Source organism: Phodopus roborovskii, unplaced genomic scaffold (genome assembly GCF_943737965.1).
Source record: "Phodopus roborovskii unplaced genomic scaffold, PHOROB, whole genome shotgun sequence".
Lineage (NCBI taxonomy): Eukaryota > Metazoa > Chordata > Mammalia > Rodentia > Cricetidae > Phodopus > Phodopus roborovskii.
The window spans coordinates 16,557,142-16,701,320 of NW_026126407.1; the positions used below are offsets into that span (position 1 = coordinate 16,557,142).

Genomic DNA, 144,179 nt, shown 5'->3' on the forward strand with positions numbered 1-144,179 from the left:
GATGGATGTACAATGATCTGATTATGATCTCCAAAAGCTCCATAGGTCAATAATCTAGAAAGGATTTAGCCTAGCCATCACCTCCAGTGACTGGAAGTGAAAGATTATGTGGCTGAAGGCTAAGTATCTCTTTTTTCTCTCCCTTCCTCTCCCTCTTTCTTTTATTCAATAGTGCAGAAAGCATCTTGTGGGGCAAGGAATGAGAGTCTTCACAAGTCACTGGCTCCAACAAATGACCAAGATAACAAACAATACTATAAACATCATTGTTTATCAAGCAATAACCAAGTGTGTTCAACATTACTCACAGACATGTTCAGCATTTATGATTGATAAACATTTTAGAAGATTGTTCTTCACTCAGTATTTGGTGTTTTCTGTAAATGATATACCATTATTCTGGGTCCAGGGCATGGAAGAGTTCACAACTTAAAATTACAGCTATGCATTGTCCAAGGCAAGTAAGATCTATTGTTACTTTGCTCTTCTAAAGACAGGTTAAGTAAACAGGCAGGCTGAACAGTAGGATAGCAGTCTTAAGTCTTAAGTGACTTCCAGGTCTGTTATTTACTCCAGCTGTAAATAAGCTGACTTCCAGGTTCTTGGCACCTTAGAGGAAGAGGTATTTTTTGTCATAATAGTGCACTGCCACAAAATGTCACTATTCTCAATACAAATCTAAAAGCCCGTCTTCTAGAAAACAATGCTCTATTTCTGTTTATATAAGGGTTTTTTTGTTGTTGTTTTGTTTTTTTGCTTGTTTGAAGAGAACTATCAGAAACTATCATAAAAGCAAATTCTTGGCTATGCCTGTGACTGACACCTCTCTGCACTTTGCTTTTTTGGGGACCATCTCTCCTGTCTGCAGAACAGAGCAAACAGCTGCTCAGCCCTTACATGAACACAAAGATATAAGAATGGTGTCCCGACTGTGTTAAGAGATATCTCACTGGATAAATAAAAGGTTGCTCATTTATTTATGATACAAAAAAAAAATCCATTGCTTGTTCTGCTGAGAGAATCATCCATTATTGATTCAGAACTCTATGCTCCCAGCAAAGCTTTTTGTGTGCATGAGGGCATGTCTGTTCTTATTACTTTAAAACATGTAATTTTCTTTTTGATTGTGGTGGAGGCTTGGTCCTGAAATGTGCCGGGTTACAGTAACCTACACATTTCATAAAAGATTGACTGTATTATAGCATTTTCATCTGAACCCTCTGTTGCCCTGTGGATAAATGCCTGGGCACTATACTAGTTGGATATCAGGAATTCATTCATTCCTTTCTCCACAAAATAGAATTATTACATTACTAGCTCATTAACTATATTTTAGGAGCAAGTATCTGTGGCATCTCTGACTCACCCTGCATCTAATGAGGGTGTGACTGGATTGATGCCATTTCTCAAATGGACCTCAGAGCCTGTAAACTTTGACTTTTATTCTCACTGGCTCTGGCTTCATTATATCATCACTGTGAGAACAGATGGTGGTGTACTGGTTTCTGTGGTCCATGTGGAAAGCATAAGTGTTTGCAATAGCAATGTCCCCTGTGCTAGCTCTCTAGGCCTTCCTCTACGTCCAACACAGGCACAGTGGGTCTTTGCAGCGGGGCTCAGGCTGCTAATAAACGAAGGTGTGCATATGAACCAGGAATTGCACCCCACACAGCTGAGTGCAGAAGGCTTTCTTGCTAGAGAGAATGCAACGTTCTTTCTAATTGAAGGCTGCTGTCCCCAGCACAGTTAGAGGGAACTGAACTGCCACTAGTGAAGAACAAGCACTCTATGCTTGGGCTCCTCCATCGACTTTGGCAAGGCCAGCATGTATATGGCTCAGTTTGCCTTTGGGTAAGCCTAGTGAAAGCAACTGTTAAGCCATTTACCCAAAGACTATGCTCTTCCAGGAAGCTCCGTGCTAACGACTGTGACAGTGGGAGGGGTAAAAACCAGACTGTCTCTGCCTCAGATGAGGCTCTGAGAACAGCCATGTTCCCCGTGGAGAGACAGATTTCTCTAATTGCCTTCCACTCCGAGGTTCTTGCCCCCACATTTTCCTTCACGCAGTTCTAAAGAGTCTCACCTTCTCTTGCTCCTTCTGCCCTTTATTAAAATGTTAACAGTCATCCCCCTCAGCTAGCCTCTCCCACTTCCAAGCTAGTATTCCCTTGTGGGAGACACTGCACCGCTTTTCTCTTGTTCCGCTCCGGTTCCTGCCACTGTCTTCTGGGTCCTGCCCCCTGACCGGACCCGCACCCAGCAGCCTTATTTTCTCTTTTTCCTTTTGGGTGGCAGATCAGAAAGGGAAAAGCTACAGATCCAATTCAATGTGAGCCTAAGTCATGAGCAGCCTTAAGGTTCTCACTGTGCCCTAGTTCCATGTGCAGAGTGGGTGTTGGCTCTTCATCTGGAAAGAGGTTGGGCCTAGTTCCTCATCCTTGCCCAGCAGGGAAATCATCCCAAGGAAACAATAAAAGCTAATGTGGAGTTTGTAAAAAGCCTCATTTCCTGTGACTTCATTGTTGGCTTTCGCCTAATCATCTTCTCATCTCCATATTGCTTCACAGAGAAATTCTGTGTTGTCCTCACTGGGAATAAGTGCTCCATAAACTTTCCCTCCACCATTTATGTGTCCACTCCCCCTCTTCATGTATTCCTCCCGGAACCTAGAATCTTGTGATTTCAGGCTGACCAAAGCATGTACAAATGGGAGTTCTCACCACACAAACGTGCTCTTATTCCTCATGTAAAAGTCTGTGTCAAAACATTTGTGCTAGGCCAACAAGATGGCTTGGTAGGTAAAGGCACTTGCTGTGCAAGCCTGGTAACCTGAGTTCAATCATCAGAATCCAATTAAAGGAGGGTAGAGACAACTGGGCACTGTATCCAAGGTGGCATGCTTGCAACCTGTGGGGACACACACACACACACACACACACACACACACACACACACACACACCACAATTAAAGATGAAAGCATTTGTTGAACTAGGGGCACTCCTTTACACTGGACCTCATAGCCTGCTGCCAGAAAATTGGTTAAATTCATAAGATGAAAAAACAATTTGCATGGAAGGTAGATGATGCCTTAACTAGTTGTATATTTTACAACTAATTTAAGTAATTCTGTGCCTTCAGAACTCTCTCTCTCATGTTGACTAATTTATAGTAAGTTAAAGCATTTTCCTGAAATTAATCCATACCATAATATCCATGTGTTTATGATCTCTACATTTTTCTGAACAATATTTAAAAAAAATTTTTTTTAGTCAAATATTCCATTTTAACTGAGGCTTTCTGATGATGAACACCAAATAAAGTTGGAGACACTCTGGATCAGAAAAGGTGATATTCCTGGCATTAACCTGTTGTGTACACTCACACACATATACATATATCAAATCCTTACCTATTCTAGAACAAATTTGGTATCTGGAGGACACCCCCTGGACAGAGCCAGGTGCTGAGTTGGACTGTAAACCTCTGACTGGCCACCATACGCTCAATGTAAGTCCTTACAAGAAAAAGAAGCCATATTCACTTTGTCTGCACCTGAGGCACTGACCACACCCATTGGGGTGGGAAAGGGGCAGATGTTACTTGGAGGAACTAGGTCTGGGGAGGGGTCCCTGGAGATGGCTCTTGCTTGCAGCATGGGGACAGAGGAACATCCGGAGGCATCCTTGGAACCAGGAACCTGATGGTGTTCATCTGTCTCTGTTTTAAGTTATTTCTCCCTGAATAAACATCTATTCAGCCTATTTGTTTTTCCTGATCTTTATTAAACCACAATATCTGGTGTCAGAAGTAGGATCTGGATTTCCATGGGACCTAGGGAATTAGGTTTCGCCCAGGCTTGCCTTCTTTGATACCTAAAGAATGGCTTATTATAGTTATTGATTTAAAGGATTGCTTCTTCACTATACCTTCACTATACAAGAACAAGATAAAGAAAACTTTGCCTTCACGGTACCTAATTACAATAATTCTCAACCGGTGAAGAGATATCAATGGAAGGTTTTGCCACAGGGAATGTTAATAGCCCCATCCTCTGCCAATATTTTGTGCAAAAACCTTTGGAAATAATTTGTAAACATTTTCCACAATCCATAATTTACCATTACACCATATGAAGACAGTGTATGTAAGGCATTTGAAAAAAAGGGCAAACACTGTTTTTCTGCTTACCCATTCCCAAGTTCTGAGAAAAGGGCAGCCTGGTACCAGCACCCTCATTTCTAATGCCTTCCCCAGATGTGATGTCCTGAAATCCGTACCATCTGGGATAGTGGAAGTTGTCTCTGTAGTGTAGGTTAGCTCCGAGTCACCTTCAAGCAGCCACAGAGGGAGGAGACCCTTTGAAGACACTCCTGCAGAAAGAGTGCTTTTGTGAATGTTCTCCAGTGTGAGAGCGGGGAAGCTAAGAGCCTGTTCATTTCCTACTCCAAGCCATCAGCAGGTCATCTTTACTATCTGACAACAAGTAATACAAATCAGGACGATGCCTCCCCAGATGTTCCCAAAACTTCACTGGAATCATAGTCTCGGGTAGTCAGCAGATATGGGGAATTTGTTGCCTCCACCTGACCAAAAGCACCAGATGAGCAGAATGACCCTCTGAAGGACTTTGAAACCCAAGCCACAAGCCACAGATTCCTCCCTCCTGTTTGCCTTGTGTATGCTTTCTTTCATCCAAGTAGGTAGAACATTCTACTCTCGTATCTTAAGACAGGAAAACAACTCAACAGTCATGCTAACAGGAAGAAAAATTAGGTGCACTTTGCATTAAAATTGAATTTTCCTTTCTTTTCTTTTTCTTTTTCTTTTCTTTTTCTTTCTTTCTTTTTTTTTTTTTTTTTTTTTTTTTTTTTTTTTTTCTATGCAGTCCTGACTGGCCTGGTATTCACTATGTAGTCCAGACAGAGCTCAAACTTAGAACAAACTTCCTGTCTCAGCTTTCTAGAGTGCTATAACATGATGTCCACATCTATGCACATCTTTAAAATATTGGTTTGAAGTCCTGGTTAGAGCAAAGGCTTGTGGAAATAGAAGACTTGTATATTTTAGTCTTACAACTTTCTGGGGGATATAAGGCATAGTAAATATTTCCATAAACATGGGAATAAGAATAAGATGAACAGCTGAGTTATCCTGTAACACACTGGATTCAATAGTCTGTTAGGGAATAAGGGGGGAGGCATCACAGAAAAAAAAAAAAGAGAGTAAGCCACAGATTCATACTGCCCACTCCCTAATCTCTGGTTCTCAGATGGGAGGACATAATAGGCCCTGGTGAGTTGCAGCAGCTGGTCATTGATGACTGGGAGATGAAAGCCTATTCATTGATGACTAGCACAGGGAGCCAGGTGCAGAGTAGAAGTGACTATCATTCAAGTCCAAAGGGCTCAGAATCCATGGGTTGAAGAGTTATCCATGAAAATGTCTGAGTCGATAGTCCATAGCCTCACCCACACCCAATACAGGAGGACAAGGAGCCATACTTGAAGAGGCCTTTTGTCGGGGACAAGAAAGTTGAAGCCATGAGCAAAATGGTCAAGGGACTGAAGAAATGGTAGAAACAAGAATAGTTCAATTAGTGGCAGTACATACCAACACGTTCTGGGACCAGGCACCCTGGCCCCAACACATACATTCGAACATATAAACTCCCAGGTGTGCACGCTGACATGCCTTGACATGTATCAAGAAACCAAGACACAAGGTCTAATAAATTAAGAGAAATGCAAGATCCACATGCTCAACGGCATTCTGAGGGTTTTTTTTTTTTTTTTATTCTAGGCTTCTGAGCACATGGAAGTCTATATTTTCTCCCATCCAGTAGCCTAGGACCACAGTGGGGGAAGTAAGATCAGTCATGGGAAATAGATTCCCCTTTCCTGCGGAAGTGTGTAGACAGCTGAGTTTAATATTTGTTTCTGGTGAATCTAAGGGGTGTGGGATACGGAAGTTCAGATGGGAGCTTGACACTTGGCTCGGTTGTGCCTGGCTCAAGGGCCAAATTTCTTTAGTCTGGTGTAGAATAGGTTTTGCCACTTTTCCCAAGAGTTTACAAGCACATGTCCAGTAAGTCAGCTTCCAGGTCAGAGGGAAACCGTACAGACCTTGAGGTAGCAAGACTCTTAATCAGCAGTTCCCAATCTGTGGGTCAAGGTCCCTTTGAGGGTTGTATATCAGAGCTCTTGTATATCAGATACTTACATTACAGTTTGTAACAGTAGCAAAATTACAGTTATGAAGTAGCAGCAGAATAATTTTGTGCTTGGGGGGTCACCACAGCATGAGGGACTGTATTAAAGGCTTGTGGCATTAGGAGGGGTGAGAACCATTGTTTAGGCTCTAAATAAAGGCAAGAGCCATGAGAAGAAAGGCGATTTCTCAGCCTTAGATTCTTCTCTTGTCCTTGTGCCCAGTGCCACCCTTGTGCAGTTTATGTTGGCTCGTTCAGAGGGGGTTTCGCCAACTGTGCTCCTGGCTACCCAAGTGACTAATCCCATAACTCTGAGGCTGATGACAAACCACCGGCTCTGTTCTGATGGAAGCCATGTGTCTATGACTTAAAGTCAGTGACAGATGAGGAGTAGAAAAGCTTTGGTGTCTCATTCTACAGCCTCTGCCTCCAGTTCGTGAATATCAGCTGCAGACTGCCAGCACTGCCTGTTTCTGAAATCTGTACACATTTGTCCATTTTGCTTAAACTCACCGTCACTCTAGCTTCTTCTAGATGTAGAGTGAGAGCAACCATCTCAAATCTGAAGCTGTCCCTGTGTCATGCTGCCCGCCCACCATTATACCTACGGGAGAACAGCTCCCTTCAAGTCATGAGTATAAATCTGGCCTTTGTCCCATTATAGTGGAAAATAGTAGTCATGAAACTTCTAAGTCACCCCCAGTGCCTGTGGCTGATTATAAACAAAGAGGAGGGTCTTATAACTGGACAGAGTCTGGGGCCAGGACCACCATCTCAGGCCCAAGCATAGGAGGGGTATAAAGACCCCCATTGTTTACACTGAGTTTCTTTGATGCCCCTGCAGGAAGCCCCCTTCACAAACAAAGTTGCCTCTGCCAGCCCTTGGGGAGCTGGGGAATTGCTTTGCCCAGCCTCTGGTCTGCGTGTTTAGACTCATGCCACACCGAATTTCATCTGGGAGGAAAAGCTGTTTCAGATGACCATGAATAGCAGCTTTCATCAGCTGTCACTTCTCATTACAGCCAGCACGATGTGGGAATGAACTAGAAGCTGCTGAGCCCCAGGACGGGAGCAGCCCTATTTTCAATGTTTATTGACTTCCTTTGTCCTTTTAAAAAAGTTAACCGGGCCATTGACTTTTCCACCCCCACTCTCATCCAGGCTCATCTGCTTCTTAGATCAGAAGGAAACATGGTCCTGGAGGCCTGCAATGACTTTGAGACAGGTGTGCATCCAGGTCACTTCTGGGACTCGGCCTGAATGGTCTCTCACAGACGTCAAGCAGGAAGGAACCTCAGCCTTTTTATATAGACTCAAAGAAACAGCTACATTTTCTCTATTAGAAGAAACAGAAAAAATGGCTGTCTGGGCAGCCGCTCCATGTGATGTCATCAAGAGGCCGAATCAGGAAGATCCTGGGATCAAGGATGTATCCAGTCAGTCGTAGATCAGCTTGGGTTGCACAGTGAGAACTTATCTAGAAAAAGAAAAGAAGGAAAAAAAGAGAGAGAAGAGAAAAAGAAAAAATAGCTACAGATTCGTTTCAGTGAAATATTCCCAACAATCCAGGCTACATGTATGATGCTTGCCAGTTTCCAAGGTGTAAGAGTGCTCACTCAGGCAGCTCATCTGTGTTCGTCATTATCAAATACCATATACCAAAGCTAAGGAGGTGTGAACCCTCCCTCCCTGGAAGAAAAACTCCATCCCATCATACCTTTGACACACAGGCTGCCTTTGCCGATAGAAACGGGATGGTGGGTAGTCCCAGGAATGTCTCTGCTGTAGTATTCTTGGAGCTAACAGGAAAGTAAAAGAGATAATTATACCAGAACAGAGCTGGGGCATGGGGGGCTGGAGCCTTTGTGAGTTGGAATAGTACAATCTGAATGATAGCCTGAAACCAAATAAGTAAGAGGAGTCTTTCACTGGCCACAGTCGAGTCATGAAACTGAGTAAAACAGAATGTAGGCTGTCTTCCTGGCCCTGTTGGAAGTTACCAGATCCAATGGACTTGCCAGGCAAGAGAAGACATTTCAGTATCTTCAATGAAAACCAGCCCTCGTCATTTTTTTCCCACATGGGTTGCTCTCCTAGCTTGGTTTCTATTCTTGTGATAAAATGTTTTAACCAAAAGCAACTGTGGGAGGAAAGAATTCATTTGCCGTGTAGTTTTAGTCCACCATTGAGGGATGCCAGAGCAGGAACAAGCTAGAAACCTGGATGCAGGGATGAAAGCAGAGATCATAGAAGAACACTGCTTACTGGTTCACTCAGCTACTCTTCTCATATAGCTCAGGCCTGCCTGGCTATCGGAATAGCACTGCCCACAATGGACTAGGTCATCCTTCAACAATGAGCAATTGATAAAATGCCCTAGAGACAAGCCCACAGGTCAATCTGATGGAGGCAAGTCTTCAGTTGCGACCCTCTCCTCCCAGGTGTGTCAATTGATAAGCTGAGGCTAACCGTGATGTTGCTGTGGCTAAAGTAAATTCCTGGAAAGAAAATGGCCGGTTACCAGGCAGGATTTGTGTGAGATCTGTTCAATGACTGGTGCTTGGTTGATGCAGTTGTGTAAGGGATGCAGCTGATGGTGTCAATGGCTTTTTTTGAGATTACTTGGGACAAATACCTCCCATTAGAATAGTCATTTAATACAGTAACAACAACAACAAATACCAAAGTGGGTCATTTATAGGGAAATATAAATACAAGATAAATACCAAAGAGTTGAATCATTTGCCCTCTGTCAGCTCTCTCGGCAGTGTGAGTGTGAGTCTGAGAAACACTTGGCACTGTAACAAGCAGGTCCCCATGTTTCCAAAGTCTTCCATCACAGAACTCGTTCTTGGCTGCTATTTCTATGCCCTGTGTTCAAACAAATCACAACATAGGAATATAAATATAGGACAGAGCTTAAAGTGTTGAGGAGACTCAGATAAATCTGTGAGAAGAAGGAAAGGAAACTCAGAGTTATGGAGGAGCAGGGCGCAGCTGCTCCTCCACTGAAAGTTGGTCATGGTCGCAGTGTGGCCAGTGGAGAGATGAGGAGGTGGGGAGTGCCGGGAATCACACCAAGCAGCACAAGGAACATGACTGGAGTCAGGGAGGCATAGATGGGGAGTAGGAGAGCACAGAGGAAGTCACTGAAAGAGAGTGCAGACAGGGAGACTTGAAGAGGTGGATGGAATGGCTGAGCCTCACTCTGCAAAAAAAGGGGATAATGAAAGTTTAGGACAAAAAGGGAGATTGTCAAAGACCTTCTGGAAGATTCTTACAAATCTTCCAGACTTTTCCACCCCCACTCTCATCCAGAAACACAAAAGTAGCAAGATCCTATTTTAGTAGCCATTCTGGTAAACACCAAACTGTGACCTGCTCAGGGTACCATTCATATGAAAAGTGACAATTGACATGGCATTGATGGAAAACACACATGAGATCTCCAGTGCCAGCCATGGAGACAGCTTACTTCTGGCTGGACATCCTGCCAATGCTTAGAGGTTAGCCCTAATAAGCAACTACATCCAACAGTATGAAAGAGGCAGGGGTGACACTTGCAGAGGAGAAGTGCAAAGCCACCCCACGCACACTGCCCACTGCCTGTCATGGGGTGGTTACTCAGAAGGGCTTTGCAAATGGGATTTGCTTGGCTTTGAAACTCTCAACTTTGAAGTGCCCTGTGACTATGAATCTATCACATATCAGAAATGGTAGAAGGCTCTGGGGCTAGACTGGAAAGGTTGAGGTCAGGCTCCATCCCCTCCATCTTGGTAACCTGGTGCCAACATGTGCTTATGCTCTGTCTTGGATTCCCCTTTTATAAGATGATGTTTCTTAAGAGCTGGCCACAAAAGATAGATAGAAACCTGGGGAAAGCAACATGTAAAGTCAGAATAGCATCTGTCCCAGAAAAAGGTACCCAGTGACTATTGGCTGGATGTCCCTTAACATCCAAAATGGATCGGCACTTTTCAAATCCTGAAACCAACCTGCAGAAGAAACCAACCTGTGTCCCCTGCTGCTTGCCATAGATTCAGTCTTCATTACATTTTCAGTTTGTCAGCTGTCTATCAGAGTCATTCTGCAGAGGATTACCAGAATTCGTAAGCTCTTCTGAATTTCTCCAGATCTCCCCACCTTGCCCTTTTCTTCACTATCTCTACCTAGACCAACCAACCTCTGCCAGGGTGTATGAGGACAGGTTGGGCTGCATTTGATGATGCACTGCTTCCCAGAAACATATGGCATCTTCTCTCCTGGGCCAGAGTCCTTGCACTCTCTCAGTTCCTTTGCTGCTGTGGAAATGGACCACCGGACCTCGTTTAATTGTATCACCCTGATCAGTCGATGCTTAAGAGCAGCCATGAGCCCAGATGGCACTGCGATCTCTGCAAGCCTGCAGCTGCAGCCAGGGAGCTGAGCACTCTGGCTTTGCAGAGAGAGCCTATCTAGGCTTGCTCTTTATTTTCAGTGTTGATGGAATGGAAAGGGTCCAAGGGATCTCCCATTCTCCACAGAGAAAGGCAATGAGGATGTGAGTGATGGACCAGGGGGATGACTGGGGAGTCTCAGTCTCAAGGAAGTTGGGACAGCCAAGGCCAAAAATCGCTTTGAATTCCCAGATTACGCTAAATTGAAATGTAGAAAATTAGCAAGGACTTTTTGAATAGCATTTGGCATTTCATTGACAGTCCTGATCCTTTGTTTATGCCCCTGGCTACTCACACTGAATTCTCAGATTTGAGCTCAGGGGAGGAGAAAGGATCAAATTGCTTTTGCTGGTTTTAAAATTCTAAGTTGTTAGAAAACTTAAACTGAAGGCATCTCTTAGTTTTGAGAGGGGGGAAGAAAAGAAAAAGATAGCATAGGTTACGGATGTAACAAGACAATTTTAGTGACAGGAACTGGGATAGCTGATTTATCTGGTTATTCCTCCACACAATTTTCAAATATCTTCTACTTGGAGCTTAGGGAGAAAGGGGGAAGACCCAGTGATTTGCCAAATTCTTTAACTCCGTCCCATTTCCCGCTTCCAGGCCAGTGGAGAGCTACAGTGTTAGTGTGCTTGGGGGCATGAAGGAGAGAGGTATCTGCTGAGACTGGAGTATGAGGGAAATGTCAGCACTTCATAAATCCAGGAGCCTACCTGAACTGTGTGTTGGCAAATCCATTCTCTGATCCTCATGTCAAGGTTGAATACCACCCTTCTGCTGGGACTTCCCAACAGCAAGTTCATCCCACTCTGTGACAGGAAGTGCCCTGAGTGAGCCAGCTCCCCTTTTCCCCTTCTCTATTGAAGGCAGCTGTGTGCTCATCCAATCCTTTCCTGACAGGCCAGAGATACACACAAGCAAAGGGGTTGTGCCAATTGTTACCATCAGCTCCAAATTAGAACTGTGTTATGAAGCCATGACCCATCCATCCATGCATTGTGGCTACAGCTCAGATCATGGAAACAGCACATATTACCAAATCACCAAATGTTTGAGAAAAAACAAATCTAGTCTTCTCAACTGCTCTTGGGCATAATGGGGCAGAAAGAGCAGGAGGTTCCTAGCCTCCTCAGGAGGGGCTGGATCAAGCATTCCATCCCTGGTCAGCAATGGTGTTAACTGGCAATAGGTACCTGATTTATTGGTACAGATGGCTGTGATAAAGGACACTGGTGGATGCAAGCTTCCCTGGTGGTGGAGAGCTGTGTACCCACTGGGGCAGCCCAGGGCTATGGAGCAGATGTATTTCCTGCCCTGATTATTTCACTCAAATTCTGTAACCAAAGAGGTCCCTGGTGACACATTCCTCCAACACTTTCTAAACCACATTTCCCAAGAAGGTCTTTCTGAGGTGAAGTAAATGCTAACATGAAACACAGTGAGGGGCCGGGTCAGGCTGTGCGGGTAAAGATTGTAGCAATTCACACCATGCAGGGGACCCTGCAGACAGGTCTGCTGCCTCCACATGGGAAGTGTGGGGCTAATGAGTCTGCCAGTTCCTTCATGCAGCATGACCGATGCAGAGGCAGAGGGAAGCCCAGCCTCCACAAGAAAGGCCAGACCAGTAGCCAGAGGCTGCTTCAACATTCTAAGTGATTAATTATTAACTACCACTAAGATACACTACAACTGTTGCACACCAGGTCTGATGGTCAGAGCCTTGCACAGGCCTTTTCCAAACCTTTTCAGCTATCTGAATCCCACCGTGTCTATTTTCCAGATGATAATGAAAACAGTTCAATGTGGCATCACTTCCTTTTGAGCCTTTGGGGAATCCGGGTGGCATCCAAGTATACATCTGTACATGACAGATCCCAGAAACTGAAATGGAGTAAAGTTAAACTCCCGTGGTGAAAGGCACAGCTCTCGTTTGGGATCTAAAAAGCATGTCCATTTTCCTCTACCCTTGCCTCAGCCTGGTTTGTTTCTTTTCAGTTCCTGACCTCTGGATGGGAGTGGGGTGGGGGTATGACATAGATCCCAGGGCTAGACCAGCTCCAGTATCCTCTAGAGCATGAGGTTGAGAGAATCCTTGGGATGGTGTGAGGGGGTGGGAGGGTGGACAGAGGCCTGACGCGTCAGCACACTGAGAATGCTTCAGTGTCTTCAGTGGGGTGAAACATAAAAGCAGGTGAGCTTGGCATCCTGCACCCTGCACCCTGTAGTGGCACAATTGCTTTGTGCTGGCACCAGGCATGTTTACAAATGGTTCACCCCGATATATCAGGTACCTATTGCCAGTTAACACCAATGCTCACCAGGGACGGAATGCTTGAGCCAGCCCTTCCTGAGGAGGCTAGGAAGGTTCTTCTCTTTCTACCCCATTATGCTCAAGAGCAATTGAGAAGACTAGATTTTCTTTCATCAAGCATTTGGCAATTAGGCAATAAGTGATGTTACCATGGACTGAGCTGCAGCCACAATGCATGGATGGGTCATGGCTTCAGCACTCAGTCCACTATGGGATGGTTTGTGGAGTGCTTCCTTGAAAGGTCATTTGGTCATTGAGATAGACTGATGCTTTTCTCCGTGGGGCTGGTTTGGTTACAAGAGACACTTGCTTTTTGCTTCCTCAATGGTCAGGTGTCTTTCCTACTCAGCCTGCTCACTGTCCCCACTGCACCTGTTGTGGGATGTATTGCTACTCTGTGATATTTGGCCAGAGGCCCTCACTACAGATTAGATAGATGAGGCTGTTGCTGTTAAACTTTTGCCTCTGAAAGGGTAAATGAAAGAAACCCATTTTCTTTAGGAAGTACCCCGTCTTGGATATTTTGTTATAGAAAAGAAATCAAATTCAGTGTTTCAATATTAACTTTAGCCATTAAGTCATTACCGCAGGTTTGTGAATTATAAGAACATCTACAGCTATATGGTGTCATACCCTCACAGCACCAGCAATAATCCTGTTCATTTGTCTTATGAAGCTGTAGTCTGTTACGACTGCACTGAGGTCATGGGGTTGTGGACAGGGACCCAAAGAAGTGTTTTCAGTAGACTTGGTACACTGCCTGAGTGTCTTGTTTTAAATGTCAGTGCAACCCCGACCTAGCTCTGAGATATTCAGCTCCAGTTTTGCTAATGTTCTTCCCTCATCAGTGAGCCAAGATGTGGGTGTGAGTGAGAAGTGGGTGTAAGTCAGGCTAAGGGGAAAGTCAATGCCATACTTTAGACCTTCTCATGAGCTTATCCCAGGCTTTAGGGCAATAGTTCTGTGGGGAGGACATAGGTGCACATGAACTGGAATCACTGTGAACACAACAGATTACTCAGGTAGGGATGTACAAGTTCTGAGCTCTTCAGTTACCTGCTCTGAACCATAAAGGATGTACTGTAGGGAAGTGTGGATCTATGGAGGATCTCAGTGCTGAGATAAGATAAAGACAATACACTAAAGAAGCATGGGAACAAGCAAAGTGAGTGTGTGTGCATGTGTGCATGCCTGTGTGTGCATGCATATGAGTGTGTGTGTGTCTGCTGAATCTTGGCTGTTTCAATTTGCAGAAGACCATCGAATTGGGGCTGGAATTGGTTGTACTCTGAGCAGGGTAGAGCAGAGTAGAGGGAGAGGATGTAGAATGGAAAAAGAACCCTGTGAAGAGAAGAAGGTTCTATGAAGGAAAGTCTCCCAAGCAAGACTGAAATGAAGATCAAAGTCCACAGCCACAATGTTGTAATGGCTTCATCCATTACAGAGAAAGAATTATTCCTAAGTCAGAGGTCATAGTTCACTGGCTTAAGAAGCAAAGTAAGTGCTGAGAACTTCAGATGAGCAAGAAAGATGAGCAAAGTATGTGCTAAGAAAAGTCTGTGAGGAACAGAAGTTCCACTCTGCCACTCAGGGCTAGTGGGAAGGCCTTGTGTTTTTGGAGGAATTTCCAGCTGCCTTGAATTGGGTAAACAAACCTGTCCATAAGGGTCACCAAGCTCAGAAAAGGCAACCAATGGTTTGTTTGTTTGTTTGTTTGTTTGTTTTTGACAAATGGATGGATAGCATCAATGAATGGTTCAAAATTTGCTTGTTAGAAAAGGAACCCTAAAGCTCTAAACTTTATTGCCTTAGACTTGGGATGCTCTTAGCTCAGAAAACCAAATGAATCAGATTTCAATCCCGTATCTCCCATGGGATAGCAGAGGAGACATACAAACTCTAAGGGGTCACCTGTTGTTGAATATTTGTTTCACTATGCAAAGTAGGAGGAGGAATTGAGGCTCAGGGAAGAAGGAGGAGGAGAAGAAGAAGGAAAAAAAAAAGATGGCAGCAGCCAGCCAGCCAACTAGACACAGAGGAAGCAGGAAAGTAGGACATACAGAATGAAAGGAAGGTAAAAAGCCCCAAGGCAAAACATAAATGAATAGATACAGGCTAAATTAAGTTAAAAAGAGCTAGAGGGCTAAGACTAAGCTAAGGCCGAGCATTCACAATCAATAATAAATCTCCATATCTTTATTTAGGAGCTGGTTGGAGGCCCAAAGAAAATTTCAACAACAAACACCATTGATCCTTGCCTCTTATTGTTTATGGTACAGTCCTTTGGGCAATTCATTCTTCTTGATGTGAGCACAGCCTTCTTCTAGACCAAAGGCTACAGCAACAGTCACACCAGGTAGCATTCACGAGAAGGCTGTGTGGTTTATGAGTCCACCTGCCTATCTGAATCTCTCTGGAGACATACTTTTCTGACTTGAAACAAGCAAGTGTGTTGAGGACATCTACTTGTTAAGGAACTGAGGTGTCCTTCAGGGACTGCATGAAGCCCTAGTTTGCTAAGAGCAGCTTCTAATAGCTGAGATTGACTCCAACTAACAGCAAGAACTTGGTCCTCAACCTAAAATCCTCAAGGAGAAGAGTTCTGCATTTACTTCAGTGAGCTCAAGAATGACTTCTTCCATGGAGGAACCACCAGGGGGAAAGGCCTGGCCACCTGTACCTTGGTAAGACCCTATCAGAAGACCTAGGGAAGCTGCACCTGAACTACTGATCCATAGAGACTATGAGGTAGTCTGTGGGAATACTATCAGCAGTAGTACATGAGACAAAAGACAAATGTCAGATGACATCAGTACCTATCACTGGCCAGTCAGTAAATACTCCATGCCCTTTAGTACTGTAGAGAGTTAAACTGTATCTCCTACAAGACAGGTCAGAATCCTAATTCCACATATGGAAGTGTGAGTGTATTGGGAATAGAGATTTTGAAGAGAAGATAGAGTTAAGATGATGTGCTGCCTAGTTTTATGTCAACTTGACAAAAGCAATAATCATCTCAGAGGCTGGAACCTCAGTCAAAAGAATTCATTCATAAGGTGGGGCTGTAGGGACCTTTCTATAGAGATTGATCCCTGGGCTAGTGGTCTGAGTTCTTTAAGAAAGCAAGCTGAGCAAGCTCTGATGAGCAAGTCAGTAAGCAACACCCTTCTGCAGCTTCTGCATCAGCTCCTGCCTCCAGGTTCCCATCCTGACTGTCTTCAATGCTGAAGTGTAAGAAAGTGTAAGCTGAATAACCCCTACTCCCCCCACGCCCCACACAAACATTGTTTTAGCTGTTGTTTCATCATAGCAGTAGTAACCCCAACTAAGACAGATGAGGTTATTCTGGGTTAGGATGAATACTAAACTTGGTAACTGGAATTGGTAAAGATAGTGAGATTTGGAGACTGGAGGAGAACAGACCCTCAGAAGGAAGAGGACAGTGTGAAGACAGAGGCAGGAAAAAGAGGTCCATAGGCATAAACTAAGGATTCAGGTGACTATAGGGGCCCCAACCTCCGGTTTTCCTGACTGAAATTCCCAAAGGTGTTCAGCATCTCCTGAACTCCCAAGCTATGAAAGAATAAATAACTGAAGGTTAAAGTAACCTTACTTGTAGTGTTTTGTTATAACAACCCTAAGAAATATAAAGTAAGATTTTTGGCCCAAATACTCAAAACTCCAAAATCTATGTTCATTGTTGTGATGATAATTCAGGACAGGTTTGGGTATGTATTGTACAGGTACAAATAAGAGCAGTGGGAGAAAGAAACCAAGTGTATCTGTAAACAATATCATATTAGTGTATCATAATAATATAAACAATATATTATTTATGTTACAATTATATAAGCAACATATTGTTTGCTCCATATAAGAATAGGAAACTTCTTGAAATATCGGATATGCTCATATCTCAATTACAGGGATAATTTGGTGGGTATTTGCATATCTAACAATGTAGCCAACTATATGCACTTAAAAAAAAACAAACTGTTTGGCAGGTTCAATTACATGTTAATAGAGCTATTGAATATATATATATATATATATATATATATATATATATATATATAACTCTGGGCTAGAGGATGGCTCAGTTGGTAAAGCCCTACTATGCAAACATGAGCAGTTGAGTTCAGATTTCCAGCACTTACATAGAAAATCTGTAACTCCAGTGCTAGAGAAATGGAGATGGAGCATCCCTGGACCTTGATGACCAAAACAGTCACCTCAGGTTCAATGAGAGACTGTGTCTCAAAAAGAAAGATGGAAAGCAGCTGAAGAAGACACCTGACACACACACACGAAGCATGTAAGAAAAGTGTTTAATTATTAAACTCCAGTTAACTTTTACGTGATCTGAAAAACAAGTATTTCCTCTGTGATTCTTGAGAACTAGAAGACCGCTAGATGTAACTGATTTGCATAAATGAAAGGGCCTTATTAGGTGCAGAGTTTTGATGAGGTTTATTGTAAAGAGTGCAAGGCTAATGTTAGCACTGAAATCCTGCTCACACCATTATTGCTGTTGGGATCTTCAGGCAGGGTATTCCGCAAATAACTATCAGACAATTATAGTCACTGTCCTTGTGTGGTATGGAAGGCCTTTACTAAATAAAACAGAAAACAAACGAGAAAATTATTTTTAAATTAAGACAACACCAAAATGGAAATGTTCAATGTAAAATATATTTAAAGACGTTTCATTTCCTTAAATTTTTACCATAAAAAAAACTTATCCTTCATATAACACAGAAAGAGAAAACATGGTATAGTGATACAACTTAATAATTTCATTTGGAATGGGGGATCTTTCACTTAAACTATTAATTTGGTTGAGACAGTTCTTCAGGAACATGTCTTGAGTGAGCCCCCCACTCAACTTTCCTGAGTATTCCAGAACTAGCATGGGACAGAACAAATCCTATCTCCACTGAGGAAGCAGTCCAGGAGTTCTTTCATGCGGGGGACATTTGGGAGACTCAAGATGGTCATATACTCAGGGTGCATAAAAGCTACTTTTTTTATGACACAGACTTGGAAAGACTTTTTAGGTGGCTTGAAAGGATTTTTGTAAAATATTAATGATCATCAGCCAGGACCAGAGACTTAGAGCTTCAGATGGAGAAACTGCATTCTGTAGCACACACCAAAGTATTTCTACTTCAGCAAATAGAAAACAAATGGTGCTAAATGAGCAACCACCACCCTGGGTGGTCTTTCAGCCCCTTGTACACTATCTTGGAAGAAAGTAAACTAACCCACACACTCGGATTGACTGAGCCAAGCATTAAGGGAGCTGTTAATTTACTTATTTTTATGAATCTTAATGTTTACCAAACGCCTTGGAAATTCCAGACTTATGTTTGGGAGGAAACAACTTACAACAACAATAGGATTAGGAAACTAAAACTGTAACCAAGTAGACTGACATGTAAAATGGCAGCAGTCTAGTCTATAAAGCTAGAGCCAGTGCAAACTTCCATTCCACAGCTTATCAGTTTTATTTCATAGCAAGTATCTTCACTTTGTAACAATGGCTACATCATAGGATGTGGCCGTTGTCAACATAATCTATTCCATGGCTTCAGGCTGTTCCGTGTTTGATTAACCTCGTTTTTATAGTTGTTCAGATGAACCAGCATCCCAGCTAGTTGTGAATCAGCTCCCTTCAGGCTTCCATACTTAATTATTTATTCGTTTTCTTTTTTATTGTATATGTGTGTGGTGTTCATGAGTGCTTGCATGTGTGTTCATGTATGCACATACACTTGTGCACTGTACTCTGGGTGTGCTGGAAGCCCATGTTTGACTTTGAAAATCTTCCCCAATCCATCACTTTCTACTTCATTTTAGGGGTAGGGTCTTCACGTTGAACTCAGAACTCACAGAAAGTATTGATCTAGCTAGCCAATTTGCCCAGGAGTTCCATTTCTCAACTTCCCCAGCACTGGAATTACAGGCAGACCACTATCCCCACTGAGCAGCATTCATGTGGGTTCTGGGTACCTAAATTCAGGTCCTCATACACTTAATGCTTGTGTGACAAATACTTTAACCACCAAGCCATAGCCTCAACCTTCATCAATCTTTGCAGAAGTGTGTTGTGGCATAGACTATAAGCCTACCAGGTCACCATACCCATGCCAGCAACCCAAGTTATAGAATTGTCATATATCATCACCAGGTTCCAAAGGGGATTTGATTGATGAACTTAATTTACAGTCATGATGCCAGATTCCATCAATGTGTGTCACATGTGGAATATTTATGCTCTGACTTCCCCTACAATCCATATGTTGAAATACCGCCACCAATGTAATATAGTCAGAAGTGGGCCTTTTTGATGTGTTTAGATAATGGATAAGAGATTAATGTCATTGCAAATTAGACCTGTCAGTTCCCACTTGCCCCTTTAAATGTGAACAAAACAAGGACATCAAAGCTTGTCCTTGATACATAACCAATCTGCCAGTATTTGATTACTGTTTCACTGGAAGATCTGTGAGGAATAATGTTTTCTTCTTTATAAGCCACACAGCCTCTCTCAGTTTGTTATAGTACCATATAAATGAAGACAGTTTGTTAACAAGATTTAGTATTCAAGGACTGCCAGTATGTTCTTGAGAATCTGCTAATTTCAAGGTAAAATAATCTCAAGAGGTAATGTGTTTATCTCAGATTTCATCTTCTGTGCAAAGAGGTCTAGAAGAACATAAGAAAAATGAGACATACATGGATAGAGCTGAAGCATGGACATGAACACTTTGCAGGTATTAACTCTTATAGCAATCCTGTGTTGTGAGCTTAGTCATCACCCCTTTGTGGCTTAGGAACTGAGGCATAGAGAAATTAAATGTATCCCTAGAATCATACAGTTGTAAAATTGAACTAAAAATCAAACAGAAAGCCCATGTTCTTCACTAATACTTTGCAAGGACCATCACTAGGGAGGTTTTATTTTAAATATGGAGTTGGGAAGGACAGAAAAGATGTCATGTGATCTGTGGGCTTAATTGATGTATCTAACTCCCTTACTCAGCAGAGTTTCAACCCTGTGTGGATCAGTTTCATCTGGCATTACCAGTTAATGAAATGTGTTATTACCATTCCTACAGAATCTAAAGGAATCTCTCCATAGTATAGATGGAGGATGATGGTGTCTATGCTGGATAGTTTTATGTCAATTTGACACAAGCTAAAGTTATCTGAGAGGAGAGACCTCTTAAGATAACACGACCAGAAGATCAAGCTGTAGGCAAGCCTGTAGGACATTTTCTTAATTAGTGATTGATGGAGGAGGGCCCAGCTCATCCCTGGGCTGGCCGTCCTGGATTCTATAAGCAAGCAGGCTGCCAGTAAGCAGCACCCTTCCATGGCTTCTTCATCAGCTCCTGTCTCCATGTCCCTGCCCTGTTTGAGTTCCTGTCCTGACTTGCTTTGATGATGAACTGTGATGTGGGAATGTCAGCCCCTTGTTCACGGTGTTTCATCTTAGCAATAGTTATTCTAAGTCAGTAGCCCATTGAAGTGGCTCATCACTTATTTGTCCTGAAGACGCCTAGATCTATCTTAATCATGGTCCAGTGACCAACCAGGTACAAATGAAAAGAATGAGGGAGAGGATCTGGAGAGCTCATCTGATGATCAGGGAGGGTGGGATCAAGAAAGGCGTCAAGGGGGAGTGATAGTGTCTTGCTGAAATGGAGAATATGTCTTCTTTGAGGGGGGGCAAATGGGAATGGGTGAACATCTCACTGAACCTGAAACTTGGACAGTCATATGCATATTTTTGAGTCTGTGAGAGAGTGTAACAGGTGACAGAGAGAGCCAGCTCCTCAAGTTGTCCTTAAATTCCTGCATGGATGTTGTGGTATGCATGTGGGAGTGTGCATGGGCGTACACACACAATAAATAAGTAAATAAATAAGTAAGTAAATCAATAAATAAAATCTTAAAAAGAAAAGAATAAGGTGAAATGTAACACAGGAAAGGAGTAGACAGGCCTGCAAGTGAATACTCTGGGCCAGGGCTGTACTGCCACAGTAATGAATCCTGAATCCTCCTAGACACAACCAAGGTAGAGGACCTGAGGACAGACCAAGGCAGGAGACGGGGAGATGGACCCAGGCAGGAGACCCAAGTACGGACCAATCTCAACAGTAGAAGATTTCATTTTGCTTCGAAAATGGTCTATAATTTAGGACTTATGAGTGCGTGTTTTTGTAATTTTCTACCTAACAAGTTCAGACTATGGTCAATGGGTACTTGAAAGCTCAGAGAGCAAATCTGGGAGTAAGGAGGGAGGGAGACCCTGTGTAGAGGGTTCTCTTAAACTGCCATAAACTGTATGTTCAAATCAGAAAAGGTGCATTTGTCCTAAAAATGAGTCACAGGCATTGAAGCAATGTATGTATAACTAAGTTCTATTTGTTGACAGCTGAACTAGAGAGGTCCCTAAGTCGTGAAGCCCTAGAAAGAGGACCGCAGGAGGAGACCAAGTGTTTGGGTGGGCTTGGATACCAGGCTATCATCCAATCTGCTTTCCTGCCTTAGTAGATAGCAGGGAGGGAAGTCTTGTGGTTGGACTGGAGAATGCACTAAAAGAGAGGGGTCTGGGCATACATTCCAACCCTGGAGTAAAGGGAGAGAGAGATATGAAGACTGAGACCCAAATACACAGTTGACATCAAGAACAAAATAGGAGCTTGCTTACAGAAAAGCAAAATGTCCAATGTGAAACCTCCTTTGGTCCAGAGTGTCCAGGCTGCATCAGTTACCTGTTCACTCAGGCAACAGTGGTCCTGGACTAGCACACCATTGCCATGGTGTCAGAGTGTGGGTATGTGTGTGTGCAAGCCCCTGTGCTACTTATTGATAGACCCAAAACAGCAGAGATGCCAGCAGCTTGGATGTGCCAGAGAGAAGCTGAAAAGTGCTTCCTCTGTTTGCAAATATACAGTAAGGTATTTTGAGACACTCAGGGGGAGAGCGAGAGGGAGAAGAAAAGACAGAAGGAGAGGCGGGGGAAGGGAGATTACATTCATGTATCTTACTGTAATACATTGCTATAGCTGCTCCATTTTATTAAAGAACATCTTACTGTGTCTAATTTATAAATTGGACTTCATCATGGGTCTGATTGTACATACAGGAAAATGCAGTGTCAAAGTTGTGGTGCTACCCAGTTGCCGGTGTTCACCTGGGCTCTGGGAACACACCTCCCCTGCCAGACAGACCACTGTACCAGAATTTGTACAAACCATGGGAGGCCCTGGGGCTTCTCTGGATTTAGCTCCCCATTTCAGGCTTGGGCCTTGCAGCTCATCCTGGGAAGGTTGGATGCTGAGCACTAGGCGCTCCTAGATTCATTCCTGTAGCATCCTCATCTCCACAGAAACAAGCTCCTAGGGGGGCTTTTGTCCACTGTGGCACTTAAATTTTATGAAGTGAAAGCAGCAAAACACAGCTGCCTGTACTTTTAATCACAGATCATCCCAAGTAAGCTCAGGCTCACTGTTGTGTGTCCTTACAGTTAAAGGGGGAATTGTGCCTGGGTAGCAAACAGAGAACACTTGCCTGGGTGACTTCAGACATAAAAATGGGATGAGACACAAGGGAACTGGCCTTCAGAACTTATAAGGTTATGTCTGAAACATGAAAGTCTAAATTGTTCATTACAGCTTTGGAGCAGATGAAAGGGTTCCTGGAAGAAAATGAGGACCTTGTGGTACTTTATGTCAAGGTACTTCCAATCAAGAGGAGATGAATGTGATCTCTCTGGAAAGTTGGGCACAAGTGTAGGACTACAGTGTGCAGGTTAGATAAGAAAGGACATGTGGGTCAGCTTTTCAGGCCATCAGAACCCAGCCAGGCAAAGCCACACATGCTTTACAAATAGACTATGGCCAGGAGAATTTCAAGACATTGAAAACTTGGGAGAAGGCAAGGGAAATGGTGGAGGAGAGGGGAGTCGCTGGTTCCTGATGTGGAAGTAAAGAGAAACAGAGACACTACGGACAAAAACAAGGGAAGCATGGAAGGCCAAGGAAAGGAGAATAAGGTTCAGGTGTCACTATCAAGGACTCAAGAGGGTTACAAAAGGCAAGGAGAAGGCTGGGAAATGAGGTAGCTCTTCCTCTTTATAATCTAGTAGAACATTGGTTTGCAAAAGCAAACCCAGAAAATAAGCGTTGGTGACAATGCACAAGTGGGCCTTTCCCATGCTGCTGGCATGTGTCACCCTACAGGCAGGTGCTTGGAAGTTCTTTAAAAAGTTAGAGTCAGCACGGGATCTAGCAAATTCCATTCATAGTGTGTACTCAGAAAACTCAAGCCAGACTGCCCAGGAGGTAACTGTGTACCAAGTTCACAGAAGCCTAATTCACAACAGTTAAAGAGTAGAAGCAGAAGGCCTACTCTGTGCTTGTCATTGAACAAATATAAGTGTGTGTGTGTGTGTGTGTGTGTGTGTTATGAAATAGTGTTCTTCCTTAAAGAGGAAAACAATCCTGAGAGACAAGTTACAACATGAATAAAGTTTAAAATGGTTATACTACAGAAATAAGCCAGTTATAAAATGCAGCATATCACAATACTTACACAAGTGTCTAAAGTTGTCTTTCATAGAGACTTAAAGGAGGATGGATGTCACCAGGGACAGGCAATGGGAAGAGTAGCAAGTTAATGTTTAATGAATAAGGAGTTTCTGTTTGGGATAATAGGTTCGGACTAGAGGTGAATGGAAATGAAGGTTCGAAGACAGCATAATCAATGCAAATAGCACACTGAATTATAAACTCAGTGGTTAAGACCATACTTCCTGTGTGTGTGTCTGTGTGTGTGTGTGTGTGTGTGTGTGTGTGTGTCTGGTGTGTGTGTTCATTAAAATTTTTTGATGGAGATCAGAAGATGAAAGGGAATTGAGAAAAAGCCCTCAGAATCAGAGTGAATTCCCACTATTCTAGGCTGATCCAGTTTCCTACACAGAAAGCAGCCTTTGCTGATGTCCCCCCCCCCCACCTTCAGGTGGACCCAAGATTCAGAATACACAGGAGGGGCTGATCAGAGAGGCAAGAAGCATGGTCCCCATTTCTAAATGGCTGCAAGTTCTTTGTGGAAAGGCCAGCAAATGTGGGTGTTTCTGGCCTCCTTCTTCTACAAAAGTGGGAAGGGCACAAGAAGCAGAAGACTCAGAGCTTGAGAAGTCACAGCAGCCTGTCTGGACCAGATCAAAGAGACGAGAGGGAGTTTCCTCATTGCTAAATTTTACTATTTGAGGTTGTGGAGGGGGGAAGCCTGTAAAATTAAAGGAACAAAATGAATGGATCAGGAGAGACTCCATTTGAAGCTGTTACTAAGAGTTTCCTTGCTGAGTCTTTCTTACAAAACTATTTCAGAAGCAGGGAAAGAAAGATACAAGATATAGCCCCAAAGCTCAGGGCAGGGGTAATGTGAGGACATCTCTGAATGAGGTAAGAGACACAGTGGCATAATTCAAAGGCAGTGGCATTCCCTCTTACCCTGACAAATGTGATTGCTTTGGAGAAGAAAGAAGGGCTTGGTGGTCTTGTGGCACAGATAATTTGGTGGCTTTGGGGGTGAAGGAGTAGATTTGGTTGTGGGCAGAAGTGGGTCTACAGGCAATGAAAAAAGCTGCGATGGATTGTATAATTGTTTTTAAATCTGTAATGAAAGGAAAACGCATTTAATCCTTAAGCAGAGTGTGATTGTGCTGTCTTGTTCTACAGGAAGGTCCAGTACCGTAGAATATTTAGTTGGTCTGTTAGTAACAGAAGAACTGTTGCTAAGATCCTAAAGTCAGGGATAAGGATGAGGTTTGGCTTTACCGGTATCTGTCAATGCCCTAGATAATGGATGGAAAAATTACAGTGAAATTACTAGAAAACTTCCCCGCATCCTACAATTCCCTGTGTGCTTGGCTGTTAGAAGCTTGAAATGAAGAATCCTATACTCTGCTGCTTTCTGGTAAAAGAGGTAGGAGATAAATACCCCCAGCAGCCTGGTGGCAGGCAATCTTTCCGAGAAGAAAGCCAAGTTGTTGGCTGGATCCCTCCCACTGGTGGTGAGAGGTGCCATGAGGCACTGGAAGCCAAGTGCATGAAAATGTGACTCATGTTTTGACACTGCTTCAACCTCTTCTTTTGGGACATCTTCTCATTGTGGAAATCACTTGGGTGACAGAGGCACCTATGCCTTCCTAGCTGTTGACATCAGGCATTCTCATTGCTGTCTGGGAGCTGAAGTTGGTAGTTGCTCAAAGTGTACTATAAGACTTTCCCCAGGAGCCTGCAACAGAACATGAACATCACTGAATGTGTATATTTGGAAAGGCTAGGAAACCTCGAAATATCAAGACTACCACATCCAGAACTGTAGGGAGGAAAAAGATGCATCAGAATGTGTTCCCTATTGCTTTTAATTTGACAGTAAAACTAGGGGAGAGTATGTAATACCACTCACAGATAGAAAATAAACTAAAAAAAATGTAGGTTATAACCCCAAACATACTAATATTGCCTAATACATCATCATTGGTCCATATATTAGAAGCAATTTCTATTTTTTAGTTTTATTTCCTCCCAGCACAGTTAAACCCCACTATGTTATCACTTGCAACATCATTCTGAATGTTGCAAGAACTCATAATTTCCCCAGAATCATCTTTTGTCAGGTCCTAAAGGGAAAACCTGCCATTCCAGCACTCCATTATCCAAGGAACAGGTCCATAATCTCCCTACTCATGTTCTCTTCCCACAGGACTGAGACTGAATATAGATGTATCTGCATGTTGATGACAATGTTTAAAAGACCAGGGATACTACAGTAACACTGATGTTTCCCAAAGGGGGCCAAGGTTTGGGATAGTGAAGTCCTTTTTTTCTTTGATGCTGCAGAATTGAGTGAATTCTTACAGAGTGTCTTCCACGGACTGAGTGATACTTGCCCTGTGTTTAGAGCTATGGCTCTAGAGTAAGAAAACACAAGGGTTTCTGTGCTTCAGAGCAGTAAGAATTTCCCTCATCTTTGCTATTATTTAGCAATCTGAGGACATTGATAACTGTATTACCCATCTGAATTGAGTCATTTAGAATAAATGGGGTTATTTACTTCTCTCTAGCCACTCTGTTTTGTCATATGTCAAGAAATGCTATCATGGCATTACAGATACAAATTGAAACTATAATATTTGAACTTGAGAGTGTCTGTTTTGTTGGGTCGTTATTTTCCCACCTGATTTTCACCGATCCTGCTTATCCATCAGTTAGGAGCTGCTCCTGAAACTGCAACTAGAAAAGCCCTATATTTTTCTCTTTAATACTTCTCTTGGCAAAAGGCATCAAACTTGGACATCCTCACTACAAGTTCCAAAATAAATGCTGAAATGGTGGCTGTGAGGATATTAGCCAAGCATTAGGACAAATGTAGCTTTTATTCATAGACATATACTGGTCTTATTACTGACTTGATTTTAAGCTGGGAACTTGGGCATGACTGGCATCTTGATTGACACCGTTCTTTGTCTTGGAGGTCCATCTGGGTAGTCCAGGATATTTGGTAGCAGCTGAAACATCTGTCTTTGAGATATCAGTAGCTCTTACCTCTGGACACACACACACACACACACACACACACACAAATACACACACACAAAGAGCCTCTCCACATTTCCATGTTATGCAAAGTTAGGGTTTGTTAAGGACCACACTCATAAATCTTAACTTCCTCCATTTGTACAGCAATGCTAATGCGAGCTGCTGTTTACAGTGAGATGGTATGTTACTTTATTTTGTAATGATTATTTCAAGCCGTGTGTGTGTGTGTGTGTGTGTGTGTGTGTGTGTGTGTGCGCGCGCGCGCGCGCACATGTGCACGCACTTGCTAGTAATGCTTCCAGAGGCCAGTGCCTCACTGGGTCCGGGTGCACAGTTGAGTCTGCAATATGAATGCAAGGAACTGAGCTGGGGTCCCCTGGAAGAGCAGTCACTGCTCTCAGCTGCTGAAGGGGGTAGTCTGCTCTGGGATGTGAGGCTTTACTATTGTACAGACTCCCTTTGAGGATGACAGCTTTGGTATGGCTCAGCTGGCACAACAGATAAGGATGAAGGGAAAAACATCCCATCTGCAGCTGCAAAATTGGAAGATTGGGCATTGACTGGTGCATCTATGTTTTTAAACTCTCCATTGGAATGCAAGCTGAGGGTCTGAGTCATAGTGCCACTGAAGTTTATTTTAAGGTTGAAGATCTTATAGACGTAAGAAAACTAGAGTGTTTTTAATCTTTTTGGAGGACTCAATATCTATTTTCTAGAAGCCTACTAATGCCCAGATATTGGAATACAATCACTGGATCTCAGGCACTGAGGGATACTCTCATAGGCTGTACCCATGGCTCCAAAGCTAAGGGTTCAGCCTGAAGCTGCTGTTCTGAATGGTGTTCTAGCCCAAAGAAAAGCACAGGCAGGGGGTGGGGTGAGTATGGCTTCACAGAAGACAGCTTAAGGAAGGAGGGCCCTCATGTTCCACCTGAGATCAAAGCCTATTGTTTAGTGCAGCTAAATGAACAACATAAATGGGAGGCCAATTCCATTCACAGCAGGAGTGGGCTCTCCATTGAAGGCAGAAATGTTTTGTCCCTTTTCCTTGTTGAAACTGAGAGAAACCCAGTCTTGTTCATTATCCATTAGCCCAAGATTGAAAACTTTAGACACCTTTAAGGACACTTATAAGTTTGAAAGTTTGCCTGGAGGGCTCCTTTCATTCATATCTTAAATTACACGAACAAAAACATCTACAAGCAAGAGATCATTTGCACTCAATTTTGTTCTTTTATTATCTCTTCCATGGGAAAAGAGGAAGGCTACTGAGTGCAGCTGTTAGCTACAATTCTGGTTTTGTGCAAGCTGCTTTTGCATAATGGCAGGCAGAGAGAGGCATACAAAAGATTCAGACGCACAAACTGAACAAATTAAAAGATGAGCAGAGATAACATGAGTCTTTCATGACTGCTGGTGATGGCACACATCGACTAAAAACAGACTGTGGAGCTGAGTGCTGAGGGCGCCCCAGTGAAGGAAACAAAGAGGAAAAAGGGACCTGAGTTTGGGGCTTACCTCCCATAAACAGGATACTAACAAACAAACTCTACGATGACAAAACATGGAGATAGTTAAAAAGGTGTTTTCACTTCCTTTAAACCCTGTGTTAGTTCTTTAGAGATGTAGAAATCCGTGATAGATGTCCTATGTCCTATGACAAACTTACTAGCATCCAGCATATTGTAAAACAACTTAGCTTCTCTTGATTGAGACCAGAGTAAAGCAGATTACTATTTTAGTATACTAGAGTATCTGGCCCTTTAAATTTTAGTAGATAAAGAAAATATTGATGGCAAAGCAAACATTTTCTTCTTGGTCTTAAACCTGTAATAAAATGTTGCTGACAGAATAATTATGAATGCTATATATGTTTGGTGCCTATGTGCTTCTTCTCACTGAAGCAATTTAGTTCCCATTAATGCTAATCTCGTTAATACCCACTCAGAGAACGAGGAGGACTTTCAATAAACTATTGATTCATTTGAGTCATTTAGGCAAGGCAAGGGCAAGAAGGGGTGGGATTCCACCCACAACTGCATTTCTTAGGATGTTTTCCAGTCATCAATGAGCTTTGGGTTATAACTCATATGAGAAGGAAATGGGGAGGTGGGGAAAGTGACTGATGGACAGGTCTGTGGAAAAACGGGAAGCTGGAAATGTGTTCTTAACTGAGGTCAGAGATGAGATACTACAAAGAGGGGGGGTTTCTTTCAAATGCAAGGAAAGAGGCACTCTGCTACACTCCTGGTTGTTTCTGCCCATATCCCCTCAATTGAAGAATGCAGTCATTTCCCTGGAAATCAAATGGCCATCCAGGGGTCAGGTTTCCTTGGCTTCACATGCTTTGATCAGCCAAGAGGCAAGAGGGGCTCCCCAGAGAGCTTGTATCCCCATCTCAGTAACTTCCATGAATACAGCTATGTCATGAGGCTGCATCCCATAGGCCAGTCTTGAACTGGGATTGCAGTAACAAACCCTCTCTGCCCTTTTGGGGTCACTCCAGAGTTTCTAAAGCTCCAGGTGTCTTAACCCCGCCCCATCCCCCACCCCCACAGCCCCATCATAAAACAGAGAAAAAGTGGCAGACAGGATTGTGTCCAGGATCTACCACCTGGCTTCAAGATAAGTCATTTAACCTCCCTGAGACTCAGGTTTCCTTACCTCTAAACAGGAAATGGTGATCTCAAAAATGCACTTCACGCTTGCAGCATCAGGGTAAGGATTAAAACTATAACTGAAAACCGCCCAGTGCATACACAGAGCACCATTAACTGAGACATGACTTTTGAGAAAGGTAGGAAAATGAAAGGCCAGGTTCAATTCTACCAGGTTTCTGTACCTAACAAAAGGGAGGTTTACCCTGGGAATTTTCTTAATCGGTTTAGTGGGGACTAGCGCTTATCCTTTGCAATTGCAAGTTCAGAACATAAACAAACTGAAGTGGGAGGGTCTTAGATACACGAAATTTGCTTTTCTGCTATGTGCAAGTTTGACGCTGGTTACCCAATGGGAACTGAAGAGGGGGGGAAAACTACTACAACACATACTTAATACAGAAATATTAAAATGTCTTTTCTCTACCGACTGGTAAAAAAATATATTATATTTTGATAATTTTTTTTCTTTTTAAATTATATCTGCTATTCATCCCAGCCAAAGTCGCGACCGGTCATCTGGTAGAACTTGCGGTTGAAGGGCCGGTAAAAGTCACGCAGCTGCCGCAGCACCTCCCGCGCGATGACAGGGTGCGCACGACCCTTGGTCTTGCCCAGGCAGTGTGGCTTGCCGCTGCCCTCCGCCTTCTTGAGGCACGGGAAGCCCTTGGTCTGGTTGAAGTAGAAGTGTTTGTCGGTGATGATGCGTTTGAGGCCCAGGAAATCCTGCACGCGGCGCAGCTCACCCGCTGGGTCGCTGACCAGCCGCTCCCCGCTCACAAAGAGCATCTGGCCCAGAGGGAAGTGGCGCAGCCAGGGCTCCAGGTGCTTGGCGTACAAGCCGATCTGGATGGCACTCCAGGACGTGTCGATGAGGCCCGCGCTGCGGTTGCGGAATGTCAGGCTCTCGAAGCTGGGGATATCTGGCCGCTTGGACAGCGTCTGCGTGTAGTCCGAGATGGCCCTGGTCACCGGGTCCCGCACCACCACGATGAGCTTGGTGTCCTTGGACATGGCTGAGATGCGCGCTGGTGCCTCCTGGGTCACAAAGTAGCTGGGTGTCTTCTCCATGGTGATCTGGCCTTCCAGGGTTCTGGGCATCAGGTCCCTGTGGCAAGCAGAAAGTTTTGTTAGGACCTGGGAGTAGTAAGCCAAGTCCCCTTCTGAACCCCCAAAATCTGGGATCAGATTTCCCTGGGGGCTTGTAGTACCAGTCCCCTGACTTCCTGAATGCTTGATGACTTGAGCATAGGCCTTAGAACAATCATATTGTCCCTGTCATACAGTATTTGTGGCAATTAATATATCCCAAGAGTTCAGAAATGCTCCCAACACAGAATAAAGGCTCTGTTACTGCTGTCCACCTACCATACTCAACATCAGTGCTTTTTGTAGGTGAATTATAGCAACATCATAAATACAATTATAGTACTATCAAATGACATTAAAATACCCGATGCCACCCTGTCCATACCTGTCCCAAGTCTTAGAGAGGAGCTTTGTCCTTTATATAAAAACAAACAAACAATAATCTCTCTCTAAAAGGATTTCCTCACTAACAAAAGAATCCTTTTTAATGATTTGTTATTATTATTATGTTTAATTATGTATCTCTGTGTCCATTTGTACAAATGAGTGATGGAACTGGTGGTGACTGGAAGTGGTGGCTGGATCTCCTGGAGCTGGAGCTGAGAATGACTGAGCTTCCTGAGGATAGAGGCAGTGAGAGCTGAACTCAGATTCTCTGAAAGAGCAGCAAGTACTAGGAACCACCTAGCCATGCCTCCAGCACCTCCTTTGAAATGTAAATGTCAATGATTTACTTCTCCCTAGTTTTGGTTACTTGTCTCCAACAACAGCCCAAAATTATTGCACAGAAATTTCAGGAATAAACAATCTGTAACTTTTAAATTGCATGTCATCCCAAACAGCATGGTGGAATCTCCCACAGTTCCCTTCTCTCTATCCAGGACAGGAATTATTCCTTTGTCCAGCATATCCATTTTTTTTATAGACTACCTGTCCACTGGTCACTTAATCAAATTGTTCAATAAATTATCAAAGTCCCTGTTCAGTGGAGGTCCCAAAGGGAAAGGACAATGACAAGGGCACCAGAGCACAGCACACAGGAGCACGTATTAAAGCTGCAGCTGCGTGTAAAAGTATGTGGCAAGCGGGGGGGGGGGGGGCATACAAAGGTAGCAGGGTAAGTCTGGAATTAGCCTGGGTTTCGGAACCCCACTGGGGCTCTTTGTGTAGCAGGGTAAGCCTCATGAGTACAGAGAAAATGACTTTTATATAACACAAAACACTCGTCTTCACAACTCCTCAGGGTACCATCTTGTATGTAATGGTTTGAAAAGTCCTGATTGTCATGTTCTAAATATCTCAGTTTCCTTTCTATTCCTTTGGTGTTTGATGGGAGTCGCTTCCATCTAGGGCTGATAATGCATGGGTTGAGGACAGGAAGGACAGTGTGATCCCTGGGTGCCTTCCTCTTTCCTGGATGGGCACCACCGGCATGCTCTAATGTCTTGTGTGGATTTGGGACAATTATAATTTTTCTGAAATCCATCTAGTAAGAACTCCATTCTAGGCCACACTTTGTGCATTCTGCCTTTCTTTATTCCTTCTTGGCTAGACATCCTCTCCCCTCTTTCTAATTCCCTGGTTTGCATTTTAGCATTCTACCAGAATTCTTGTCAATATCTATCAGTTACAGGGAAGAGTTCTGATTTCCCCTTTGATGCAAGCATCATCTAGGGCTATATTTGTTCATTGTTGTTTTGCTTTCACAGTTCTGCAGCATCTGTTTTGCATATGTACATAAAGGATCTGCTTTTGTTGGGTGCTTTTCTTTGTTGTCCTCTTATCACCTTCCCTACCTACCCTGGTTGCTTAAGTGTACAGGAAGTGGAAAATGTTAAATGTAAAAGATGAAAACAAGTCAAGTAAACCTCACCTCATATCTCCTTCAAGAATGCAAAATGATAGCCAACTTCATTTATGAGCCCCCCCCCACCCCCATCTCTACCCTGCCTCATCCACTCCCTAACCATGCCAACTGGCTTGTCTTAAAGCCAATTGGCAGGCATCCTCTCAATTACTTTGCAAGCATTTGTGCTCCCATGTGGGTTATTTCTGGCACACATTCCTCTGCCTTTTCGATGTCTAGTGTTAACAATGTCTCGGCTTATCCGATGGAGCCTATGTCCTATATTTGTTACTTTGACAATTTTAATCAAGTGATTTTCTTCTTCCAGGGAGAATTCTAGCTGTATGTTTGATATATAGTGCTCAAGTCTTAGTTTTCATTTTTAAAAAATTTTGTAATTTATTTTGTAAAATGACACACCACATTAACCATCTCTGAGATATACTCAAGGGCTGGGCATAGGTGAGCATAGCCCAGAGCACATTCCACGTAACTGAGATGACCATTACCTTTCCTCACCTGTGCATGCTAGACCCCCTGAAGAGTCAGCTAGACCAAGCTGCTTCCAAGACTTATAATGCCCTTGTACAAGACAAACTGAGAAATCTGTCCCAAGATGGTGAAAGAAATTTGATCAAATCTATGGAAAAGTGTTGGGCTCTAAGCAAACACCTTACTCTGGAGGAGTAAGGGAGTGTGTGTTGACTTAAGACACAGCGGCAGATGCCAGCCACCTTGTCTGTAATCACTGAGTTATAACTATTTTATTTCCTATTTTGTGCTGAGTCTTAGAGAGCAGACCACTCTCTAGAGTTGCTGGCTAGCTTGTTTCTGGAAGCAGATAGACTCCTGGGAACCTTTCTCAGAGACTGTGCTTGACAAAAACAAACTCTACTAAACCTCGGAAAAAGGATCCATATTTCAAAAAGCTTATTCCAAATAGGTGTGGGTGTTTGAAAGGAGATGGCCCAAACAGGACTTCCCAAGAAAGTCACCCTCAATACCTGCTGTCACTCGGAGGATGGGGAATGGGGAAACCAGACTGGTTAGAGGGGAGTAGAGAATTGCTTCATCGTGGATATGAGCTCTCAGCTAGAGATCAAGAGTTCTGGAAACTTATTGCACTGCTCATACATAGTTAACACGTCCCAAACCTAAGGAAACAGAGACTCTATGCTAAGAATAGTTTACAACAAGTTTTCTTTTCTTTTTTTTTTTTCCACTCAAGAAGGAACAAAGGCTTTGAAAGATGGATCTAGCTAGATTACGTCTTTCAGCTTAAAGATAACTAAATGCAGGGGCTAAGTACTCAAAGGGCCTGTGGTTTTGTTTTCATCTTGCTAGACCAAAGGGAAATAAAATAATTTTTGACAGTTTGTCGAGCTGATCTGAAATCAGAAAATGGAGTTTGTGGCTTATCCCTTCTAATGGCTGACAGGGCTCAGGGGAAACAAGCTGTGACTTAACTTGCCTAAACTCAGCTTATTCCTCTCAACAAAAAAGCCAAGCCTAATGCCTCAGGAATCTGGTCTATAAAGGATGGCAAGGTGACTGTTGCAGGGGTTATAGGACCCCTCTCTCCAGATAATAGGACTCCAGATAAAACCAGAAAAGCCTTCTTTACCCTGGTCCCAGGGTATCCAGCATTGGCACAGACATTGAAGATCATGAGCTGGTCACTTCTTTGGAGAGACATATGTTGATTGGTTGTGTTGGGAGAGGCGAGCATAATCTGTAATGGATTCGGTTACCTCCCACAAGGGGGCCCTCACTCCAGAAAGAACATTCATCAGAGCTTGTATCTGCTTTGCACATCATACCACTCTCACTTCGGAGCTGATCCATAACTGTGTGACATCTATGGGACTAGGATTGTGCCTGTAGGAAATGTTAGAGCCAAGCAGGCACCATAGCAGATAGGTTAAGTAGCTTGTTCTTCTGTATCAAAGCCAGTGGCCAAGACAATAGTTTATGGCAAGAGTGCTAAAATGACCTGGAGGGCTTTCCCTCTCCATACTGGGGCAGGAGACACACCCACCTTTGTGGCTGGGCCTCATAGGTAGTCTGAGAATCAGGATGGCCCCCTTGGATTAGGCAACCAATGTTTCACCATTGTCAGCATACAGACACCTCAGTTACCATGAGAACTGTCTACAAAGAGCCATCAAGGCCACTCAGTAACTTCATTTAGAATACTTCTAATATACACAAGAAGGTACAAAAAGGGTCCATGTGTTCAGTCATTGTTACCAATTTGGGCCCTTTCTACTGGATTCCCACTGCCTTCACACTGTTCTTGATCCTCCACCTTTCCTGAAAAATTACTACAGGTCAATCTGGAAGTAGCTTCAGATGAATAAATAAATGGATGGATGGATGAATGAATGGACAGATGGGTGGATAAATACTCTTTTCCTATTTTTTTAGTAAGTTGCATTTAATCTATCAACCACTTAATATGCATAAAAGTCAATATAGATATAAGCAGGGTGGAAATTTACAAGAGCACCTTCATGATTCAAATGGAGGTAAAATGTTTAGAATATACCGAAAAATAAATGTAGTAAAATGGTAAGTTGGAGTAAATGAAAAGTAAAGTTGTTTATCCATGAACTGATGCCATCAAGTGGGTAAAGAGACAAACCCCAAAGTGAAAGAAAATGTTTATAAAATGTATATCTGCCAAAAGCCATATTGGTAGAATATAAAGTACTCCTACAAGTCAGTAAGTTAAAGACAAAAAAAAATAAACAAATTGAGAGAAAAATGAGCAAAAATCTTGGGCAACCCTTTCATGCAAAACATGATATCCAAATGTTCAATTAATTTCTCAGAAGTTATTAGGCTCAGGAAATGGAAACTAAACCCCTGTATCAATACCATAACATGACTCATCCACTCAGACAACTGAAATAGAAGCTACTGAAGTTTTTAAGTGTGTGTGAGGATGAGCAATAGCTGGCATCTTGCTAGTGGTCAGCAAGCTGACACAGTGATTTCAGAGCTGGTTAGCACAGTTCACCAGAGCTGTCCCCAGCAACTTGGTGCCTAGTGATTTTGCACATTGTTCATCCATGGTCACGTAATAATGATGGTCCCAAATTCAAGGTCCCCAAACGCTCATCAAAACAAGAAATGAATATATACCCAGCACAATCAGAATGGATGACTTCACATCTACCAGTCACACCTGCCTTTGGATGAGTCTGGATGACATCACATCTGCCAGTCACAACTGCCAGTGGATGAGTGTCAAAAACAATGCTAATAAGCACAGCTAGTCCTGGCAACAAACGCATCTGCTGCATGACTGTTGCAGTGGTTTGAATGACATGCCTGTCAGAGTCTCTGGCATTGAATATTTGGTCCTCAATTGGTGTTCCTGCTTGGGGGGGGTGGTTGGAGGTGTGGCCTTGGTGGAGGAAATACATCACTTGTGGGGGGGGGAGGTTGGGACTTTAAAGATAGTTTTAATTTCAAATTTGCTGTTTACTGGTAGTTTGTGATATGAGCTCTCAGCTGTTCTTACCACCATGCACAGTGCTGGCGGCCATGCTTCCTCTCTGTGATGGTGGGGATGGACTCTGATCTATCCCTATGAACCTGTCAGCACTCCCCCAAAAACACATTTTTTTTTTCTATAAATTGCCTTGGTCATGGTGTTGTACCACAGCAATAGAAAAGAAGCTAATAAGGCTGTGTCTATGAAACGCTGACGATCAGAGCTGGGAAGAAGGCTCAGTTTGGTGAAGTGCATGCTACAGAAGCATGACAACCTGAGCTCAGACCCCTAGAACATGTATAAAAAGTCAGAGACAACACAGTGTGTCTGTAATCCTGGCAATGGGGTGGGGGGTGCAGGGATGAGCAGATCCTTGGACTCGATGGCCAACCTGTTCAGCCAAATCAGTGAACCGGTAGTTCAGACAAGTTCAATGAGAGCCCCATCTCAAAAAATAAAATAAAATAAAATATGCAGTGAAGAAGCAATTAGAGAAGGCAGAAGACACTAGACACCAGCCTGTGGCTCCACATGCATGTGTGTGCCTTCCATGACTCCATGACTGCATATGCACTTGCGCACACACACACACACACACACACACACACACACACACACACACACACACACACACCACAAAACAAGCAGGAAATCCCTGTATCTGACTAGATGTTAGAGCATTTGTTGCCCATGCGGGAATCAGTGTGGGGAAGGAAGAATAAAAGCTTTTAAAGTGTTTTAAAGTGACGGAGTATACCTGTCGGGATATTCCTCACACAGGGTGTCCACATTGTTAAACCCTGCAGTGGAACTGCACCCTCCGATTTGTGTGTTTTTGTGTATTTAAGTTATAGCTGAATAAATATTTTACTGTGCTTATAAAAAATAAATGGCCAGTTTCCCATAAAGCTCAAAAAAAAAAATCAGCCTGTATTTTGCAAAGCCTAAACAAAACAAAAATCACATTTGCCAAAATAGGCACATCTCAGTTTTGAAGAGGTGTAGATGACAAAGGAAAAGGAGTGGGGCACATCTACCTAGGCTACCCATGTCTACTTTCCTCTCACCCCAAGTAAGCCAGAACAGAAGCGCACAGCATCTGTCCTACACGTGGACGCCTGTTCCCACAGCTGGGGCACAGTGGTGGGCATTGCTATAGAGAAGATGCTCAAGAATCTGGCCTGTAACGAGGAATTATCTCAAGATAGTTTTGCAAGTGGTGCTTGCAAGATGTCTTGGAAATAACATTCTTGTTTTATCGTTGCAGATCTGAAAGAGAAATAAAGTGGACTTATGATCTCCGTGTGTGTGTGTGAATTAATAATATAATAAAATATTCACTAATAAAATAATTAATATCACCTAATACAGCAGTTCTCAACCTGTGGATTGCAACCCCTTTGGGAGTCACATATCAGATATCCTGCATACCAGATATTTACATTATGATTCATAACAGTAGGGAAATTAGTTATGAAGTAGCAATGAAAATAATTTTCTGGTTGGAGGGGGTTGCCACAACATGAGGAACAACTGTATTAAAGGGTCTCAGTGTCGGGAAAGTTGAGAACCATTAACCCAGACTGTAACTGGTTCTCCTCTCTGTGCTTTGGACTTGCTTATGCAGCATCAGATAAGAAGCCAACAATTAAAGGGGCTGAGAAATGGAATCCACAAACAAGGACTTAAAACAAGAGCTTGGACAACTACTAGAGAAAATGAGGACCCAAGAGAGTGGCCCAGAATACCATGGAAGATTCAGAAAAGGCCTAAACTGTGGCCTGAAGAGAGATGAAATGAAGGACTCGTCTGCCTGCATGACCAGGGTAGTCATGTGTCTGTAGACTGAAAATTGAGTACACACTCACTGCCATGGAAATGACTGGAATCAGTGTGAAGGTTAGAGAGAACATAGGTGTCTGTAGAAATCTTTTCCCATTTGGTCCAAGCATGAGGAACTCAGTGTCCATGGTGGGAAAGACAGAGGAAGGGAGTCTAAGAGTCATGTTTAGAGGGGGAAATGAGGATACTGTAAGTGATTTATATGGGGTAGCATGGGTGTTTCCAAAGAAGATAACAAAGGTTTAAAGGAAGAAAATGACAAGTACTTTAAAACTAGCAAATTGTTTGTGGTTGAGGTAGTCCTGTCCCCACACAAAATAATTTTCTGTTTAGTGGGGTTGGAATTACTGACAAAAAAAGGGTTATTTTTCCCCAATACCCAGAAGGAGACACAACATTGGTGGTGTTCTGGAATATGGCTGTTTAGCAGCCCTGTGAAATCTGTCAGTACAGCTTCCTGGAAAACTCAGAACTGATAGAAATAATACACATTCCAGCCACTTTCTGCTATTTATAAGTTGCTTTAGGCAAGTTACTGTAGTACTTTGGACCTACATTTCCTCATTGGAAAAACACGACTGATTCTGTGTATGTTTTGGGACACTCGTTTGTCTAACTTAATGCTCTGAAGAGTGGCAACAGAAAGACCAGGAAGTCTAGAGATAAGCGCCTGATAGCATTTGACAAAAGCAAGTTCATGACAGAGGTGACCAGCATCTACCTCTTGCTTCCTGGAAATAAGATGGCATGGCTACAAGCTGAAGTTTGGAGACCAGGCTTTGTTAAAATTAACAGATCCAGGGAAGGTTGAGTTCAAGCCCAGGCCTTGGGAAGAACCTGGTAAGAAAGGAGACAATAGACGCTTAAGAAGCATTTCCCACAGACTGAGGCAGATGAATAATCCCTCTGGTCTCACCACCACCAGGGCAGCTAAGAATATGAACTTTAGTTTCAGAAGACAGAGAGGTAACAAGTTTGTCCCACTGATAGCTGTGGCCAATAGGAATAGGATAAAATTCTAAGTCTTTCTCATGTGAGAGAGCATGTTCTTTGAATCCTTCCAGATACCCAGGCAGCGTCGGTGTGACCCCTCCTATCAGCATCGCTGACCATCTTGGACATTGTGCTTAAATGCTTAATTATTAAATGTATTCCTTGCCCCATTCATCTTGGCATGTAAATTGCCTGTCCCTGAATCTCAAAACAGGAAGTAGCCTGTTATCCTGTTTTCCAAAAGTGCTCTTCTACAAGGGAAGCATAGCTGCAAGGGGAAATCCTGGGTTGCAACACAAGGACGATTGGCCTTAAGGGATCGATAAATCTTGCCAATTTGCCTGTGCATGCTCTTAGCCTGTCTCTGCAAGCCTCCAGCTACAGAATACACCAGGAAGGACTTTCTCTCTGGATAGCCGATGTCTGCAGGTAGTCCCTGGAGATCCCTAACCGTGTGTGTCTGAGAAGGGAGGAAACCATGTTGAGTCAGGAGCTGTCAGCTTGCTGTCCCCAGGGCCAAGGCTCACTCATGCTAATATTTCTTCTCCTGCTGTTGTGATGTGAGAGCCCACTCAAAACGTGACTCGTAAAGCTGGCCAGGAAACTCCCTTCTGCTGATGTTTGAGTTGGCTGATGTTATAAACTGGCTCCCACACTGAGCAAACTTGTATGGACCATTCTAATAATCATACCATCAGTGAGGTAAGTTAAATGTTAGATTGAGCAGCTGGAATACATTCCGGTGCTATGGATGGTCAATGCCTTCCAAGACTGGATGATCAAAGAATAGGAGGGGATGGAAACGATTCTGACTGTCCCGAGATTCAGGATTCAACATGTACAGGGGTTTATTTCAAGAATAAAACTCCAGGGGAATACAGAAAGACAAGAGACGGGGTTTCTCTGTGTAGCTTTGGAGTCTGTCCTGAAACTCACTCTGTAGACCAGGCTGGCCTCGAACTCACAGAGATCCACCTGCCTCTGCCTCCTGAGTTCTGGGATTAAGAGTATGTGACACTATGGCCCCACCTATGTCAACGATTTTTTTTATTGCTTCCAAAGATACGTGGAAAAGGTAGAAAATATATCTGTGGTCATCAAATTCCAAAGAGTCACCTTGAACTGGAAGAACAAGAGGTATTTTGGATCCCAAGTGTAAAGAGTGATCATGCCTGTGAATGCTGAGAGTCTCCCAGTCATACCCCCCCATCACATCACTCACTGATGATCTAGAGCTGTGCTTATCAACCTGTGGGTCATGACCCTCACAGAGGCCTCATATCAGATATTTACATTACGATTCATAGCAGTAGCAAAATTACATTTATGAAGTAGCAAGGAACTTCTTTTATGGTTCAGGGTCACCACAACATGAGGTCGCAGCATTAGAAAGGTTGAAAGCCATTGGTCTTAAAACTAGAACAGCATCCTACGAATTTCACTGCCTCCTTCTGAGCTTAAGTCTCCTTCATCAGGGAACTGATGTAGTCATAAGTTTAAGATGACATTTGCACATCTGTTTACATTTCCACATCTGTCTATGTTGTTTCAAAGCCTGCTCCAAGGTGAGATCAAGTGCTCCTCTTGTCTGTCCCTAAGACAATTAGAACCTAAGAAACCATGCTGAGGAGTAGGGCTATGCCTCGTCCCCTCCACAGAGGGCTAAAGTTGTTTGTGGGACTAAGAGATTGCTTACACTACCCTAGAATACCTGCAGCTCTTGCTCCTTGCTGTTGCCACTCACTGCTAGCACAGACCCATGTGGGCATGCCCTAGTAGGTGTTATAGGGTTTGGGAATGGAGAATCTCACAGGCATGCACACAGAAAGGGAATAACAGTTGAGCTACCTCGGGGAAAGAGACCGGAGAATGTAGGCTTAGAGCTTGTTTAGTATGAGTGCCCAATAGTGGTAAAAGTTAAAAAGAAAAAACGAAAACAAAAACACGCTTTTTATTCAGCTAAGTTTTATTTCATCTGAAGTAGTATCAAAGTGACATAATGTTAAGAAGTGCAAAGATTCGGGAAAATTCACATCTGCCCTGGTCTTTGGAAAGAAATTTGCATGTTCATTTTAGCCAAAGGATTGAACAAGTGAAGTTAAAATGTCTTGAATGAGTCAATATTTCTTGAATGAAGTATGTGTAAAAAAAAAAAAAAATTAGAAACATCTAAAATCAGAACAGAACAAAATCTTACAAAACCAGATTCAGTGTAGTTTAAAAGGCCACATGTAGCAGAAATACAATGGCACCACATTATATGGTCTCTAGAACCACGGCTAGAAAGTCACAAACCCTGAGGCATGTGCATATTTATGAGCAATTAACAGGCAGACAGACAGACAGGCAGGCAGGCAGACAGACAGACAGAATAAGAGACTATAGATAGACATCAGAGATACAGGTACATAAAAGGGGGCAAATCTTTCAAAGATGGGAACATTTGCCGCTGCTGTATCCTGAAGAGCTCTGTGGGATTGTAGACCTGGGGCACAGGGGGAGAAATCCCCTGAGCCCTTCAGCACCTTCCTGTCACACTCAGTTCTTCAGTTTCCATGACACAGTGCTGGCTGAGACCTCTTAACCCCTTAGACTACTACTCTATCCTACTTCATTTGCCTTAATTCTAAAATACACTGTGCCCAGAACTTGGCCACTCTGATGTTGGTTGCTGAAGAGTAAGATTTGTCATTATGTGCCATGAGCGTATGCCAGTGTAAGATAACAATAAATAAAACACAGCCCAACCACAGAGGGGAAATTCCCAGAAGGGCTTAGACCCAGGAAGATTGTTCAATGTGGATCCTCATTAAAGGCAGAACCGATTTCTTTAGTTTACCTAGTGTTTTCACTGTGTCTAAAATCAACTACTTAGAAGAAGGAAGTAGAATTTTTAATGACAGCATGGAGACCATGTGCTAAGGGCAGGCAAGCTCTTGGGTGCTCAGTGGCTGCTTCATCAAGTCCCCATCTGAGCTCACCCTGGCTCCTGGCAGGATTTTCATAAAAGACAGGTTTGAGAACCACTATCAGAACTGTGTTACTGTAGACAGGGACTTCAGCATGGCACTGTAGTGAGGCACTGTCTCTGCCTGGAATTGTCAGGCACGTGTTCATGTGTGCAGCTGGAGATAAGGCAACTGCCCTTCTCTGACTTGGCAGGCAATGTGCAAAGCTTGTAGGAAAAAGAACCTGTCAGGACATGAGCAGGGGAAATCTGAACCTGCAGGGAGTCTCTGCCCCATTTTCATTTTGGCAGTGGTAGGCTTTGGTTCCTTCAGTCTTTCCTCGTTACTTCCTAAATTTTTGAAGCTTTACACAGATTAATGCAATCATCTGACACATGCCCACCTGAGCTCTTTTGGTGGCTTTATTTCCTGGCAGACAACTTTTAAAGACATGTAGAAATCACTTGATTTCTTAAGTTTTACATTCGACCTTAATTAATATTTTTGACCAGAGTGTATTATAATTTCCACACTTCAAAAACTCTTTATGTCTCGATCAGCAAACTCGATTCCATCTTCCAAACCTATCTATTTTCTTTAACCTGTATGCAACACTAGCAACAAGCATCCCACAGTGCCAGGGGCTGAGAGTGGAGGGAATGGTGATTGAAAGCTTAGCAGATACAGGGTTTCCTTCTGAGGTCACAGAATCGGGTAATGCTGATGATTAGCTTTCTTTTTGTAATCCACAAACTTTGTCGAAACAGCCATACCTATTTTCTTCCCACTGTCTGTTCAGCTTTTGAAATGTAAGCACAAAGAGGGAGGAGCAGAAGCCATATGGCATGCAGGTCTAAACTATTTACTGTCTGGATCTTTTCAAAAAACATTTCTCGGTCCATGATTGAGACCATTACTGTCAATAGAATAAAATTAATATGAGGGATATTGATTGCAATATAATTAGTGTTTACTGAAAGTTTAGGGTTGAAAAATAAATCTTACTGTGTGAGTGTCATAGGTCATGATTTGTGTATATCTTTATTTTATGGCTCATCCAAACACTGCTAGCCCATCCACAGAAAATCCCAAATGAGCAATAATAATTAAATTGAGTCATCTTTGGTGGTTTGCCAACTTTCAGACATACGAAAACAATAGATTTAAGCTTATTTTTCTGTTTTATTATTACCGAGGAATATCTGTCAAAGTGAGGGAAAGAGCACGTTTCATCTAGCAGTGTATTAGCTTGATTTATAACTTTTAAAATGTTTAGACACATGGTATGCGAACCTTCAGTGGTACCCTCATCCAGGGACATGGAGATGTGAAGGTTGGGTCCAGAGAATGTACAGAGGACCCGGGGAAGTCATTAGGAAGAAAAACGAGGCAGCCAGACAGGGCCCTTGGTGCCAAATAAACCTGGGGGCTGTCAGAAACAGACCCTGCAGGCAGAGTGACTAGTGCCTCCACCACAGCAGAGATGTCGCAGATGCCTTGCATCTGTGCGCTGGACCCGGATCCTTCCTTCTGCCCAGGGACAAAGCCTCATAGGTGCTGTGCTGAGGTCGTGGGAACACAGCTGTTTTCCAAGTGGCCTTTTAAACGTTTTTCTCAATTTTATTGATTTTAATTTAATTTTTGATAATTTTATACATGCACATACTGTATCATGAACATATTTGTCTCCCATTCCCCTCTCATATACCGCCTCTACTTCTGAAGACTCTGACCACCTCCTACTTCCATGGCTTAATTTTTTTTTTCTTTTAAAATGTTTACATATAAGATTGGTTGGTTACATGTATATGCACACTGTGTACTTGTGTAGTGCCTGCAAAAGCCAGAAGAGGGTGTCAGATACTCCTGGGACTGTAGTTGTAAATGGTTGTGAGCCACCAAGCCTGCATTTCTCCATAGGAGAAGCTAGTGATCTCAAAAACTGAGCCCTCTCTCTGGCCCCTGATACCACCTCCCTCCCATGCATGTGTGTGTGTGTGTGTGTGTGTGTGTGTGTGTGTGTGTGTGTGTGTGCATGCACATGAGTGTGAGCAGGTAGGTACCACAGCTGATGTGTGTTCTTGGTTACATTTGCCATGTCATATCTAAGTGTGTCACAGCAGTCCTCCACATCTCTCACAATCCTTCTGGTCCTCTTTCCACGGTTGAGTTAGGATTCAAAATCTTTTTAAAATTTTTCTAAATTGATCAGGCAACTATGATTTGACTTAGTACCTATGTGCCACCAAAGTCATATACTGAATTTCTTTCTAGTCCTTATATCTTATGTCTGTCAGATTTCTTCCATTTTATACTCTTCCATTTTATATTTCCTCTGTTCCTTGCAGAGTGGTTTATTATTTCCATAGTCTCAAATCCAACAGGATTTTTTCTACCTATTTTATTCTTGCATATGCTCTGTTGAATGTAGTCTCCTCCACGCAGACTGAAGAATTGGAAAAATATTTATAAAAAGCCCTCTTTCCCTCTTCCTGTACACTGAAACTGGGATTTCATAAAATACAAAGATAGGCTCAAAATGCAATGTCATTCTCTCCTCCCTAAGTCCATCAATCTGGGGAAATGAAGCAGTTTTTATCTATACAAATTTTCTTTTATGTTCCCAAGCAAAGTTTTGTTTAATAACTAACTAACAGATAAGAAAATAGACTTGGGGGTGTTCAACTCTGGTCGAGTGCTATGCTAGAGGTTTGCATAAATATCCATGTTCAGAACATAAAACTGTCTCATCATTCCACTATCGTGAATTGCTTTAGAGTCCTACTCTGCCCTCACCCTGCAACTGTCTATCTAGAGCTGGTCTCTGTCACTGTTGCTTGTCCTTTTGAGGACGATACACAACTGGCATCATATAACCTATGACTTTCTGTGATCGGCTCATTTCCATGTTCAACCTGCCACACACACCAAGAGTTCGCTCCTTTTTTATGGCTGGGTAGTGTCTGTTGTGTAGATGCATTGCAGCATATTTTCAGATGTTGTATAGTTTATTTTTAGACGTTGTAGAGTATGTTTTTAGATTTTGGATAGTATGTTTTCAAGATGTTGGATAGTATGTTTTCAGATGTTAGATAGTATGTTTTTAGATGTTGGATGGTATGTTTTTTTAGATGTTATATAATATGTATTTAGATGTTGGATAGAAACACTGCAGCATGGTTGACTATTCACCTGTCAGAGGACATTTGATTTGGTTCTTGTTTTCAGCAATCATAAATGTAATGGCCATAAACTTTTGTTTCTGGGTAATTATTAAATTATTAACCCAAATGTCTTTTTCTTTTTTCTTTTTCTTTTTGAGACAGGGGACAGGGTTTCTCTGTGGTTTTGAAGCCTATCCTGGAACTAGCTCTTGTAGACCAGGCTGGTCTTGAACTCACAGAGATCTGCCTGCCTTTGCCTCCCGAGTGCTGGGATTAAAGGCATGCGCTGCCACCACCACATGCCCAGCTATTAACCCAAATTTCTTTTTAGGTTGCTGGTTCACTGAAGAATTCTGTTTAACTTTATGAAATAGCTGGAGTTCTGTGAAGTAGGTTGCTTTCTAGCTTTCCCCAGTGCAGTTTGTGCATGCTCTATCTGCCCCCCATTTCAGCACTTGTCTTTACCAGAGGCTTTTCAGTTTTATGGATGGCTGGGAGCGGTGGTCCAGAGCTCATGTCCAGCATCACTGGGGTGCTTTATGAACATCTCTAGATGGGGACAACTCCAAATTCAAAATATAGTTTTTACTGAGAAAGTATTATTTTCCAATCACCATAAAGACAAAAACTCTTAAGTAGAACTATTGTAAGTGTGTGTGGGGGGGTATTATGTAATTCACTACACATGTCTAACAGATACATACTGAATAACTAAATAAGGTCAATATGTGTATAATGCAATATTACTGTATGCACACAGACAAGTTTCTTCTTAAACAAGATTTTGACTTAGCAAACATTTATGGAGGGTCTGCATCCACCAAATATTCTAGTAGAAAATAGACCTGCTTGGGTTACAATGTTCCTGCCTTCAAAGAGCTTGCCACCTAATGGGGGTGGGGGAAGTAGATATTGTGATAAACAAATGCTTTTCAGTAGCAGCACCACCACCACCATACTTGAGCAAGGTTTTACATTCCAAGAATGTTGATTCTGCCTAAGAGATTTAGAAAGGGCAGACCAATCAAAGCTGTGAGAGCAGAGAGTGAGCTGTTGATGACTAAGGCACCATGAATGGCCTTTAGACAATCTGCATAGACTCCAAATGGAGGGGCTTCAGACACAAGCAAGGAGGCTTCTCTAGCTACTTTATGTACAAATTCATTTTATCACAATGGTTCATTGGAGTCAGCTGAGAAACAGAGGATTTTGAAGAAAGTGCTTGAAAACATGGGGGTGGAAGAGACCGGAGTAGTCTCTGCTCTGCTGGAAGATGAATAATTTAAAGAAATACAAGTTCAAATACACTCATCTTCCTCATGTAGAAGACCATCCAAAGTAGCCTCAGTCCTACATTCGCTAACCCAGGAAACACACTAAACATTACTAACTAAGACTAGAGTTAAGAAATTAATATCAACATGTTGTGATTAGTTTGTATAAAAGAGCATTTCTGGTGATGAAAAGATTGAGCTTCATTTGTTTGTAACCACTTAGACAGATCTACAAGTGACACCTGGTTACTTTTTGAGTGTTTGATTTGGGTAGTTCTTTGTACATTCTGGATATTAGTTCCTTAACTAAAGTGTAGTTGGCAGAGATTCTCTCATTCTGTGACCCATCTATTTGCTCTGCTGCTCCTGTCTTTTCTATGAAGGAAAAAAAAAACAGCTTTGTATTTTGTATTTTGATGTAGTCCAAATCAGAGTCTTGTTTAAAAAGTTTTGGCAAATGCTTATGTGTATCCCCTTAATTTGTCTTTATACGTTTCAGTGCTATCTAAGTTAAGGTCTTCAATCCACTTTGAGTTAATTTTTGTGTAGGTTGAAAGATAAGGATATAATTTTGTCTTTCTGTGGTTGGTATCTAGGTTTGCCAGAACCATTTGTTGAATACAAGTCTTTTGTTCACTGCATGCTTTTGACACCTTTACCAGAAATTTGGTGGTCACAGCTCTGTGGGTTTGTTCCAATTCTATGCCTTTTATTCTTCTCTAGAGGTCTGCAAGCCTGTTGTTTGTTTTGTTTGTACAAGACTATTTTTATCACTATAGTTCTGTAGGATAATTTAAGGTCAGATATTGCAAAAATCTCCAAGTTATTTCTCCTAAGGATTGCTTAGGATATTCACAGCCTTTTGTTTTCTGTTTTAATTCTTGTTATTTTTTCAGTTCTGGGGGGGAATATTATGCTGGTTTGTCACCTTGACACTAACTAGAGTCATCTAGGGAGAGAGATCCTCAGTTGAGATTGGCTTATATGGTCATTTTCTTGATTAATGGTTGATGTGGAAGGGCACAGCTCACTGTGGACAGTGCCACCTCTGGACAGGTAGTCCCAGATTGAGGAAAAATCAGGCTGAGTAAGCCAGTAAACAAAGTTTTCTCTCTATGGTCTCTGTTTTTGTCCTTGTCCTAAACTTCTGTCCTGGCCTCCTCTGATGGTGAAATATAACTTATAATCTAAATAAACCTTCTCTTTCCAAATTGCTTTAGGTCATAGTGTTTACCATAGCAACAGAAAAATCAAAGACAGATGTATTTGGAATTTTCCTAGTTATTGTCTTGAATCTGTGGATTACTTCTGGTAGCACAGACATTTCCACAATAAATAGAACTGCCTGTGGACACATGACCTAATGAAATGAAATACAAATGACCAATAAACATTTTTAGATGTGTTCAACACCTCTAGTAATCAGTGAAATGAAAATTAAAATCAGAGATACCACATTACCCCAGTCATAAAAGCCATTATCAAGGAATACAACAGCAAATGACGGAAAGGATGTGGAGATAGAGAATCACCTGCTAGTGGGGTACAAATTAATACAACAATTATGGAAATCAGTTTGGAGTTTCTTCAAAATATTAAAGATAGAATTACCATATGACCTAGTTATACAACTCCTGCATGTAAAAGTAAGGTTCTATTTTGTACTACAGAGATAATTGGAGATCCATGTTTCTCATTATTCTATTCACAATAGTAAAGCAATAGAATCAGCTTAGTTGCACACCAAGAGCAGAATGTAGTGCTTTCTAGCTCAATCCATTGTCCTGTGATTTCTTGTGCTCTGCCATCACTGTTAGCACATGCCTAGACAAGCTTCTACAGGATGAAGGATGAAGTGAAGTTGAATCAACTGTTACATCAGCTAAAGCCTCTTTAGATCAGCCTTTAGTAGCTGATTCCCCAGACCTGTGAGTGCAGCCAAACTCATCAAGCCATCTGGTTGACCCATTGGTGACTACATGAGCCAGACTAGCTAAGATTCCAAGGTAGTATGCATCAGCTAAATGCCTCAGATCTGCTTAATGAATAGCTGTGGCATGCCTGAGGGTTTTTCTTTTTTTTTTTTTATGATGTTAGGAAGCATTGTTTTAGCCATAGGTAATGGAATACTGAGTTTCCATTAATATAAGCTTAACAAAATATGGGCAGAGGCACCCCACATTATTAACAATGGGTGCCTCTAGAGAATGCAACTGCTGGCCAACACTCTACTGACAGAGAATGTAAGTACTGAGAAAACAGAATTGCTACTACCTTTGGCTTGATCCACACTTTTCCCTTAACTGTTTTTAAAATGCCAAAAATACATAAGATAAGAAAAGAAGTCCTAATCCCAGTGGCTATGCTGACTTTAAAATAGTCTGAAGGAACATAGTACTGACATTGTTAGTCAAAAGCTTTAGAGTAGCCAGCTTTTACTCTTGTCTCAACACTGAGAGGCTAACTATTAATCAACAAGCCACTCAATCACTCTTTTATTCCAGTTTTACTTTGTAGAGATACAAGTGGCCCCAGCTGGGAATGGAGTCATTTGGTCCATGACTATGCCTATTAAAAATGGGAAAAGCCATAGTGAGAAATTGTTTCAATACCCAGCTTGTCCAAGTATAAGTTAAAAGGGTTTTAGGTAGTGAGGATGATGGTGGTGGTGGTACTATTAGTGATGCTGAAGATGAATACAGTGAGTTTTAGCCACAGTAACAGCAGGCTGTTACTACATCTATAAACTCCTTGATGCTGGCCTTTCAGATGACTGAGATAGCTAAGCTATGATACACACAACCAAGTACAAACATGTGCAATTATTCCATTCACTGATGCCAACTGCCTGAGAGATGTAGCTATTGTTTAACTCTTACCCAAGGCAAGAAGTACAATGAAAGTTATTGGTTGACTTGGTTAGGTTGGTTGCCCTACACTAAATTTCAACAAATACTTTTGACCATCTGGAAGCCATTTAAAATGATAGTATACATATAAAGTATCTGAGGGCCATATCCTGGTGTATAGTACAGGATGCTTTAGGGAGAGAAGGAAGGGAACACATGGAGGCAGGTAAAGATCAGATAAGCTTCACTGTGGAGAGCTCCAGCATTCCCAGTCCTCTTAAATCTGTAACATGTTTTGGGGAAATCAAATCTAGGAATTCTACTAGTTTTACAACACATTGGAATATTAGAAGATTGAAGCTAAATAATGTAAAGTAACTGACCTGCTGTGCTGTACCATTTTCACAAACTTAAGTCATCAGAAGAGGGAGCCTTGGTTAAGAAAATACCTCCAGGTTGATGGCAAGTCTGTAAGGCATTTGCTTAATTAGCAATTGATTGGGAAGGACCCAGTCAATTGTGGGTCCTGGGTTCTATAAGAAAACAGGCTGAGAAAGCCATGGGTAACAAGACTGTTAGCAGCACTCCTTCACAGCCTCTGTCTCAGCTCCTGCCTCCAGGTTCCTACCCTGCTTGAGTTCCTGTCCTGATTTCCTTTGATGATGAACTGTGATGTGGAGATGTAAGCTGAATAAACCCTTTCCTCTTCAACTTACTTTTTGTCATAGTGTTTCATCACAGCAATAGAAACTGTAGCTAAGACACCTGCCATTAAGCTAATCAAACAGGATCATAAACCTAAGACCCTATTTTCTAGGCTACTACAGACTTTGACAGTTTTCCTAATCTGCACATGTCTGGAGAACCAACATAATGTGACTACTGCCAACATCATGGAAGAATGCACAGATGTGTCATTTGGCTTAAAAAGGACTCTCTTGCCCATAATACCAGACCATTATTTCTACATATCATTGTGACAATCTCATATATTGTGCAAGGTCTTTATTATTTAGGAGAGTTGCTGGATTCTCTGTGACCTGCTCTTGGCCTTTCTTTCCACATGGCATCAACTGTCTACCCATGGCATGTCCCCAACTCCTCCCTCTCCATTTTACTCAGAACCTGCCTCTTGGCTGGGCTGACTTACAGATGGCATTAGGAGTTCCTCCATTTTGTGCTCTGCTTTTAGGTTCCTTCTAATAGCCGATTTCTTTTGAGGCATACAAAAGCAGCCTGTGCTTCTCTGCCCCAGTGAGCAGGATGTTCTGAGCTTTCTGGTGCCCCAGCCATTCCCAATATAGACCTCATCTTGGGAAAAGAAGTAATTAGCCTGATGGGAACTAAACAGCCATTTCAGCAGTTTCCAGTTTCCTCATTGCTGGCCTTTGAAGCAACAGAGGCCCAAGCAGGTCAGAAAGAAGTTGAGCGTGTTGGAGTCTCAATGCCCCACTAAGCTCAAATACCAGCCACTGGCACCCAAAGCTCATTAGTTCTGACCAACACAGCTAATCACCCGAGTGATGAATCAGCTTTCATGAGCACTCAGGGAAGCAGCCGCTAATGTTTTCACCTTAGAGTACCCTGGATGACCTAGAAGACTCAAGTCTCATGTATTCTTGTAAACTTGAAAAATAGTGCATCAAGTGCTGTGATGTGAAAAACCAGCTTCACTTGGTGAGGTCCTTATAAAGACTAACACTAGTCTTGAAGGATCCTTGGCATGCCATTATAAGTAAGGTTCCTTGCTTCCTGGTAACTGGGAGAAGTGTTTTGTGCATGCCACCATTCAGATTTCTTTCTCTAATTATATGCAGTTGACATTACTTACAATGTGGATGACTTCTTGTTGTAGGGCTGTCCTGTCCATCTTGGGGCTTGAGCAGATTCTTATATACACCCTATGGATGCTAGCAGTATCCTCCCTTCCCTAGTCTTCCTCCAAAGAGTGACAAGAACCAGAACCATCTCCAGGCATGGTCAAAGTTCCTCAGGAGTCAAAATTGCCTCTTAGCTGACAATAGCTGCTTTAAAACATTGCAACCAACCATTTCAAAAAAGACTAGACATTCTGGGCATGGTGGTGCACACTTTTAATCCATGCACTCCTAAGACAGAGAGGCAGGGTGGATCCCTGGGAGTAAAACCCTCTCTCAAAAAGAACTGTTGAGACTATAATAAACTAGAGCAAGTTATAAAATAGGCACTGCCATACAAGAGAAAACATTATTCATAACCGTTTGTATTTATTAGTTCTTTCTGTATACTTGCATAGAAACAATATTGATGAAAGCATCTAATATCTAAAAGGCTAATGGTTTCTTTGTATTATTGCTAAGGTGTTGACTTTATTACCCACTTAGAAATTTCTCTTTGTCCTCTATTAGTGTATTGTATACTATTCTGGGTCAGTTTTTTAATTTAATGTAGTTTTCCTTCAAAATGTTGGGAAAGCAGATTACTTATGTATTTTATCTCATTGAGGAAAGTCTGACATTTAAGTTCTACTTTAGATAGTATAAGGTTGTCAAAACTCAGCACCATGGGTCCAGGAGATCAATAAGTCTGTACTATGCACTGAAGGAAAAAACAAAACAAAATGCCATATCCGGTGTTGGTGCCTATTTCAAGACACACTATATTGAACAATATCTGTTTAAGTTTTACTTTATGGATGGATGATGCAAGGTTAGTTGATAGATACCAGGTGTCCTTGGTTAGTTTTTACAGTCAACTTGACACAACCTAGAGACACCTAGCAAAAGGAATACCTTTGTAGAATTCTCTTGATTAATTGACCTGTGTCTGTATCTGTGAGAAATTTTCTTGATTAGTTATTAATGTAGGAGGGCCCAGCCTACTGTGGGCAATGTCAACCCTAAGCAGGCGTGTCTGGACTGGGTAAGAAAGCTAGCGGAGGGAGCCAGAGAGGGACCTAGTCAGTAATGTTCCTTCATGGCTTCTGGTGCAGTTCTTACTTGAGTGCCCTGACTTAGATCAGTGATGGACTGTGTATGACCTGGAAGTGAAACCATGTAAACACTTTCCTCCCCAAAGTTGCTTTCTGTCATGATGTTTAGCACAGAAAAGGAAGGGGAACTCTGATCAAGTAAGAAATGGTATCTGTTGTCAATGTCAATTGGGAACATGCAGCATAAACACATAGAAAATGTGAGCAAATTTGTAATGGTAAAATAAAGTATGTTGGCATTCCAAAATTGTGATAAAATATCTGGGGGTAATGAATGCATAAGAAAGAAAGTTTTATGGTTTCAGAAGTTTCAAGCCATGGCCGGGTGACACTGTTGTGGGGCAGTGCCTGGAAGAAAGCCAATAGCCATATCATATCATAAAAGAGGTGAGAAATACAACAGAAACGACCATAATAAGAATCAGAGGCTCTCACCAAAAACATAGACAACCATTAATGCTGGTGAGGATGAGAGGAGACTGAAGCCCTTATTTACTGCTGGCACTACTGTGAACTGGCAGTTATGGGAATCAGAGTGAAGGTTCCTCAAATAATTAAAAATAGAATTCCTATACCGCCCAGCTTTACCGGTCCCCAGCATATGCCCAAAGGACACTCTTGTTCCATAAAGATACCTGTTCATCCATATTCACTGCCACCCTGTTCACAGCAGCTGAGAAATGCAACAAAATGTGGCATGTATACACAATGCAATTTCACTCAGCTGCAAAAGTATGGAACTCGCAGGAAAAATAGATGCATTTGTAAAGTACTGCATTAGGTGAAGGGGATCCAAACAGACAAGAGTAACATTCTGTCTCACGTACACGGCTCAGCATCATGTCTAAATCCATGCATATAGTGGGGGTGAGGGTGGGTATAAGTTATGGCACTAGGGAGGAGACAACAAAGGGAAAGAGAAGTGTTGAGAGAGGCAGGGCTAAGGGACATATACAACATGAAGAGGAAAGGGGGATGGGAGGGTGAAGTGGGAGAGTGGGGGATGGTCAGGAGCAAAGGGGGATGGAAGAGAAAAACCAACAAAAATATATACTTTGAGAAACATCTTAATGAAACCTGGTGTTTATTGTGTGCTCTAATTTAATTTTTTTTAGATTAAAAATGAAAGAACCAAAAGCAAAGAGGAGCAGTCATACCAACTAGGACATTCACAAAAGGCAGAAGGCGCCAGAGCCCGAGTCCTGCTCCTAAGACTATTTTAAAAGACCAGATGAAGCTGTGCCCATTTTCTTCTTACATTATCTTCTTCCTACAAATAAAGTGACTTAGCCATCTGTTCCTGTGCTTAGGTGGAATAAAGAAGACATAAAATGATATGGTTCTTGTAGTTTATTTTTCAAGAGGGAAACAGGACCAGTTAAGTAAAACAGAACAAAGGTTGGACACGGGCTGCACACTGGAGATCCCACATATAGGTGACCCTTCAGAAGAATGAGGAGGAGACACACAGACAACAAAGTAAAGAGACACAAGGAATCATTGTAAGAGCTGCCCACAGAGAATGGTTTCAAATAGCTAAGTCTGCAAAGGCAGGAGTAAAGATGCTGAGCCATTAGAAGACATGGTCACTGGCACGCAAAGAGCAAGTTCCCAGATCCATCCCCATCTTTCAAGATGAGGATTCCCCTTTAGTGGGTTATTTTAACTTTCTTCATCAAGATCATTTGAGATACTTTGTGTATGCATGCCCGTGGAAGCCAGGGGTCTATGTTGGGTGTCTTTATCTATCACTTCCTACCTTATGTTTGGACACAGTGTTTCTCACTGAACCTGGTGTTCTTACATTTGTCTAGACTATCTGCCAGCAAGCACAGGAATGCATGCCTCTTTCTCCCCATCACACTGTGCTGGGGTTACAGGAGTGCACCACCATCCCTGGCTTTCACATGATAGAGGAGATCTGGACACAGGTCCTCATGCTGGCCCAGCAAGCACTTCACTCACTTGGCTGTCTCCCTTGCATTGGTAATGATGGTTAAAAAACCCCCAAGTCACAAACGTGTTTTCCTTGAGACTATTCTCTGAGGCCAATGTTCTCTCAAGAATTATTTGTGGGAGGATGTAATGCCAACTTCCCGGTTTCTTCTTTGAGGCAGCCTGTTTGCCCTCTGGACAACTGTGGGGGTTGGCTTTGTTTTGGTTTTGATTTCTGCTTATTTGTTTCCTCTACAACTTTTGATTAAATATTTCCTTTTAGAACCAGGAGACTTGCAGGTCATTTTCATTATTTCTTCCCTATGTTCAGCAAGCCTTTTAAATTACTGGCTGAACTCCGGAGAAAACAAATTGGATGTTTTCCCCACTCATTTTATGCTTTAATTGTGCACCACAGAAGGATGGAGAAGGAGGACATTCTCACTCTGTCCCCTCCAATTGAGCCTGCCCTTTTAATGACACAGGCTTATGTCTGATCAGGTTTCTCCTTGCTGACATCTAAGGCTATCAGAAGTAAATCTATATTTGCCAGTATTTAGGGCTAAACAGATTCTTTTTTTTTTTCCCCATGGAGTTCTTGTGGAAATCTATCCAGGGATGAAAAAAGGAGAAATATTAACTTCTTCTCTGTGATTTCCTTTGTCAAATTGAAAGTCAAATAAATATCCCTTGGGCAGGAAGCAGGGAGTGGGTGCAGGAAATAGCATGCCAAGAAAGATGTTCCAGCAGAGCAGGGCTTGGCTGTCCCCAGTGTGACCTCCAGGAAGGGTCTGAGGTCAGTACTGTGGACGCTGACCTTGCCATCTGCAGGCTTGAATGCAGCTCACTTGCTCTCTGGCCCTTCTGTCTTCACAGGGTAGTCTCAGCTGCTGTGGTCACTGCTCTGCAGCCTGCTGTCCCTTGGACCCTGCCTGGTATGTGAGTTCCTGGTGGCTCCTCACCTTCCTTCCTAGGACAGGCTTTGTGTTCTTGGCTCCTGGTTTGATTGTGATTCCTCAGTACAACCTCCCCTGAATGCTGACGTAGGGAGGTCTTTGGCATGCGGACAGATGATGACAGTCCTTGCTCCATCCATCCATCCATCCATCCATCCATCCATCCACCCATCCATCCATCCATCCATTTTTCTTAGTTGCTAACCACTGGATCAGTTTTTGCTGTGGGGTCCTAGAGAAGGCCAGACAAGTTACTACACTGAGTTGGGAGGCATCAACGATTCTCTTATTTTTCATATTTGGAATTAGAAGTGTTTATGCCCAGGTATTCACACATTCTTGACTTGATCCCCAGTCTGGTGACATCTTTAAGAAGTGGGACCTAATGAGTGAGTGGTTAAGGGGGCTCAAACCTTAGAACTTCATCAGTGTTGGTCCAATGGAGTCTCATAGGAGTGGGAGTTCTTTCTAGAAGAGTTACTGTAAAGCCAGGTCACCCATGTGGTTGGCTCCTTCTACACAGGGCAGATTCTTTGCCATAGCCCCTACCAGGAAGTCAGGCTTGCTGGTTGTCACTGGAACTCCAGGACCTCCCAAATAAAACCCTTTGTTTACAAACCCAGCCTCTGATATTCTGTGGTAGCAACAAAAACCAGGCTGAGAAAGCAACTTATTCTCACTTAAAAAAAAAAATTTAAAAAAAGAAATTAAAACAAAACAAATGGATTCTCTCCAGCAGGGGGGTACAGATAAGTTCAGGGAAGCAAATGGAAGGGCTCACACATCTTTGTCTTGTGGTCTTCCTTCAGGAAGTCACACATTGTAGTTGGCACCATCTTAGGAACAGAGGACCCTATGCCAGAGACTTGTCAACCTCCTGCAGATGTCATCCTGGTAGACACTCTCATGTCCCCTCTTGTACCCTATGAACAGAGGTTGTTTGTGTGTCAGAAACAGTGTGTCAAGGACAGAAAGCAGATGGTCTGGGCCTATCCTTATCTTCCATCCCTCACCTTCATGCTTGTAAATGGACTTTCCCCCGTCCCAGTGGGGTTTAAAGATTCAGAACAGTGGCCTGCTAGATCCCCAAAATGATGCTTTAAAGATAGACAGGGGTGGGCATGAAACATGATGAAGAGAGAGAGAGAAGGCTCGGGGGACACAGAGTTGATTCTGCCTAATTATACTTTTTAAATTGCCCTAATTGTTCTGTTTAATTATTGATGTGGAAAGTGGTTCTTTGTAGAGGGGGAGTTGAGTAATCAAGAGCCCTGAGGAACTGCAGCCAGACATCACCTGCTCTGAGGTTGGTAATTAAGGCATTATCAGTCACCACTCAAGTGGGCCAGGCCCCTGTGGGGTGGGCTGTAGCTCCCTGAAGGACTAGCAAGAAGATGGCTCCAGCATAGTGCATACACAGGGACTTAGGAAATGCCCCTAAGTTTCTTTGCTGAGAGTAGAGAGACAGAGAGAGAGAGAGAGAGAGAGAGAGAGAGAGAGAGAGAGAGAGAGAGAGAGAGAACAAGAGCTTTTTGGTTTACTTCCAGTCTGCTTGCTGATTTTCTTTCTTTTACTGAAACATCTTTTGTTGTTGTTTGTTTGTTTGTTTGTTTGTTTTTGAGACAGGGTTTCTCTGAATTGTTTTGGAGCCTGTCCTGGAACTAGCTCTGTAGACTAGGCTGGCCTCGAACTCAGAGACTGAAACATCTTTGGGAAACATGTCTACTTGCCCCAAATGAGGTAGATTGTGGGCTCTAGATCCTGCTCATTATTTATAACTGTGTGAGGATTTCAAGTTACGCAAGCCAAATATTTCATGTCAATAAATATATTTTTAGTATCTAAAAACTTCAATGACCTAGCACAGATTTTAATGTTTTTCTCATTTTCTTACCCAATATCTATGCTCCCTGGCCACCCTGGAAGACGCAGTGCCTGTGGGTGGTTAGGAAAGTGGACATTGATACATGCTATTGGTAACAGAGTAGAGATGGAGATGGTTGGGTTGGGTGCTAGATTCTTGTTTGAGCTTCAGTTTAATATGGATCTGATTCTATAAAGCAAGGCGCTTGTGTCCCTGCATAATGCTTCTGTTTCCACATCTGCAAAACAATGACCACTGGACATCAATGCAACCAAATCCTTTCTTCATCTAATGTGTAGAAGATCTAGTGATGTACTCATTCATCTCATCATTTGGGAAAGGACTTGCTCTATTCCTGGATGAAATATGGTCAGTTGACAGGCCCCAGCCATTGGATGCCTTGGGATCACCTCAGTAAATGCTAGACTCCAGGTGGGTGTTGATCAGTGACAGAACGAAATAGTGGCATCCAGGATTAGCTCAATGCTAATCTATGATAAAGTATCTTTACTGCAGAGCATTGCACATGGGGCTACCAGGAACTGACTGGCAAAGGCTCAAACCTGTCAGTCTTACCTTTCTCCTTTACAGATGCCTCTCTCTGAGTCACATTTTGTACTTGCTCTATCACAAGATTTGTTTCTCAGGGAAACAAAATAGTAAAAGAATGAATTGAGGGGTGGGGATGAATCCAACCACTGAGCAAACAGGAATCAAGATCATGAATGGAATGGTGTTGGAGTTTGGCTTTGAAGGCTAAATGAGAGTTTGAGAGCAGAAAGCAAGAAAACAGACATTTCAAGCAAAAAGACATGCACAAAAGAATGGTGATGCAAAGAAATAAGATATGGGCCGTGGTAAGGGGTGGTCACTGAACTTCATTATGGGGGTGGCCTGGGGAAGAAAGCTGCAAAGTAATGGATCCAGTATAAACAGTCACAGCCACTGTAGATGTCTCATGTATACATTCCCATTGGCTTGCACACTCCAATAAAGAAAAATGGTGATCCTGGGAGAATAATGAGCTACCCAGAGCAATAAAGTACATAGAATTCCATAACACAGTACTTTTGACAACCCCTCTACAAGATATTTTACTTCTATGTAGGTGGTTTCCTTGAGCAAGTAGCACCTGCTATTTTTTAGGCAGAGAATGAACTGCTTGACCCATGCTATGGCAAAATCAATCATATCATAAGGTCAATCTATCATGGAACGCTCACACTCTAGGCTTGCATTTTTCAGGAGAGAAATTGGCAGCCTGCTCATTTAGGGTAGAAATAGGCTTGCTCATTGGGGCCCTAAAACAATTTCCTTAAGACCAAATTTTAACAATAAGGACCACCTCAAGAAGACCTTGTTTTATAGACAGTAATTTACATTAATTAAGCAAACAACAATAGAAAAAATCCATCTTCACCAAGACTTCAAGCCTATGGACACAGCCCTTTGATTTCTTGACAAATACTCTCTAGTAACTGCAGTGTGGAAAGTTATAAAGCCTGCTTGGCTTAGCATCATGACCTCTAGAAATACAGCCCTTAAAAGACCATTTCATTTGTATTTGTTGAGTTCATTTCCCATTTGTATTTAATCACAAAAAACCTCTTGCTTTCCCCACTCCCATGAATACCATGGAAAAAATACTCCAGGGAATATATTCTGTGGGCTGACTTTTAGGAGGTCAAAAGCATTTCACAACAAACTTTGATAGCAGGAAAGGAAAAATTGTCTTCTAGCTTTATCTCTTGCTCTTGAAGGTGATATGTCTATCCTCAAGCATGAGGTTAAAGATGGGGTTTGGTCTCAATACAGCACATAAACAGTCTTAGCAAATTGGTTATGGGATAGAAAATTGCTGGTAACAGTGGGAGGGGAAAGTTCACAGTTGGAAACACACTTATGACTATATAAATAGGAAGTTCAAGGCTTCTCATTTGCCAGATTGCTGAACATTCATGCATGGAAGACTGAAGTTGAAGGAATCTGGTAGAGAATATTCTTACTCTGTGTGGTCACAATACAATATCCTATTCTGTTCTTTCTTTTTTGTTTTGTTATTTTTGAAACAGAGTTTCTCTGTGCAGTCCTGTCTGTCCTGGAACTTGTTCTGTAGACCTGGCTAGCCTTGACCTCATAAAGATCCATCCATCTCTGCCTCCCAAGAGCCAGGGTTGAAGGCATGCACCACCACTGCCCAGCTACAATATTCTATTATTAAATACTTCTGATCTGAATGGAATCATCTTTTTTTGAAGTTTTCTGGAGAAAACTAAAATTGTTTGTAAGAAAACAGTTACCCAAATTCATCCAACATAGCTAGAAAAAAAATGCAATCCTGTGACATCTGCCTTCAAATGAAGTTGAACTAAATTGCAGCAGTTCCTTGGAACTGTTTGAGAGTCACTCCAGGAGGTAAGAGAGTGTCTAAGCAGGTGGCTGATAGAGCCAACCTCATCTTGTTTGCAAGGATTTGACAGCAGACACATTTTTGAGAAGGAGCTGTTATGGTGCAGACATTTGAATCTACTCTTGACATCTACCTCTTCATCATTCATCTCTATGTGTGCACTAAGGGCAGGAAATAAACCATCAGGACAGAGGGTAGGACCAGGAGCTTGTTTCCAATGAAGACACACCTACCATCATGTTGCTCTCGAAAGATGGACACAAAGCCCCACAAAGACTCTCATGCTCAGGCCTATACAGTCCCAGCTGGAATCTGATACTGACTTTTAGGTTTGAATGAAGTTGAGAAGAAACTGTAGGGCTCACTGTCTCTAGCCATGTAGGGCTCACTGTCTCTAGCCATGTCTTTGGGTAAAGGACATCTACAGATACCAAATCCAAAGCAGATAGATTCATGAAGTCATGGGTTGAGGATAAAAATCTCAAAAACAATGTAGCTTACATATGTCATCTCTAACAAGGACAAACATCAAACGAGAAAAGTATTGTCATCTCTACTTTCCAGATAACAAAACAGAGTCATCTTTCCAGAGTTACCTCAAGAGCAAGGAAAAGTGGTGGAACTTGAAATCAAGACATATTTCTGAGACAGTAATGCTAGAAAGGCAATGAATCACAGTTAGCTTTAAATCCTATTCAGACAGTCTACTGGGATGTAGGCAAAACAGGCTTTTCTCAGTGCCTCTGGTAGTAGTTTCTATTTAGAAATCAGAGGACTTACCATTGCACAAAATTTAAATTAAATCGTGTTCCTAAATCATGGGCTTTCTCTGTTTAATCCCCCTCCCCTGGGCAGAGTCAGTAAAATGTGCAGTCAGAACAAGTCTTAGTCACTCAGACCTTCTGTTTATTTGCATGGTTTCACTTTGTGAGTGACAACCAGCACAAGGCGGGCATTTTCCTTCAAGCAGTCATTGGTTTCATAGCATCAACTCAAGTCCCCACTAACCCCAGCCTGAGACCTCATTTGGGTGGGCAAGTGAGAGTCCTGATTGTTTTGCTCCTTCTGGGAATGAACCCAATGGATTTCAAATTCTGAGTAGCAGAGTCAGGATGCTACTGGGTTTCCAACTGGCCGGCTGAGATGACCATCCTCAGGGTCATCTTAAATCATTCAGAATTCAAGAGGATATGTTTTGTTCAAGAGCCCAACTTCTTGATTAATTCAACCCAAATGCTTGGAAACTAGAACACAAAGTGAGTTCAATGTCCACTGTGGATTGAGTTTGTTCCAAGAATCGCTGATTCTTGACATAAACATGGATAAAGAGCTCTCACTCTTCAACATCCTGGGGTGAGCACTTTTTCTTGCAGAACGGCCATCCCGGCACATTACTCCCCCTCTCATCAGAGCAGGGTTTGCACATGGCTGTTGAATTTGTGGGACGTGTGAGGGGCGCTCATTCTAGCTCCATCCCAATATCTCAGAAAACAAAACTGAATCGTGCTTATTCCTTTTAAAAGTACTGCAGGCAGGAAAGACCTCCTTGAATGTTAGAAACTTGAATAGAGAAAAATGTCCATCCCCTCTACCCCACCCCCACTCTCCGTTCCCAGCATCTTTGTTTGAACCGAGTCTCAAAAAACATGTAAATCTTGGGCCAGACTAAGCAAATCACCTTAAAAAAGGAAGGTTAGAGAACTGTTTATTATTTGAAATGTCTCTCCCCAGACCTTGTTTTTGATGAATTGGCTTCAGCTTCATTACTTCATGATATATCTCCCTTGACATTTAATTATATTTACTCCAAACACATTAAGCGAATCAGTCTGAACAGCTTCTTATTAATATGCAAATTTCTCCTTTGAAAACCCATGAATCTGTGAAAAATCTCTTTAGGCTTCCATTAAACCCACTCAGGAAGTCGTATACCTCACACAGACACTTGCCCCATTCAGCGACTCAATGATTCAGCATTTACTAATTGTTCAAGTTAACCATTCTGGCCACATCAAGGGGAGGAGGTAGGGATGCGAGGGAGAACAGGGAACCAAATGGGATTCAGAAGCAGAACACTTAAAAGATGAATGATCAGAAGACTAGCCTTGAATTAGAGGCTGGTAATTAGAGCCGAAAAATCAAGCTGCATTGGAAGCCCTGTCAGCCAGATGAGCTGAAGCAGCCTGCTAGCAGGGAGAGTGCCCCAATGCCTCCCATCACTGACTTCTCTGGCAGTTGGTGTTAAAGCTGCAGGAGAGGGGTGTTAAGGATGATGAGGGGTCCCCTGCACACAGAGAGATTGCCAGTGCCCTCCAGCATGCTGCCTGAACACATGCTTATTTCCGCTTGCATTTACAAATGGTCTGATGGCTATCTGCAGCACATGGGGATGTAGATAGAGGCATTCTAGTTAGCACGGGCACAGGGAGATAACTGGGAAAGAGCTTGGAGTTCAGAGCTTCCTGAGGCTGACAAGGGTCAGAAGCCCATTATAAAGAAGAAAGGGGAGTTCCAGCAATCAGGAAATGGGAGCTCAGCACTTCAGGGGCAAGCTAAGGGCTTGGCAACAAGGGGCTCAAGGCAATAGAGTGAAAAACTGATTTTCCAAGAGAAGCCAAGGGCTGAAAGGGGAACACAGTAGACACCAACATAGAAAAGGAATCTGGGCATAGGAGTTTGAGAAAGGCAGTTTTTCAACAAGGAATTCCACATATATGCAGTAACACCTGAGCAAGCTTTCTTGTCCACATGCCAAGTTTATAAATGCCCTCCAATGCTCATGGAAATTAAGCTCCTAACTAATGCCCACATTGATGGCTTGCTCTGATCCAGATGTTGCATCAGGTGATGTTGTTTTATCTCATTTCTATCCTCACAGCTCCCCGAAGGAACCATTGTGCTGAGTCCCACATGAAAGAAAAGGGTCTGAGGTACAGATCCCGCTTTAGAAGAATTCCCAGATCTTTGAGGGGAAGACAAGATCATCAGAATGCTCAAAGAATTGTGTATCTGTCATTTAAGAGAAGCAACATCCTTGGCAAAGAGTTCAGATCAGAGTGATGAAAACTAAGAGAAATCTGTGTGGGCAAGGATAGAAGACATTACTTCCATGGCTATCATTATGGCAAGCACCTCCTTGAGCTCTGGGCAGGATCTGCAGGTTGATCAAACGGGGTAGCAATAGCCCAAAGAGAAAACAAATTAAAACCAAAGTGGCATTTACTGCAGTTCAGGCTTGCAACTCCAGTTCTTCTAAGCGCCACCCCTTGTGTTCCACAGACCTTGAAGCAAGCAGCCATTTCTTTTGTGGTGACATAACTGATTCAGGTTTTACCCTTGCCACTGTAGACATAAGAGCATGAGAGGAGGACAGCACTGGAGAATTCAGGGGTCAAGTTCAAATTCTGACTGTACCATTCAGCAGCTGTGCTGAGCTGAATCTTTGGTTCTACATATGGCTATAATGACTAAGTTAAGTGCTGGTGGGAGAGTTAGAGAAGACATGGTAAGAAGGTGCAAGCGCACTTCTGCTCTTAAATACACTCCCAGAGGACACAGTGTACTGTCACAATTCTCCTCTTCAGTGCATTTGACCTGTAGAGCCTCAGAGCACACAGTCAGGATATCCTTCTTCACCCAAGAAGCTCACCTGTAAAGCCACTGGAAAACTTGAATTATGCAATGCTGATCCATTGCTCCCAGGGCAAATACAGGGAGTTTCTGGTCTTAATATTAGGATTATCCAAGTCACAGCCTTGTCAATTCATCAACATTGAACAGCAGAGTCTAGCATTGTAACGGGCCTGCAGGATGCTTAGGCAGCATAAACATTTTCTCCACAAGACACTGGATAGCACACCAGCTGGATGAATGGAGTCATTTTTTAATAGTGAGATCACCAAGAAAGAGTGTGAAATTTTGAAAAGCAAGCCCCTACACAGATATCCCAGGACAACTTTCTGTGAGCAATCTCAAGCAGAGGGCTAATGTCACTTTGTTCACCACAGCTGTAATGTTTAGAGACTCTGAGTTTTAGCAGGTACAGGTACAGAGATTGCTAGAACATGGCTCAGCTTTGGTCTTGGAGTTGTATTTTATTTTAGTGAGTGGTGCAAATCTGTAAGTCAGATAATAGACTGTACATAATGAGTAGACAGATTGAAAAGATGAGATGTAAAACCTGTAAAAACAATGGCTAGTTAAATTGTATCTGTACTCCTAGTGCACACACGTGTGTGTGTGTGAGTGTGTGTGTGTGTGTGTGTGTGTGTGTCTGTGTCTGTGTGCAAAGTTTGCCCAGTTCAGTGAAGAATGGAAAGTTGATGTCAAATTGCTTCCACTATGTTGGGCTATAGCTTCTAGACTTTTTCTATTCTGGGGGAGCAGGAGAGAAAAACCCACAGAATTATTCCAGATTCCCCCATGAGTACCACAAATAGAATGGGTACCAGATCAGCAAGTTTTTCTGGTGACTTCAGTGTTTTTTGTGAAATGGCTCAGGAGCCCCTCAACAAAGGAAGGCTGTGTCTCAACATTTACAAGTCTGAGTAGTGGACTTGGGTTCAGGGATACAGTCATTGTTTACGTAGGAGAACTTACTCTTCATCTCATTCCCATTCATTCTCTAAATGGTTTAGCTTCAGAGCCCAAACTTGAAAGGTATTTAGCTTTCAAAGTCTCTCTTAAAATGAGTGTGAGCCACCCCACCCATTCAAGAGTAAGTTTTAATTAACTAAACGAACTTAATTTTCTTTCACAAATAGGATGGGAAATGTTCTTTTGTTTAAAAAAATCTTCCTTTGCTCCATTAAACAGTAGCCACCATCTCTCTCACCATCTCTCTTCCCCTTGCTTCCTGTGTATCAGAGAAGGCACAGTAGCCTTCTCTTACCTCTGTCTAGATGCATGGGGGTTAAACATGTAAGGGGAAAAGTTCTTTGGAATTAAGACTCACGTTCTATAAACTACACTCCAACTTTACCAATAATATTGCTATCTGGATCCACTCACACCCTTAGGGTGAGGTGACACCCAGGTTGCTAGCTTTAACACAGAGTGAGGTCTTGTCACATGGTCATAAAGCCAGAAAGGACCAAAAGGATGTTCATCTTCTAGGTCCCATGAAGCCCACAGGGACCAGGGTCCATGCTGAGAATGGCTCTGACCTCACTGGAATGCTCTAGTGTTACAGTCTTGAATTTCTCATTTGCTGTGAGTGTCCCTCTTTGTGTATGTATGTATACATCCGGTCTGTGTGTGTTCCAACTATGTACATATGTATGTGCCTATAGAGGCCAGGGACAACTTTAGGTATTACTCCTCTGGCATCATTCACCTTCTTTTATTTTTATTTTTATTTTTATTTTTATTTTTATTTTTATTTTTATTTCAGTTTGAGACAGAGTCACTCCTCAGTGCAGAACTCACCAAGTAGGTGAGGCTGGCTGGCCAGCTTCCCCCGGAAATCTGACTATCTCCCGATGCATGCTGGTGGGATTACAAGCATGGACCATCATGACAGCGATCAAACCCAGTTCTTCATGCTTGCAAGGCAAGTAGTTTACCAACTCAGCCATCTGCCCATCCCTCATATTTAACCATATGTATCTGCCCCACCTTCCCAATCATTTTAACCAGGACTCCTAGATGTCCCTTGTACTGGCCTCACAATGGGCTTCCTAACAATATGAGGGTGACTACTGGCCCATAGCTTTTTAGCCTGTTACTCACTGATTTGGCTGTAAATCTGCAAAGGACGGGAGATTCCCTGGGTCTATGACAGCTCATACACATAGACTTCTGTGTGACATCATCATCCTGCCTCCACAGCTAGCTGTCTGCCCAAGTGGGCTGTGAGCCCATCTCTCTCTCCTTACCAGAACCTAGCACACAGGATCAGGGCTACAGATCCTGTCTTCATGGGGTTCAGCTTTCCTTTATTGACAGAATGAGCTGACAAACACATAGGTGGTGAATGTAGCCCCTTCCTGAGTGACATAGGAGTCTTCACTCACCCTGGCTGCCTCATGTCATATTCTTATGCATGCACATCTTTATACAGCAGCTAGAGACACAGAAGCATCTTATATCATCTAGGGCCAGCAGTCTGACTTGGAGTCTGGCAGGCCCTGCAATCCATCCTTCCACAGCTCCTTCATCTCCCCCCTCCCTCCCACACACACTCCGCGCCCGCCCCACTCCTGGGGCAGTCTTCCGCCTGCCCCCATTACATAGCACAAAGGTGAATAAATCAACATGAATCTCTTATTATCTTATTTTCTCTCTGTTCCCTCCTACCTTCCCCCCCTCCAATCCCAAATGGGCTGAGAAAAATTAATGCTTGTGTCTCTGGCAAATGTATTGCACCTATAATTCAGTTTTAAAACAAGCCGACTAGCAGTGGCTAAACCTTGGGTAGAAGGTTCATTTTTCACACATGTAATTGAATCCTTCCATTCAATTTTCCTCCAGGTATTAAAGACAACTGATGCCTCACTGAGAACTATTGTAAAATATCTACCAGACACTTGTCAGTGGAGGGCAGGATGTGAGATGGCAGTGGCCAAGTGTTTTCCTGTAGTTCACAGGTCAAAGGTCACTGTGAAGGTCTGAAAGTTGTAAGAAATTTGTATTTCCTCAGTGCCTATCTGATGCCATCAACATTTGTGTAAAATTAAGATCTGGGCTCAGGTATCACTATCAGTGAATTTACCTGACTAGCAGGCTTTTTGTGCTGCCAAAATTTTAAACAAAAAAGTCTAAAATCTTTCTGTTCTAGTCCACATTTGAAAGGACACATTTTTTAAATGTTTTTCAATCCAACAGAAGTGAGTTTAATTTAGCAACAACTGCCCAGGGATGATGTTCACAGTGATCCTGGGTGGATAAGGTCCTTCTGGTATTGACATATAACTAGTTATATTTCCAGATACATCTACTTTGTATTTGACTTTCACTGTTCCCTTACTAACTGTCTTTCAGCTACTTGTACTTGCTATAGGTCATCAGTAAGCCACTGAAATCACTTTCTGCTGTTTTTTTTTTTCCCCCAGTAGTATTTTCTTTCCTGAAGTCCGTTATATTTGCTCAGCTTGTCTCAACATTTTCTCATTCCTGATTTCTGGTCCTCATCCCTACTCATCCTGTGCTTTAAAATTCTTCTTTTTTGTAAACTTTTATTTATTTATTTAGGTGTGTGTGTCAAGGCGCATGTGGAGGTCAGCGGACAACTTCCAGAAACCAGTTGGGTCCTTCGACAATGTGGGGCCCAGGGATTGAACTAAGGTTGTCAATATTGGGGGTGACTTCCTTTATCCACTGAGCCATCTCTTTGGCTATTGAAATGCTTTAGATGGTAATTCTGTCAGCCATTTCCTTATAATGGGAAAACCAACTTCCAATGAAACAACGTGAAATGTGAGTCAGTGGTGATAGTGCATACCTTTAACACTGGCACTGGGGAAGGAGACACAGGTCAATCTCAATGAGTTTGAGGTCAGCCTGGGCTATATAAAGAATCCCAGGCTGGCCAGGACTACATAATAAGATCCCATTTCAAATTCATCTCTCTCTCTCTCTCTCTCTCTCTCTCTCTCTCTCTCTCTGTCTGTCTCTTTCTCTCTCTCTCTCTCTCTCTCTCTCTCTCTCTCTCTCTCTCTCTGTGTGTGTGTGTGTGTTTAAAACATTTGTCCTTATGATCTGCATTGGTGACCACTGCTACAAAGAGGAGAGCCACATAAAGGGACTCTGGACCACACCTTCCAGTCCCAACATTTATTTAAGCAGCATAAAAATGCATACAGGGTCCATACCTCAGAAGGTCCCCAGTGTTTTGTTTAGGGGTTTGGTTTCTTTTTCACAGTCTATGTAACATCAGGACATGCACAAACAGAAGACCCTCTGTGGAGGAGGGGAAATGACCCAGGGAGAATGTACAGAACAAATCTATCAAGGTTTTCTTGTTGAACGTCAGGTATATCTCTCTGTACAATAAAGTACCACAGAAGGTGGGCTTTAAAATAATCAAGAAGCAGTCATTTGTTCCTGATTCTGAAATGCTGGGAGAATGTGACTCAACAGCTGAAGTTCAGTCAATCATTCACTTTCCCTTGGCATGGTTAGCATGGCTTGACTCCATACCTGGGTCTTTAGTTGTGATGGTTGAAGAGCTTAGCAAAGGCAAGGCCTCTCTCCATGACAAGACTATGGCCTCCTTATTTGGTGGTTTTCAGCTCCAAGTGAGACAGAGAAGAAGCTGCCTGGATCCTGCACAGCGTTATTTCTATTAAATGGTAATGCAATCATAAGACTAGTTCAATTGTATGAAAGATGAAATAGTTAGATTCCAGGTCCTGGAGGGAGCCCTGGAATACAAACATCTGGTAGAGAGGATCTGTTAGATCTTGGAGACAGTCAACTGAACTAGCCCACAGGATTCTTCTACACTCACATTCTAGCAAGAATGAGGGCTTGGAGGTCACTTGGATACTAAGGACCCCAGCAGTTAGCATCCCTTCCAAAATTTTTACTTCACGGATTGGACATTGCAAAAAAACACCCTTCTTTTTAATGTCACCTAAGAGTTGTCCTTTTATGCTTATTTCAAGTTTGCTGGAGTCTGAAGCCCACTAATTCATTCATGGCTAAAACAGTAAATTTGTTCAGGAATTTGATCACATGTGATTTCTTAACAAATGCAATCACTCAGACTCAAAGTAGAGAATCCCCCTTTTCTTTATGCTGCTTCCTCAGTTCAGAAGAGATCTTGGCATTGGGTATCATTGGGAAACAAACATGTCAGCCAAATTTTCATTTATAGACAATGGGCAATTCCTCATTGAACTTCTAGGAGTCTGAAGGACTCTTGGGGAATTCTAATGTTCTGCAAGCTTAACTGTCCATTTGATTTTAAAGTCACAACCAACCATGTAGAATTAGATTACCTTACAAAGTTACAAACTTGACATTGTGGGCCTATAAAGAGATTATGACCACTGTTGCCCAGTTTGAACTTCGTAAATGAATCTAAATTCTCTCCATCCAACACATTAGTGACTTAAAGTATAGACTGAGTGAGGGTTATAGCCTTTAGGCCAGTTCATCAGGATCTATCCGTGGTATAAATTAAATATGACTTTGCATATTTCTTTTTATTTTTAATTGGCTTGACTGTCATAACTTATCATAATGCCCTTGGGTGACGATCTTTAATGTTCTAGTGCTTTGTGTCCCTTAACAATGAGCAGGAGAACTTCCATTTTCTGAGTTCCTATTGGGGATTCAAGGTTGAACAAGAAAGAGGAATTTAAAAATAGAGTCTAGTTGGCAGTGAGGGTTGAGCATCATGACTAAAAGGAGTTATCCTTGCAAAATGTTCATTATCAAAGAACCAAATTATCTCTTTTGGGTTCCCCAAGACTGGCATTTTTAGCATCATCATAATGTTTGACAAATCTATAAAATGAAAAAGCAGGCAAATTGATAAAATATATTTATTTCTTTAGCAACACTCTGAAATCAGAGTTTCAAATTTTCCTGCAATGAGGGAAACCCACCTCCTTCCATCTCTGGCTTTATTCTCAAGACCATGTTTCATTCTCAAAATATTTTTCAAACTTAAGGAGAGATATGACTTCCTCCTTAAGGGTCAATATCATTCATGCATTCCCCTGGCTCACTGAGCAAATTTCACAGTAGAAGGTCACACTCCCACAGACAAAGTCTTCAGTCTGTCCTCTAGGACAGTCTCAATGTTCATTCCCCAAGAACTGCTCAGAAGAGAGGAATTGGAAGACAGGGGTCCCAGGCCCCATACTCTTATTTAAATGGAGAACCCCACTTTTATCGGCTTTGTTCATTTTCCATTCAATATAAAATTCCACTTGAACTAAGAATTCTCAGGTCATCAACTGTTTGAAAGCAACTGAGCAAGGAAACACGTGTGGGTTTGTAAATCCTGCTAAATCCATTTCTACATTGTGATTTAATTCTCCCTACTTCTGCCATAAAAGACATTAAAATAAAAAATGAAAGCTATGATATAAGCTCTTCAGACTGACCTGAGCCTCCATGAAGGCTCTACCCTGTGGTTTGAATGAGTTTTGAGTGGAAGCCAAAGATTTCCAATCTTCTCAGTTCAGGGGGCTAAGAAGCCAGGCCAAGGGGGAAATCCCAGCTGTAAAGTTGGAAAAAATCTCAGATGTTAATTCTGACCTGTGTGCCAGCATGCTTGCCTGGCAGGTGAGGCCAAGTAATCTTGCTTTAGACTTCTTAATCCATGTTCTACTAATGGATTCTTATCCATAGCCCCAAAGGTTGCAAATTAAAGATCCCATTTCCACCTCTTTCCATTAAATTATTCTAACCTCATTCTGGGTAATTCATCACTGTCTCACCAGTTCTTGGTAGAACATGTAGGGACTGGAAGGACTAGTTTACGTAGTCATCATCTCCACCTTGCACACACATTCTAAGAACATAGGCCTGAAGTCCAGCCTCTCAGATGTAAGTGGGATTTCTCCTGGTGTTATATCCTGTGCTCTAACAGTCAGTTCCAGGAGTCCTGTGACCCTTGAAAACTCCCTTTTTAATGGCATTGTACTCCTTTATTTTTTTTTTCTTTGACAATTTCCGTGTCATTTGAGACTGCACCTTTGGACATCTTGACCAGAGGATCATCTGTTGGATGTTTACATAGCATTCTTTCTGTGCACATAGATCCTGACTGGCTACTTGGAGGAAGGAAATGGGAGTCAGAAATTTCACTTAGCCATAAACTCTCTACCCCTGTGAATGGTGGTGATGTCTCTGCTTTCTGTGCATTTAATAAACTCTGCTGGTGAAATGGGGGCCTTGACTTCACCAGTACATGCCATGAACCCAGTTTTGTCCCTAAAATATGAAAGTATTTCAACCCTAACTCCCAATGTGACTATATTTGATATAGGACTTTAATGGAGAGGTAGCAGCAGAACAAATGGAAAGATAAGAAAGAGGGCCCAATCCAATAGAATCCCTGTCTGTGTACAGGAAGAATCACCAGGAGCATGCTTACATAGCGTAAAGGGATTAAAAAAAAAAAGCCATTCACACATTCACATACCAAGTGGAGGACTCAGGAGAGATTTACCCTGCCAATACTTTGATCTAGACTCCCTGCCCTGAGAATTAAATCAGAATAAATTTCTACTGTGTGGACCAAAAAGGGGACTCAACACTCAAGGTGTTTGTTATACAAGCCCAATGACATGAATTTCTTTGATTCCCATAACCTATGGTAGGAGAAAAGAGAGTCCCAATAATTGTCCTATGACCTTTACATGCAACACACACCACACACACACACACACACACACACACACACACACACACACCAATAACAATGATAACAATAACTACAACAATGGCAATGCTAATAATAGTAGTAGTAATACTAGCCACCAAGCCTATGGTACTTTGCTATTATAAGACATATTTTGCTTTCTTCTTGAAGCATACAAGATGACTGATGGCTAGTACTCCATGACAGATAGAAATTGGCTACCAGGGCAGCACTGGTGTGATCATTGCATTAGAATTGTTATCCTCCTCTGGGCACTTAACCCACTAGGGAGGTAAGACGTGACAAAGATACAGTGGCTTACTAATGGGAAATAATGGAATCAGTCACATTTATATATAAAGAAGCATCAGTGAATCTCCAAAGGAATCACTTCAGAGAGTTCCTAGAGAGCTAAGCACACAGCAATGCCCAGGAGTATTGTTGGAGACAGTATCTTCCCACATGCCTTGATCTGTGATCACTTAAGTCTAACATCTAAAATAAGTGGCCATCTATTGGTACTGAGCCTGTAACCTGTGGGATTTCTCACTATCTCTAGGCCTATAGTATGAGACTTGAAGTTTATGTTCAGCTGGTACTTGTTGGATAATCCACTGCCGGAAGTGTTGTGCTCAGTGTTGAATGAAAAAGGAGAGAGAAAAGATTTCTCCCCTCTGCCATAGCCAGAGAAGACTAATGAAGGATCATATGGCTTAGATACCTGAGATCAGCCTGCATAGTCACTTCCTAGGACATGGCTATCCTATGCAGATGGGGCTTCAATGTAGACAATCACAAAGAGATCTAGGAGTGTTTGGAAATTGTAAGAACAAAAGCTGGGTTGCTGGAGAGATGACTCAGTGGTTAAGAGTATGTAATTCTCTTGAAGAAGAACTGCATTTGGTTCCTAGCACCTATATCAGGCAGCTTTTAACTCTAGGGAAATCTGATGCACTTTTCTGGACTAGGTAGGCATTTGCACTCATGAGTAGAAATACACAGACACACAAAATACACATAATTAAAATAAAATAAATCATCACCACTAACTTCACTAGTATCACCACCACCATCATCAACACACTGTCATCACCTTCATAATCATCACCAGCACCATCATCATGGCCCTTTGTGGCATCAAATGAAAATAGTTTAAAGAGGAAATAAACCTGATGCATTCCAGCTATATAATGAAAATACACAAATATTTCCTTCATTCAGATTTGCTTACAAGACATGAATGTAAATGTCTGTCCGATGAAAAGGCAACTAAATAGAGCCATTTACAAATCCCAATGCTAGCAGTATATGTTACATCAAAAGAATAACAACAAAAACCTAAAATGAAGATGGACAGAGGGTTCTCCATTCTAAAACAGATAAGACACATCAGGACAAGTTACAGGAACAGAGAAGCACAAATTAAACTAGTTTTCCATTGTATGAGTCTGAGATGGTCCTTTAAAATTAAAGCAAAACTGCCTGTTCTGTGTGTCTCTAGTTGAAGGCTGTCTATTTGGAACAATGACTGAAGCCTGCAATTCTTTCAATCATCACCCTGAACTATCTGGACCAGCCTATCTGGACCAGCCCAGCCTTTTTGTCATCATCGTCATCATCTTTAACTGTCTGGAGCAGCCCAACCCTTTTGTGTCCCACATTGCTATGAGGAAGTGATTTCTGTAGGCTGTGACTCAGGTGAGCAATAAGGACCAGATGGTGCCAACACAAATGCAGCAACTCCCACACCCTAGTCCTTGCAACAAGCATAATTATTATAAATGGGAGGATGATGGCATGAGCACAGATCCAGGGTTTCCAGGGGGACCTGTGAAGCAGTATCCTCTACACAGGGATGCAGCCAGGCCTCAGATAACACAAAGGAGCCCAGTATGGTTATTGTTTATGAACATGGCACTCACTCGATGGGTCATTGTCCTAATCTGATTAATGAAATGATGATGCTAACAAGGGTGTTCAGCTTGCTCTATCCTGTGGCTGACCCACGTTGTGCCAAGTACCCCCAGACCATCAATTCCCAGTGCCCTTGTCAGATAATTGTTTAGGAAAAGACAAATGCATGTGACAATCTTGGCTGAAGGGAGCTGATGTATGTGCTGCTAAGGATTGAAATAATCAGCCTGACAATAAATGGCCTGTGTGTTTGTCAAATGACAAGCCAGGATGCATTAGCATTCCTCAGACACTTCCTCTCTAGGCTGGGATCTGATGACTACCAAAGATCACCCATGACTAAGTGCCAAGCTTTACCCAGACATAATTACTTGGCCAATGCAGACATACCCCAAACAAAATTGATATCTTAATGATACCAGTTATTGTCGAGTAATAAAAGCTTAGCGAGAAAGGCCCAGAGAGTGATTGAAGCCATCTACATTGCTCTGCAAGTAGGAACGTTCCAATAATGTGCAGTAGCATTTGCTTAGGATCATGGGAAACCATGGATTTCTGATCTTTTGCCTTCTGTTGGGTTCCTCATTCCACCTGAAAGACTCCCCTGCCCCTGCACACTCATTATACCTAGATGCTAAACATCTTATGCATAGAAGAGGGTTTAGAGTTTATTGTTATGGTTTTTCTTACACTCTACAAGCTTTTTATAGCCATTTGACCTCTGAAGTAAGGCAGCTAAGATAGGATCTAGATGTTGGCAGACCCTGAAAACTGAGATAGAATCATCTCTTCCCAAGGAGCCACAGTAGAAACCTCTGTTGCTCATGCCCACATCACCCAGAGCATTCTGCATCCAGAAAATCCTGCATCTAGAGGCATCCTGTACAGTGCTCAAACTCTCATATGTGAATCTTCATCTCCAAACTTGCTAGCTGTAGGCATTGCTTGAATATGGGGGATGTATGCCCATTCTCTGTTTCATTTTCAGAAAACAACCTGCTTTAGCACCAGATGGTTCTAGGTAGCCCCTCCACTCATAACTAGGACACATGCATGTTCAACCTGTCCTTTATAGATCAGCTCCCCCAAATAGATCTGACTTGATAACTCCTTTACTACCAGCTGCCACCTCTAGTTTTATCGTCTTCCAGTGGCTTTAAGCCCTAACCACCTGATGGAACTCGTACCCCCTTTTGAGTCTTTTTCCGACCTCCTATCTTTACTGAAGCCCAATGATTCATAACTTTAATCTCCTCACCTAGAAAGGGAAGAAGGGTGACATCATTTTCAAAATGTGTCCTCTACAACACCAACCTTTCCTCCTACAGCTTTATAGATTACGTGTCCAATAAATATCTGTTGAATGAATGAAAGATGTGGAGCATGAAAGATGGATTCTGAAGACAGATAAGTTTGGGGAGAGTGGAGATTAAGTGTGTTTAGTCTTTAGTCTAAGTTCCCTCAGATCCCTTAATGCTCGAATAAGCTGGGTGAAGGCCCAAGATTATATGGAATGTGACATTGAGCAGACTTATTTCACATGGAATTCATGTTTTTCGGGTTGCCTAGGAACCTCTCACAGAATTACATTAGACTAATGATTCCCAAATTTCCTTCTGCTTATTCACTTCTATGCCAAGTCTCTCTCACAAAGACCTACCCCTCACCCCCATCCATCTTAGTAGGGAGGAAAGGGAGTCCTCAGCATTATCTCCTGCCTGAGCATTCAGCACTACATCTTACCTTTAAAACTCTCTAGTCATCTCACACACACACACACACACACACACACACACACACACACACACACACACACTTGATGTCTGTCTCTCTGTCTGCCATCCTGTAGAATTCCTGGAGAGATATATTATTGTCTTTTGTAGGATAATAATGACCAATGGCTGGGGATTCTATAGCTCCATAATATGGACTTCTGACAGAAAGTCCAAGTCTTTGAGGACTGAAACCTGTGGTTCCAACCTGTCAACTTCTGAAGAGGGCAAATCAGCTAGAGATTAAGTTAAACACCAAGGATCAATGATTTACTGAATCTCACTTATACAACAAATGTCCTTAGAAACCTCAAGCCAGAGTCAGGGAGATTCTGAGCTGGTGAAAATGGCTAAGAAACTGGTAATGTGATGTGGCCCAAGGAGGTAGAGATGTTCCCTTCTCCGTCTCCATGCCTCATTCTAAACATCTCTCATCTTGCCAAGTCCTGGTAATTCAATGTTTGCCAGACTCTGAAAGTTGGTTTTGCCTATTACTTAGTCTGAGAAGAGGTGTGCAAAAGCCCTAACTTGTATTCCAGGAGAATAGCAGGCTGGGGCTTGTGAGAAATGTGTCTGAAATGAACACATTCTTATAAACTGGACTCTCAACTTGATACTGATTTCAGGCAAAACTCAGAGCTTTGGAGAATCACTTTTGGTGAGGAAATAAGGAACATGTTTGTGTCAGATGTGATGGTAGGTCTAAATGCTCAAGTCTCCATATTTAAAAGACAGAGTCCAAATCCACACTGCCCTAACTCCATGCATTACAGTGGTCCCACCAAAGCTTTAGTGGCTTTGTGGCAACATACTTTTCTATATTTTAGTATAATATCATTGTTTGAGTTTAGATTACAGCAGCAATATACCATAGGTGCTGTGACTTAATCAACAGTGTGATTTTCATAGTTGTGGGGTCTAGAAATCCCAAGGTCAAAACATGGCCAAATGTGTTGTCACTTCTTGATTTTCAAATGTCTATGAGCTTGTGTGGTGAAGGTAGAGAGGACTCTGGTCTCCTTCTGGGCTAATGCAAACACTAATCTCATCACAAGAGCTCCAACCTGATTCCCTCACCCAATCCTTACATCTTCCCAAAATGCACACCTCTGCTCATGATTACCATGGAGACTAGAGTGCCAATAAAGGAATTTCAGGAATATGGAGATTTATAAAATGATATATATCCAGTATTTTTTCTTTTTTCCCTCTCCCTCTTTCCCTTCTTTCTTCATCTTCCTCCTCCTTCTCTACTTTCTTGTCCTTCTCTCTCTCTTCTGTAGCCTCGGCTGACCCCGAATTTGCTATGAAGCCAAACATGACCTTGGACTCCTGCTCTTCCTGTGTTCCAACAACTGGAAGGACAGTTGTAAAAGCCCATGCTAAGTTCCACTAAATTTCTTTAAGATTTGGCTAATATTCAGCATAACAAAGCACTTTTAATTTGATGCCAAGTCTATCATAGTCCTAGATTTCATTGACAGTCTACATCCAACTTATTTAGTTGAACTCTTTGTGTTACTCCCGAGACTGTTCATTCTTATTGATGATCATAAAACTTCTTGTTCCTCTAGTTCCATCCTTCCCCCAAATGCCCACAGGCTACTAATGGATGCTCTAGACAAAGAGAACTCATGATAATACAGTTAAAGTCAAGTAAACATGTCATCTGTTCTCAGAGCTCTAACTTGCTAGCATGTATTTTAAATCTGATAGAAAGGTAGGACATACAGAGCATTTACAATTTTATGAGGTAGGACATATAGAGCATTTTCAACTTTATTTTAGTTCATAACTGGCTCTAAAGTTTTAGATCACATGAGATAAACTGAATAACATTCAAGTATTATCTTTAGGAGTGTTGGAGAAATGGTCTGTCACCTCTATACCTCCATTCCCCTTCCCTACACACACTTACTCCTGTTTTTTTTGTTTTTGTTTGTTTTTTTTTTTTCTGGAGAAAACATGACATCTGCCAACTTCCTTTCCAGTGTGGTTGAGCCACAGGCAGAAATAAGAATAAAGATGTGCATCACCTCCTAGCTTGGGCTCTGGAAACAATGGCCCCTCTGTTCTCCCACTCTGCCTGCTGGCACACAAAGGAGCCCAGAGCAATCTTGTCATATGCACTTAGTAACAGTCACATCCCAGGACCCAAAGCACCACTTGGGTTTTTGAGACTGTGTATGGAGCTGGAACAGTCCCTCCTGCCAGCAGTGGGCAGTATGTGTGGTAAGTTCACACATAGGAAGCCACACTGACACCTATACAAGATGCTGCACTGGCAGTGGCCAAGGAGATCACCCTGACAGACTGCCAGAGAAGCTGCTTGCAAGAAATGACAGATCTCAGCTGCACAGTACAGTTCCCATGCTCCCTGGCATGGCTGCTCCCACCAGTGGCCCCTAAATAAGCTAGAAGAACACTTTGATAGTGAGGGCATGCATTATCTTTTAGTTGGGGGGAAAAACAAACAAGCAAAAGCTAAAATATTCTTTACCCTTCTGTCCTTTGTGTAGAATTTTACAGTCCTAAATTTGCATCCTAAAACATTTCTGGTCTTTATTTTGTTTTTCATTTCATTTTTTGTGTATGGATGTTTTGACTGCATGTGTGTATGTCTGTAGTACCAGTAGGTGCCAGAAGAGAGTTCCAGATCCCCTGGAACTGGAGTCACACATGGTTGTGAGCCTGCATGAAGGCCCTGGGGGTGGCTGGGTCATATCACCAGCCTTCCACCCTCCAGAATTTATCTAAGGCGACACCTCACAAATTGCCCATACACAACACTCCCAGCTTGAAAAGCTGTTCTTCCAAGGTGTCCGTAGGCCCCAGAACTGACTCCTTCCATGCTGCTCCTAGAATTTCCTCTGCATACATGGAACAATGCTAATTATTCTTTATTCATATAACCATTTCTCAGTTCTTGACTTCTTTCATTTGCAAGCCCCTCCCCATGTTTGCTTCCTTCTATTTACGCTAAGAAGGCTTGCCCCTCCATGGATTTTGAGTCTTAACCCCTTCTCCACCCCCCTTCACTTCTCGGGTATTTCCTCTCAAAACTGGAAGTGAGCTCTTGACATAAATTTGCATGTTTTCACTAAATTTTCCCAAAGGGTTATCCAGAAGGAACACTGTTCCTTTGACTCCCCTCAAGGTGTGAGCTTCAAGTGTGAGCAATGGACGACCTAGGCATATTCCCATCGACATCTAAGGACAGATCTGCAAAGCAAGCCAGGTGCCATGCTAAGTGAACAGAGCCTCTCATACCATTCTCAGGGTGCACAGAAAAACCAAAATTATACTACAGAATCAAAGAGAAGAAGCCCCAGGCTGGTTCATCAACACATCCCCATAGCTATTTTTCCCTAAAGCTGAGTAGCCAGGTTGTGCTGCTGAAAGGGAAGAGATCTTGCAATTCTACCATGCTTGCAGCAAAGGTCAAGGTTTGAGTCTAGTTGCTTGAGCTGTTTGGAGCCTTCCATGCATTCCAGAGAGGCAGCAGGGAAATCCGCAGCACTTAGGAGGTAATTGCTAGTTACTGCTCTACTGGTCCCAATTTTAGTAGCAAATGAGCAATGTATAATGTGTCAAGCTTATTAAGAATAAAAACCAAAAGTGCCCACAGGGGGATAAAAAAGACGCATAGTATATAAAGATATAGTCATCATCAGAGCTGACGTCCAACAACCCCAAGTTCTGCACCGTGTCAGTGGGTGCTGGTCTGCAATGTTCTTGGGACCTCAAAGGTTCTGAGCTCAGGGCCACACTCACAATGATGGTGAGCAGATTACCAGGGAAGCTGTCTAGTTCCTGGCCTGCCAGGGCAACCAGATACCCAAACTATCTTCTTGAAAGAGACAAAAGGCAAAAGTTTAATTTTGTTTTTCAAACAGGAAAGTTTTCCAAATCTGTTTGGCAGGGATAAGAACCATCCCTGAGCTTCTAACATACTATCTCTCCCACCTCCCTCTAACATCCCCTCCACCTGTAACCCTCTATGCCTAATTGTCTCAAACTAGAGACAGCCTAATACAACATCCCCCACTGGAGTCCACCCTGTATCCCAATGTGCCCAGGCCTATCCCAGACACACATGTGTGGCATTACTAAAAATCATTCAGAGACACCCAGCTGACTGGCAAATAATTAGCCAGCATTTACAATTTCTACTCAGCTGTCTCCCATTCATTCACACAGCCTACCTCTGCCTTTTGCTATGAACTTTTCTGGGGCAACACATCCCAGTTCATGGCCTGCATTTCTGCTGATACAGAGCACACATGTCTCCCTGAACACAAACTGAGCCCCACATCTCTCAGCTAGGCAACAGCCTGCCTGGGTCCAGCTTCTATCTCATTCCAGAAAGCCTTTCCAAAATGGTCACTGTGCTAATCTACTACAGCATTCACATTGGAAACAAGACAGGTGGAACAGAGCCTGTGGACACCCTTGTTTAAAGAGGTTGTGTCAATATTACTCATTTCACTCACACTGAGAGAAATGGCACCATGGAAAAGTGTGGACTAACTAACCAGAAGAACTTCAGTCTCCCAGGGTTCAGGAGGACATTCTCCTACTCAGAAAAGTCAAGTTGCAGTAATGCAGGCAATCACCATAGACCCCTCTGAACAGGAAAAAACATCTCCCTGAAAGAGCAGGTCACAACATAGTGAGCAAAACAGAAAATCAAATCTCCAAAGACAGGGGAATAGCTCATCCAAAAGACAGAAAGTTCCCATCAGACAGCAGCATGAGCAGAAGAAGCCATCTAGTTGGGCTGACCTGCAGCTGTGAACAGGGGTCTTGTGATGCCACCCAGGTTGCCTCTCCGGTGGATGGCTGTGCTGAGAGTCTCTTGGCAGCTTGGAATCACTTGACTAGAATGGGCTTTTCCTTGGCTGGACCTCCTGCTGTGTGAGGCAAATTGTGCACTCTTCTTTCAGAACAAATTAAAAGGCAGAATATAACATTGAGTATAGGTCAGCAGATAACACCCCACAACAGCTGGAGGAAGAGTGGCCACAAGAGTGAGCTAAGGGATTAGACTCTAAATTCGAAGGGAAAATGTAGCAGCCAGAACCCAAGGAGAGGCTTCAGAGATGTTGACCATGCTCCTTCCAGAAGCAAAGATGTGAACTGAGGCTGAGCAAAGATGACCCAGAAGGTAGTAATGTGAGAGGAAGGCAAAAATAAAATAGGAAAGGGTGGCTCAGGAAGAGAAACTGAAACCGAAAAGTTAAACACAACAACAAAAAGCAACAACAACAAACAACATCCACCTACATCCTAAATATCACAGAGGAAGCTTTGAACACAGAAGACAGAAGAGGGGCAGAGTAGAGGATGCTGCCGGCAGCCCCGAATAGGGGGCGCTGATACTGCAGGCAGTCCATCAGGTGAGTAGCTGTTGTGAGATCTCAAGGCCTTGGGTCATAGACTGAACTCATCTATCAAGCAGAGTTAACTGGAAAGGTACAAATACATGACTGGTAGACAGTGGGTGTTTTAGGAAGAGGGAGAGACTCCTATAAATTGCCCAACCTCCTCCCCCCACAAAAAAACAAAACAAAACAAAACAAAACAAAAGGACCCACAAATGACTAAGGTCTTCAATTCACACCATCAAGTATCAGGGAAAATGCCTGGCTCGTGAATGGTTTTATAAATATTTTATTTGGTTAAAAAAAAAAAAGACTTTTTTAAAAACAATTGACCATGCAAAGAATATTAATTAAATGATAAAAAAATATGCCTTCATTTTGTAACAGTTCAAAGCAGAGTCAGGTCAGGGTTAATGATGAAGAGCCTCCCTGTGTCTAGATTGGTTTATTCCTCTAACAACTATGTCTGTAGCTGTCTGAGCCAACAAATCCCACTTTTAGTAGTGAGAAGTTGTCTATAAAGTTAGTATATTTCATACATTGCACATATTTTTAAGAAATGGAGAATGCAGAGATCAGAGAACAAAAAAAAATGAGCCATTCAAAGCCTATATAAATATAAATAATTACATAATTATAAATAATTAACTTAAAAGGTTTAGAAAATGTCAGTGTCAACAAATAGAACTTGAGAAAAAATAACAGCTATTATTAAAATAATAAATAAAGTGTCCAGTGGTATAATATGACAGCTTAAGGTTTGAACTTAATGTGGTGATTTGAATGAAAATGACCCCCATAAGCCCATTGGGAGATAGGTGTGTCCTTGTTGGAGGAAGTATGTCAGAGGGGATAAACTTTTATGTTTCAGATGCCTACCCCAGGCCCAGTCTTTCTGCTGCCTAATGATCCAGATGTAGAACTCTTGGCTCCTTCTCCAGCACCACGTCTGCCTGTGTGCCACCATGCTTGCTACCATGATGATAAGGGACTAAATTTCTGAACCTGTAACTCAACCCCATCTAAATGTTTTATGGTAGTTGCCATTTCTCTTTACAGCAATAGACAACTTAGACACATGGTAATAAAACTGTCCTAGGTCCAGGTCCCAACTGTAGATCTGAGGAGCTGTTTGACCATGGTAGATATCACAATGCCTCTTGAAGTCCTTCTACTCCTTCTGTACAAGGATGCATAATGGCACTTATCTCATGGGATAATTATAACAACTATGTAAATTAATGAATAAAAAATGCATGCCCAGAGCCTGGCACATGTGTGTGTCTAATTAATATTAAATATGGGTGCTAATTTTGCAACACAAAAAAATGAGATTGGATGAACTAAGTGTCAAAAAGATTAAAGTTGGACAACTGATTTATTTTACAGTTGGTGAATACTTTCTCTCCATACCATAAATATGAAATAATTATACCTTTAAAAAAATTAAAGATACAGTTGGAGGAATTAAGATTCTAAAAATATTATTCAGAATTAGTGAAAGTCATAGTCCATGTAAAAATAAAAAAGGTAACAGTAAATAATAAGAAGAACAAAGTCAGGAAATGTTGCCAGGGCAACCATGCCCCTTGATGACAGGGCACAGATGAAGGAAGGTGGCAGGAGCCCAGCAGATCACATGGGCATGTCAAGCAATCAGCAGGGCTGTCCTGAAGGGACAGCATGCAGTGGGGTGTGGTTGTTAAAGGAGAAAGGGCAGCAAAGGTGTCAGGCAATCAAATGCTAACAGAGCAGAACTCAAGAACAACACCAGTCTATAGCCCCCAAGTAAAGTTAGAGCAAATGAGCATCAGCAGCTCTTAGTCACACTGGGACTTTGGCTTCCCTGGCAGAGCATCTACTCAAAATGTGGAAGGATTCCCTCCCAGCATTGGATGCTAGGTCTGCTTTAGTGCACATGTCCTTGTCTAGACACAGACACTCAGGGTGAATCTGAGACAGGGCACTTCACATTACAGGATGCTATTTCCCCTAAGTCAGTAAGGAAGTCATACATGGAATTGCCCAAACATCACATTTTATAAGTGTATAAAAACATATGCATATACACACATATGTGAATATCTCTGTAACTGTGACATTCAAAAATTTTACAATGAGTTTGTTATATAGTTACACATTTGTATACTATATGTAAATTTTATAATCTATAGCTTTATAAGTTCTAAACATAGAAGTATTTTTATTGTATATTTAAGTATTTTAGTTCTTAGCCACATTACTGTCTTAAAAGGACTCTTCGCTTTGTAAAATTCAAGCAGTGAACACACTGTGAGGGGTTCAGTGTTGCTGACAGCATTGAGCATGCAATAACATGCTGGATTAATGAAACTGAAGAGGCTGGAAAGCAATAGGCAAATATAAACTTTTATGAGGCTTTTTTTTTGTTTGAGCTGCACAATTATATTTTTAGTTTTATTTTTAAAACAATTTATTTAATTTAGAGTTCTTTGTGTTATTTATAGACGATTTATTTTTATCTTCAATTTTGCAGGGACACCAAATGTGTCTGTCCAAACATGTGTCCCGACTTCAGGTCACAATGCAGGACTCTCCTCCCTCCCCATAGCTTACTGGCTGTGTGCTCATGAAGTCAGTGGGTTTCCCTCCAGGTAAAGCAATGTTAGGAAACATCACTGATGAGAGCCGTCCATAATTACTGCATACTATAATGTTATTTTACTCGAAGTACACCTAAAATGGTGTGTCTAACACACAACCTGGCTTTAGAGGAAAAAGTACTTAGCCCTTTGGGGAAACCTTCTAAAATACTTTCTTTTAAACAGAAACCAAAGTGTAGGAAATTGAAGTGAAAAATCCTCCAAGTTTACACATGTAAAGTTTGGTGAAATGCAAACTTCAGATGGCATACATCTGTAAAAGCAGCAGAGTCAGGAGGCAGGGGCAGGAGCCTCCCTGTAAGTCTGAGTTCACCTAGAGCTACATAAGGAGATTCTATCTTGAAAAAGAAAATATATATATAATATATATTATATATATATATTTATAAATTTATAAATATAAATTATATATATATATATTTCAGTTCCAGTACAGAAATGTGCATACAAAACTTCAAAGTCCTTAATTCCTGGGAAGTATGAGTGTGAAAATAGCACTGAGTGACCAGAGAGGGAATGTTCCATTCCTACTGTGCTCACCACACACTGCAGGCAAAAGGCCCTCTTCTTCTTCATCCAGATTCCACATTCATCACCCCCAGCTCTTTAAATGCACATCAGGACCCACCTCAGACAACTAAGATCCAAGCCCCTGAGGATGAAACTGAGTCTGCAGTGCTTCCAGCGATTCTAATAAACAACCAGCCCAGGGACCCTCTGTCCTAGGACAAGGATGCTCACACTGAGTGTGGCGATGTACTTCTGTCCATCACCCTCAACTCTCTCATCTTGGGAAGGAATGCGAGACGCATTTTTCACAACCTTTGCTACTGATTTCCTTAAAATCCTTCCCTCTGATATATAACAAGACTAAGACCATTCTAAATGCTTTGACTACCACAAGGCTGGAAACACAGGAATTTCAGTGAGAGATAAAACAAAGGAACAAGCAAACAATAGGCCATTCTAAATGCAGACAGTTTACTGCCACACTGCTACAGTATCCAAAAGTGAAGATTGTGCATTTTGCCAATGCTAGCATCCCAGACATGTGGTTTGGAGAGGATATGTGCATGGCAGTATGAGGGTATGGTTTGTCTGGACTGGGTGGAGCTGAGGGTAGATGTGCCTACTAGGCCAAAGAGCTTAGACCCTAGCTGGGGACAGGGTGAGGCTGCAAATGCCATTTCCAGACAGCAAAGCCCTGAGCAAGGATGATATTGAGAACCTTTCCAATCCCTAAAGTGAAGAAATAGCAGATTGGATTCCACCCTTTTATTCTCCCAACCCATCATGATTACCACTCTGTGTTTGGAGGAATGTTTGGGCAATAACTTCAGCTCTGTCTCTAGTCAAAAGCAGCTTGGGCAGCCTGGGAGATTTTATTAAGCTCTCACCTCATGCCAGAAGATGAGTCAGAAACAGCCGTGGCCAGGATAAGCCAAGAGGCGCAGACTGACACCCCAGTCCCTTCTACAAACATTTCACATCCTGTCACCAATGTGGCTGCCGGGGCACACACAGGAGGGACAGAGTGGAGAGAGTATGTAAACCTATCCAGTTCCTGACATTGCGGCCCCCTCCCTCCTGGCTCTGATCACCATTACATCCTGGGATTGAATGGCCCTATAAAAATGTCCAGTGTGAAAGACAGATTCAAAACCTGAAGAAACATTATCCTGATGGCCAGCCTTTAACATTCTCCACGCTCTGTCTTCGGCCCTTCCCCCCAGGTCCACCCCCCATCCCCAGGTCTGGCCAGGCAGAGAATTTATGGGCTGTAAGTTCTGTTTTTCTACATTGATGGAAATCACTGGCAAGCATTTCCACTGGGCCAAACCCCATCCAAAGAGTCAGATATCTAGGCACCCAGCTGAGCTCCAGAGGTCTGCATTTATGAAGCTGATCCATGTGCCCTGTGACTATAAACCATCCTATATTTACCTATGACAGCACAGTATTTGAGTTCATAAAAGGATGAGTTTTTCCTCTAACTTCCTATGCCTGGGAGCCGGGAACCCCTAGACTCTTTTTAACAAGAGGCTCTGTGTATCAGGTGCACACAACACTTAAACAACCAAAGTCCCTCTCACTATTGGGGTGAAGGAACCAAAGGAAACCTAAACCAGCCCTAACCAAGATTCCACAGATTCCCAGGGGTGCCATTTGATATATATATATCCCTGTATAGTACAGAAGGGCAGAGGAGAGAAGGCACCTGAAATCCCCATATTGGTTCTTCTTCATGGATTCAGTCTCTGAGAAGGAAGTAACAGTTTAATCATCATCACCAAAACCTGGGATAGAATGACAGCACATCTTTTAGGATGACCATGGTACTGAAGAATGCTGAGATTTGAGTGCAAGGGAGCTGGGGGGATTACAACCTACAGAGGGAGAATGTCTTTGCTCTTTCTAGAAAGGTCTCTCTGTGGGTTGGTAGGGAGTTTATCTCACTGAAAATCTCAAGCATATAGATCCTTACTAGCTGAGATTAGGGGAAGCAGAGTTGGGTTTCTGTAGACCAACAGGAGTAAGAACACAGGCAAACTGAGAAGATACTGGCAGTGTCTAGAAACTGCACCGCTGTGAATTGCTGACCAGGGCATGAGTAGGGAGACTAGCGTCTAGCTTATTTTCCTCACCACAGCAGTTCAGTGGGTTGGAAATCTGGCAGGTTCTTTCATTATGATACTCACTGATTCTAGGAACCACTAAATGTATGGAATCCAGAGGAGAGAAAAACCCAGCAAAGCACTAAGGCCTGCCCTAGGGTCACAGAGCCTCAGTACTGGACTAAAGGCTACTCCTCCCTTCTGACATATGGAAATGTGCCCTAAAGAACATGGCTATCCTTCCTCTTACTCCTCCTGTGAGCTCTCTCTCTCTCTCTCTCTCTCTCTCTCTCTCTCTCCTTCTTTCTCTCCCCTTTCCTCCTCCTCCCTCCCCTCTGTTCTCAGTGTGTTACTGTGTGTTGGTGTCCAGAGATCATCCTGGCTCAGCCACCCGCAGTGCACATTTTAAAGATACTATCAACCAGCAATAAGAGTGTGTCTTAAATATAATACATGTATGTATTGGTGCCAGGTACACTGTTTTTGTTAACTACAGTTCATGGATCAACCTATTATCACACAACAAACCACTTGGATTCTTACCCTGCACCAAAAATCTGAAGTGCCTAGGAAAAAGCCTACCTTGCTTTTAGCAAAATTTTGTTCCCATATCCCATCAGTCTTCAGGAATGCCTCACGCTGTAAGTCAATGGCATCTTTATATAAGCATCTTCCTTCCACCTTTTCACAGTTACAGACACGTTCACTAGCAGCATGGGACCAAGCACAGTAAACTGTGGGACTCAGCCTCATATGTGATCTCAGAAGTGTATAGGTCATGAAACATTCACAATGGTGAAGGTTTGTGAACAAGCAAGGGTCAAGCATGAATTCACAAACAATGAATTCAAGTTGGTTTGGGCAACACTGGCCTGTACTGTACCACACGACTTTACTGCAGCCTAGGTTTAGCACAGACAACATGATCACACACTGCCTGTGCCCCGACACCATGCTACAACAATGAATGCCTCCCAGAGCACCACAACTCAGACTTGAGACTGTTGTCCATTTTGAAATGTCACATTTTTACCATACCAGAAAGTTTCTGCTCTTACAGAAACATAATAAATTAATTACAGAAAATAGGCTTTTAATAGTTTCTTACCATTAAGCCTCAGCATGGAGGTATCAAATTAGTATAGCTTTGGGATGTACCATGACTGAGTGATTTTGAAAAGTGCAGTCTGAGATGCTAACTTGAGCTTCATTTAAAAAAAAAAGAAAAATTGTTAAATGAATTTTGGCTTAGGAGTAGAAAAGAATTTCCAACGATTTCTGAAATGGCACTAAGGACCTCTGGCGCCTTGTATTATGCATTTACATGAAGCAGCTTTCTCAGCACCCACCGTAGTAAGATAGAAGCATCGATCAGACAAGATAAACATTGGAGATGCTATATTCCTGCAGTATCAAGCACTCAGACAAGATGCAAATCTTGATGCACACATCCACCTCATTAGTGGATGGCTTTGTTTCCATCTTTAATAAATGGCAAAATTATGTTTGTCAAAGAATTGTCTAAAATGCAGTTCTTTATGATTTATTATCGGTAAATATTTCATCCATGTGTCGATTTGATAGATCCAGGGTTGTGGGGTTGACTGTGTTTTACTTTCTGTTTGTCTTGTAGTCTCTACCTATTTACAACCTCCTGGTTCCTAAACCATTGTCCTCCTTTCCTGCATGCACTCTTTCTTACACAGCACGGCCTGGTGTAGCTGCTCAGCACAGGTCTGTTTATCAAATAATCTTCTCATTCCATCCCCTAGAGTCATACACAATATCCCTTTGTCCTAGGTGATCTACTCTGTCTCCAAATCACCCTGCCCTTAGCCCCCCCTCAACATGTCTCCAGTCAATTTCTCCAATCTTTCCAGTGGGTAACATTCTTTAGTTGATCAGTTCTTGTAGCAAACTGATCATTTCCTTTTAATTATTCCAGATTTTCCATTTTCATCTTCAAGTTTTCTTCTACATTAAAAAAAAAATGTTAGTGTCCCGTATCTTAAAGAAGTTGTGTGTATATGCATTTGTACATGTGGGTCTGTTGCAAGGGATTACAGGTGCTCAGAGACCAGAGATGTTGATGGATACCCTGAAGCTGCAGACATGGGCAGTTGTGAGATGCCCGCTGTAGGTGCTGGGAAACCAATGCAGGCATTTTATATGTGATCTTAACCATGGAATCACCTCTTCAGCCCCAGTGTCCTGTAATCTGTTCATATTTGATTTGGTTCCTTCCCAAATCTGATGTGTGCGGTTGTCATATTTTTGCATCATAATCTTTGCATTTTATTTGTCCGATGATGTGAAGAAGGCATGAGAGTGTATTTCTTCTGAGTTATCTGTGAGTTTCTGAGGTCAGCCCAGACATTCTAGATCAATTGGTTCCTCCCTCCCCCAAGATGTGTTTCTTCCCTCCAGTGATTTGAAGTTTCTCACTGTGAGGTAATCTTCATCCTAGACTGCGGTGGGCAGCACAGGAAGTCTCCTGAGAATCGAGTTGTGAAAAATCACCCAGGACAGTTTGGGGTTTTCTTCTACCAAAGACATTAAGGGTATCAGTGGTTCCAAGATAAGTTCTTAGACTTGTGTTCTAACTTATGGCTTTCACACTACACAGGTACCATAAACCCAAGCTGCATGGAAACATAGAGCTCACACCTTCAGTTTTTAACTCCTTAGACTCTTATTTGTTCTGCTTTGCCTAAAACCTTAGAGAAAAAGTAAGCACCCTTGAAACTTCTTTCTCAACCCAGAAAATGCAGTATTTTGTAATCTCCTGGCAGAATTCCCTTCTTGAACTTTGGCTGCAAGAACTGGTTTTTGGTTAGGGTAGCTCTGATGATTTACCCAGCATTTTCATGTTTATCATTACGGCCAAGTCTATGTAAGTGACACATCTCATGGAGAAAGGTGATGTTCAGCATCCGCATGTCTCTGAGATATGGCACTGGACACAGTATGTCAGATGATGACTCAAACCTGGGTAAATCAGCCAACTCACCTACGGATGCTCTGAGGCCATGCTCTGTCAGCCCTTCTGTTTTCATCTCTACGTACTTAAGAGGTGGGTATGTCACAGTCATCAATAGCTGAGACTTGGATGGAGGGAAACGCTGGTGTGAATTTAGTGCACAGGGAAGGGAGTGAATAATAATAGAACAAGACAGAGCCAAGTAGCACAGCTGAAGAACCTCAAGGCTGTGTCCTCTTTGGAGATGTCTCCTCTCTCTGTTGCCACATCCTCTATTCATGTCCATCTCAAATGGGTCTCTGGCCATTCCTGCCTCCGCCCACCTTCCTGCTCCCAGGAGCTGTGTCCTACATGTGTAGGCTGGAAGCTTTATTCTGAGAGACACTATTAATCCCTCCTGGAGATCAGCACCACAAAGAAGATGGAAGTTAACAGGTCAGTGAACAGTCATTTCAGCCTCCTATGATCCCCGATGGCTCTAAGATGACAGCATCTTCAAACCACTGACATTCAGATGGCTTGAGAAACTCCAGCCATTTCCAGGGATGCAGAGTAATGGAACAAGCATGGGATCTACAGAGTGTACAGCCAGCACTGCCTGGGTTACTTAAAGCCTCCCCACTGTGGTATTTCACTGTTTTCCCCAAGTGGCGGGCTGTGTCCGCCAATAACTCTGAAACTCAGTTCTTGCTTTTTGTGCTAAAATGATTAGAACATCAGACCATTGCTTCTGACACATGATAGATACTGAAGATAATGTTGCCATGTAAATGACTTTGGAAACAAGACCTCATGACCTTTCCCTGAACACAATTGAAATGATGATACCATGTGTGTGTGTGTGTGTGTGTTTTTTTTTTCACATACTTACAGAGGCTTTAGGTTTCTGAAAACCCTGATTTAAAAAAAAATCACAATTCTAATTACAGCAAAGGAAAAAGCTTAGTCATACCTTGCAGATGCAGAAGGAACTGAGGTATGGAACTGGGAAAGTGAGTTCCTAAGTATCTCAGAGACAGGGGATTCGTCTCAGCTGCACAAGTCCAGGGAATGCACATGTGTTACCGCAGTCCATACACGCTCATCCCAGTGGCAACTAGAGCCACAGAAAGAATTGAAGGCTGGGAAGGAAGGTAACCTTGAGAACCAGAGACTGTGAGGCCATCAGAGTGTTAGTTCAGAAGCAATGAGGCCTATTCTCTGGTGAGAATCAGAGGAAAACTATCTACTGAATATTCCATGCCAGCAATAGCAGAATGAGTGTAGTCCCTGCTGGAGTCTGTTGGGCCAACATCACTTATCTGAGGCTACAATTTCCTTTCCCTCTTTATCTCCAAGTCAGCTACCTGTCTGTCTTGTTGTTTGTGCATCATTTAGTTGGCAATTCTTTGAGCAAAGACTCTATTCTTGAACTGGTAAGAACTTACTCGGAGCGCATCCAAGGTTCAGTGAGCTACCAATTTGCTACTTCTGTCCCGTGTCTACGCTAACTCAACTCTGCCTAACTTTTCTGTTGTGTCTGAGGGGAATGACAGTGCCCAGACTGGGAGGAAAAGAGGGAATAGGTAGCAGATGGGAGACAGAGAGCTGGAAAAGTATGTGACCCAGCGACCATGGTAAATACTACCAACAGAATCCAGGCAAGAGGTAGATAGGTCTTCATATAAACATTTTTAAGCTTTGCTATTTATTGAAGATTTTCATAATAAAATTATGTTTGATTGTTTTTATAAAGCAGCAGGGGGAAGAGATATTATAGGATGTTTTTTTTCTGAATGACAAAACATCTTTAGATATTTTCCCCCTCACCTTTGCTAAACATTTTAGCCTCCATGTATCATTTAGGGATATTTCTTTAAAGATGTCTAAGTATTTTCAGAAAGTTTTAAGCCAAGTCCCTTTTGGAGGGGTCTAAACATAGTCCTTTTTAGGAAGTTGACTTGTTCCAATCAAGTCATCAATGGCATCAAGAGTAGAAGTCCCCAATCCCACATGAGTCTGGCTTCTGTTCACAGAGATGGGTTCCCTAGAGAAAGTATCCTAGATGTGTCCAATTTGCTGGTGTCATTTTATCTGCCCCATCTTCGGACCCATGTTCTTACTGTTCAGGATTAAAGAGATGAAAATTCAACAACTGACTTATAGGTTTCTTCCCTGGAAGAAATGAGTGAAACACAGATTCAAGGAGTAAGTATCCTGTTAGGGATGCAGGAAGTGTGAAGAGTTAACAGTTGCATTTGTTGGAGATATAAACTTAAAGTGCTTTTAATGTAGCTCACCCACTAGGAATTCACAGCTTGGCCTAATCTACCCTCCAAACAAGATGCTCATGCCAGCCTCAGCTGATTCAATCATCTGCCAGGGCCATTTTGAACTAAGAGTGCTGAATACCTAAAAGACACACTCATGGGCATTTTGTCCTCAGGACAAGTGATGAAAATACAAAAATCACCCAAACTACTACAGAGTCTTGGAATGGGGTTCTGGGGCTTCCTACCAATGACCAGCATTGGTTAAAACAAAACAAAAACGTTTATCCTATGTGTCTGGGAACAAATGCAAAGGCACAGTTCAAAATGCTATTTCTCCTGAGTGGGCATTGATTTCCACTATTGCACAGTCAGTGCATATGCGTGGAATTGTCTGTACACACAGGCAGTCTGAGAAACCTTACTTGAGACACACATCCCTGAAGGAAGGTGTTGCAGAAAGGTTGTCAATCTAGGACCCTACCATTCTGCATTCTCTCACAAGACCAGTGAGAATCTGACATTGCAGTAACTGTTGAAAGGCTTTTAAAAAATCTTCACACAGCTTTACTCTGCTGTTCTTTCTTCTGAGATGTTATCCTACAAAAGTAAGTGTGAGTGAGCAGCAGAGATTTGGTCCCAGAGAGTCTGATACAGTTATGAATGTGGAAGTGAAATGCTGGGATTACGTTGAACATTGAACAACAGGGTGGCCGGCTCAGGTGACTTACGGTAACCCAGAGAGCAGAAACTTTTTAATTTCATTTTAATTAGCCTTTAAAGCCTTTACAAGCCAGGCCTTCCACGGTGGACTCTGATTTATTTCTTCAACCCTTCCTGGATCCTGGGCCTCTGTTCCCACCTGCATGTGTCACAGGGCTTTGTGCAGGAAAGGAGCCCAGTCGTAGCTGAGGAGTGGAAGTGAGAAATGTCACACTCCTACTGTGACTATGGCTGGGCCTTCTTTTATAATATTTTATTTCATGTGTGAGGCAGTTTTGCCTGTGTGTATGTCTGTGTACCACATGCATATAGTGTTAGAGAAAGTCAGAATTCCCTGGAACTGAGGTTACATACAGCTGTTAGGTTCCTTGTGGGTGCTAGGAATCCAACCTGAACCCTCTAGAAGAGTAGCCAGCACTCTTTACTGCTGAGCAACCTCTCCAGCCCTGGATGGGCGCTTCTTACCTGAATGAGAACAAAGAAAGACAAAGGCCATGCGATAGTAATAAGGGTAGCAGTTGCTTGAATTTGAATTTTTTTCCTGAGTCAAAATTAGATGTTGATTGTCCACTATCAGTGGTACCCATGCAACCTGTAACATCTCACCATCTAAACACCAAGAAAAACATCACAGTGTTAGACAAGCTGGACACTTTTGAGCCTATCACACAGGTACACATTCTTAACTACCCAGATGTCTAGAGCTGCATTATTTTTTTTTTTTAAAAAAAATCATACATTCCATTAAGAAGAAATTTTGTATCTTTCTTGCTCAACCACATTTCTATCTCCTCAGAGCCTGAATTTACAGTTTGCTGGAAATCTTTTTAGCCCTGTGTTTTGAATGTGCTTAGCCTTTGACCTCATGATTATTTTTCTGAGAACTACATCCCCAACAACTCCTATTGGACATTAGAAACAGCATGACAAATGAGGATCCCATCAAGTGGACTATTTATAAGAACCTCAGGCTTGAAAGTGCCCTGGAAGCAAAGCCAGAAAATCCTGATAAACTCTTAAGGGGACTTCATTGACACTGCAAATTTTATAAAATATTTAACATTATAGTTAGAGAATATGAATATATGCTCTCAAATGATAATGACAGTGTAAGAAACACTTATGTGTCCACAAGTGACATATAGGCTTATATCAAACTGGCTGCAAGGGCTGTCCTTTTGAGTTTTGTTTCTGGATTTTCTGTAATGGATGAGCAAAGGCGATGGGTTCTGCCATCGTGTGAGAGTATCAATCCATGCCACATGAAACTACCAATGAAAAAGAAGCCAGCAACAGTGGTAGCAATGTTTTTCAAATGATAAATGCTCAAAGATCCCGTAATACTACAACCAACACTGCACTTGACTGCTGAAAAGCCTAAGACAGAAGTTCTCAACCTTCCTAAGGCAGTCCTTCATGTTGTGGTGACCTCCCAACCATAAAATTACCTTCATTGCTACTTCATAACTGCAATTTGATACTATTATGAATCGTAATGTAAGTACTGTGTTTTTGGGGATCTTAGGGGACCCCTTGCAAGGGTCAGTCAATCCCCATGGGGGTCCAGGAGGCAGGCATCGGAAGGTTTGCAGCTCGCGTGTTGCTGAGCAGTGTGAGCATGAGAGTGGTCTAAGGTGGGCCCAGCCATGCAGCGGATTTGGGCAGCTGTGTTTGAAACACGGTCAACGTGGCAGTGTTGTCCCTGTATGACTGTGCTCAGGGCAGGACAGTTTTCTGCATCCTTTTAGTGACTTTTTATGCATGACTTAACACATGAGAAAATATAAAATTCACATTGTGTTCCAAAGGATTTAAAATATATATATATTAATCTCATTGGGGGGGGGGGAATCAAATGTTGTGAATGGCACCGTGTCCCTAATAAAAAAAAAAAAAAAAGCCAAAAACACTCCTGAAGTTAATGCTAACTATACTATATCCAAACCACAAGTCCCAGGAACAGCAACTGTAATGAAGGAATTTACTCCCCAAGCAAGTTATGCTTACTGTTCTTTCAGAGCTCCTGTCTTCAGTTCCCAGCACCCATGTGGCAACTCACAACTCCAGTCCCAGGGATCCAGTGCCATCTTCTGGCCTCTGTGGATCCTGCACACACGTGGTGTGCAGGCATACATACAGGCAAAACACACATGTGAAATAAACAGTAACAGTTTAAAATATGTTGTCTGATAACTATAATCCCTCCAGAAATGTTTTTGTAAAATGTTGAGCATATAAGAACTGGGCTAAATGAACCCACGGTTATTTTTAATCCAGATAATAGACTATAATGATAGTTTGCTTTTTTTTCAAAGGTAAAATTAATAAGCCTCATTCCCGGAGAACCGAGCTTTAGTGCAAACTCCATCATTTTTCAATAGGAATCGAGTATTATAAAAACATATTCAGTCACACATTCCAAGTGGGTATGTTTCTAATTTATATTAAAATTTTAATGCACTTTACATTTGCCATAGTTATATCTCAAAAAAGTGCAAGAGCATGAACCATCTCTCCTTTTCACCATTCCTCTTGTGCCTGTATGCTGTTAAACAGTTTAAATTACTTGCTTCTGGTTAGGAAGACACCTGTTTTCTTCAACTGTCATCTTGGCATTTCTCTGCCACTAAACTATAGCCCACAGACTCATCCATTTCCTCAGAGTGTTACCTGAAAACAGCACGAAGCCTTTCCCTCATTTGAAAACCCCTTTGACTTAAACAAATATGAAAGGGCTTTTCTGGGAAAGAGTTTGTCCAACTAACCACTTCCTTTTTTCCCTGATGGATATAAGAAAAGAGAAACTACCCTGGAAAAGCATGGGACATCATCACTCAAATATGAGTTCAACAGTTCAGACTCCCAGAGGTCTTACGGAGAGGAAAATGGGGCTTCCCATGTGCAGAGGAAATGGCTTCCAGTACGCGGAGCCAGTCTGCCCCTGGAATTCTGATAGTAGTTCTATATAAAAGTCAGATGTTTACATCACTACACTGGAGTTGCTTAAGTATCCAGCTGTTAATTTATGCTTTTGAATTTCCTACTTTGAAGGCGATGATTTTTCCAATGCTTTGAAACCTGGCTTGTGTATCACGGTAATAAGTGCATAGTGGTAGGAGTCTAAGTCAGCAAGCTTGCAAAAGTACTTCTTTGGGCTCCTGTTTCTCTGCTGTTTAAAAAGTTTCTAATTGCATTGTGCCTGTGTGTGTGTGTGTGTGTGTGTTTGTGCGTGTGTGTGTAGACCATGGAACACATGTGGAAGTCAGAGGACAATTTGTGGGACTCAGTTCTCCCCTTCCACCATGTGGAGCCTGAGGCTTGATAGTGATGGCTTTCATGTCCCACAGACCATCACTGCTGTTTTATAAAACGCAGAAAAACTGGGCTTACAATATTAGAGCCAAAACTCAACCTGTCCCCTGATGCAGTGTGGTAAACAGTTAAACCATATACATAGAAAACACATTTCTCATCCAGGGCTGTCTAAGCATGTCACAGCATTGCCTGTTCACAGGTGCAGGGCACTATTCTTTCCTTCACCACAGTGTTTGTTTATTGTTGATTTCCATGCTAGTGGATGGGCCAATCATGGAGAAAGTGCATGTGTACTACTGTCATATCTTTCCAATACTGTTATACAAAGGGGGTCCTCAGTGTACACATTCGAGATTGCAATTGGCTCTAGGTAGTGTGTAATCAAAGTGCACACACTTGAGATTGGAATTGACTGTGGGTAATGTGTAATAAGCTGCACAGCCCATGAGATCCAGCCAGTTGCTTGCTGAGATAAATGGCTTTAATTTCTGGGAAGACCATACTGCTATCCATCCCCAAAGATGCTTCTTCCTGAAGGAAGGTCAAGGGAACAAAAGCATGCATGTACAAGCTAAAAAGATGATCTATAGTTGATATAAGGAATCATTAAAACTCTCATTCACATAAACAAGGCTAGTGAACCATGGAGAACAGGTACATGCATTCTCCATATCTGATCTTAGGACTGGAGGACTCATCCACCTCTTGGGAAGACACAGGAAATACCAAAGTTGATAGTCAAGAGAACCTGAAACTGAGTTCTTTTTGGTGTGTGTATGTGTGTGTGTTTGTGTGTGTGTATGTGTATGTGTGCACTCGCACATGGGATATGTGCTTGCATGCTCTCACATGTATGGATGCACATGTGTGCTAGGGTGTACATGCTTGTATGTGCATGTTGCCCGGAGATTAACACCAGGAGTCTTCCTTGGTTTCTTATTCATTGAGGCAGAGCCTCTCAATTCAATATCAAGCTCACAGTACAACTGGTCTACCTAGCCAGTTCGCTATAGGGATCATCTGTCTCTGCTTCCAAAGGCTGTAGTTGGTGGTAGACCACCTTGTTCCTTTGATATTTATGTAGGTCCTGGAACTCCAAGCTCCACTTGTCACACTTGCTGCTTCCATAACAAGCACCTCTAGGGCTAAGCTGTATCTCTAGCCCCAGACACTGATTTTAAACCTGACTTTCCTTCCTGCTGGCCACATCCTCCTGCCAGAGTAGAGTAATGCTGACTCTAAATGCACTTTACCTCTGATGCCTACTCCCCTCTGCTGTCTGCCTTCTGTTCTATGGAGTTTCTGCTCACACAGTGAAACAATTACAATGTCCTCACTCCTCTGCAGAGGATCACACAAAGGCTGACTTTAGAGAAGTGAAGATTTTGAAACCCCTTTCAGTTTGAGGCAAGAGGATTCTGCATCTTTCTTTGGCTTTCTGGATCTTCCAACATTGTGCCTTGGCCTACCTCCTTCACTTCCTCTCAAACCCCACCTTCTTGAGTCACTTGCTACTCTGCCCCAGTGGCTCTTGAAGTAGACCAGGAAGTCATGGTAAAATAAGTGATTTGTAATATTCTAATATTAAACTTAAATATTGTCACAGGAATAATTGATGAACTTCCTATAACTCTGCTTGTTCTAATTTAGGTTCATCTGGAAATTTCCAGGTTCCTTCTCTGCAAAAGTCAATGAGAAGGAGAAATATTATCACAATCAATAAAATGAGCTATCAGACTCTACAACAGTGTATTTAATGGTCACAAGTAGCAAATTTGTGATTCAGATGACCAGAAATGAGCTGACTTGGTTTTCACATGTGTAGTGAGATAGTCCTTCTGTGGCACTGACCACGCCCATTGGGGAGTGGAGCCATGGGCGGAAGTGACCTGTGGAAGGAGGTCGGAGAAGGAGCCGGGAAAAGCTCTCTTGCTGGCAGGACTCAGACAGGAGAGCGTCGGGTGGAATTTCCTGGTGTTCATCTGTCTAGGTTGTAAGTTATTTCTCCCTGAATAAACGTCTATTCAGCCTATTTGTTTATCCTGATCCTTATTTAACTGCAATACACATGTGAGAGCATGTTGTATTTTATTTCATTTTTAGTGCTTTCGCATCAACACCAAATGTCCAGAGAAGGGAATAAAACTCCAGGATTGTGTCTGAAAGTGTGTGACTGTTGACTGTAATTTGATGTTTACAGTGAAGAAGTGAGAACCCACAAGAATGCAAATAACCAGTCCAGTGTTGGGGGCAGGGAAGTCAGGTTAAATTTCTTCATTGGTTCATGGGACTTTCAGGCAGGTTTTCAAAGTTGGGTTTGCTTCTCATGTGAGTTAAATTTAGAACAGACTGAGGAGTTGCCACTTTCAGGATCAGCCACTACTCTGTGACCAAAATGTTCAAGAAAACAGAACAAGCATATTGAATGCCATGCATTTGCTACAATTAACACTGAAAGCCATTTGCATCCTTGCAAAGACAAGATACTGATGACTCAGCATTTAGAGCACTTGCTGCTGGTCCCAAGAATCCAAGTTCTGTTCCCAGCACTCATGTCAGATGGCTTATTACCTGTAACTCTAGCTATAGGAGATTCAACACCTTCTTCTGACCTCCACAGGCACTCAAGAAAGAAAGTACACACGTACACACACACACACACACACACACACACACACACACACACTTGAAACCCCTCTTCTCAAGAAGATTTGCTTCTGTGAATGACAATTCAGAGTGATCACAGAGCAATCATGAAGACTCACTGGTCAATTCAAGTCAGGACAGGTGTGGAGGTATCGAAGTTGGGAAGCACACATGGTAGAGTCCTAGATCTTACCTCCTCTGATGAAATTCATCCACCCATCAGCTCATTGTTGTCTTCTGGTTTCTGAACATGACAGAGCCCACAGGGTCTCAAAACCACTAAAGACAGCCTAACAGACAAGGCAAACATTCTTAACCTTCTAACAAAAACTTCCCACAGCATTGAACTTGGGACCATCCTTACCCCACACCAGCATTTTGTAAAATTTTTAAATATAGCTTTTTCAAGAGAATTTTACAGTAAACACCCATCCACCTATAGACTCAATTCTAAATATACATTGCGATGCTCTATTGGCACATCTATCAATTCAGCTTCTTAAATGTCACTTAAACTTAAATCATAGACATCTGTACAGTGTTTATATGCTCAAAATGAACTGCACAGCCCTTTCCATCCACTGCTTGGTTCTGCCCATACTCATTGGTTCATGATTACCATACCCTACTATGGCAGCAGTTTCTCAACCTGTGGGTCTTGACCTCCTAGGTTTGAACCATCCTTTCACAAGGGTGGCATATAGATATCCTGCATATCAGATATTTATGTTACAATTCATAACAGTAGAAAAATTACAGTTATGGGGGGCTGGGGAGATGGCTCAGAGGTTAAGAGCACTGGTTGTTTTCCCCGAGGCCCTGAGTTCAATTCCCAGCAACCACATGGTGGCTCACAACCATCTGTAATGAGATCTGGTTCCCTCTTCTGGCCAGCAGGGATACATGGAAACAGAACACTGTATACATAATAAATAAATAAATCTTAAAAAAAAAAAAAAAGACTGTCCACAAATAATTTAAAAAAAAGAAAAATTACAGCTATGAAGTCACAAGAAGATAATTGTATGATACATGAGGAACTGTATTAAAGGATCAAGGCATTAGGAAGGTTGAGAACCACTGCCCGAAAGTCATGGGCGCTTGCCGGGCTCTGACATACTCATGCACTCTGGCAGGCAGTAGTACTTCTGTTTCCCAGGTCTTTTGGAGAGGTGTTCTTCCTCCTCCCACATTCACTGACACTGCTGACATTACTATTAATGCAATACACTCAGGATGAAACAGTAAAATGTTCTGCACTTAGCATTCCTTGAAGGTTATAATCCCCACAGACAAAGCATGGAGCAATCCCCCCCCCCACCAACCAGCCTTACCTACCAGATTGCTTTAGCCCATCCTCAGCCCTCTACTATCCTCCAGATCCCTCAACAGCCACCTAAGTGGCTGTGAATCCACATGCCACCAAAGAGAAGTGGGTTTCTAAAGTTAAACCAGAGTGTGCAAAGCCATACTGTCTGGTCCTTTTCACAGAGCTGCATAGAACCATAATGGCAGCCTAGGCTCATGGGCATTTGAAAGGGCCGCCAAGAAGGATTGAGCTGTGTGTCAGTGTGAAATGCATGCAAACTAACTTATTAGTCAGTTATATTGTGATTACATACTGCATTGTATTATACATGCATTGTTTTCAATTATTATATTGTTAAAATTCTTTTCATCTCCTTATCCATGCCATTTAAATGTGTGTGCTGGATAGAATGTTTGACATGCAAAGATAGTTTCCATTACATTCCTTTAAAAATTATTTTCATGATGTAGCAATTGTGCCTATTTCTAAAATATAATGTGATAATCCAATACATTATACAACTTGTGCTAACCAAACAGTATAATGAGCATTTCCATCTCTCTGAAGGTTCCCATTCCTTAGTGTTAGGGATGTTTGGATCACATATCTACTTTCAGGTTAGATAGAGCAGGCCTAAAACAAATCCCAAACTCTTTACAAGTCTCACTTGCTGATCCTAGAAAAAATCTTTGCCCAGTCTTCATTTCCAACTGGACACCTCTTCACCTTCATAGACAGAATGGTAAAGTCATCCACACGGGCAGATGGCTGCTCAGATCTTAAGTCTGGTGGTAATGATCCAGACCTCCTTCACTGTGTTCCCACTTACTGCTACACAAATAACCCAAAAAGCAAAAGGAAGAAGGGGGTGTCACCAAAGAAGAGCTGTAAACCAAAAACACTCAAGTTCAAAGTCTAGGAAACATCAAAATGGATGGTCGAGCTTTAAAAATAAAGAAACAAGGGACAGCCACTTTGGTGTTTGTGTCCCTTCCAAGACAGAATGTTTGTAGCTGGGCCAATAATTGCATTTCTATAAAATGGCCTCATCTGGAGCCATTCTGCACATTTCAAGTTCCCCTGGGCTACTGCTACGCTGTTCCAAGGCAGGATGCTAGACAGGCTGCCACCGCAGCAGGGGTGCTGTGGCTTCTGACTGGGAATGGGCCAGAGCTTAATGGTCTGCACTATGCACCCATCACATGTCCCCCAAATGTCCCTGGTTGGTGCTCAGCTGAGAGTAGCAAAAGGTAAGAGAAAAAGGAAGAACATGGTTATGTAAAGATTTCACCTTAACTCCAAAGTCTGCAAACTATGGGCAGAGTCAGGTTGTCAGTGACAGCTAAGGTGCTGAGAGCAGGGATGAGGCATCCAGGTTCCATAAGGCCTGAAAGGGTGAGCTGTCTGGGCCTTCCCAGTAGAACAAAACAAAACAAACTTCCGAGTTTTGACCTGGTTGTGGCGGGGATGGGGGGTGGGGGTGGGGGGTGGGGGTGGGGTGGGAATGGGGGGGCGAAAGGGCTATCATTTTTTTTAATTATAAAATAGTAATTAGTGTACTGATTCCCAGGCCCTGGGTACTATTTCCTGTCTCTCTTCAACTAAACTTCCCGTATACAAGCTGGTGTCTCCCAGTTTTCTTTTAAGTCACCATGCACTATTTCAGACATATTTTACATTCAAATCTTTTGCATGCACTGCCTTATGTAACACAAGACAAAAATGAAATCTGTCCAAGTGATCCATCTCTTCCTGGCATATGGGATCCACCCTACTCCCTGATACTCCGTTACAGCTACATTGCGCCTCCACGTTGTTTTTTTTTAAAGGTGGGTTTTTATTACACACTTGTGAGAGTAATGTGGGAAGTCACCCACCACATGTCCTTTATCTAACAGGTCCTCAGTATGCATAGTCTGTAAGGTAGCATCAGCCTCCTCAGGTGGGGTGGCTACACACATGCTGATTAGTTTGCCCATGGATTTCCAACAGGTAACATACTCATTTATGAGTATTCCTATGTCATGCTGACCTGTCAAAAGGCATAAACAGAATGAGCCTGCTTTTTTTTTTTTCCTTTCTTCAAGCCAAGGTCAGCAGGAACGGAGGAATAATTTCTTCAACACTTGCTTTCTTACTTCTGCTTGCTGCCATAGGGCAAACACACCTGAAAATCCCAAGAATTCTCATCACAAGCATGAGGTCCCTATGACCTCGCCCCATACACATATAAAACAGATCAAATTTGTTTTCTTTCCAGCATTAAACTGTCCCAGGGCATTCTAAGCGAACCTCTGGCTTCAGGAAAAGCCTTTTAAAAAGATACGGTTGCAATCCCAAGGCCTCCTCCACCAAGAAGAAAGAGCAAGGCCCCATTAGGAAGAAAAACAAACCAACTTCATTTCTTAAAGGAAAAAGAAGCAAACCCACATTTGATGATGAAAGAAACTACAAGAACAATGGGAGTCCACCAGGAAATTTTTTGAAAATAAAGAAAAAATAAGCAAGAGTTTTTGTTTACTTAAAATCATTACAGCATTAGAACCATTTCTCTCCCACTCCCAGAACTTTTCAAAACCTAAAGTCAGGGTAAGTATGGCAAAGTAACACTGGGAGCTTTCTCTCTCTCTTCTCCCTCTCCTTCTCTCTCTCCCTCTCCCTCCCTCCCTCTCTCTCTCTCTTTCTCTCTCCCATTTCCCTCCCCCTGCTCTGTTCCCCTTTCTCTTTCTATTAACTAGGTTTAATCTGTACCTCTTCATTAAATACTTGCACTTACTGATTATCTGCAAGGATGGATAACAATAACACATCATTTTTTTTTTTTTTTTTTTTACTTTTTCATTCAACTCACCCTGGCCACTTTAATATTTCCTAGTGATAAAAGAAATCTAACCCAAGTAAAGACACTGAAAATGGCAAGAGAATTTTATTCCCATAATTTGATTGATTGCTTCCTATTCTGAACACTCAAGAGGGGGAAGAAAAGAATCCTTTCCCAGCTGGCCTCAGGTTTCTCTGGCTCATCTTTTACACACAGGCAATACCATAAAACACAAATTAGTTACAAGGATGCGAGAGCTGGGGGGTGGGGCGGGGCAGAGGGATCCCAAACAGACATGTGTCAAGATGCTGAGGAAAGCATCTAAAAACAGGTGGATGAAGAGTGATCAGATTTGATCCAAGTTAAGACTTTCATTAACCAGTTCTGGGACAACGGAAGGTTCTGCTTCAATGGGACCCAGTCCAGTGGGAGTTTCTGTCATGTTGCATGTGTACCCTGACTAAATATAGGTAATTTAGAAGGACACAGTTGTCAGTGGCTAGGGTGTATGTGGCTATGGCCTGCACACTATGTGTGGACAGGCTCTACAGTCATGACAACCAGGAGGCAGGACTGTGATAATGATGACAGAAGAATGCTGGGTTAATGGTGGGCTGTGTTCTGACTTGGGGCACTAACACATTGTGAGAATTAAAAAAAAAAGTGCCAATCCAAAGGCGAGTGAGATGCGTTGGTAGAAATTTAGCAGCAAACAGGAGAAGGCCTGGTGAGGCTCCTTACATCCCATAGCAGCCCCCAGGGCCACCTGGTGACTCCAGACACTGGGCATAGCTACCACTCCACCTGGGCCCTCTTGGAGAAGAGGAAGAACCCTTCCTATCATATTCCTGGTTGCTTTGGCTTCTGTGTGCAGTAGCTCAGAGGCTCCACCAAGCTCTGCTCACTCCAGAGGTTTAGTGATTATTGTTATTTTTTTTTAATGTATATGGAAAGAGTCCACTGGCTGGTTCAATATTATTGGTATACTCAATAGGATTATTTGCCAATTTGTGTAGCTAATGGTCCCTTATCAGAATCAAATAGTGTTGCCCAGTTGTAACTAATAGGTCCCCTAATCAAATCAAACCAAAACTCCATGGGCTGCTTTCAGTAGCCAGGATTTCTGGGGGGCCTGATGGCTGGAGAGTTAGGCAGGAGCTACATTTGGACATTTCTTCCAGAGAGCATCCCAGAATTCCCAGGAGGTGGGGTACACTGGAGGGCTATGTGCAGGTCAGCCTGGGGTCACATCAAGCTATCATTTTGGGGTAAGTTACTTTCCTTTTCCAAACCTGTGTGTTTTTGTATGTAGAATGCAAGGAATATCAAGAAGGATCCTACTAAGATCGATGAGACTCCCATTCACCCCAATCAGCACATAGTGAGGGCTTAATGAAATTGGTTTAGCCACTTTACACACTTGTCAACTACTCACTGCAAGGAACACATATCTTGTTTGGTATTTTGATAAATAAGAAAAAATAACAGTTTTAAAGGGCACAAAGAATGCTGAAAGTAAAGGGTGATATTAAATCACAAAGATTAATTTTATTTGCACAAACATCCATACTCAACCCTTGTACAACAGATGCCTAAAACAGATCCATTAAAGGGAGCACAACTGACCAATAAAATGATAGAACACCAGTTTCCTGGGGGTTCAGAAAGGAGCTATGTTGCTTTGCTTTCTTCAAGCCAAAAAAAAAAAAAAAAAGGAGTGATGTGGATTATTACAGTAATCATAAATAGTTTTAGATTTGCTTATGATACATATATTATGATATATATGCTATGTAAAAAAGGTTATTTTTACACCTGCTATAAATATCAAAGAGAAAATATTTGCAAAGAGATCTCATCACTCTGTTAAATGAAAAGCTCAGATTTGCAACTGTGTGGTTAAAAACAGCACAAATATGACAGCATGCCACCTAGACAGGGACTTCAAGTCTGACGCTGGCTGAGAAGAGATGCTCCAGCAAGATAAGCCGCTCAGCTATAGATGCTGCATCCTTGGCCCTCCTGCAGGCTGCAATGGAACTTTATCTCACTTCTCCCATCCTGGAATGCAACAATGGCTTCATCTGTTCTGGGAGTGTCTACACCACAGCAAAGACGCTGAGCCCGGCTAATTTGTGATCTATGTAAGTTGGCCAGCACAGTCTAAGCCAAGTTGTCACCACAGTCCACATCTGTACCCCATAACCAACTCCCCCAGCTCTGAGACCTATTCTTCCTATGTTTGTAGTTGAAAATATTGGGGAGCTAGAGAGATGGCTCAGCAGTTAAGAGCACTTGTTGCTCTTGCAGAGAAATTGGGTTTGGTTCCCAGCACCCACGTGGTGTTTCACAGCTATTAATAAGTCCAGTTACAGGTGACCTAACACCCTCTTCTGACCTCTGCACCCACCAGGCATGCACATGATGCACAGACATACATACTACATATGTGTAGGTAAAACACCCATACACCATATACATAATAAGCCTACAAAACACATTACACATAAACAAATGAACCTTTTTTTATTATTGTTTCTAACACTGTTAATCCCATACTTGGGTGGCAGCACCAGGCAGATCTCTGTGAGTTTGAGGCCAGACTTGTCTACAGAGTGAGTTCCAGGACAGCCAGGGCTACACAGAGAAACCTTGTCTGTGAAAAAAAAAAAAAAAAAAAAAAAGGCTTGTGTCTCATTTCTCTTATTTGGTCTCTTTCAGTTTCTCACACCCTGTCACTTATGCAAAGGGTCTCCCCCCCCAGAGGGATTTTCAGGGGTGGGGACCCTTCATCCCTTTTTCACTTTGCACTTGCTACCCAGAAGCAAAGGAAGGGAAGGACACTGTCTCTGTGGGCGAGCCAGGAGGGAGTGTTGTTCTGAAATAAGCCAACAGGGGGCTTATCCTGTCTGGAAGAAACAGGTGCAGCGAGGAGGGGAAGCAGCCATCCCACTCCGGGCCCTCCAAAGTAAAGGAGCATGGGACACAGCATGTGTGCGGAGTATGTACACACTAGCTGCCTTCACTGTCCCTTGAGCTCTCCTTGAGTCCTATGTTGTCTTCATTTGGGGTTTTAGGATAATTTGAGGTATTTAAATTACACAAAATATCACAAAGAAATCCTCAGTGTATCAACTTTACCACGCCTGCAAGCACAGGCCAAGTATAACACACTGACAAAAACTAAGACCCTCATCTCAGTCAACTAGACTGGTGGGGTAACATATGCCTATAACCCCAGCACTTGGGAGGCTGAGGCAACCAGCCTGGGCTACATACAGAGATGCCATCTCCAAACAAGAAATGAAACACACAAACGTCAGAAAGTACCCCCCCTTCTATTCACCCTGGAATCCTTCCAAGAACCCCAGAGAGTGTCTGGCATAGCATAGCACTAAATGCAAACCATTCATATGTGCTCACACACATATGTAATGGCCTTTACCTCTCCACTAAGCACTTACGTGTTATGGCCACAACTTCTGCAGCTTGGGACACATCAGCAAAACTTATAGAGATTCCTTTTTCCTTCAAAATTCTGTACACAGAACTCTCCATTTCTCCATAGACCTCAGCAACTCGGCATTCAATAGAAATTCTCTTTCTTTACTGAGATTTGGACTTAGGGAAGCACTTTGTACCTCTTCCTCCTCCCATCCAAGTTGCCAGAACACCTACTCCTGTGCCTGTCCCATTATTAAGTAAAATAAGGAGTAGTTGCCTGGAAGCACAGGGATGCTTGAAGAGTGGAGTTCAGAAGGGAGATGGCCAATAAGAGGGTAACAGGTAGGTGTTATACGCAATGTGAATTCATAGGACAGAGGGGTGGCTCACACTGTGTGGAACAGCATAACAGTTCATCCTGCTATCTGGAAAGGCAGACATTTAAGACTTGTGATGTCTTTGTTCCTGAAATCCTCCATTAATACTTTCAGACTGTGACTGGCCCTCGATAAGTGAAGCATCATTCACACTTGCCTAGTTTATGTCCAAATCACTTGTTTTCCTGATCTAGGCGGAACCAGTGTGATGGAGAGGAGTGCCACCCAGTTTGACTTTTCTTAGGGCTGTCACATTTACATGGCTTCTGAACACAGGGCAAAATACCCTGTGTATGAAAGTTATGGTCAACGAGTAATAATTATGGCAATGGACAAGGACTCGGCAAGAGGGAGTGCTTACTCCAGCCACTGGGTCCCTTGATTAAAGTCACTTCTGCCGTTTTTCCGTGATAAGGTCCCTATCCCTCTCTTTTCCACTGTTCGATCCCGACTCCACCCATCCTTAGGCAGGGAAATAAATGCATCTCTCCCTTCTGCTCTGTCCCGGAGTTGCCCTGCATCAGGTGAGCACAAAGCAGGTGCTCCAAGGGTTAAGCTGGCTTCTGGGTGCCTCTTGCTCTGTTGAGAACCACAGGGCCCTCCCTCCTCCAGAACCTGCACCACACAGGGGAAGGAATAAGCCTGCACTAAAGTCATCTGGAAGCATTTTCATCTGAAGCCAGCTTTTAGAAACAGAGGCAACATGCACTAACAAAAGTCATCTGGGGCATATGGCATTCCTTCCTCATACGGATTGCTAATATAAATCCTCTAATCATTTGTATCTTGCTTTTCAGGTTTATTGTCAAGTCAAGTCTCTTTTATTTCTTTCCAAAGAATAAACTGCCTGCCTAAAAGAAGGGACCTGCCCCTACCTAAAAGAGTCAAAAAGCTACAGCTGTGCTAGGTGGATGATATGGTACCTGATACACAAGTGTTACATAGTTCGGTTATTCTTTCTCCCCTCTCCGGTTTCCCTCTCTCCCCTCCCCCTCCCCTTTCCCTCCCTCTCTTCTCTCTCCTCCCCATTTCCCTCACCCCTCTCAGTTGTCTCTTATACAAGACTAGAAACACAACCTAATCATCTTGCACCTCAGCTCTGGCAGGGATGTTTACTGACCGCTCATGTTACCACTAGGTGGCGCTATACATCACATTCAAACTAGGCTGCTCTCAAGCGAGGAGGAATTTTGTTTATATCCTTTCAAAGAATCTCTCTGGCATTCCTAACAGCAAGTACTTAACTGCATTATTAATAAACACTCCCCCTTTCCTGCCACACGTCTGCCGTCATCTGACAACTCCTGAAACGGGGGGGGGGGGTAATCTGTACTCTGCAGTACTCAAGTGACCCAACGACAATCTTGTGTATTCACATACCTGAGAAATGCCAATGTTTCAAGGGTTGTTGTATTACTGGAAGCCATAATTGGGAAAGAACCGAGCCCTGGCCCAGTGCCTGCGGTTTGGCTTCACGTGTGTTTTCTTATTAGTTGTATTCATATACCCTACGAAGATTTTTTTTAAGTGTATCAAATTAACACACATCCTGAAGTGTTGAGCGTCTATCAAGATGAAGGGCAGAGGGCAAGTGTTACATCCATCCTTTTCTTTTTTTTTCTTCTTCAGCATGTATATGAAAGGCACATATCTGGAAAGAAACTTTACTTCCACAATTTTAACTCATTGCTTAAGGATAACAAAATTCCCAGACTTTTGCGTTTAATACTGTTGGGAAACACAGGCCACACTATTGAGGTTTTTTGTTGTTGTTTTGTTTTGTTTTGTCTTTTGATGTAGGGAGCCAGGGTAGTTTCAAACTTGTGATGTTCCCTACTCAGCCTATGAAGTGCTGGGGTTACGGCCAAACCTGTTCTCTTTATTGGCCATACCTCTGTGAGGTGGGGGGTCGTCCCCACCCCAGGGTTCCTACATGAACCCAGCATTAGGACTGATGGTGACTACAGTTTACAGTTGTTCCAATGTGTCCCATAGAGAGATGGCCAGTTCTTATGGCTGTTTATATCAAGGAGGTTTGTTTGCTTTGTGACCAACATTCTTCATGATGTGAACATCTGGTCTATGTAAGGTTAGCCCTGTTGTCATTAATTGCACAGGCTTACTTTATTCCCATGACCCCTCTAAAATACAGACTTGGCACTTATTCTTCCCTGGCCAATCAACTGGTTTATTTATATGAAACAAATATTTGGGCCAGAGTGTTTTCTTTTAAGGGAAGGTGGGGCAGGAGATCACAATGCTGTGGGGGATTTCCACCCAGAGCATGTCTTTGCATTCTCACACGGAATATATCAGCATGTTATATCCCTTGGATTCTAAGAGGAGGCACATGCAAGGATGGGTAGACTCCAGGCACTTCAACTCCAGGATAATCGATGCCTCTTCTAAGTAATTTCCTAACCATTTAATGAAGTTTATCATAAAGATTCTATCCCTTCCTTGTCTATTGCATATCATATCTCATATATATATGTGTATATATATATATTTATATATCACAGAGAGAGAGAGAGAGAGAGAGAGAGAGAGAGAGAGAGAGAGAGATGATTAAATTACCAGTGACATCTACAGGGGAAGAACCCAGAATTCAGACAATGACAACAGGTGGGAAGTATCCAGTCACGCAGAGCTCCTGGGAATTATATTCATTATCCATAGGAGAAATAGGTCAAATTTCTTTTCTCCAGAGACATGGATCCCTTGGCCTCAGAGTCCTCTCAGCCCTTGTTCCTTGCTGACTCAAGGACACAGTCCCTGGACTTCAGTCCATATGACCTTGAACTGGTGGCTAGGATCTGCACCTCCTTTGGCTTAAATTTCAGACTTTTTGTGCAGAAGGGGATGGTGGTGCAGAGGGTGGGAATGATTCCTGGAGGTACTCCGCAGCTGCTCCCAGCTGCCATGAAATGCAGAGTTTGCTCAGAAGCCGGAAGTTCCTCTGCTCAAGTCGACTCTCTAGTGGCCTTGAAAAATAAGGCCATGATCATAAAAGGTCAGAATTTTTACATTTTGATCAAGTCAGGAGAACAGTAACTCAAAACTCCAAGCTGAGTCATCTTTTGTCTTTACTGTGTGCTATAATGTGATATCCTTCTCTGCTGAAATGGCCCAGACTTGCTAATGAAGGGAATTAAAGTGTGGGACATGCTAGCACCAAAGACAGCATAATGAATGCTTCTTAATATCACCCAAATACAGTTACAGAGTGCTACCAGAGCCACACACAAGCATGTAATTTTATGTGGTCATGTGGACGGACAAATAGAGGACAGACAGATGCATAGCAGACCTTCTGTATCTACAGGTTATACATCCAGAGACTCGGCCAACTGTGTATGAAAACATGCAAAAAAAATTACATCTGTGTTGAACATGTCCTGCCTGTTTTCTATTATTATTCCCTAGACAATACTGTAACAGCTCTTTACATAAAATTTACATTGTATCATGCATTATAAATAATGCACATATGATTTAAAGTGCAGAGGAGGATGCTTTAAGTCATGTGCAAATACTGTGTCATTACATAAAAGGGACTTGAGCGTCTGAGAAGTTTGTTATTTACAGTGGGATGGGACCATTACCTCACAGATACAAAAGGGTGGGTGTATATATGCATGAATATGTACATGGGTAGGTTATTCAAATAGTTTACAAATAAATGTCCTTTGTCTCTGTAGGAAAAGTGGAATATACTTTCTCTGCAGATATAATAAACAAGCAGGGAGAAGGCCCTCCTCATTCTGTTCAAAGCTAACCTGCTCTTGAACTACAATAGAGGCCACTGGTCTTGACTTGCAGTAAAGATTTCCACATTTTGATGAGAGTGAAAAGATTCCTACTTTCCTCTATGACCATACCATCCACGCAATAGAAATGGATGCTATTCGCTTTGAATGATTGGTGTCACTTGACACGCACGCAAGGCACAGACATTTGCTGTACAGATATCATGTCTGCTAAAATTAAGTCATGAGGAATGCTTTTCAAACCAGGGTGAAGTTTCATATCCAGAAACCTCCACTGGAGTGCCCCGAGTTATTAGAAACAAGTCTCCACACACAAAATCATTGCCAGGAGACTTGTTGAGACATCAAATGCTTTAAGTCAATAAGAAGAGCATCTTGTTTAGATGTTCAGTAACAAATTCATTTTCATTCTTCTATAATTGTTTTCAAAGATTGATTTATACTCTACCCTGGAAATATATCTCATATTTGTTTGTTTGTTTTTTTTTTTCTTCTTCTTCCTGGTGGTGGAAATATATAGAAACATCTCAGCAACTTCTCAACATCTCAAACTTCTCCAAGAGATTTCCTCAAACTTTCTAAAAGCAACAGTTCTCTCCCTTTGTGAAGACAGTAGGGGGCACTGCCTCAGTAAACTGTTAGGACAAACAGGAAAGAAAGAAAGAAAGAGAGAGGGGGGGGAGGGAGAGAGGGAGAGAGACAGGGAGGAAGGGGGAGGGAAAAAGAGGCAGAGGCTAGACATTTTTTTTTATTTCCCCCATGTCAATAAGCATCTAATATTGCCCATATTTTTCTCTTCCCTAATTTTCTTTTCTTCAATTTTTCAATAAAAGTTTGGTTTTTGTCCCCCCCCCCTCTCTCTGTGTGTGTGTGTGTATCTGTGTGTCAGTGTGGTTTTAAATGTGTGGTAGAAATTCTTTATTGCAAATTTGGGGTAATTTTGGAAGGGCTACCCAAATCCTTGTTCTAAATATTAGGTAAATATAAGTAGCCCAATATGCAGTAGCTTCAAGGCAGTCTGTGTGGGGTTTTCTCATATAGAGAGTAAAGTCTTCCGTCTTCTCACAAACATCAAATTCCAAGTTCAGAGTCAATCAAAATGAAAAGGAACTATAGAAGAAATTTCATTAAATAATCCCATAATCCGGGCTCTGCAGATTGTCTTTTTGTTGTTGTTGTTGTTTTGAGTTTTTCATATAATTCAGTAAGCTTAAATTTATGCATTCAACAAAAAAAAATACTCACTGTGAATGTTAAAACAAGGCATTGTTCTGACACTTGGAAAATGAAATTCACCAAACCATGAAGTCTACTGTGCAGTTATTTTTTTAACCACCATAAATTGCTTTATAGAACTCCTCTGCTGGGGTAAACAACCCAAGGAGATTTCCTTCATAGCACACATCCAGTTTTCAAAGGGCAGAATGGCTTCGAGTTTATGACTTTTTTTATTTTTTCCCTGCCTCTTTTTTTTTTTTTTTTTTTTTTTTTTTAAAGTAGTTGTGTTTCTAGTTACCTTGAAACCTTCCTGCTTTTACATGATTTCAGAAAGATCTACAGAAAATCAGACCCAGGTCTGTAAGTATACTGTGCCCTCAAATATACATTGTTGGAATAAGAAGAAACAATCCTACCTTGTGGAAATAAAGTTTATAGAGCAAAACGAAAATAAAGGAGGTTAGTACTAAATATTTCACCATATTTAATAGGACCTCAGAGCCCACGGCTGGCCTAGATGTTTCAGACTGATGACTTGAAATGTGTCCCTCCCAGCACTGTATGGAGGCTGAATTCAATTCAAGCGACCAGAGATAAGAGTTTTAGGGTCTTTAATCACTTCTTTCTTGTGTCCTTGAGGAATAGCACAGAACTGCCTTTGTGTTAAGAAGAAGGACCTGTTGTCCAGATTCAACAGGTCATTTTAAAGGAACTTCCCAGAGGGTACAATGTAAATGACGGAAACACGGGGGAGGGGGGATTTTTTAAGTGGCTGATGACTTTAAATGATATATTCTGCATCGGGGAAGGCTGATTGTTTTTCTTTCCAATGAATGGAAAGTTACTGTTTTTAGAAGTGTTTAATGTTTGGATCTGAACTTTTTTTTTGGACTAAACTATAAATTCAGCCCCTGAAATCAATCAGAACATGTTCTTGACCCCACACGTGAATGCACTCATCACATCATGCCGGCTCTGTTTTATGAATGGTTCCTTCCGTGTATCTCAATTGTGTCATAACTTTTCTAATATTGTTTCAGTTATAATGAGAATGAATATTTTATGAACAGGCTGAACTTTATAAAACGGGAAAATTCTAACCATATGATTTTTTCCTTGAACGTGGATGAGGGGGGTGGGTAGATCAGTATTTTTACCTCAAACCAAATCCAGGCCACGCTAGAATTTATTAGAGTTTGGCTAACTCTCATTTTATAGGTGATCTGAATTTGACACTGGCAAATAAGCTTACCTTGTAAGTGAGGTTCACTCTTCCACTGCATTTTCCCACGATTTTTTTTTTTTTTAACATCGTTCCCTTTAAAGTTAGCTATCTTATTTGTAAAGATAACTTTTCGAAGCCCTTTAGAAAAGTTTCTGCCAGGCCAATGGTATTAGCAAGGAAATTGTTCTTTAAAATCCAGCGACTGGCTGCTGGCACTTACTGGGACATAGATTATCCAAACTACATAGACTTCTGGCACTTGACACTTTTACTAAGTCTCTATATGACTTACCACCTTAGACTACTATCTGGCAAAGGGTCAAGGCAAATAAATACCGGAGCAAATACCGTGTTAACCACAGGGTATTACCCCAAAGATAAAGGAATAGAAACAGGCTTCCTTTGCTGAGATAGCCTAGTAATGACGAACATGTTTCTAACTTTAAAGCAAACTCTGTCCTGTCTTTCTCTTTCTTTTCCTTTATCTAAATACAAGAGTGACTCCGGGATGTTTTGAGGATTAAAATCAAGACTACCCCTTTCCTCTCTCAATCTGCTCCTCCCCAAAGGAGAAGAGGAGAATGAAAGCCCTAGATGGGGACAGCTCCTGCTTACCTTTTGCCACCCCTCCCAAGTCTCCCCCTCTGCACAGCCTGCGCTCAGAAATACCCATGGGGCGTCCCCACGCTCACCGGTACCAGGCGAGGCCCTTGTGGTAGCTGCGGTCGAAAAAGTGGGGCTCGGCGCCCACAGCGCGCACGTCGGGGTGCACGCGCAGGAATTCCAGCAGCGCCCTGGTGCCGCCCTTCTTCACGCCGATGATGATGGCCTGCGGCAGCTGCTTGCTGCCCTCGTCCAGGAGTAGGGCCAGGGTCCCTGACTGGGCCTCCGCCACGCTGCTTCCCGCTCCGGAGCCTCCTGGAGCGGCGGCCAGCCCCGGGCTCTGTTCCTCCTGGTCGCCGCTGTCGCCTGGCCCGGGCCGCCCGCGCCTCCGCCGCTGCCGCAGCTGCAGGAGGCGCTTCCTTTGCGCCCCTGCGGGCCACGCAGCCAGCTCCCTCGGTCCTGAAGGGATGCCGCGCCCCGGGACCCCCGCGACGGGGCCTGACCCGGGCTGGCAGCGCTCGGCCAGGCAGTAGAAGACGTAGAGGGAAGTGAGTAGCGAGCAGAGCATCAGCAAGAACTTCCTGAAGATGCTGCGCGACAGTGGCTCAGCCGGGCAGGACTGGGCACCGGCCGGGCCCGGGGGGGCCATTCTAGCCGGAGGCAAAAGACGACTCACGGGCCATGCTAGGCCGGGACTGCGCCGGGAACCCTGCCATTCTGCTCGCTGCCCTGAGGCCACATCGCCCGAACGTAGCAGCGGCCAGAGCTGGAACGGGGACCAAAAGCCGAGAGCCCTTCTCGGGGTCCCGGGCTCCGGACCAAGGAGCAGGAAGGGGTTCGGGACCGTGCTTAAGAAACCATCGTCTCGGGGCTGAAATGTGACCGAGTCCTGAGCCTAGCTGGGCAGAACTCAGTGCCCCGAGTTCCGAGAGTCGCTGGTCAAGACAGTCTGCGACATGGGTGGTGAAGGCGCTGGGCTCAGCAGGATCCTTAGTGGCCACCCGGTGCGGATCTCGGCTCAGCGACCTTGCATCTTCGGTCGGGTCCTAGTGGAAGGGACGCGGGGCTGCCTGATCGCAGAGCTGTGTGCGCTCCGGACAAAGCGAGCGACTGTTTTTGCCAGCCGTTGGCTGCTCTGCTCTCCCGGCCCTCCCAGGAGCGCACTCAGAATCCTGGTGGCTCAGATGGTCTCAGCACTGAGCAAGGTTCCCTTAGCCCCTCTGTCTGAGTAGAACTGGAGCCTTCTGGTCTCTTGGGACGCTCCGGAAGTCTACCCACTCCTCTGGGGCCCCAGCTGGGAGCTGCCTGGAGTGGACACTGTGCTGGGGAAGGGACCTGTCAGCGGCCCGCTGCCACTGTGCTCCTAGATGCACCCTGCAGCCTCCTTGGCCGCTACCGCCACACGTGGGACGCTAAGGACACCAAACTTGGTGGTGACGTCAACAGCCCAGCTAGACCAACCCAGGGATCCGCGCCGGGGTGCCCAGCAGAGGCCAAGACCGAGCTAGAGGGGCCAGAGGGGTAAGACAGAAAAATAAGAAAAAAAAAAAAAAAAAAAAAAACCCGGTGGCGAGGCACCGCCCAATACACTGGAGAGGGCGGGGGCGACAGAGGCGACGCCCCTTTCCCCACAGCCCCCCCCTTCCCCCCGCCCAGGTCTCTGGGCCTCTGTCAGGCTGACAGACAGCTAGGGCCTGTGCGATTGTCCTGGTCTGCTGCCCACCCTGTCAGCCCCTCGCCGGATTAGGGGTTTCCAAATCTTCTCCAGCTCAGTTTAGCGCTTCGCGTCCTTGGCGCCCCCTAGATCCCAGTTACCTGCTTCCTCTTGTCCCAGTTTCTACATTACTACCCTTCTCCAACCAACCCATCCCATTCTCTCCTCATCCCAGAAACTTAGTAAGTTTTGTTTTCAGGAGTTCCTGGAGGCCGAGGCTGGCCACGCCCAGATTTGTCCAGGCAAAGAGAATTCTTCAGGGTAGATTTGCCTTCTACTTCTTGTCCACCGAGGACTTTTGACAAGCCTTCTTTTGCTTTTTCCCTTGGACTTACTTAAAAGGATTAAGAGTCACACAGGACCTAGAAAGGAACAGATCAATAAATGGATTAAAAGTAGAAATTAAGATTGTAAAAAATTTGGGTTCGATCCAAATCCATATACCCAGTTGTGGGTAAAGTTTAATACTTTGCGTGAGTACACCATGAGGTACATGAGGATGGTTTGAGCGATACGAGTCAGTTCATAAACAGTGGTTTCCTCTTCCTGTAACTTGCTCTGACCCTGAATACCCTTCCTGTGGCCCCAGAGCAGGTCACAAGAGGGTAAAATCTGTCCCTTGCTGACTCCCGGGGAGGTGGCCAGTAGAATCTGAAGATGTTGGGGGTTTGATTGCTTTCTTTGGCAGTCACTTTGTAGGGATTTTGCTTTTCAATTGTATTCGTTTATTTTATATTTAACCTGCATGTATGTCTATGTACCGCTTGGTGCCTGGTGATAACTGAGGGGTGCTGGATCTCTTCAACTGGAGTTATAGACAGTTGTGAGCCTAGATGTGGTTGTTGGGAATCTCACCCAGGTCCACTAGAAGAGCAGCCAGGACTCTTAACTGCTGAGACATCTCTTCAGCCCCCAGATATTTCATTTTTATTCCAATCTTACTGCCTCCTGGTTTCTGGCTATCTCCTCAAAATGCCTGGCAGTGTGAACGGTGCCCTGGTCACTTCACCCCAATCCCTGCTTACAGTAGACATGTTTCCTCCCCACCGATACCCCAGAACTGCCATGTTAACAAGGACCCAGCAGACACCTTACTAGGAGTCCTGGCTGCCCTGCTTTGCACTCAGATGGTCTCTCCTCCTCCTGACTGTGGCCCATTTGACCAAGGAAGTGCAAGTTAGAGGGTAGCCTCCTCAGGGTTCCTGAGTCTAAGCTTGCTTGGTTAGAAGTGGGTCATGTGCAGCCAGCTGGGTAAGAACTCACTGGAGGGATAGTCTTATGTCCATAAACAACCAATCACAGTTGATTCCACAACCAATGGAGGCCTGGTTAGATTCGGGAGGGGAAATGCTGGCCTTTGCCCAGGATGAGCAGCAAACCCTGCCAAGTTTCCATGTCCTATTATGTCTGAAAATTGGATATTGACAAACCACTCTGAAGTTTAATACTGACTTAAGGTTTAATTTATTTTGAAACTTTCCTCGGTGTGCTTCAGTCTGGTTTGTAGAAGGAAGACAACACAGGGGCCATTTAAAAGTTGTTCTGAAAGCAAATAGTCACACAGTCATGAGAACAGTAGGTTTCAAGTTCACCTGTAGCTCATCAGGAGGTGATATTGTACCAGTGTATCCTTCCATGAGTATTAATGATGTGGTCCCAAACCCTCAGACTTCCTAGCATCCAGAAATATGAGTTGAATAAATGACAATTGTGCATATCGGCCCAGTCTGTGGGACTGTTCAAACAGCAGAAAATGGACTAGCACCCATTCGTTTTTCTTTTTTTTTTTAAATCCAAGTCTTTGGATACCAGTGTGCATTTCCCTCTTCTTGCATACCTTAATTGAAGCCACATTTCAGACGCTCAGCACCCACATGTAGCTTGTCATTACTAAAGTAGAAGCTTAGATGGCAATGCTATTTCAGAGGAGGAAGGCCCCTATAGAGTCTCCACAGCAGACAGATGCCCACATTCAAATGCAGATAACTCCTGGAAGCTTTACCAACCGGATTTGCTTGCAGAGAAGCAGCAGAAGCAATGCCTGAGTCTATCATAGGCCTCCTGGTCTTGTTGCCTCAAAGCAACTAACTTTACATCTACAGAAATGGGACAGATCATAGTAGAGAGAGGATCACAGCTAGAAAGAACAGCTACGTAGAAAGTACACTTTGGTTTTGGACAAAGCTGGCCCAAGTTGACCGCCTAGGGAAGGAATCAGAAAAAGAAGTGTGTGTGTGTGTGTGTGTGTGTGTGTGTGTGTGTGTGTAAATAAACAGATGATAGATAGTGCAGATAGCATTGCTGCAGACTTTTTCTTTTACCTCCCCTTCTCCAGGAAGCAAACATATGTAAGAAGCAATCCTTATGGCTTTCTGATGCCCCTTGCTTGTCCCCATCTGCATCTCTGCATTCATCTGGAACATCTGGAGTCAGCACACACTACTGGACTGAACAACATAGAAGTCAGAGAGCTCAGGAGCTGGCTGTATTGTGTATCCCAGTCAGGCCCTGAAGCAAGAACAAGAGACAGCATACCTGTGGGGAAACATGAGTTTTATGAGCTTACACTCTCAATGAGACAACATCTTTACCCACTTACCCACTCTCATCAGGATATAACATTATACTCAACAAGCTACCAGATTATGTGCTCCACACTCATTCCTGGATGGCCAAAGGAATATGGTGTTCACTCCTAATCTACCCTGCAGATTCCAACTCAAAAGTCATCTTCAAGATTGCCTCTTTGGTTTGATAAAAGCTCCTGGCTCAGAAGCTCAGAAGAGACCATAGTTACACAGAGGTCTGGCCACCTATCTTAAGTGCGTCTAGGAAATCACAGACACTGCTCACTGGAACACCTAGAAGACCCACATACTACCTGATGCAAGGATGTGCCCTGGAGAGATGTGATGAATGACTCAATGAATCAAGAGAACAGCTGGAAGATGGGGTTGGGGTGTTTCGATGAGAGAAAACAAGGCTAAGGAACCAGAAGGACAGTACTGTGTTGTAAAGAGTCCCATGTTTCAGCGGGGGAAGGTGTCGATGAGAGCTAGAGACCAAAAGCAATGAGGGGAGAATAAAACACAAACGCCAGATCTTGGATATCGTGTATGATTTCTATGAGTGTCTCCATTTTGGTAGGATGTCTATTTACATAGACATGGCTGCATTTGTCTTTCACTTTTACTAAGTCAGGACATGGGAGTATGTCAAGGGAGTGATGTCTTTATTACAGACAACTGCGAAATTCAGTTATTTACTGAAAATGGAAGGAGGGTAGAGGAGGTCATAGATTTCAAAGCAAGTGTTGGAAGACTGGGAGGTGGGGGAGGTCACTGGATTTTAAGTGGCAGCAGTAAGCACAGTGACCCTGAGGCAATCAACAACTATCTGTTGGAAGACTATCCATAAACAGAATCTTTGGGGGTTTTGTTTTGGGGGGGGTGTTTTTTGTTGTTTTGTTTTTGTTTTTTGTTTAAGAAAACACGTCTTCCTTTTGTCTTTGTTTTTCAGGACAGGGGTTCTTAGTGTAACAGCTCTGGCTGTCCTGGAACTAGCTCTATAGCTTAGGCTAGCCTAGAACTCATGGAGAGATCTGTCTGCTCTGCCTCATAAGCACAGGGATTAAAGGCATGTGCCACAGCTGCTCCGCTAAAGAAAGCATTGCTATTACCTATTTGGAAGGTTTCACTTTGTCAGCCCTCTGCTTTGTCCTATTGTCTGCTTTCTCTCCCTCTAGTTTACACCTCACTCCTAAGCACAGGGTGATGGAGCTGTGTTCTTTGTTCCTGGGTGCTTTCAACCAATGGTTCTGCCTCTGTTGTTTCTGCCTTTACAGACTTGTATTAGACTTGGTTTTCAGAAACCATCTTTTAGAGCAAACAGGAAGATGATGGTCAAGAAATTACTGAGGATCTTACAAAATTTCCCTCTTCACCTGCAGTATGAGAAGCAAGGAAAAATCAAACCCTAGGCATTGTCAGGCTATGTGAGCTGTGAAAAAAAATGCTCATTCATTCATTCACATGGATGCTCTATTCTGTTGTTATAACTGAATACCTAAGTCTGGGCAATTTGTAAAGAAAGGTTTTCCCCCAGAATTCCAGAAGCTAGGAGATCCAATGGAGGGGCCCTCTAATGAAACTTTTATTTAGTGGTGAAGAGTCTCTACCAAATCCCCAGGCTAGGCTGGACAAGGAATCACTTGGTGAGAGGTTCATGAAAATTGTCAAACTGTCATTTATAACATGCTCCCTCTTGTGATAACCAACCCACTCCCTTGGTAACCATTCTTTCAGTCCATGTCCTTATGACTTAATCACCTACCAAAGGATCTACCTTGAAGTGTCATTACTACATGACTTTGGGGAAGTGTTTTTCTAACCCATGACTTCTGGGGTTGATAAACTTCAAATCATAGCAGAACTCACTGAAGATTTGTGAGTTGCACTGAGCAGTTTCTGTCAGATGGAGTAAGTAGCAGAGCCTTGATTTAGTTTGTGCAGTGAAATCAAGCCAGTTCACTTGGGTTCTAGTACTTTCCCAGACCAGTTATCCCTTGATGCAGCTGAGACACATGGCAAGGTGTTTCCCACTATTTTTGTAGAGACACTACTATGAAGCTTCTTGGTGTGAATCTGCCTTCCCTTCTTCTGACAGGACCACCTACACTTTCTCCTGGGCAAACACTTCTTCCAAACCTCAGATGAAGCTGGCCTCACTCCTGGACTGGAGGTATGATAGTCCATTTTCCTGGCTAGGGAGGTTGGTGAAAATGACACAAGTATGTCCAGAAAGGGCTTGCTGGGATTCCTAGAAAAAAAAAAAAAAGATCTGTTGTTTCCCAAGTCTTTCCAGATTAGGAGGCCCAACTTTCTTTTATGAAAAAGGCAGAGGTGAGCAAGAGACCAAAGAACTTGGTCTGAGGCACCAGTTTCATATTTGCCTGGGAGCGTGTAAGTACACCTGCTGATGTACCCTGTGGTTGATGGCGGTATTGTTTTGAACAGTTTCTGGGCTGTTGGAGCATCATGTCTCCCTTAATTGCAACAGATATCCCTCGGTTGGTCTGGTCAATGACCCCAGTTGGAGCTGCTTGTGTTCACCAGCTGGAGCCAATCAGGACACATTTACTCTCACCTGTCTATCTGGACCTGCTTTCCTATTCCTAAGCTGGTGGCCTAACTTGAATAGCGGCCACATTAAGTCACCTAGCTCTAGAAAGCCTAGGACAAATAGAAGGAAAACATTCACCACTAAGCTACTAGATTATTTACTTTGGGAGAGGTTTAACAAACTAGTCTTTGCTTTTTTTTTTTTTTTTAAGTTTTTGCTATAAAATAGACTCTGCTTTTCAAATTCAGTTGATTATTCTCATATAACAAATCTACCTATTTTTGGCTTGCATATGCATATCACCCAGTACAGATTCTGAAAAGTATGCTATTTGTGAGTAGAAACTATTTCACTCTGAACTTACTTTAGTCCCATTATTATTATAAGGAGGCTGGTAGTCTGATCCAGCCCTTTTTGGAATCTAAAGTGTCTTGGTCTCAAAACATATATTCCGGTCCAAGGTCTGCAGACCTCTAACTCCAGTGCCTGGTTTCTTGTTTTTAGACTCCAAGCTAACAAAGCAATAACTCTGAGAGGCGAGTTCAATGTCAGCTGCATGTTATGAAGCTCTCCTTGGGGGCCAGCTGTGAAGTGACGTAACACAAGCCTTAGCAAAGGGTAAAACAGAGGATAAAAGTCTAACCTACAAAGTTAGTGCAGTTACGTGACAGAGGAGACACAGTGGCGAGGAAAAAGAAGTCCCAAGTTCCCCCATGCACTGCAGCTGAATTGAGTGTTTCACACTTGGCCCAGCTTATTTGCAAGCCTGTTTTACTATCTATATTGCAGCTGGGCCTGCATATCCCCCAACTTGGGGACATGCTAAAGGAACAGGCAGGTGGGATAATTGGGTAGCAGGCAATGGCCAAGGAAAGGTCTGAGTAAAGTAACTCTCAGACTCTAGCCCACGGCTGAAGCTACAAGTTATTTGTCCCTCAGGGCAGAGACACCTGAAATGATGTTTCACTATTTCTACCTGTCTCAAATCACACACAGTTCTTCCCAATCTCATGTATTAGGCAAAATCATTTTCAATCCCAAGATGACTAAAAATAGATTTGATGGTAAGCTATGAGTTATGGAAAACAAGCCCCAGTGAACCATGAATCACAGGGGATTTAGGGAAGGCTTTGTAGACATTTGCAATGGAGGTGAGCAGGTAGTTGCTCCACATTGAAAATCCTAACAAATAAAAAGTTTATTTAGAGTGTAATCACCAGAAGTGTCCTTAGTACTGTGACTGAGAAGAAAGGAGGGACAGAGTGAGAGACAAAGGGCTGTCGGTCAGGGAGGGAGGGCTGGCTATCATGACCAGCGCCAGAACTTGCTCCTAGCAAGTGTCTCTTTGGATTCTCAGTTCTTTCCTTGTTGTTGTAAACATTAGGAGAAGCCAGTGTATCCCCAAATGTGATCATGATCCTGGGACTCCTTCCATAAGGCAATCAATCAATCTCTGATAGGAATCCATCTGGGAAATAATATCCTTTCCAGACTATTGGTGATACACATTAGCATATCAACATTTCTGAGATGACTCTGCAGAAAGAACCCCCACCAAATGTTGTTCACTGCCACGGGACGGGATTCCAAGTCTTTTGGACCACAGACTCTCCTTACCCAGCCCCTACCCAGTAATACCCGTTGTTCTGAAGAACATAGTTGCCTTCAGGAACCTGGAAGGATGGGTGCTTTCAGAACACACTGGGGCCTCAGCTGCGCAGAGTGGGGGCTTGGGTTAGCTTGAGATCAGGTGGAGGGTATTTTACCGAGAGTATCTGCTATTTTCTTTGTTCCAGCATTTCTCCTGGGAACCACACTCCTCAAGGGATGGGTTTTAACTAAGGTCTTGACAAATGGTAATTTTCATGAATTATTGATTTGGCCAAAAATAATTGGAAAGGTTGATAATTACATAGAGAGCACACACTCCTTGCTTTTGTTCCTACTCTATTCTTTCTTGTGCTGTGACACATGAATGAAATGGGTGCAGGGCTTGAAAGACACCTTATCAAGCACCCATTAGATGGCAATAGCATCAGGCAGATTTTTGGAGTAGACATTCCCAGGTTTCAAAATTGGCTGAAATGAAAATTAAGCATCAAGGGAAACAGAACTCTCGGTTGAAAAACAGACATTTAAATCTGCCACACAGTGCTGAAAGTCAGTTTGATGATGTGGTTATTTTATGCTTTCTCAGTTTACTTTCCAAAAACAAGTGACACATGCCACGGTGGCCTTTATTTTAGTATTAATATTGGTACTTTCATTTAAAAGGTATCGTATGCTTTCAGAGTAAATTTAACTTCAATTTAATTTTTTATTAAATTAAAAAATGTTAAATTTTCATTTAAAAAGTTAAACCCATCTTTTCTATGGAGATGTGAAGGATATGGCACACAAATAGCAAAGCTGGACAGTAAGAGGGGCTGTGGGCAAATGTCATGGTTTCCCACCTCTGCAGGAGGGCTGGAAACAAGGGAGCCAAGTGATGGACAGGAGAAGGCAGTTCTGCAGGAGCTGAGCAGGGCTCGTTCCTAAGTCACAAGTCCATCAGGAGCTGGGACAGAGACATGGAACCATAGATAAGATGGAGGGAATCCAACAGTGATGGATGGAGGCTGGACCTTCATCTCCAGGAAGGCCCCAAAGGGGAAGAAGTACCCATCACAGAGCTGCAGCAGAGGAAAAGGGCTATGATGTCCGATGGCAAGAAGCCCTCAAAGGCTGGGATAGGGGCCCCAGACCAGACTGAGAGGTATTGCCAGGAGAGATGTGGGCTGGTGACCAAGAACCCAATCATGCCATGTACATAACTCTAGCTCTTGATGATTGAGACAGTGGAGGTCTCAGTCCCCTGGGTGTCTTAGTGCTCTCTAAAACTGCTCAGGAGTTTTGGAATCAGCAAAGGGGGAATGATGGTGAGAAATTCTGAAATGACATAGACTGGGTCAAGAAACCCTCCATGGCTTGACTATGTCTTGTCCTCACCAAAACTCACGCTGAGGCTTCATTCCCCAGTGTAAGGATGAGGTGGTGGGTTCTTTAATGGGGGAGGATAAATAGGTCTTTAAGGGGGGATTTATGCTTTTCTCACAGTGACTGGATAAGGAATGGGAGAGACCGGAGTCAAAGCAAAATTGTTGCTCTATCACGCCAATCTTTATCAATCTCTGCCTCTCTGTCTCTGTCTCTGTCTCTCTCTCTCAAGAAACAACTATCATGGCATTAATGGTCTGCAACACACCCAGTCACCCTGAGATTAGCCCAAGAAGGTCATCATTACAGTCAGTCCTTACCCTGGACCACAACCTGAGCTGAAAGAAAACCTTTCATTAGAAATCATCTGGTCTTTGGGATTGTGCTGGAAGTCAGTATTGCCATCAAAATAATGCACTTGTCAAAAAAGCAAAAGGAAAATGCTCTTTGCACACAGACTACAGGCTGAGATTTTTGTGTCTGCAGGATGTTGGTTCCTCTGTGTGTTTGACTTTTTAATTTTAAATATTTTTGTGCATGACAACATAGGTTTTTCCAGTCATAATATTAAACACAAAAAGTAAAGGACTCCTGATGGCTGAATGTTTACACTCACTGCCTTGGATACAATTAAGTATAAAGATTGAATGGTTTATTCTCCTTTGACCTAAATAGTTCTCATTTGGTTACAGTATTAGATGTTCACAGTCTTTTAAGAACTGAGGTACCAGGGCTGGAGAGATTGCCTGGAGGTTAAGAACCAGTGTGGATCCTGTAGTGGGATCAAGGCTGGTTCTAAGCACCTACTCAGCCCCAGAGCTATCTCTGACACTTCTCTTAGCCTCCATGGTTCCCTAAAGTCATGTGAACAGACACATACATACACATGATTTTTTTTAAAGAAAAGAAGACAGGTTTTTAAACACCTGACAGATTTTCAAATGAGGTACTGCCTCTACTTCTCCGATCAAAAGCATCTCTTTTGTTGTTCTCTGGAGGGCAGGGCTGCATCTCGAGAAGGATCCAGACACACATTAACAAATTGTTTCATATTTGCTGTGAGATTGTCATTGATTGTCCTCTTAGGACTCATCTTATTTCCCCTCCTTGTAATTGATTAAAAGAATGAATGTAGCTGAGTATGAATATTAACTAGAAGCAGAATACTCGGTGCACATGCCTCTCCATTACTCAGTAATTCACTTAAGTGAATGTACCTTGGATGAGTCAACTTTTCACCACTGTGACAAAATATATGAGGCAAATTGACTTAAAAGGGGAAAAGACTTATTTTGGGATATGGTTTCAGGCCATAGCCACTTGTCCTTATGGCTTTGGGCTATTAATGTCACAATATACCCTGGCAGGAGCATATGGTAGAAGAATCCTGTTCACCTCATGACATAAGGATGTAGGGTGGGAGAGGAAATGAGGTACAGTATCCCCTTCAAGGGCATGCCCTTGATGACCAAACCTTCTCCCACTAGGCTGCACTCCTTAGAACTTCTGTTGCCTCCCAGCAGTGTCTTAAGTCTAGGAACCAAGTCTTGAAAGCTTGAGTCTTCATGGGACATTCAAGACATAAACTGTATTATCTATAATGTGTACATGTATCTATGGTGTAAATACAGGTATGAAATTTCAAAGGGGAACTAAGCAAAGTTAGCATGAAGTGATGAGAAAGGACAACATATAGGCAAGAGGATACATGAGTCATGAAAGGAGACAGAAAACCAACATTTTCTAATTAATACAGGGAATGGTGTTGCATAATTTTACATAGTTATTAGATATTTGTACATTACTAGGAGAAAGATGCATTCAAATCCACTTTGACTTAGGTGTCTGTTGCTATGTAGTTCTATATTCTTTAAGAATTCTGAACATCAATCTCCTACCAGATGTGTGATTTGCAAGTACTTCTGCTTTTTCCATGAATTGGTGGATCATTTCTCTCTGAGAGTTACTTAAATCTATCCCAAAAATGTAGCAGAACTTTCTGTATGGATGGGGTATTGCTTTCAGGGTCCTCAACTGTATATAAAATATTTTTCTGTCATGAGACATGACTTTTTAAGTTATCACTTAAAATAAAATGCAGTTGAATTTTAAAATATAGAAGCTATAACATACCTTCAGCAGATTTTCAAAGCATGTCAAACGAATGGAAATGATGACAGTCTTCACAAAGCCCGCAAAATGGTAAAAACCCTTATTGCACATTCAGACAGCTGAGAGGAAGCAAGCTCTGGCCAGAAGAGGAGGGTTACTGCTTCCCTCCCTTTACTTGCTGTACCAGCCAGGGTTGTGCATCACACTCCTCCATTTCATGTCTGCCAGCAGAGTCGAGGGTCCACAGGCCTCCACCATTCCCCTTGCAATTTGTGGTGAGTTATACCAGACTTTGTGGAACAAATATTGTGTCGATTTATTTATTTTTGAAATTAAAGACATAGCATGTAATAGTAAAGTAAATGCATGCGTTTAGTCATAATTATTGATTTTTACATGACAATAAAGCTTTGAAGGCATGTTATGAACCAATTAAAGTATACACTGTGTTCATCCCCCAGGACTGCTGTCATAGAGTACCACCAACTACATGTCTTAAAACAGCATTCATGTATACCCTCACAGTTCTCATGATTTAAAGTCCAAATTCAAGACTTGAGAGAGACCCACTACCCTGGAAGACTCTACAAAGCACATTTCCTGTCTTCGCCAAGCTTCTAATAGATGCTCACATTCCCTGATGCTCCTCCATGACCTCATGACAATCTTCGTTCTGTGTGTCTGCATCTATGTTCTTTCTTTTAAGGGTACCAGGGTTTGAACTTAGCATTTATCCCATCCAAAAGGACCTCATTTTCAGTTACATCTTGATTGGCAAGGACACCCTAGTGTTGTGGCCCAAGTCTGGAACACACTACATGGCCTCAGGTTTTAAACACGTGGTCTCAGCTATGGCACTGTTTTGAAGGAAGTGGGGCCTTCAGGAAGTGATGTCTGCTTGGTAGAAGTGGGTTGGTTATTAATGATGTATTTTCCAAATGTTTAGCCTCTGAAGCTGGCTTTTGTTTGTTGCCTGGTCTGTCATCACAGGCTCCTGCTGTCATGAACTCTCCCATGCCTTCCAAGGCATGAGACACTGAGTTCCTCTGAGAATTAATCAAAATAAATCTTACCTACCTATGTTGTTTTTGTCAGGCATTTTATTATAGCAAAATCAAAAGTAATGAAGACACAAGATTGCCAAAGAAGATTGCATCTGTAGGCCTCAGGAGCTAGCTAGAACTTGAACATGCCTTTATAGAGCACATCCTCTGGTAGTGTGTCTTAGCTTTTACTGTATGCAACCATCATGACCAGTGCCTGGCATCCTTTGTAACAGTTCCATGTGGCCCACTGAGAAGGCACTCTGTTTGATGGATGAAGAAACTGGGGTTCAAATGAGGTGAATAAACACAAGCAGTAGGGCCAGGCTTGCAGGTACCACTCTCTGACTCCAAAGGAGGTAACCATGAGGGTGTCTCCCTAGCCAAATAGCTGTCTCTTTTTAAAGAATTTGCAGCATCTGGAACTATAGTAAGTACTCCCTAGTTCAGCCCTCAGTTCCTGCTGATCGTGTTCACCTTTGTGGGAGTAAGAAGATTGCCTGATTTTAAAGTACTGGTAATTTCCTCTCTTAGGGAGTTTATCATTTGTAGTTTGTTAGTTATTAGGCAATACCTCAGATGATTATTTTTTACAGTTTCTTTATTCTTAGGTACATTCTATAGTTCAAGAGGAGAAGAAGGGAGGAGAGGATTGGGATGGAGGAGAGGAAGAAGAAGGGAAGGGAGAGAGAGAGGCCAAGTTTGAGTTCTCTGAAAGAGTATGTAATATAGTCAGTCGTCTGATGGACCCAGCTGCCACAGCTCTCTGGCCTCTGAGTCTTTAACTGTTGAAATAATATTAGCTGAGCCTGCAAAGATAATACATAACTTTGCTAATTAAACACTAAAGACTCAAGTTTGCCTTTAAGCTTTTTATAGGGTGACCTTTAACATAGGTCTCCTTCTTTTTAAGGACTGAGAATAACTCAAACCTTCAACCATGTCAACCATGTCAAACCATGTCTTCCTGCTGCACCAACTCCTGGCAGAACACAGAAAAACAAGCAGGCACAAGCAGAGATGTGGGAGGGACAGGTACCTCAGAGCATGCTGCTTTCACAGAGAACCACTCTTGTAGGAGTTACATTAACCCCTCATTAGAACAAATCCTCAGGATGCCATGCCTCTCAAGGATCCCACCAATCTCTAAGTCATTGCATTACAAGTAAATCCCACTGGCAGTTTTGGTGGGATGAACCTTGTTCAAGCTGTAGCACTTCCCTCATCAGTTTCTTTGTGGTATGGAAGCAATCTAACGTCCTCCCTGCCCCTAGTGATGATCTAATTTCCCACTACTTCTTCTTGTCACATCCCTCTAGACTGTATGTCTGTCTTGTACCAAATATGATAACACTGGAATTCACCTTGTGACATTTTATTTTGTTGTTGAACAGAAGCACTCATTATTATCACAGAATTACAAACTCATCTTCTAACTCCCAAAACCAACTACTATGGATGAAATTTCAGTGTCTCTCTCAGAGTCTAATTTGAAGAATTAATCTCCAAATGAGGAAGTAGGCTCTTTGGAGATCATGAGAGTGATGGATAGGATTAATATGATTGCCACAAAAATATAGGACAAGGGTCATCATTACTTTACAGCCTGAGAGGACAGCAAGAAGGTTCCTGAAGGTAAAGGACAATGAATGTCATCACCTTCCCCCTCCACCAAGCTGTGACCTGACCTTAGACTCCTGACTCTATAAGCATGAGGAGTACATGTTCACCATTGATGATCACACTAAGACACCACCAATATTAGGTGAATTAAACAATATAATCTGAAACAGAATTCTTTGTATTTATTTCTCCACAAACACTTAGTATTTCTTTCCATTTGCTGATGGCATGTTTATAATGTAACCTTGCCAAAGAATACCTTATAGTCCTATGTCCTCCTTTAATAAACTCATTTCTACCATATTGGAACCATTTTTGTCTTTGTAAAAAACTCCCTGTGTCCCTTACTGTATATATGCCCAAATGGTTTAGATGTTTGTTTACTGACTGACTCTCCACTAAGAGATATTTTTCATGGCTGTCCCCATACATGTCTTCAATAATGGCCATCTGTGCAGGGCACCTCTATTAGTTACAGTGCTTTCCAGTAAATAGTCACCTGGCTTGCAGATAATTAAATGGAAAATGCTCTTTCCAAAAGACACAGCACTCATTGCCTCTCCTGTGGATAGACTAGTGGGGATAATGCATGGCCCAGGGCCAGTGATGCCATGGGTGTTCTGTATGTGTTACAATGAAGATGCTTCTGAAGTCTCATCATTCAACATGTTATTGGTTCTTTTCTTCAACAGTGAAGTAAACCCTAACCAGAAATCATCTACACCTCTTTCTAGTATTCAGAATACACACTTACTGGAAGTGGCTGGTGAGTGAACTTTAACACATTTTACAAATAGTAAAATACTTCGCTGTCATTGTTCCCTTTTGAGATCTAATGACATTTCGTGTCACATCAATTTGTTTGAATTTTTAGCTATTCTCATTTATCTGTTTGGTTATGTGGCATTATTATTATTATTATTATTATTATTATTATTATTATTTGTTTTGCTTTTATTAAGAATTTTACTAAGATTTTATCTGGGGGCTTAATCCTATGGTTTTTGGAAAGGCTGAGCTGTGTAGAAATATTCTTCTATTTTTTAAGATTAGCCCTTTGTCAGAGTCAAACTTAGATTTTGACAGTGACATGAAGATAAGCGTCCCCTTTTTGCTGTTTTCGTTGTTCATATTTTCACATGTCCAAGTCATTATAATGTTTCCATTTTCATCATGTTCAGATTATCTATATTTTTTTGGTTCTATGTATTCAGTAAACCACTCACAAGAAATAAGAACAATGTGAAAAGTGACCAGATTCACACAGATGCTTACCCACTCAAAACAAATTAGTGAAATTATGGAGGAAAAACAAGATCACTTAAACTTGACATGTTGCATAATGCATGGATGCAGAATGAGGTGGTGGGTCGGGAGATGGAATCAACCTAGAGTTGACAGACATCCGAATTCATTCAGTTTCGCTGCCTTGGAGAGTTGCCCAGGAGGGCTGTCTGTTTCACTACTTAACACGTCTCTGTTGATGGATATTTAGGAACGCACTAGTTTTGCTATTACAAGGACATGGAAATCAGATGTAGCTGAGCATATGGTTTTGGCACAAGTGCAAGTTTTCCTTTGGCCTTGAGTACATTGGAGAAAAGCATTTGGGAGACAAGAGTAGTCCTGGGTGGTTCCAAGGCCAGAGGCAGAGGTGGGCTATGGTGACTAGACAGGACAGGAAGTGGTGTGGCTCTTTCCTCCCCTCCCACCTCACTGTTTGGTTCATGGCATAGTGGTGGAAATTCTCAGAGGTTATTGTCCACAGAGCTCTGCTAGACACAGTTTCTGCCTTTGCCACGGTGACCAAATCACATGGAAAAGCCAAGGCAAGAATATAAGGCGGATTGACAGACTAGCTAAACGATTGACAGACTAGCTAAACATTAAGCAGGTTCTGAAACTGCTGTTTTTGTATTTTACAAAACAAACATCAGTTGTGACATTTGGTTACACCAGGTATGAACCATTAAGAGAGGACAGAAACTAAGTGGATTAAGAGCAGAAAGGAAGCAGGGAGGTAAAATGGCTGTCACACAAACAACAGCAGAAACATTTCCCATAAGCAAAATTAGGATCAGTGGATATCAAGAGAATTTCATTCTCATAAAAAAAGAAGTGAAGCTGACCAAACAAAAGTGCTTGCCTCCACCAAACCTGAAGTTCCAATGTTGATCCCTAGGAACCTCATTATAGAAGGTAAACTTATGCAAATTGTTCTCTGACCTCCAGTGCTGAAACATATCCATCCATGTGTGCTCACATGCATGTATGCTTGCAAGCGCGCACACTCGCGTGTGCGCGCGCACACACACACACACTAAATATAATACAAAAATATAAAGAAAAAGTTTGAGTCATATGCCTATAATTGGGAAAATATCTTTCCCAATATGACAAAATGGGGGAAATTATAAAACAATTTATTTCGTTTCCATTGTGAAATCTATCAACTTATTACAATAAGTGAAAGAGAATTCAGTTTAAGACAAAGTAGAGGAATGAGACTTAATTTTAAGTCAATACCTTCATTTGCTCATCAAAAGCTATTCTGTGAAATTATAAGAATTGTACCATAATAATATTTTCCTGATTCTAGAGAGAAGAAAACTAAGGGACTGTCTTTAATTTTGCTCTTGTAGCCAATGAGTAGAATTTCCTGCTGGGGAGCTTTGAAATTTGTGAGTGAATTCCCAGGTAGCCCCCCAAAATTGAAGACTGAAAACACTGGAGACAGAAAATGTTTCCAATAACAAGGAGAAAATGGAAAATCCAAGTTATGGAGAAAGTATTGACCTGTAGAAAGGCAAAGTCCCACCACCAGTCAATAGAAAAATGATAGCCCCTCTGGGGACTTAAGCTGGAGGAATGATTTCAGGGGTGTCTGAGACTATCTCCTGACAGGTTTGCTTGGTGACATCTGTGGATAAAGTGGCTGCATAGCTGAAAGACAGCCTCCCTGGCAAATGCACTGGGATTATACAATTTGGTGGTGAGTTAGACACATATGCCACTACCAGGACTCTTGTCAACTCCTTTGGTACAGGATAAAGCAAGTTCCAAAGCAATGGGGATGTGATGTGTAATATGTCCACAAGTGATGAGAAGATACAGGTAAATACCCCGTAAATGCACTTGGGATTTTATTCTGAGAATAGACAGCAACTGTAGTGGATTATTTGTTTAACTAGGCAAAGATGTGTTACATTTGTTTCTGCTTCAGAGTATTACTTTAACTGTGTAATGGTGTGTTACTTTTGCTTGTGCTTTATTTGTTTAAAGATGTAAGGATGTGTGCTGAATTATGAAGAGACGCATTTCATTTGTTTTACCTTGCCAGTGTCCCCACTGAAATACCCAACTCTTAACAAGCACAAAGGAGGGATATGAAAAAGGGAACAATCTTCATGTGTACTTTAGTTCTTTGACATCTTTCTATGATAATATACTTACTGAAGTGCAATAACATTACAGGCATGTAAGAACCATTGTATATATCAAGTCTCATGTGTGGAGTGCAAAGCTTGTCAGAATCGTGCTTTTTTGAACTCATAAATACAACTAACATCCTTATTTTTCAAACCATTGATCTTTTTTGCATGTAACATTATTTCCTTTTGTCTCCCTTCAGTTGTGCGTGTTGTGCAACTCTAGAATCTTGAGCAAGAACAGATGATGTGTTTTGTTGATTTTTAATTTTTTTCTTACCAATAGAAGTGTTTAGGATTAGAGATTTTTGTCTGAGAAGGGCATTACCTATCTACAAATATTTAGATTCATGCTGTTTGTGTTGTACTCATTTAACACTAATGGGCAACTCACTGGAAGAGCAAAGATGAGAGATGAAGTAGAGGTTAGGTAAGGATAAAAAATGGGGCTGAGGGTAAGTGTGAGAAATAGGAGAGAGTAGGCATGAGTGAGAAATGAAGGGGGTGGGCAAGGGAGAGAACTGAAGGGGAGGTGGTAGGCAAGGGAGGTTTCTACAGCTTTGATCTAGAAAGCTCAGGGACTGTGTAATTACAAAAATATTTAGAGGAGCATATGGTTTACTGAGGCTAATGAAAGAATGACTTCGAGTAGAACACTTCAGAGCAGGAATCAAAGAAGAATTTGCTTGTATTGAGTTTGAGATGGTTACCAGACCTCCATATGGAGATGTCCAATAGATAGATATGTCTGATGATCAGAGGAGAAATTGAGATGAGAAATGTAACGGTAGGGCCCCAGCCTGGTGAATGGAGTCAAAGCTCTGAAAGTAAGTACAGTCTCATTATTGTGCAGAGTGTCAAGAAAGATCAAGCTTCAAGATTGTTTTATACTAAGATTAGAAATATAAGGAACAGTACCATCTGTTTTCACTACCTAACAAAATGAATATTAGAGTCGAAATGACTTGTAAAGAACAGAAATTTATCTTCTCAGAGGTTTGGAGACCTGGAAGTTTAAGTGAGGGTACAGTAAAACCACTAAACTGAACCACTCCATGGGTAGAAAGAAAGGTTTATTTGAGGAAATTCAAAACTGCCATGGGGGCTGAGAGAATAGCAGATGGGAGCTAGGGGTGTCTTGCCAATGTTAAAGAGCCAGGTATTTTGGCAGGAGGAAGCATGTATTTGAGGAACAGCCTGGATGTTAGAGTGGCATTGGGGGAGGTTTGTAGGTCAGAAGAGCCTAAGGGCTAGCATTGGGGGACTTTATTATGTGTTACCGCTTGTGTATTAATAGGGAACTAGATGACCCACTTGCCAGAGGAAGTCAATTATAGGAACAGACGGGGAAGTCGTGGCTCTTCCTGACAGACAGAAACCTGATTTGGAGCTTCTGTTTACCCTGTCAGAGTCCAGCATGAACTGAATTCATGCTGTAATTGATGACATTATGAGTGGCACTGCCATTTTGGGGGCCCACTTTGTACCTGAAAGAAAATCCAAGGAGAAAGCCCAAGGCAGGCTGATAGGTTCTCCATTTCTAAGATGCCATGTTGCATACTGCATGCCTTGGGGAGCAAGAGCACTGTGTCCTCATCTGACAGAAGGAGAAAAGGGGAAAAAAGCAGGGTAAAGTCTCTCTTGTGAGAATCTTAATCCCACTCATGAAGAAGGAGCCTTTGAGACCTAGCCACTTCTTAGTAGCTCTCACTGGCAGCACTCGGGCTTTGAAGAGGGACATTGAAACAACAGAGAGAGTCTGGAAAGGAAAACCCAACAGCAACAGGCAGTGGGAAGACAGAAAATAAGCGCAGTGAGGTAGAGAAAGGAAGATCGACTACTCCATCCCAAGTCAAATAGTGCTATCTATACCAGATAAGAGCAGGCTTGAGAACTCATGGGGGATAGAAGGCGTCATCTATTCCAGAGTTCAGTGTAGATGGTTTTATCAACTTAGTCCTAAGAATGAGCTCACCTTCTCCAGGAGGGGAATGCTAACCATGGAGGATGTTTGATTTTTAATGAAGATAATTTAACAGAGGAGACAATTGCAAGTAACTGCAGAGAAAGCGAGGGAAAGCAGAGCAATGGGCTGGGCACTGGAGAGCAAGTGGGAGCAGAGTTGGTGGACAGGCAGATACATTATATCTGAACCAAAGGACTTGGTTCAGAGCAGATAGAGGAAACTATAGATGTTAATTACTTGGGAAGACAACAAGTAAGGGGTGGTGGAGTTGGTACCCAGGTGTAGGAAAGTGCCATAGGAAGACTGGCAGGCTAAGCACCTAGGTGCAGGTGCAAAGTAATATGGCCTTTGGTGCAAGAAGATAGGAGTTGGATATTTTTTCCAAGCGTCTCACATACTGACCACCAACCAGACAGGAAGACCTGACTCATGACAATGCCTCTCCCAGGACTCCCATAGGCTTTTCATTTACATATTTTAAACTAACCATTTCTGCTTTCTCAAGCCAGAAGGAAGGCATTGGTGGGGGAGGCTCCAGAGTGAAGGGGTGAAATTTTGTTCTCTAATAGTGGGAGGGTGGATTTGTCAGGGGATGGAATGTAGACAGTCACTCAACTCCGAAAAAAAAAAAAAAAAAAAAAACTTCTAAATTAAGATAGTGATATTTTCTTGTGTCCCACCTAAATGTTCAAGCTGACATAGGCTACAGGCAAGATTCTTAATACAAACATGATGAAGGAAGGAAGAAAAAAGAATTTTGGAAGGTGCAATCAACTATATGAAAGCTCATAGGAGAATAAATAAAAGTTGTCAACAAGAATATAAAAACCAGTGTGTATGAGATAGTGACCAATGTGATGGAAATGACATAGTTATGGTCCTAAGAAAATCTAAGGTGACATCTTTAAGTCAGATTAATCTTAGCCTATAGTTAAAAACATATTAAAGCCCAGTATACACACATAGTTGATAAACTTCACACACTTCTAATGATGTCAGTCCTTCTGACTGAGAGGCAACAAGATGATACTATGAATATTCTGGTACTTTCCAGCTAGTTCTGCCACAAATTGTGGACTGTGGTCTACTCTAGCCAATTCACAACTTATAAAGAATCACGGTGTCATTTGTAAAGCATTGGGGTTGGGTATGACTATGAAAGTGGTGGCCGAGAGGGGATGAAGGGGAGGAAAGCTGGAAATGAAGATGAGGGTGTCATACATTTCAGAGAACAAAATTCAGACTGCATCTTAAGTGTGGATTCTGAACTCACCATGATGACTTGTGAATCAGCCTGTTTTGTATTGTTTTCTAGACTGCAGCCACACTCACATAAAACACAAACAGTAAAAATTACTGTTTTTAGTTTTTTATTTATGCACATATGTGTTTGTACATGTACCCATTCACATATGTATCTACATGTACGTGAGTACTCCCAGAGGCCAGAAGAGGGTGTCAGATCACCTAGAGCTGGAGCTACAGGCAGTTATGAATCACCCAACATGGAAACAGGAACCAAACTCAAGTCCCCTGCAAGAGAAGCAGTTGCTCTTAACTGCTGAGCCATAATGAGTTGTAATTGGCATACATATATTTAACATGTACCTGTGTATAGCTTTTGATACAAAAGTATGTCCAGAACCACAATCAAGATAAGAAATCTCTGTGACCCCCTTTCTATATCTTCATGCTCCATCTCTGCCATAGTCCTCTTCCAGACTATGTCCAGAATTCCATGTAAGTAGGAGAATGTAGCATGTGACCCCTGCTGTGTGACTTCTTTAAGTATGTTCACTTGACAATTCATCTGGGTCATTATGAACTATCAGTAGTTGATTGCCTCCAATCATACAATAGTGTCCTGTTATATGGCTATATTACAGCTTACTTATCTGTTTACATGCTATAGACATATGGGTATTTAATTTTTCCACTTTGGGGCTGTTTGTGTAAGTTGCTATGCACACTCATGCCTAAGACTTTAATAGACATGTGCTTGCATGTTCCTTGGATGGCCACATAGTGAGACCTCATCTGAAAAGTACAACCACAACAAAATAAGTAAACCAAAAAGACTCTTTAGTAAATGGCCTTTGCCAATTGGCCAATATGAACGACTTTACAGGGCAAGAAGCATTTCTGGTAGCCCATAGATTCCATTGAATTACTAACTCTTGCCATGTGTCCCATCAGAATGCTTAGACCAGTATCCATCACAGCTGAAGTACAATGTCATTACTCATAGAATTTTGAGCTGCTTACGTTCAATGGCATTAAATTCATATCAAGAAACTGACATAATGAAAGATTGCCTGCAGAAAGAAAATAGACATAAATTATAATTTCATCTGCACTTGAATCATGGTTGAGTCATAATCTAATATTCAATCACTAAGTGATGACTCTCTCAATTCAATAAAGTTATTATTTAATAGTTGTTTGGAATCTTAGGCGCAGAAGAAATTCTGACCAGGAATGCAGCTGCACAGAGTTAACATTCCCATAAGACTATCATGAACTGAATATATTCCAAGTTGAGATTCATGTAATAAACCAAGTTGAGATTCATGTAATAAATTTAGCCATTGGACACCCAAGCTCGGCAACACAATGCACCTCAAATGGCTGTTCCCTGGATGACTGCCTTACTATGGAGAATTGCCACCACTGCTGATGCCCAGAACTGTCTGTATCCAAACCATGTTACCAGTCTAAGAAAAGAAAAAATTTGGATTCATGAGTAGAGTGTATCACCTTTGTTCGGTTGTAAAATGGAAAATAATAGGAAGCCTATGGACTTAGGAAGTGGATCTAACATGACATCTAATATGTGATGTCATTTTATGCATAAGGAACTGGGTGCTAAGAGGTGGTGAGACATACACATTTCTTGACACATTTTTCACACTTTTTTTGTGGCCTCTCATTAACAACCATACAAAGTAATTCTCATCCCCACTTTAAGAATGGAAAACTGGGTGCTGGAGAGATGTCTCAGTGGTTAAGAGCATTGACTGCTCTTTCGGAGGACATGGGTTCAATTCCCAGCACTCACATGGCAGCACAATATAGTCTGTAACTACAGTTCCAGGGGACCCAACACCCTTACACAGGCAAAACAACCATGCACGATAGATAGATAGATACATGCATGCATACATACATAAATACATAAATAAACATAATACATAATAAACATACATACATACATAAATAAATTTTAAAAAGATTGGGAAACTGAAGCAAGAAGATGGAATGCACTAAGAGGATTTGAATGGCACAGAAAGGCTCATAGCCCCCAGTCAATGATGCCACATGTAATCCCATGGCTAGGAATAAACATCAATGCCAGAGTCGCTGGCCTTGGCAAGCCTTTCTCTCCATTGTCCCCATTCCCCCACATTTTCCTCTCCAGACTTCCTTCCACATGCCTCTCTTCAAATAAGGAATAGAAAGATATAGGAAGAAATTATAATGTTGCTGAGGTAGAAAAGTACTTGCTAAGAAAAATACTGTTGAGATTACTAAGCAGGTGAAGAATGCTTGCTGCCAAGCATAAAGACATGAGTTTGATCCTTGGGACCCACATGGAGGAGGAAGAAAACTTATTCATACAAATCGTCCTATGATATACACATGGGTACTGCAGAATATGCATGAACTCGCCCCCATGCTCATACATACACACAAGTAAATATATATATATATATATATATATATATATGTTTTATATAAAAGAAAAATGTCTTTGATATGTAAGCATCACTGGGCTTTCTGCAACCAATTCTTCTAGATTTGATGGAAGGAAATGTTACTTCCAAAGCAATTCCCTGGGCATTTACAAAAGACAGGATGAGAAAAATGTGAAGAAGAAACTTATCCTGAATGTTTATGAAAGCTGTGAATTTTTATAGTTTAGTGCCAGTAAGTGATGTTTAAAAGTAGTCCTCAAAAGGAGGCATGAATGTACTTTATTTTTTTCAAAGTCTTATATGCTGGATTCTGCCTTCTTAGGGTGATGTGAAATGAGCATCCTGAGGCTCCTCTTTGTTCAAATTTCTAAAGCCACTTCTCTCATGCTTGTAGTCTACAGTGGTTTGAATGAAAATTGTTCCCCATAGGCTCACATATTTTAACATTTGATCTCTAAGTGTTTGCAAGAGAGGCTATGGGACATTTAGGAGGTGCTGCCTTGCTTGTGGGGGTGCTTTAAGGATTTATAGTCTTACTCCATTTCCTGTTTTCTTGCTCTGCTTTCTGTGTATGGATTAAAATGTGATCATCTTCTTCCTGCTCCTGCCATCATGCCATGGCTTCCCCATCATGATAGACATGATCCTTTTGGAAAATTAAGCTAAAATAAATCCTTTTTTCCTTTGGGAACTTAGTAACAGAAAAGTAACTAACACAAAGCCATTATTAATGAAAGTAAGGGTTACTTGAACACAACATAAAAACATAATTGTAAGGAGTAAGGTTTTTCCACCAGTCACTGGTCTTGTCCTGCTGCTGCGCCAGTCCCAAATAACACACAGAGACTCTGTATTAGATATAATGCTGTTGGCCAGATATAGTTTCTTATCGGCTAGATCTGTCTTAATTATTAACCCATTTCTATGTATTTCCACATGGTCTTACGTGGTCTTCTTACCAGGGAAAGGGGCCAGCGTCTCGTCTCCCCAGTCTCTCCATCTGGACTCCCCTTCCTACTTCCTCTCTCCTCCTCGTCTCCTAGTCCCGCCTATCTAGCTTTCCTATTGGCCAACAGTGCTTTATTCATTAACCAGTATGAGAAACACATACAGAATGACATCTCCCATCATCTCCTCTGTCTAAATAAAAAAAGGGTTTTAACCTTAACATAGTAAAATATATAAAATAACAGTTATCAAGTAAGAATCACAGTTAACAATATTTAGACCATTTACATTTAGCAAGATTTAAGAAAATATCCCATCAGCTATTCCATCTTTGTGAGTCTAAAGACCTATATGTAACTTATCTTTAAACCTAACTAAGGAAAACTATAACCATAACTATTTGTCTTCAACTCCTTTAAAGACCACAGAAGGATAGTATATAAACTCGAGAAATGACAGAGACAACTCACTGTCTGTTCAGTCACCCGAAGTTTTTCTGTAATTTTTTTTCTTTAGCCCATAGGCCATAGTGTGTCCGGCAGACTCTTTAGTAAAGTAGGAAACTTTAAACTGTCTTTTTGTATTGGCAGTTTGTCAGTCCTTTTCTCTGTGTCCTGTAGACTGTCTGGCAGACTATTCTATGAAGTAGGAACTCTGTAGCAATGTCCATCTTGAATCAGCAGTCACTTTTCTGCATGTCCAGTTTATACAGTATAAAGTCAAACAGTCCAGACAAGAGCAGTACCTTGTCCACATGTCTAGTCTTGCCATATTGGAGGCAAACTTTATAACATGTTTCTTTAATGTCCATCTTCCTTTTTGACGCAGGTGGTGTTGCCAGGAGCATTTATGCCTCACTGTCAAGAAAAACCCTAAACCATTTTAAATGCCATATTCTGTAGGTCTTTAAAAGGTTTGAAGAATGCTTATCTATCTCAAATACAAAGAGGAGCCAGGCACGGTGGCGCACGCCTGTAGTCCCAACTACTCAAAAGGCTGAGACAGGAGGATCACTTGAGTCCAAGAGTTCTGGGCTGTAGTGCGCTATGCCGATCGGATGTGCACACTAAGTTTGCCATCACATAATGACTGTCAGCTAATAACCAAGATGGCTCCTAAGTGACTCCTAATGGGAGGGTAGCATACAGAGGATGAGTACACTGAACAAAGGATGAGTCATATCCCAGATGAGATTTAAGCATGCTGTTTTAAATGTCTCCTATTAAGACTTAAAAGTCATTTGTTTCTAGAATTTTTCATTTAATATTTGGAGACTGTGGTTGACTATTGATAATTGAAACCTCAGAGAATGAAACAATGGGCAAAGGGGACTTCTACAATCTTTTCTAAATAAAATGCTTTCAGTGTAGAATAAAATACATTTATGCATATTCCTGGGTACACATGGGGAAATCAAAGTATCTGTTGACATGTACTTACTAAGACAAAGGTAGGAGAGACCTCTCATTTCTTCACCTGAATGGAACATATTCACAACCTTCTTGGGATCACAGATCCTAATATTGGCCAAATGGGCATATCCCTGACTTCTCCAGGAGCATCCAGAACCATGTTATTTAAAGAGAGTTAAGGAGTTATTAAAGGGAGACAGTAGGAGTTCAGTTGTTCAGACTTGCTTTGAAATGAAAATTAAAGGTGATGGACTTACTACAATTTTAAAATGACATGATAAGATGTGGCTCCCAACATGACCGTTTGTTTTAATACCCAAAGACTTGTTATTACCCATGTAACATCCAGGACTTCTTGACCCCACGCAACACAGTAAGAAGATGCACACTCACGATTTCCTACACAACTCAGCAATTCAATCTTTAGGTATTTATGTAGGCCAAGGGTCAGTAAGTCCTTTAACTATTTAAAACATTGAATTTGAAATTAATTCATTTGCCTTATTTTTCTTTATGTGACAGGCTCTGTTTCATATTTCCCATGCCCTTGTTTGTAAGTTCACTGGGGTTACAATACAAAACACAGAAAAAGTTCAAGGAAATGCAGAAAGACCAAAATTGAATCAAATATAGTTCTGGAAAAGGAAAGCCATCAGACCTCAGGAAAACTAGCAGTTTCTAGCTAATACTTGCAGGCAGACTTTCGGGTGAATTTGCTTGGCTCTTGGTGAGATAAAGTCTGCATTGCATACTGAAGCAAGAAATAAGGATGAAAAGGCAAGGTAGACTAAAAGGAAACTGGAGAGTATAGGACAAAACAGAAGAGAAGACTCTGGCATGATCAGGGACACATTAAAATTCATCACAAGTAAAATAAATCAAAATCTGTAGTCAAGAAGATGAGAAATGGAAAATAACTTGCAGAAGTTTTCCTTGGATGGAGGAAAAGTTTTTCATTTTTAGAATTTTCCATTTAATGTATGTAGACTGTGCATGACCATTGGTAAATGAAACCTTGGAAAGCAGAAACCACGGAGGGAAACAATAAACAGGAGAAAGGAGATAACAGAAATGGAGAACAGAGAAATAAAATTAAGCATATAAATCTTTAGTGTTCCTGAGATACAGTCCAGAACAAATGGGGCCAAACCTGCAGTTGATTTCAAAAACAGGATAATTGTCTTGAGGAAGGCAAGTATAGAAAGTTTTTGCCCTGTGAGGGGAAGCTAATAAAGATGGAGCACCCAGGAAACTCACAAATGAAGGCTACCCAAGCAGGGCAAGCTACTAACCTCAATCCTTACTACAACTTTAGATGCTCAGAAGCAGCAAAGTGGTACATATGATCTTAAGGAACAATTGTCATAAATAAAGTACTGTAAGCCTACTGAAACTATCTCTCAGAAAAGCAAAGTAAAAATTAAATTCAGAGGTACAGAAAGTACTATTTTTATACTTATGGGCAAAATTTTGAAATACTAGTACTTCAAAAAAAACTAAACAATAAAAATTTAAACTGATAGTATTAATTTTGTAAAGTTGAAACATTTTAGAGGTAGTTTGGGAATTAAATAAGTAAGGAAATCAAATCCGAAAATGTAATAACTTAAAAATATGAGCAAGCTAGGCTTGGTGGCATATGCCTTTAATCCCAGTGCTTCGGAGGGAGAGGCAGGTGTATTTCTGTGATCTTGAGGCCAGCCTGGTCTTCATAGTGAGTTCCAGGAGAGCCAGGGCTACATAATATCTCAAAATACCAAGAAAAAATTCATAAAAGTACAAAAGAGATTAGCAATGTCATATAATGAAATTCTAGAAGCAGAGTCCCTGTGCTGAGGGGTCTGTGTCCTAAAACTGAGCTACCTGGGTTAGAGCCTGGCTTTTCCATCTTGAAGATGCCTCATCTGGGTAAGATATTTACCTCTCCTTGCTCCAGTCTCTTGGTCAGTAGAGGCACAGTACTGGTTCCTTGAAAGACTATTAGGTTGAGTTTTATACACACAAAACAAAACAAAAGAACAACAACAAAAAAAGTGTTCATGTCATAGAAGGGGTCACTAAGCGTCTGGCCAGAAAAAGTGCTCAATTAATGTAAATGTCTGATTTTAGAGCAACAGTGGGAATAGAGTGAAGGCATCTCACAGAGGGTGTTTTGTGCTACAATTTGTAGGCGTCTCAGCAATGGAAGTAAAAGACATTAGCATACATGATTGTCTTTGAGAAAATAAATATGGTTTCTGTTTGGAGGCAACTGGAAGTCCAGCCTTGTTGGTGACAGCTAGTCTGCTTTGCTAACAAAGGTCTTCAGCACAAGGGTGGCATCCAGCCAGCCTTTTCTAGCTGACCCACTAATTTAGGAACACGGGATAGGCAGTGAAAAGCATATTAGCTGTGAAAGGAAGAAAGTAAAGATCCGTCACAGACATAAAATTTAGTCAGTGGAATGCCAAACAGAGAGCTAATGGCTCATCTGAATGATGCTTAATGATACAGATAACAGCATTAAATGCAAAGCTGTGTTGCAAATAGTAGACTAGAAAGTCAGGAACATGGGGCTCTGAGGAGGCCCAGGGGAGCCAGAAGGTTGCATGGATGATGCTTTCTTTAGAGGTTATGATTTTATAGATGGAAGGAAAGGGAAGAGATCATCCAAGCAAGAGGGCTGCAATGCATGGGACATTCAGGCAGGAAGAGAGACAGGCTGGGTGGGTTGAATGTGACTAGGGGATAGAATAATCCTACAGGCTGTAAACAGGCTATCTCTGCCCAGTTGTATGCAGGGCTGTGGTGTTGGTCTGTGAGGACTCTCTTAGATTCAGGGGGCAGAGAAGTTTGTACATGGATACTTACGGTCACCTGAACAGTAGCTCACTCCACCTTTGATCTTTGAGAGGAGTGGAGGAGTGAACACCTGAAAAGATGTGTGGACCTGGCTCCTAGGTAGAGATAGACACGTAAAAATATGTGTGAGGATTTAAAACGGTGTATGTGAACGTGCATGTATACATATTCACCTGACTCTCCCTTTTCCCCTCATCTCTCCCTGGGGTGTGTGTGTGTGTGTGTGTGTGTGTGTGTGTGTGTGTGTGTGTGTGTGTGTGTGCATGTGTGTGTGTGTGTGTGCCTGTGTATTAGGCTTACAGTGTAGATAAGAAGACCACTGACAAAAACTACCATGCAAGAAGGACTCATACATGGCCATCTCAGGACAGGGCATGGTGGACTGGTGATCTTGAGGACAGAGGCACCTTGTGCTTTAGCCCCCTGCCCTCTTAAATGGCTCTCTATGGTTCCTGAATTTAAAAATAATGTTTTGACCAGGATCTCAAGCCACTATTGGGGAACATTGGGAACATAAAAGGCTATGAGGAAAAAAAATGCCTTTCAGGGGAGTGAGGTGAGGTGTCTGCTGACAAATTCCTAGAAATGACACAGATGTAAGTGAAGGGAGACTAGGTGTCCTGAGGTATTTATGGTCAGAAATGGTCCAAACACCTGACCTGCAAAGGAATGCAGACAGCATTGTGACATAAAGAGAAAGACCAGGCAAGGCAGAGGATGCTTTGTTTGGTGTGCATGACAGGTCCCCATTCATCCCATGAACAACTCATATCTTCTATCTATGTGACCCAGATGTTTCTGTTCATACTCACCTGGGGTATATAATTAATGGTCCTACTGCGGCTATGGAATGAGACTCTCTGAGGGAGCCGATGGGAAGATACATGTTGAAGAAGCCATCAGGTTATTCTTGTAACTAGGAACATCTAAACCACTGGCTGAAGGGAGTAGAGGGGTAGAAGACAGATCCCTGCCCACATAGCATGCAGAGGTTCTGGGTGCGGCGGGCCTGTTAGGGTGAGTGATGTGAGCTAGCGGGGCAGAGCGGACACTTGGGTGAAAGGTGTAAACAATTCTGAGGTGGCATGCCTTGCAGATGTCAGCCTCTGCCTGTGGCATGCATTAAACAGCCCACAAATCCTGGGCAAGAGAGACAGTATGCTATCAGCAAATGCATCATAAGTCTGTCTCCCTGTGACTTTTCCTGATGACAGTGTGGAAAACAAATCCAGATATTCGAGTGAATCAATGTTGTCATTAACGGAATTACCATTTCATCAATAATATAGGCACTTTGGTCAAATGAGAGACAGACGAGTAACAGTATTAAATGCCTGACAGCTTCTGGGGTTATTTATCTGTCTCCCTCTCTCTCCATCAATAAGAAGGGAAGTGTAGACTGAAACAGAAGTAGATCCTTTGGACAGCAACCAGCTTCCAATGATGCTAATGTTACTCTAAATATAAAGTAATTAAATCATGACATGTGTTTCCCAAGCAAATGTTTGGAGGCCAAAATACAGATTTTCTTGCCTCCAAAGATGAAGCTTTTGCACAGAGCTGAGAAGGAAACATCACAGGACCCCACTGGAAAGAGCTGCCTGTGTCTTTCTGCCTTTATATTTTGTAAATGTTATCTGCATTATAACCTGGGCATATACCCCTGCCTTGGGTCCCATTTGTTTGGCTGAAGTTCACATAACCTGGAGCACTTAGGCCCACCAAAAGGAAAGTCCTTTAAGTAAACTTGCATTTCTCTCAGGAATTCATCCAGGCCCCTCCTTGCCCTCCTGCTTCACCTTAGCCCCTCTCCCAGCCCAACTCTGCCCTTCCCTTTTAAAAAAGTTGCATTAGTTCTTTACAAGTGAGCAAGAACAGAACCAAACGTTTCACATCTGCTCTGGGAGTTCACAGATTAGCATGAGAATGAGGGACCAGTGTTTCAATGATGCACAGTCCAGTGGATGAGAAAGGGGGCTCCAGCCCGGTATCAGAGAGCTCCCCGCTCCTGCCAGATGTCCTAGGCTTGGGACACAAAGGCATGAACCCAGGGTTTTAACAAATCACCTTTCTCTGGGGCTAATCACTCAAGAAAAGGTTTTGTTGCAGGCTGGAGAGGGTCAGGTTGGTATTTCCCCAGTGATCTGTAGCCTTGCCCAGCCCCTCGCGCCTTGGCCCTTCTAGGCTTTCTAAAGAGACCTCTCATTTCTTTCCTCTAAATGCAGGGCTTGGAGGGCAAAAGCTGCATGCCAGTGAGTCCTGAAGGCCCAGGGGCAGCAGGGGGCTCATTAATCAATGGTGACCATGTTGCTGGTCTATCACTCACCCCCCCTTCTCCTAACAATCAAGACTTTAGAAGAGTAAAATAGCTCACTGGGCAAATACAAGGTCAGGCTTAGTGGCAAGAAGGTTCCGGTGTCATCACAGTTGGGGGAATCTGGTACTTGCTGCAGGAAGCTGCATCAGGGGTGGAGCTTGCATCTCTGGTTTTGGACCTGTGCAAACCGCACACGCTGTCATCTGGCCATCTTTCAGTAGCACACACTCTCTGCGCAGCCCTGGCCTAGGGATCAGAATCCTGGTGGGCTCTGCCATCTGTGCTACTCACACATCCTCCACCAGGCCCTGAGCTTCAGAAAGTCTCCTTGTTTCTAGGTAGAGGAAGTCTGGGCAGAGGCCTCGTGATGTTCTATGGATTCCGTATTCAGGCCTTAACCACTGCTTTATCCTTTCATCTCATTAGGATGCTATGATTTGCCATCCAATCTGACCAAGACTTAGGGGTATCCCAGGGTGCTAGACTTAAGTTCTCATATGAGAATATTCAGGACAAGTGATGGCAAGATGGTCACTTTAGCTGAGAACCAAAACCAGTTAGCATATCGCTGAACTTAGGTAGACAGACTTACCTCTTCCTCCCTGTCACGACCCTACTGTTCCATCATGGACTGAGGTCAGGGAAAACCAAGAAGGACAGACTACAGAGAGCCCCAAGCTAAGCATGGTCCAATGGTGCATATGCAGAAAGGGGTTCAAACAAGGCAGGAGAAAAGCCCAGGATCTGTAAGCTCACAGGATCCAGGCTACACATGATGGAAGGGCTAGTCCCACCATGGGTTTGGAGGAATGGTCCTAGAAGAAAGGTCTGCAAATGTCTAGGCAAAGCCACTAGCCTTGTCCTTGAAATCTTGTGTCATAGGAAGTGATGCCACTTGGCCACACCAGGGGGTGGGGCAGGTGTTTTAGTTTTTTGTTTTGTTTCCCCCTAAGATAAACAGAGAAGGTTTGGTAGTGATTATGAAGAATATGCTAACAATTGCATAGCATATAATATGTTTGAGAAGGAATAAGCTAAGGATATCATTTATATAAAGATTCATTTTTAAAGTTATGAGTGTATATGGGGGATGCTTGCATATATGAGTTAGGTACTGGGGAATCTAGAAGACAGGGTTGGATCCTCTGGAGCTGGAGTTAGCAGGCCTATGTGAGCCACTTGATATGAGTGCTGGGACTAGAACTGGGGACCTTGGGAAGAGCAGCAAGTGCTTTTAAGCACTGAGCCATCTCTCTAACCGCATGTTTAAAAATCTGTATCTAATGATACTATATAGAAAGAGCATATATTTGTTACAAATGGTGCAAAAATTGAGCTCAAATCTTGTTCTTTTACTAATTGTGAAACATTGGCAAAGTTACCAAAGAATCATTTTACTCAAAAGTAGGACAAGTAATAGCTACCTCGAAAGGACTCGGGGCAGTTAAATAAGGTGGCATGTGTATTGTACATTGCAAACTACTTGGTATGCAGTAGGTGTTCTATAAATGTTGAAAAATAGTGTGATACAGAAAAAAAATGGGTTTTTTTGTTTGTTTGTTTCAAATCAGTCTCCAATTCCACCCCTGCAGTGACATCTTTGAGTGCATTATTTAAGCCTCATGTGTGAAATGACTTAAATTACATTTGTCTCCTGGACAACACATTTAAGAATTGCATGGGTTGCATACTTGAAGTTCTCAGCACCTGACTGGATACCGTCCCACTTCCTCACTAGCCACATCCCTCTGTGACTTCCATCAGTACGATGTTTGAA

General features: G+C 42.4%; 1 protein-coding gene across 1 annotated transcript; it reads right to left on the reverse strand.

The window, feature by feature from the left end:
* Positions 1–29,171: 29,171 nt before the first annotated feature.
* Hs3st3a1 (heparan sulfate-glucosamine 3-sulfotransferase 3A1) lies at positions 29,172–111,948 on the reverse strand. The gene is made up of 2 exons (XM_051180390.1): positions 111,296–111,948; positions 29,172–30,344 (listed from the first exon to the last, which is right to left on the reverse strand). The coding sequence occupies exons 1-2, from the start codon at positions 111,853–111,855 to the stop codon at positions 29,723–29,725; spliced, it is 1,182 nt and encodes a 393-aa protein (XP_051036347.1). The 5' UTR covers positions 111,856–111,948; the 3' UTR covers positions 29,172–29,722.
* Between the last annotated feature and the right edge of the window lie 32,231 nt (positions 111,949–144,179).

What these genes read in the sequence shown, in the direction of transcription:
- Hs3st3a1 (XM_051180390.1), bottom strand. Translation starts at nt 111,855, where the DNA reads ATGGCCCCCCCGGGCCCGGCCGGTGCCCAGTCCTGCCCGGCTGAGCCA. An exon ending in AAGGGCCTCGCCTGGTACCG is followed by an intron (nt 30,345 to 111,295) that starts GTGAGCGTGGGG and finishes TGCTTGCCACAG; the next exon opens with GGACCTGATGCCCAGAACCC.